This window comes from Rhinoderma darwinii, chromosome 1 (genome assembly GCF_050947455.1).
Source record: "Rhinoderma darwinii isolate aRhiDar2 chromosome 1, aRhiDar2.hap1, whole genome shotgun sequence".
NCBI lineage: Eukaryota > Metazoa > Chordata > Amphibia > Anura > Rhinodermatidae > Rhinoderma > Rhinoderma darwinii.
In genome coordinates, this window is record NC_134687.1 from 646,457,901 (window position 1) to 646,571,391 (window position 113,491).

At 44.9% G+C, this 113,491-nt stretch overlaps 2 protein-coding genes across 3 annotated transcripts; both read right to left on the reverse strand.

Moving 5' to 3' along the window:
* Window positions 1–11,427: 11,427 nt before the first annotated feature.
* On the reverse strand, window positions 11,428–99,456 carry LOC142673593 (gastrula zinc finger protein XlCGF66.1-like). Of its 2 annotated transcripts, none has more exons than XM_075847190.1 (5): window positions 99,310–99,456; window positions 97,420–97,583; window positions 96,787–96,954; window positions 96,579–96,702; window positions 11,428–11,630 (listed from the first exon to the last, which is right to left on the reverse strand). In XM_075847190.1, the coding sequence occupies exons 2-5, from the start codon at window positions 97,495–97,497 to the stop codon at window positions 11,623–11,625; spliced, it is 378 nt and encodes a 125-aa protein (XP_075703305.1). In that variant the 5' UTR covers window positions 97,498–97,583; window positions 99,310–99,456; the 3' UTR covers window positions 11,428–11,622. The 2 variants fall into 2 exon arrangements, with proteins under 2 accessions (XP_075703305.1, XP_075703304.1); XM_075847189.1 differs by lacking the exon at window positions 11,428–11,630 and adding an exon at window positions 91,040–91,586.
* Window positions 62,645–90,697, reverse strand: LOC142669294 (uncharacterized). Its single transcript, XM_075847105.1, has 2 exons — window positions 90,586–90,697; window positions 62,645–63,853 (listed from the first exon to the last, which is right to left on the reverse strand). Exons 1-2 carry the CDS (start codon window positions 90,668–90,670, stop codon window positions 62,808–62,810), a joined length of 1,131 nt encoding a protein of 376 aa, XP_075703220.1. The 5' UTR covers window positions 90,671–90,697; the 3' UTR covers window positions 62,645–62,807.
* Window positions 99,457–113,491: the final 14,035 nt, after the last annotated feature.

Consider the following 113,491-nt stretch of genomic DNA (forward strand, 5'->3'; position numbering starts at 1 on the left):
TGAAGACTACCCTGATATTGAACATCAATTTGATGTATGGCATTATGCAAAGTCCATTCGTAAAAAACTGAAGGCTGCAAGTAAAACAAGAAGCTGTTCCGAAGAAATAGTAAAGGGAGGAAACCTCCAGCTCACCAGTTTGGTGCGTCTCCTGACTCTCCGCTCGGATCCCCGCTACGGCTGGCGGCATATGATAGAAGAAACAGAAGAAATGATCCAGCGCTGAGTTCAGTTGTTAATTAAAAAAGGAAGCGATGTTCCCATCTTTATTGGGGTAATATAGATAAAAATCGTAGGGAGACGCAGTCCCAAGAAAAATGTGAGTAGGCGGTATGCCCTGGCCTACGCGTTTTCGAGCAGCTCCTGTGCTCTTAGTCATGGCAAAGAAATGTGAGGACACTTGCTGCCTTGTCTGCTTGATAAGCGTAACTAATGAGTACGCGGAAAAACAGGTGAATAGTTAACCCTAACTGCTAATTGTCTCCTCAGGTGAGATACACCCTGTGTATAGACTACGTATATGGGTATAATCCAGGAGGTACATAAAGAAAACCCTTACCACGAACCTGTACGGTCAGTACACAGGATAGTAAAGAAATACAGAAATAATAACTGTATTTAGGCAAGTTAGTCAAACTAGTAGCTGTAGCATATAGTATCGTGGGTGTGGTAATATATATAGCAGGCAAGGCGACTTAGTCCCCACAATCCTCACAACGTATATCACAGATGTTATAAATTCGATATACAAAATTTAAAAACAACATATATTATTGGTTTAGCTTAGTTCCAAGTGTTACACCCTCGAACAAGTATATAAGATGTTAAAATATATAGTATAAGCATCCAAATAAATCGAAAATATAATTAAAAGACAGACGGGAATATAGTTCCCGGTATAATAAAATATGAGTTGATTTCGACATGTATGACCTAGGTGAAGTTATGTAAACTATGTAAGTGTAATAGTTGCATACTATGAGTACACTTAAGTTCATCTCGAGATCTCGAAAAATTATATCTAGTTTCATGAGTATTTGATTGGAATTGGTTGGACAGACTGGATAAGAGTAAGATCTGAATAGGTGTGTAAGATGCTCATGCGTTTTACCTTGTGTATATACAAAAATTACTCTCAATATTTCCTATGTTAGTTTATTTCAAGGAAGAGACATTATTTCTTATACTTGCACTCTATTGATTGTAAAAGTTTATTTCTAAAGTTTCTTCTGAAGAATATATGTAACATAAATCAATGTTGGAAAAGCCTTCATTGAGTACAATATTTGCTTGACATTGTGTAATTATGTGTAATGCACTTTATCTCTAGGTGTGTAACATCGTTCTTAGCAAAACACTGCTGGAAATATGAAATGCCCCAAAGAGAGAGAAAAGCACGATGCCCATGGCTCATCTATGAATAAGACGGAGTGCATCTGAAAAATGCGTACCGAGAGTATCAATGTATAAGAACCCGTTTGTATAAACGAAAAGATAGAATTTTGTAATAAAGTAAACAAAAATAAAGCATATGTACATGTCAGCTACATTTAATGAAATATAACCATGAATATGAATGTTATTAAATAAATGAGGTTAATTCTGCAATAGGTCTTGTATTCGATAATTCCGGATTACAACTCAAGGGATGAATACCCCCAAGAGAGAATGTTGCTTGGATAGCTAAATGTCATTATTGTCCATGTCCAGTTTGGTAAAACTAACATTAATATAGTCTGTCAGAAAAATAACTCATGTGACTGATGGTGCTGTTCAAAGTATGTGGTGCTGAATATACTCTAAATACATTGTACGATACGAGAGAAACCCCATAATAGATGTTAATAGTGAGTAATATTGAGTATACTGTACGTAGCAATCTACCGTATCATACTTGGTAACTTGTTTCTGGAATATGGTCTTACCAATGAGTGCATTTCCAATTATGGTATATAATCCACAGGAACAACCATATCATAGTAGGTTCCGGTGAATCAGATATGTTCGCAAATTATTGAGCCGATATTTTGTATTACTGATGTCACTGTCCATAGTAGATGGTGCTGAATATACTCTAAAATGTCACAATAAATATTGTATATGGTAAATACCTATAAAGTCTAGACCCTTGATTAAGTCCCCTGAGTTGGAATAGCTAAATGTCACAGTAATGTGCCCGTTTGTCTTGACAAGAATGCCAGAGGGATGTTAGAAGAAAAAGCATCCCGTAGCCAATGTCGCTGTCCACAATATGTGGTGCTGAAAATAATGATAAGCCATGATAGTTACATAGTTACATAGTTACATAGTTAGTACGGCTGAAAAAAGACACATGTCCATCAAGTCCAACCAAGGGAAGGGAAAAGGGAAGGAAAAATTTCTACACATAGGAGCTAATATTTTTTTGTTCTAGGAAATTATCTAACCCTTTTTTAAAGCCATCTACTGTCCCTGCTGTGACCAGCTCCTGCGGTAGGCTATTCCATAAATTCACCGTTCTTACTGTAAAGAAGCCTTGTCGCCTCTGCAGCTTGAACCTTTTTTTCTCCAGACGGAGGGAGTGCCCCCTTGTTTTTTGAGGGGGTTTTACAAGGAACAGGATATCACCATATTTTTTGTATGTGCCATTAATATATTTATATAAGTTAATCATGTCCCCCCTTAGTCGTCTTTTTTCAAGGCTAAATAGGTTTAATTCTTTCAATCTTTCCTCATAACTTAAATTCTCCATGCCCCTTATTAGCTTCGTTGCTCTTCTTTGTATTTTTTCCAACTCCAGGGCATCCTTTCTATGAACTGGAGCCCAGAACTGAACTCCATATTCTAGATGGGGCCTCACTAATGCTTTGTAAAGTGGCAATATTACATCTCTGTCCCGCGAGTCCATGCCTCTTTTAATACACGACAATATCTTGCTGGCCTTTGAAGCAGCTGATTGACACTGCATGCTGTTATTGAGTTTATGATTTACAAGAACACCCAGATCCTTCTCAACAAGTGAATCCGCCAGTGTAGCTCCCCCTAGGACATATGATGCATGCAGGTTGTTGGTACCCAGATGCATAACTTTACATTTATCTACATTAAACTTCATCTGCCAAGTGGACGCCCAAACACTTAGTTTGTTTAAATCTGCCTGTAATTCATGAACATCTTCCATAGTCTGAACTATATTACATAGCTTGGTGTCATCTGCAAAAATAGAAATAGTGCTATTAATCCCATCCTCTATATCATTAATAAATAAGTTGAATAATAGTGGTCCCAGCACTGAACCCTGGGGTACACCACTTATAACCGGTGACCATTCAGAGAAGGAATCATTGACCACAACTCTCTGGATACGGTCCTTGAGCCAATTCTCAATCCAATTACAAACTATATTTTCTAAACCTATAGTCCGTAATTTACCCATTAGGCGTCTATGGGGGACAGTGTCAAATGCCTTTGCAAAGTCCAAAAACACTAAATCCACAGCGGCCCCTCTGTCTAGACTTCTGCTTACCTCTTCATAAAAACAGATTAGGTTAGTTTGACAACTTCTGTCCTTAGTAAAACCATGCTGGCTGTCACTTATAATGCTATTTATTGTCACATAATCCTGTATATAGTCCCTCAATAGCCCCTCAAACATTTTCCCCACGATGGATGTTAAGCTTACTGGTCTATAATTACCCGGGGAAGACCTAGAGCCCTTTTTGAAAATAGGTACCACATTTGCCCTGCGCCAGTCCCTTGGCACTATACCAGTCACTAGAGATTCTCTGAATATTATGAAAAGGGGGACAGAAATAACTGAACTAAGCTCTTTAAGAATTCTAGGGTGTAACCAATCTGGTCCCGGAGCCTTGTGCACATTTATTTTATTTAATTTAGCTTGGACCATCTCTACATTCATCCAATTCAGTATATCAGCCGATATATTAACAGCACTGGCACCGGCTACATCAGCTGCTCTTTCTTCAGTTGTATATACAGAGCTAAAGAACCCATTTAGTAACTCTGCCTTCTCTTGATCCCCTGTGATCAACTCCCCATTACCATTATCTAGGGGTCCTACATGTTCAGACCTTGGCTTTTTTGCATTTATATGCTTGAAGAATTTTTTAGGATTTGTTTTACTATCCTTGGCCACCTGCCTTTCATTTTGTATTTTTGCTAATTTTATTACATTTTTACAGATTTTATTAAGCTCTTTATATTTTACAAAGGCTACAGCTGTACCCTCAGATTTGTATTTTTTAAATGCCCTTTTTTTGTCATGTATTGCCCCTTTCACAGAAGGTGTAAGCCATGTGGGGTTTAATTTGAGTCGTTTATACTTATTACCTGTAGGAATAAATTTTGCACTATAATAACTCAAAGTAGATTTGAAAATCTCCCATTTATCATTTGTTCCATTATTTGACATTAGTTCTTCCCAGTCCATATCCTGAATTGCAGCCCTCATCCTGGGGAAATTGGCTTTCTTAAAATTAAATGTTTTTGCCCTCCCAGCCTGCGTTTGTTTTTTACAGTATAGGTAAAATGTAACTATATTGTGATCACTGTTACCGAGGTTTTCACGAACATTGACATTCCCAACAAGATCTGCATTATTAGAAATGACCAGATCCAACAGAGCTTCACCTCTAGTCGGGTCTTCCACAAACTGGCCCATAAAATTTTCCTGCAACAGGTTGAGGAAATGTCTCCCCTTTGCAGTTGAAGCCGAACCATGACACCAATTAATATCCCGGAAATTAAAATCTCCCATTATCACTACAGTACCCGCCTGTGCAGCCCGCTCCATCTGTTTATATAGCTGAACTTCCATCTCCTCAGTTATATTGGGGGGTCTATAGATTACACCAAAAGTAATTTTTTCAGTGTTTACCTCCCTTTCTAGTTCCACCCACAAGGTTTCAACCTCCTCACAGTCTTCACCCACTATTGTCTCTTTCACACTCGCCTTCATATCACTTCTCACATACAGACATACACCACCACCTTTCCTATTTGTCCTGTCTTTACGAAAAAGTGTAAAACCCTGTAGATTTACAGCCCAGTCATGTGAAGAGTCCAGCCATGTTTCAGCAACACCAACTATATCTATATTTTCTTCCAGTATCAAGGCCTCCAGCTCCCCCATTTTACTTGCTAGACTTCTGGCATTTGTGAACATACACTTTAACTTGCCTGTCAGTTTTTCACTTTTATTATCACAAATGTGATTTGACATTAATCGGTCCTTTTTATTTACACTGATGTTTTGTAACGAAAGGATCTCCTTATCCTGTTGTCTAGTCCTCTCCCCACATTCTGTTTCTCCCCCCACCAATATAGTCTGACCCCTCTCTAACCTGGCTACCCCTTTTTTTTCTACATTGACCTCCCTCCTCAGCCCTAGTTTAAATACTCCGCCACCCCAGCTAGAATTCTCTCCCCCAGCACAGCGGACCCCCTTCCATTTAGGTGCAAATCATCTGCAGAATACAGTTTGTACCCCAATGAAAAGTCAGCCCAGTGCTCTAGGAACCCAAATCCTTCTCCTCTACACCAAGACTTCAGCCATGCATTTAACTCCCTAAGCTCCCGCTGTCTTTCCTGTGATGCGCATGGCACAGGCAGTATTCCTGAGAATACAACCTTGGAGGTCCTTCCCTTCAGCTTGTAGCCTAGTTCTTTAAAATTATTCTTAAGGCTCCTCCACCTACCATTTATTCTGTCGTTGGTACCGACATGGACCACGACAGCTGGATCATCACCAGCCCCTCCCAGCAATTTGTCCACCCGTTCCACCACATGCCGAACCCTGGCACCAGGGAGACAGCAAACCATTCGGTTGAGGTGGTCTTGGCGACAAATAATTCTATCCGTCTTCCTGATTATAGAATCCCCTACGACTATCAATTGTCTTGGCTTACCTGCATTACCATCCCGCCGACTACTAGCTGGGCTGTTCTCCCGGCTGTTAGGGAGATCAGTATCCACTAAGGCTGCCATTTCTGAGACTGACACCCTCGCATCATCACCCAACTTGGCAATTTTGCCTGGAATGTCAGAAACCGGATCGGCCTTCCTTGTCTTTGACCCCTTTCTACTGCCCCTAACTACATTAACCCAGCTACTTACCTGATCCTGCTCACCCATGTCTTCACCCTCCAGTTGTAACCCACTAACTGCATGCTCTGTGAGCAGCAAGCTCCGTTCAAAATTGTCTATCCTCCTCAGTGTTGCATTCTGCTCCTCCAGATCTCTAATACGAGCTTCCAGGTGAACAACATGCTCACATCTGCCACAGAGATATTCACCCTGGAACTCCGGCTCCAGTCGTGCATACATATGGCAAACTGTGCACTGAAGAAAACCTCCAATCTTGCTGTCCATTATCCCAGTTACAAAAAAACAGCGAACAGGTGTTAACCAAAAAGATAAAGAAGTAGAAGAGCACTTACTTGGGCTTTAACTCCTCTTTTGAACTCCGGTTTTTGGAACTCCACTTAATATACAAACCACTTGCTATTCAAGGCACAGAGCAGGCTCTACAGAGTAGTGAGGCCTGATTTATACCACCTGGTAGCAGCTAAGCCCTCCCCCTTACTCAGCTACTCAGGAAACTGCAAAGGAAAAAAAAGGTTACAAATTATGTCACTTTTGCAAACTTTGTAGCAAGCAAGCAAGCAATCAATACATATATCACATACAATGGCCCCCCACTTTGTCACACACAACACAGTAAATCAATCCGGTTTTTGGAACTCCACTTAATATACAAACCACTTGCTATTCAAGGCACAGAGCAGGCTCTACAGAGTAGTGAGGCCTGATTTATACCACCTGGTAGCAGCTAAGCCCTCCCCCTTACTCAGCTACTCAGGAAACTGCAAAGGAAAAAAAAGGTTACAAATTATGTCACTTTTGCAAACTTTGTAGCAAGCAAGCAAGCAATCAATACATATATCACATACAATGGCCCCCCACTTTGTCACACACAACACAGTAAATCAATCCGGTTTTTGGAACTCCACTTAATATACAAACCACTTGCTATTCAAGGCACAGAGCAGGCTCTACAGAGTAGTGAGGCCTGATTTATACCACCTGGTATCAGGTATATTCGCAAATTATTGATCCGATGGTTTATATTACTGATGTCACTATCCATAGTAAATGGTGCTGAATACACTCTGAACTGTCACAATGAATATTGTATGTGGTGAATACCTATGAAGTCTAGCCCCTTGATTGAGTCCCCTAAATTGGAATGGCTGAATATCAAAATAATGTGCCCACTTGTCTTGACAAGAATGCCAGAGGGATGTTTGAAGAAAAAGCACATCACGTAGCTAATGTCGCTGTCCACGATTTGTGGTGCTGAAAATAATGTTGAGCCATGATGGATCATATCCCTGTAGGGAAAAACATATAGCTATCGATGTTGATCCCTCAGTATCCTAAAGGGACGAAATTAGCTACTTGTATGTGATTTATAGTTTTAGTAATGAAACATGAGTTCCTTCCTAACATTCAGACCTAGTGGGAATCGTGTTTCCAGATTGTAAATCCAAAAGGCCTCCCTCGTTAACAGGCGTTGTCTAATATTACCCCCTCTTATAGTACCTCTAACTTTTTCCACTGCATAGCAGCAAAATGAGTTGGTGCATCGGTTGTGTTGTGAGATAAAGTGTCTAGAAATACTTGAGATGTTCAAAAAATTGGGGTTCCTGATATAGCTTAGATGTTCTAAAACCCGGAGTTTGAATTTCCTTATAGTACACCCCACGTATTTTAACTTGCAAATAGTGCATTCTATAACATAAACTACATTGTTGCTATTGCAGTTAATGTACGATTTGATTGGGAAATTGATGCTACTTGTGGAATTTGAAAACTCCTTAGTAATCTTGGAAAAGTTGCAAACCTTACACGGATGTGTTCCACATTTAAAATACCCTTTGTGGGTTAACCATGTGGGTTTGGGGAGACTGGTTGTCAATAACGAGGGGGCTAACATGTTCCCAAGAGTTGGAGGTCTCCGTGATACCACACGACATCCATTACTCAGTACCTCTTCTAATTTGGTATCTTCATACAGCAGAGGAATATATTTAAGTACCATGTTTTTAATGAGATTGAATTGGTTGCTGTATTGCAGTACCAAAGTTGGTATATTAGTGTCTGTTGTACTAGAGCTTGTGGTGTCTGTCTTACGTTCAATTGACAGGAGACTATCCCTATCTTTGTCTTTAACGATAGTTTTGGCCCTTTCTAGTGTCCAATTCCTATACCCACGGGCTGTGAGCCTGCGACATATCCTGGATTCCTCTTTGATGTATCCTGACTGTGTACTGCAGTTCCTCTTGGCCCTCGTCAGCTCGCCCACGGGTATTGCCGAAATAGTGTGCTTGGGATGACAACTAGTGGCGTGTAACAGCGTGTTCCCCGATATGGATTTATGGTAAATCTCTGTGCACACCTTAGAACCGATTTTAGAAACGAACTTGATATCTAGAAAATTGATGGTTGTGTCATTGGTAATATATGTGAACCTGAGGTTAAGATCATTATCATTAATGAAGGCCATGAACTCCGGTATGGCAGATACATCGCCCTCCCAAATGAATAGGAGGTCGTCGATGTATCTGCCATACCAGTGGACATGACCCGCATATGGATTGGATAGGGAAAATAGAGTGGATTCCTCCCACCAAGACATGACCAAGTTGGCCAGGGATGGAGAGAACTTTTCCCCCATGGAAACCCCCCTCCTCTGGAGATAAAAGGTGCCTGCAAAATTAAAGTAATTGTGTGACATCAGAAAATTGGTCACCTTGACTATAAAGTTTTGCAAAACCGGGTCGTATCCACTATATTTGTGAAGATGGTGGGTGAGGGCTTTGATAGCAGTTGAGTGTGGAATGCTTGTATAGAGAGAGACCACATCACAACTCAACCATGTATGGTCTGGGTTCCAGATTTTGTTCTGAAAGATAGAAAGAACGTCCTTCGTATCCCTCAAATGACCTGGCACCCTTAAAACCAATGGTTGTAAGTGGCAATCAAGCCACTCTGAAATTCTCTCCGTTAAAGACCCTATACCGGATACTATGGGCCGCATCGGGGGCGGAATAATGCCCTTGTGTGTTTTGGGCAATGCGTGCATTATAGGTATCACTGGGAATTCCACATATAGATAGTCATACTGTTTCTTACTTAATAAGCCCTGATCCAAGCCCTCATCCAGTACATCCCTCAATGCATTGGAGAAATCATTAGTAGGATTAGAACACAACTTCACATACGTTTCTAAAATCGGTTCTAAGGTGTGCACAGAGATTTACCATAAACCCATATCGGGGAACACGCTGTTACACGCCACTAGTTGTCATCCCAAGCACACTATTTCGGCAATACCCGTGGGCGAGCTGACGAGGGTCAAGAGGAACTGCAGTACACAGTCAGGATACATCAAAGAGGAATCCAGGATATGTCGCAGGCTCACAGCCCGTGGGTATAGGAATTGGACACTAGAAAGGGCCAAAACTATCGTTAAAGACAAAGATAGGGATAGTCTCCTGTCAATTGAACGTAAGACAGACACCACAAGCTCTAGTACAACAGACACTAATATACCAACTTTGGTACTGCAATACAGCAACCAATTCAATCTCATTAAAAACATGGTACTTAAATATATTCCTCTGCTGTATGAAGATACCAAATTAGAAGAGGTACTGAGTAATGGATGTCGTGTGGTATCACGGAGACCTCCAACTCTTGGGAACATGTTAGCCCCCTCGTTATTGACAACCAGTCTCCCCAAACCCACATGGTTAACCCACAAAGGGTATTTTAAATGTGGAACACATCCGTGTAAGGTTTGCAACTTTTCCAAGATTACTAAGGAGTTTTCAAATTCCTCAAGTAGCATCAATTTCCCAATCAAATCGTACATTAACTGCAATAGCAACAATGTAGTTTATGTTATAGAATGCACTATTTGCAAGTTAAAATACGTGGGGTGTACTATAAGGAAATTCAAACTCCGGGTTTTAGAACATCTAAGCTATATCAGGAACCCCAATTTTTTGAACATCTCAAGTATTTCTAGACACTTTATCTCACAACACAACCGATGCACCAACTCATTTTGCTGCTATGCAGTGGAAAAAGTTAGAGGTACTATAAGAGGGGGTAATATTAGACAACGCCTGTTAACGAGGGAGGCCTTTTGGATTTACAATCTGGAAACACGATTCCCACTAGGTCTGAATGTTAGGAAGGAACTCATGTTTCATTACTAAAACTATAAATCACATACAAGTAGCTAATTTCGTCCCCTTAGGATACTGAGGGATCAACATCGATAGCTATATGTTTTTCCCTACAGGGATATGATCCATCATGGCTCAACATTATTTTCAGCACCACAAATCGTGGACAGCGACATTAGCTACGTGATGTGCTTTTTCTTCAAACATCCCTCTGGCATTCTTGTCAAGACAAGTGGGCACATTATTTTGATATTCAGCCATTCCAATTTAGGGGACTCAATCAAGGGGCTAGACTTCATAGGTATTCACCACATACAATATTCATTGTGACAGTTCAGAGTGTATTCAGCACCATTTACTATGGATAGTGAAATCAGTAATATAAACCATCGGATCAATAATTTGCGAATATACCTGATTCATCATGGCTTATCATTATTTTCAGCACCACATATTGTGGACAGCGACATTGGCTACGGGATGCTTTTTCTTCTAACATCCCTCTGGCATTCTTGTCAAGACAAACGGGCACATTACTGTGACATTTAGCTATTCCAACTCAGGGGACTTAATCAAGGGTCTAGACTTTATAGGTATTTACCATATACAATATTTATTGTGACATTTTAGAGTATATTCAGCACCATCTACTATGGACAGTGACATCAGTAATACAAAATATCGGCTCAATAATTTGCAAACATATCTGATTCACCGGAACCTACTATGATATGGTTGTTCCTGGGGATTATATACCATAATTGGAAATGCACTCATTGGTAAGACCATATTCCAGAAACAAGTTACCAAGTATGATACGGTAGATTGCTACGTACAGTATACTCAATATTCCTCACTATTAACATCTATTATGGGGTTTCTCTCGTATCGTACAATGTATTTAGAGTATATTCAGCACCACATACTTTGAACAGCACCATCAGTCACATGAGTTATTTTTCTGACAGACTATATTAATGTTAGTTTTACCAAACTGGACATGGACAATAATGACATTTAGCTATCCAAGCAACATTCTCTCTGGGGGGTATTCATCCCGTGAGTTGTAATCCGGAATTATCGAATACAAGACCTATTGCAGAATTAACCTCATTTATTTAATAACATTCATATTCATGGTTATATTTCATTAAATGTAGCTGACATGTACATATGCTTTATTTTTGTTTACTTTATTACAAAATTCTATCTTTTTGTTTATACAAACGGGTTCTTATACATTGATACTCTCGGTACGCATTTTTCAGATGCACTCCGTCTTATTCATAGATGAGCCATGGGCATCGTGCTTTTCTCTCTCTTTGGGGCATTTCATATTTCCAGCAGTGTTTTGCTAAGAACGATGTTACACACCTAGAGATAAAGTGCATTACACATAATTACACAATGTCAAGCAAATATTGTACTCAATGAAGGCTTTTCCAACATTGATTTATGTTACATATATTCTTCAGAAGAAACTTTAGAAATAAACTTTTACAATCAATAGAGTGCAAGTATAAGAAATAATGTCTCTTCCTTGAAATAAACTAACATAGGAAATATTGAGAGTAATTTTTGTATATACACAAGGTAAAACGCATGAGCATCTTACACACCTATTCAGATCTTACTCTTATCCAGTCTGTCCAACCAATTTCAATCAAATACTCATGAAACTAGATATAATTTTTCGAGATCTTGAGTGTACTCAAAGTATGCAACTATTACACTTACATAGTTTACATAACTTCACCTAGGTCATACATGTCGAAATCAACTCATATTTTATTATACCGGGAACTATATTCCCGTCTGTCTTTTAATTATATTTTCGATTTATTTGGATGCTTATACTATATATTTTAACATCTTATATACTTGTTCGAGGGTGTAACACTTGGAACTAAGCTAAACCAATAATATATGTTGTTTTTAAATTTTGTATATCGAATTTATAACATCTGTGATATACGTTGTGAGGATTGTGGGGACTAAGTCGCCTTGCCTGCTATATATATTACCAAACCCACGATACTATATGCTACAGCTACTAGTTTGACTAACTTGCCTAAATACAGTTATTATTTCTGTATTTCTTTACTATCCTGTGTACTGACCGTACAGGTTCGTGGTAAGGGTTTTCTTTATGTACGGTACACACCTCCTGGATTATACCCATATACGTAGTCTATACACAGGGTGTATCTCACCTGAGGAGACAATTAGCAGTTAGGGTTAACTATTCACCTGTTTTTCCGCGTACTCATTAGTTACGCTTATCAAGCAGACAAGGCAGCAAGTGTCCTCACATTTCTTTGCCATGACTAAGAGCACAGGAGCTGCTCGAAAACGCGTAGGCCAGGGCATACCGCCTACTCACATTTTTCTTGGGACTGCGTCTCCCTACGATTTTTATCTATATTACCCCAATAAAGATGGGAACATCGCTTCCTTTTTTAATTAACAACTGAACTCAGCGCTGGATCATTTCTTCTGTTTCTTCTATCATTTGCCGCCAGCCGTAGCGGGGATCCGAGCGGAGAGTCAGGAGACGCACCAAACTGGTGAGCTGGAGGTTTCCTCCCTTTACTATTTCTTCGGAACAGCTTCTTGTTTTACTTGCAGCCTTCAGTTTTTTACGAATGGACTTTGCATAATGCCATACATCAAATTGATGTTCAATATCAGGGAAGTCTTCACGCATTTTTTTCCATATACCGACATGACAGTCTGTTGCAAGAACGTGCACATTTAGGCCATCAAGAAGAACACGGTCAAGACAGGTTTGAAAGGCCAATTTTTACATAGCCACAGAAGATGTGGTTTGTGTAACCTGAACGATTTCAAAATCAACAATCTTGTCGCTCTTAGAATCTATCAATGTGTACACACAATATTTAGCATTATGCCCAGGGCTATCACATTGTCCGTCACCAAGGAGACACACCGCTTTTTGTTTAATTTCTTTATGAACTTCCTTTTTTTCTTGTTTCCAGTGAATGTCAACCACAGGAAATAAAAATTTTCTTTGGTGCCGAAAGTAAGTGGAATGGGAAATAAATTGAATACCAATAGATGAACCAATGTGTGACATCTTGGCATAGTTGGCACCATTAAATAAAATTGAAGCTGCAACGAGAACATTTACAACCAGTATACGATTAAACGTGGGTTGACTTTCCCACAAAAAATCATGTCCATTGTAACATTTCCCATGTACTGAAAGATAGGTACCTTTCAGTATTTTTTCTGGGTTTTCTATTTTTTTTTACCACAGAAACAGGCGCACTGACTAAAAAGTACATCCAAAGCAGATTCAAATACCAAAAATTTTCGCTCTTTTACTAGGTCTTCATCCTGTGGTTCTGAAAACAAGTTGTTTGTCAAGTTCTCAAATTACAGACTTGCATCTTGGGGTTCGTAGTCAAGATCTTTTGCATCATTTATGCCAGTGGAAGACGTAAAGCTTTCCTCTGGATCCTCCAATATACCTCGGCATGATGTTTGTCTTCTTGTGTGGGGGGTAGAAAACTTAGATGGGTGGAAATGATCCAACTTCATTGTCGATTGGTGTAAAGGGAAGTGTTTTATATATTTATATCTATGTACATATGAGTGTAGATATATATATATATATATATATATATATATATATATATATATATATATATATATATATATATATATATATATATATATTTATATATATACACCAGCAGAAAGAGACAGCAGCACTCTGGTTCCAAATGGAAGTTATCCGGTAATAAGGTCCCAAGGTGGGATGGAAACGTTGCATTGTACCTGCCATGCTGGCATAATAAACCACTTGTTTTCACTTTTGAACATCGGAGTGCTGCTGGATTTACTTTTGGGATATATATATATATATATATATATATATATATATATATATATATATATATATATATACATATATATATATATATTGTGAGACAGTGACAGGTAAAGTCATTAAGGGAAGGTACATTTCCCCTAGAATCCTGTCATATGTATGCTAGGCTCCAGGGAATGAGTATTTTTTTCAATAGAAAGCTCTAGCTTTCCAATCTCGGCTTAAGGAAAAGCCGGAAAAAGGGCCTGGAGTTGGATTGGGGAAGAGCAGGGCGGGTTCCCCAATCCCTAGTCCATCTCTGTTTGTAGGACAAGGCTGCTGCTCAATTAGCTGCACCTGCAGCCTGTATATAAAAAGGTGCAGACACAGTGTGTGTCAGTCTCACCCCTGACTCAGACCGGAGACTACTAAGTCTGGAGTAGCCTGTATTCTATGTGAGTAAAGACCTGTGTTACTTTGTGTCCAGTGCCTGGTAGGAAGGCACTTGGTATAGTTAGATAATATCTTGTTTAGTTAGTGCTCAGACGAGCAGGATTTATTTTGTATTTTGCCTTGTTGTACAAGAGGCTGTTTCTTTGACAAGAATAAAACACAGGCAAAGCCCTGTTATGAACTTTAATGCACGGTGTCCCTGTCTCTGGCTACAAAGAAACCGCTGTACCAACCTCTCCTGATGCTAAACCCTCACATATGGTGGAGAATGCGGGCACAGTCTTAAAGAGACATACACCTATTTAAAAGGACTTTTACTGCTCCAAGCGGAAAATCGTTGCTTGGGGCAACAACACAATTTTTTTTCTCCCCGAGAGTGCTTGGAAGTGTGTGTCTTGGGTGAAGGCGGCAACAGGGCTATAAAAAGAGACTGTTAAAATGAATGAAATACTTAAACAGCTGATTCAGGCTAATATCAACCAGGGGAAGATAAGCACAGCTTTGCAAGAAGCCAGCGCGACTCAGCAAATGTTGCATGAAGAAGCCATGCGTGCACAGGCTGAAACCAATATTCTGCTGGGTGAAGCCCACAGACTGGCCTTAAAGGGAATGTGTTGCCAGAAAAACATGTTTGTTTTTTTTTAATTAAACATTTAGTGTGTGGGTGATTAAACATTGTTCAAATTTTTTTTATTTTTTTCACGAGTCAGGAAATATTATAAATTAATTCTAATTTATAATATTTCCCATTGCTGGTCACTAGATGGAGCTATTCCCAAAATTGCAGCATTGCAAAATTGGGTAAAAAGCCCTCGCTCTAGTGAGCTCTCAGCATCCCCCCCTCCTTTATCCTGGCTAGTGCCGGGATAAACGAGGGGTTTGAACGGTCTAACCTCCTACACTGTGTGTCGACATTTTTTGAGCTAACACACAGTGTAGTAGGTTTACATACAGTAGTAAACACACACAAACACGAACATACATTGAAATCTCTTACCTGCTCCTGCCGCCGCGGCTCCCTCCGGCCCGTCCGCTCCGTCTGCTGCCGCTGGTCCAAGTGCACAAGTCCGGAAGCCGCGACCGGAAGTAGTAATATTACTGTCCGGCCGCGACTTCCGGTCCACAGGAAAATGGCGCCGGACGGCGCCAATTTCAAGTTGGACTGTGTGGGAGTGGCGCATGCGCAGTTCCCACACAGACGGCGTACGCAGAAGTGGATGGGACGGGACCCGTTCGCAGTCCCTATGGGACTGTGGCTGCCGTATTCCATGTCTGTATGTGTCGTTAATCGACACATACAGAAATGGAACAAAAAATGGCAGCCCCCATAGGGAAGAAAAAGTGTAAAAATAAGAAAAAGTAACACACAAACACACAAATAAATATAAACGTTTTTAATAAAGCACTAACATCTTTAACATATAAAAAAATAATTTGTGATGACACTGTTCCTTTAAAAGAACAGCAGCAAATTAATCGCCATTTGCAAGACCAAATTCAGGCCTCAGTGGAGAGGTCAGCGGGGCCTCATGGTTTGCGCCAAACCACTCGTGCAGCGGTACAGACATCTCTGCAGAAGATGACACCCACCGACGATGTTGAGGCCTATCTCATGGTGGTTGAGCGAGTGGCAGAACGAGAGAAGTTATCTTCAGATCAGTGGGCAGCAGTGGTGGCACCTTTCCTAACCGGAAAGCCGCAAAAGGCGTACTTTGATCTCAATGAGCAGGATGCCAAGGATTACTCCAAGCTGAAGGGTGAGATCCTTGCCCGTCTGGGTGTTAACATGAATGTGCGTGCTCGACGGGTGCACAACTGGACTTTTGTGGAACACCTACCTGCACGATCACAAATGTATGATCTTGTCCATCTTGCAAGGAAATGGCTACAGCCAGAGGAATCAACCCCTGCGCAGATCGTGGAGAGAGTGGTGCTTGACAAATACATCCGCTCCTTACCACCGAAGGTTCAGCGTTGGGTCGGTCAAGGAGATCCTACAGATGCGGAACAGCTGGTGAACCTGATTGAAAGTTACAGAGCTACTCAGGATCTACTCCAAGAAGTACCGCCTGGATGTTCTAACCCCAGGAACAGCAAATCGTGCGGAGCACCCGGTAAGACTGTTCCATTTACTAGAGGGGTGAGAAATGTCTTTAAGGGAGGTGGCTCAGAAGGGGAGCAGACGGAGGGAAGAAATCCCAGAGAGACATTGAAGGCCAGACCAGGATCTCAAGTTGGGGACCGGGGCCGCATACTGTGCTGGCGGTGTTATTGACCTGGGCATATTGCTGCTAATTGTCCCCTGACTACTGAGCCAATGGAATGTGATGCAGCAAGGCGAATATCCTTGTTTGCACGTCCTGTTTGTTCTGCTGAGACGGTTTACGAGACTGAACAACAAATGTGTGTCGTAAAAGTGGAAGGGTGTACTGTGAGTGCCTTGCTGGATTCTGGGAGTCTGGTTACCCTGGTGCATGCCAGCCTGATAGACCCTGGAACATTCAGAGGTGTCCTGTGCATTCATGGGGACACTAAAGAATACCCCACCGCTTTGGTCACTCTAGAGACTTCCTGTGGAACCGCTTGCCATGAAGTGGGTGTGGTCAAGTCCCTGATGCACAGTGTGATCCTGGGGAGAGAAAAAGGGCCTGGAGTTGGATTGGGGAAGAGCAGGGCGGGTTCCCCAATCCCTAGTCCATCTCTGTTTGTAGGACAAGGCTGCTGCTCAATTTGCTGCACCTGCAGCCTGTATATAATAAGGTGCAGACACAGTGTGTGTCAGTCTCACCCCTGACTCAGACCGGAGACTACTAAGTCTGGAGTAGCCTGTATTCTATGTGAGTAAAGACCTGTATTACTTTGTGTCCAGTGCCTGGTAGGAAGGCACTTGGTATAGTTAGATAATGTCTTGTTTAGTTAGTGCTCAGACGAGCAGGATTTATTTTGTATTTTGCCTTGTTGTACAAGAGGCTGTTTCTTTGACAAGAATAAAACACTGGCAAAGCCCTGTTATGAACTTTAATGCACGGTGTCCCTGTCTCTGGCTACAAAGAAACCGCTGTACCAACCTCTCCTGATGCTAAACCCTCACAATATATATATATATGTTTATATATATATATATATAATATATATATATATATATTTATCCCTCCAGAAAGGTGTATATTCATCTCCCTACCAGGTAATCAAACACCCTGGGTGATGGAAACCATAAACAGTGAACTAATCCAGGAAGCAGGAAGTTCCAACTGCCCTTCCATCCCCCTACTAGAAATGATTGCAGAGGAAAAAATGGGATATGAACGGCGCTGCAACTCAAGAATGATGCTTGGAATGGTTATAATGATAAGATCTTTTATTCAATAGGCTACGCGTTTCAATGCCGCACCGGCATCTTCCTCAGGCCATATAAATTACAGTTGAAACAACACACCTTAAATACAACATGCTGCCAAAAAAAACGCCAATGTGATCAAGGTCAGAGTGCATCAGTGACGTCATCGATAAAAAAGATTTAAAAAAAACACAAATAAAGAAAGACAAGTGTAAAACCAATAGTAACACAATAAGTGACATCATGGGTTAAAAAATATAAAGAACAATACAAATAAGAACATTGTACCATGAAAATGCTATCAAGGAATTTCAGAAAAATAGAAGTCGGGACCTGCAAAAAAATACATACTATTTGCTATTCGCGTAAGTGTGGTATTTACAAACACAACGATTTTTATCAAAATAAACATCTAATACTTTAATAAATAGGATAGAAAAGAAGAAAAGGATCAGTTTAAACGAATAAACCTCTGAATACATGTATATTTTGTATTTCTCAGCGTGTATGAACTTGAGGAACTAGATATCAAAAAACTCAAAAGAAGGTTTGAGATGCCGTAAAGAAGACAACTATTTTAATATCTGAAATCGGAATAATCATATATATATATACACACACCCCTCTCTTAATGGAAGAAGAAATAATCCACATATATATATAAAAATATACATAAACCCTCAAACCATCCAAACGGATGCTCAATAATGTAAATGCGGCAATTGCAAAATATGATGAAAAATATTAAATATACAAAAGGATACACATATCATGATAAAAAATGCACTAAGTAAAAAATTAATTAAGAACCAATACTGTAATGTAAACATTACAAATTAATATAAGATGCCTCATTGGGGGACTAACTATAATTTACTGAAATATTTATTCCGTGGAAAATTCATACACAGATAAAAGTTACAATTGATGATAAAAACTGGAGAATTAGGAGATATGAGATGAGAAAAATTTGCCAAACAAACATGTATCTAAAAAACACACATAAAAATATATATAAAAAATACATACATATATATATATATATATATATATGTAAAAAAAAGGGGTTGAAAAAACACAAACCACAGTCATAGACCCCCAGAGAATAAAATTAGTCGAGGGATGTTTCAGAAATGTCATTTAAACCATTTGGTTGCAGTGTTAGTAATTTAAAAATCCAGAAATTTTCTCTTTGTTTTAATTTCTGGAACCGATTGGGAATGTCACCAGATATTTGCTCTATCGGAGTAATAGTAATCTTATTAAATTGACAATTATGAACCGAGGCACAGTGTCTTGAAACACTATGTTTTAAAAATCCTTTTGAGACATTGTACCTATGTTTATTAATCCTACTCCGCAGGCATTGAATAGTTCTCCCATTGTATTGTAACCGACAAGAACATTCCAAGAGATAAATGACATAATCACTGCCACAATTGAGGAATGACCTAATAGGAAAAATTTCCTTAGTAATATTAGAACTAAAAGTATGTTTTCTATGTGAAATATTGATACAACAAAGACACCGTTTTTGTCCACATTTGAAGGAACCATTTAAAATGGAGAGGGTTTTTGGAATAGATGACTTAATATTATGGACCCGGCTAGGGGCTAATATATTTTTTAAATTTGCTGAGCGTCTAAATGTAATGCCTGGTTTGTCTGGCAAAAAATCTTTGAGGAATGGGTCATTTTTCAAGATATGCCAATATCTCGACAAAATTGATCTTACGGAATTATGTCCACTGTTATAAGATGTGATGAAATTATTTGAGTGTTTCTTCAAACTATTCTTTTTATCAACTTTGTCAGTCTCATTTGTACCATTAATGATAGCCTCCACCCTTTTTACTGGAGCAACACAGGATTTTTGGGTTAATTCCGCCGCCCTAGAGCGGGCCCCCTTAATCAATTGTATTGGGAAATTTTTTTCCCTAAACCTACCTTCTAAAATCTTACATTCCTCCTGAAAATTGTGGTCAGAGGAGCAATTTTTCCTCACTCTCCTAAATTGCCCAAAAGGCACATTTCTAATCCACGGCGGGTAGTGTGCACTTTTAAAATCAATATAACTGTTTACATTTTAAAACCCATTTTAAAACCGTCGATGTAAACAGTTATATTGATTTTAAAAGTGCACACTACCCGCCGTGGATTAGAAATGTGCCTTTTGGGCAATTTAGGAGAGTGAGGAAAAATTGCTCCTCTGACCACAATTTTCAGGAGGAATGTAAGATTTTAGAAGGTAGGTTTAGGGAAAAAAATTTCCCAATACAATTGATTAAGGGGGCCCGCTCTAGGGCGGCGGAATTAACCCAAAAATCCTGTGTTGCTCCAGTAAAAAGGGTGGAGGCTATCATTAATGGTACAAATGAGACTGACAAAGTTGATAAAAAGAATAGTTTGAAGAAACACTCAAATAATTTCATCACATCTTATAACAGTGGACATAATTCCGTAAGATCAATTTTGTCGAGATATTGGCATATCTTGAAAAATGACCCATTCCTCAAAGATTTTTTGCCAGACAAACCAGGCATTACATTTAGACGCTCAGCAAATTTAAAAAATATATTAGCCCCTAGCCGGGTCCATAATATTAAGTCATCTATTCCAAAAACCCTCTCCATTTTAAATGGTTCCTTCAAATGTGGACAAAAACGGTGTCTTTGTTGTATCAATATTTCACATAGAAAACATACTTTTAGTTCTAATATTACTAAGGAAATTTTTCCTATTAGGTCATTCCTCAATTGTGGCAGTGATTATGTCATTTATCTCTTGGAATGTTCGTGTCGGTTACAATACATTGGGAGAACTATTCAATGCCTGCGGAGTAGGATTAATAAACATAGGTACAATGTCTCAAAAGGATTTTTAAAACATAGTGTTTCAAGACACTGTGCCTCGGTTCATAATTGTCAATTTAATAAGATTACTATTACTCCGATAGAGCAAATATCTGGTGACATTCCCAATCGGTTCCAGAAATTAAAACAAAGAGAAAATTTCTGGATTTTTAAATTACTAACACTGCAACCAAATGGTTTAAATGACATTTCTGAAACATCCCTCGACTAATTTTATTCTCTGGGGGTCTATGACTGTGGTTTGTGTTTTTTCAACCCCTTTTTTTTACATATATATATATATATATATATATGTATGTATTTTTTATATATATTTTTATGTGTGTTTTTTAGATACATGTTTGTTTGGCAAATTTTCTCATCTCATATCTCCTAATTCTCCCGTTTTTATCATCAATTGTAACTTTTATCTGTGTATGAATTTTCCACGGAATAAATATTTCAGTAAATTATAGTTAGTCCCCCAATGAGGCATCTTATATTAATTTGTAATGTTTACATTACAGTATTGGTTCTTAATTAATTTTTTACTTAGTGCATTTTTTATCATGATATGTGTATCCTTTTGTATATTTAATATTTTTCATCATATTTTGCAATTGCCGCATTTACATTATTGAGCATCCGTTTGGATGGTTTGAGGGTTTATGTATATTTTTATATATATATGTGGATTATTTCTTCTTCCATTAAGAGAGGGGTGTGTGTATATATATATATGATTATTCCGATTTCAGATATTAAAATAGTTGTCTTCTTTACGGCATCTCAAACCTTCTTTTGAGTTTTTTGATATCTAGTTCCTCAAGTTCATACACGCTGAGAAATACAAAATATACATGTATTCAGAGGTTTATTCGTTTAAACTGATCCTTTTCTTCTTTTCTATCCTATTTATTAAAGTATTAGATGTTTATTTTGATAAAAATCGTTGTGTTTGTAAATACCACACTTACGCGAATAGCAAATAGTATGTATTTTTTTGCAGGTCCCGACTTCTATTTTTCTGAAATTCCTTGATAGCATTTTCATGGTACAATGTTCTTATTTGTATTGTTCTTTATATTTTTTAACCCATGATGTCACTTATTGTGTTACTATTGGTTTTACACTTGTCTTTCTTTATTTGTGTTTTTTTTAAATCTTTTTTATCGATGACGTCACTGATGCACTCTGACCTTGATCACATTGGCGTTTTTTTTGGCAGCATGTTGTATTTAAGGTGTGTTGTTTCAACTGTAATTTATATGGCCTGAGGAAGATGCCGGTGCGGCATTGAAACGCGTAGCCTATTGAATAAAAGATCTTATCATTATAACCATTCCAAGCATCATTCTTGAGTTGCAGCGCCGTTCATATCCCATTTTTTCCTCTGCAATCATTTCTACATGGAGACCCATTGGTGTGACCGTCTGGGATTTCGGCTGCAGCACTTACCATCCTACGTGACTGATCTTACTTCTTGTGGTAAGCCTACACCTGTCACATTTTGACTGCTATTTTTGGGCTTACTTACGCTATGTGGCGCCGTGTGTTTTTTCTTGTATCATCCCCCTACTAGATAATGGTATTCCATGAGGTAGCCATGAGGCCCAGGCTCCCCCCTTTCACGTGCATTTGCTGTGATGTCACACAGATGTGCACGGACAAGGTATAAGAGGGTCAACGGCCTCACACTCCTTCACTTATTTCCTGCTACCAATTGACTCCACTTCCCTCCTGGTCTGCTTTTGCCTCATGGCCCTTCCTGAGAGACCACATGGACTGCTAAGTATCCACGTGTAGCAGCAGCTACACATTATGCTCTCCCCCCTCCTTACTTACCTGCATACCTGTTAAACCCTTTCCCACAATTTACCTGGTACACAGCAACCCATTCCCCTTGTTAACCCTTTATCCTCCTGTTGTCCCTGCTATTAATCCTTAGAGTATAGGGAACGTTATATTAGGAGGAAGTGGGACAGAAATAGTGAGCGTGTATTGTATTGTAACGTAACTGTATTCATATGTATGTATGTGGGTGGAGGTATAACGTAGGTTTGTGATACCGTGTTTATACTGTACTACGTATAGTGTGAGTATACTCAGTATACACTACCGTTGAAAGTTTAGGGTCACTTAGAAATTTCCTTATTTTTGAAAGAAAAGCACAGTTTTTTTCAATGAAGATAACATTAAATTAATCAGAAATACACCCTATACATTGTTAATGTGCTAAATGACTATTCTAGCTGCAAACATCTGGTTTTTAATGCAATATCTACATAGGTGTATAGAGGCCCATTTCCAGCAACCATCACTCCAGTGTTCTAATGGTACATTGTGTTTGCTAACTGTGTTAGAAGGCTAATGGATGATTAGAAAACACTTGAAAACCCTTGTGCAATTATGTTAGCACAGCTGTAAACAGTTTTGCTGTTTAGAGGAGCTATAAAACTGACCTTCCTTTGAGCTAGTTGAGAATCTGGAGCATTACATTTGTGGGTTCGATTAAACTCTCAAAATGGCTAGAAAAAGAGAGCCTTCATGTGAAACTCGACAGTCTATTCTTGTTCTTAGAAATGAAGGCTATTCCATGCGAGAAATTGCCAAGAAACTGAAGATTTCCTACAACGGTGTGTACTACTCCCTTCAGAGGACAGCACAAACAGGCTCTAACCAGAGTAGAAAAAGAAATGGGAGGCCCCGCTGCACAACTGAGCAACATGACAAGTACATTAGAGTCTCCAGTTTGAGAAATAGACGCCTCACAGGTCCTCAACTGGCAGCTTCATTAAATAGTACCCGCAAAACGCCAGTGTCAACGTCTACAGTGAAGAGGTGACTCTGGGATGCTGGCCTTCAGGGCAGAGTGGCAAAGAAAAAGCCATATCTGAGACTAGCTAATAAAAGGAAAAGATTAATATGGGCAAAAGCAGACAGACATTGGACAGAGGAAGAGTGGAAAAAAGTGTTATGGACAGACGAATCGAAGTTTGAGGTGTTTGGATCACACAGAAGAATATTTGTGAGACGCAGAACAACTGAAAAGATGCTGGAAGAGTGCCTGATGCCATCTGTCAAGCATGGTGGAGGTAATGTGATGGTCTGGGGTTGCTTTGGTGCTGGTAAAGTGGGAGATTTGTACAAGGTAAACGGTATTTTGAATAAGGAAGGCTATCACTCCATTTTGCAACGCCATGCCATACCCTGTGGACAGCGCTTGATTGGAGCCAATTTCATCCTACAACAGGACAATGACCCAAAGCACACCTCCAAATTATGCAAGAACTATTTAGGGAAGAAGCAGGCAGCTGGTATTCTATCTGTAATGGAGTGGCCAGCACAGTCACCAGATCTCAACCCCATAGAGCTGTTGTGGGAGCAGCTTGACCGTATGGTATGCAAGAAGTACCCATCAAGCCAATCCAACTTGTGGGAGGGGCTTTTGGAAGCATGGGGTGAAATTTCTCCCGATTACCTCAGCAAATTAACAGCTAAAATGCCAAAGGTCTGCAATGCTGTAATTGCTGCAAATAGAGTATTCTTTGACGAAAGCAAAGTTTGAAGGAGAAAATTTTTATTTGAAATAAAAATCATTATTTCTAACTAGAGATGAGCGAACCGGCACAACCGAACCCGGTTTCGGTCCGAACTTCCGGAAAAGTTCGGTTCGCAGCGAATCCGAACTTCACCGGGTTCGGCCGAACCCGTTTTGACCGAACCCGGCTACATTTTGGCGCCTGCCACATGTTACATCTAAAATGGAGGATTTCACAAGATCACCTGACATCAGGCTACCCCATAATGCCTTGCAAACGGCTCTCCCAGCCAATCGGGAGGCAGCATAGGGGCGGGCTCAAGCCTGCAATAAAAGTCTATGCACGGAGCTCAGCGGCCATTTTACAGACAGGATCTGTAGGGATAGCATATCTGTGCAGTAAGGGAAAGCTTTAGGAATCTAAAAGGCAGGAATCCAGCAATCGAAGGGGCTCATCCACTACTCACTACTCAGCCAGTGTGTGAATACGCTTTTATAAGGGGCTCATCCCCGTTGCATCCAACTTGCAATGCAGGCAGGCTTTGTAGTACTACAAGGCCCAGCATTCCCTGAGTCAGTGCACAGTGGCTAATAGAAATTCTCATTCATTGCCATTTGGCAAGCCAGTGTCAGTGTGTGAATATGCTTTTAGAAGGGGCTCATCCCCGGCCGTTAACATAACAAACAAATAACAATACAACTTGCAATACAGGCAGCCTTTGTAGTAGTGGTAGTAGTAGTACTACAAGGCCCAGCATTCCCTGAGTGCACTGCAGCGAGGCTGATAGAAATTCTCATTCATTGCCATTTGCCAAGCCAGTGTCAGTGTGTGAATACGCTTTTAGAAGGGGCTCATCCCCGGCCGTTAACATAACAAACAAATAACAATACAACTTGCAATACAGGCAGCCTTTGTAGTAGTGGTAGTAGTAGTACTACAAGGCCCAGCATTCCCTGAGTGCACTGCGGCGTGGCTGATCGAAATTCTCATTCATTGCCATTTGCCAAGCCAGTGTCCGTGTGTGAATACGCTTTTAGAAGGGGCTCATCCCCGGCCATTAACATAACAAACAAATAACAATACAACTTGCAATACAGGCAGCCTTTGTAGTAGTGGGTAGTGGTAGTAGTAGTACTACAAGGCGCAGCATTCCCTGAGTGCACTGCGGCGTGGCTGATAGAAATTCTCATTCATTGCCATTTGCCAAGCCAGTGTCAGTGTGTGAATACGCTTTTAGAAGGGGCTCATCCCTGGCCGTTAACGTAACAAACAAATAACAATACAACTTGCAATACAGGCAGCCTTTGTAGTAGTAGTAGTAGTAGTAGTAGTACTACAAGGCCCAGCATTCCCTGAGTGCACTGCGGCGTGGCTGATATAAATTCTCATTCATTGCCATTTGCCAAGCCAGTGTCAGTGTGTGAATACGCTTTTAGAAGGGGCTCTGAAATGTCTGGGAAAAAAAAGGTTGTGAAAGGACGGGGTAGAGGAAAAAACACCCATGCCGTCTCCTCTTCCAGTCCAAATGTTGGATCTGTTGGTGCCAGACCCAGTACCAGCATTTGTGGCACAAGACATGTGCCCAGTTCCACTAGTAGCAGCAGCCATGTGCCTGCTGGTAGTAGTATCACCAAGCCAGACTTGTCCATCTCCTCCGGTGGGCGGGTTACTTTAGACAATACGGCCATTGTGGACTGGTTGGCTGGCTCGCGGTCATCTCAGCAGGAAGACTCTGACGATCTGGCTTCAAGCCAGGTTTCGTTGGATTCCAGATCCTCTACAGTTCCTTGGCACAGTGACAGTAGTAATATAGGTATTTCTAGCGTTTCCATTCCATCATCTATGTCTTCGCTCCCCCTTCCTAGCGGGAAGCCTTATTTCCTGAGAGTCCTAAGAGACATCTCCTCGGGTGCGAAGGAAGATACTGAACAACATAGTGATGATGATGATGATTTGTTTTCCGCGAGTCAGCCAACGGAGTGTGTTGCGGCGGTGGTGGAGGTGGAAGCGGTGTCCGAGACGCATAGCTGCGGTAGTGGGGGTGTTGGTGGTGGTAGCCGTGGTGGCAGACGCAGTAATGAGGGGGGGCATGGAGCCCGCCATGATGTCACATCACATTCACAACACAGTGACAGAAGTGGCGGGGATGATGAGGAAGGCTATGATGATGATGTTGTTTTAGACAGGACGTGGGAACCAGGTGACGAGGTGATGACAGCGTCAGAGGAGGAGGGTAGTAGTGGCGGCACTGGCCGTGATAAACAGCCAAGCCGAGGTAGGGTCAGAAGTCAATCTGCAAAACGTTGCACCGGTAGGGTCAGCTCAGGAGCCGGTGCCGGCGACACTGATGCTGGTGTAGGCTCCCGAAAAAAGCCTGCCAGACAAGGGGCAAGCTCGGGTGGTGGTGGTGGTGGTGGTGGTGGACGGGGTACTACCTCTTTACGGTACTCTGCCGTGTGGCAATTTTTCTGTACCTTCCCGGAGGACGAAAGCATGGCACAGTGCCGTATCTGCAAGCAGAAAGTAAGGCGTGGGCCGGGCAGCAATGTAGGAACTACCGCTCTACGTAAACACATGGAGCGGCATCACAAGGCCATGTGGGACAATCGACATGCCTCACCATCATCATGTACATCTAATGAAGACCCCTCTTCCGCTGCTGCTGCTGCTCCGAGTCCCTGTCATCTAAGTAGTAGCCAGGCCTTATCCACCATGTCGTTGTCATCATCATCATTACTGTCATCTAGTGCTCCTCCTACGTCCCGTCAGTTATCCATTATGGAATCGTTGTCCAATAAGCAACAATATATACTTGTCGTGCGGCTTAATTCACACCTGGCTAAGTTGTTGGTGGTGCAGTCACTGCTGTACCACCTGGTCGACTCCGCCGGCTTCAAGCAATTGATGGCGTGCGCTCAGCCTAGGTGGCGAATACCTAGCCGACATTACTTCTCCAAAACAGCTGTCCCTGCCTTGCACAAGCATGTGGAGGAAAAGGTGTGCCAGTCCTTGCAATTATCCGTGTGCAGCAGGGTACATGCCACCGTCGACACGTGGAGCAGCAACTATGGGCAGGGACAGTACATGTCTTTCACGGCCCACTGGGTCAATATTTTGCAGTCCGATGCACCACCGTAGCAATGCCAGGCATTACCACCTCCACGCTTGTATCTTTCTGGTTCAACTCCGGACACCAGGCGCCTACCATCCTCCTCCTCCTGCTCCTTGCCTTCCTCCTTGGAGGTCTTCCCGTCCCCGACAGGACACAGCGTATCTTCCACTCCTCCTCCCTCCTCTTTTCATAGGTGCAAGGTGAAGCGCCACAACGCTGTCTTACACCTGCTGAGCCTGGGCGAGAAAAGCCACACAGGGCAGGAGCTGCTGCTGTGCATCAAGGAGGAAATCGCACGCTGGCTGTCTCCTCTGAAACTCACACTGGGCAATGTTGTCTCTGATAACGGCAAGAACGTTGTGGCTGCACTGCGTCTAGGTCACCTGACACACGCTCCTTGCATGGCACATGTGATCAATCTGGTCATAACACGCTCCTTAAAGTCATATGTTGCTTTGAAGGGTGTGCTGGCCATGTCCAGGAGGGTTTGCATTCGCTTTAGACGTTCGTATGCATTTAAGCACGCCCTCCTGGACTTGCAGCGTCAAAACAATCTCCCAGAACACAGCCTGATTTGCGACGTTCCAACACGCTGGAATTCCACCCTGCACATGTTGGACCGTCTGTACGAACAGCGGAAAGCCGTGAATGATTTCCTGATGCAGCAGACGGGCAGAGTTTGGAGCCAGTGTAATTTCGAGCTCAGGCACTGGCAGCTGGTTAGAGACGCATGTCGCGTTTTGAGGCCCTTTGAAGAGGCCACACGATTTGTGAGCCGTGACGCTAGCAGAATGAACGATGTTATGCCGCTGATATTCATTATGGAGCAAACGCTCACAGCGATGATTCAGCAAAGGATGGAGGAAGGATCACATCTGGCTATGGATGTTGAGGAGGAGGAGGAGGAGGATGAGGATGAGGAAACAGGACCTGAAGAGGAGATGGATTTGGAGATGGAATCACAGGAAGGGATAGGGGATGAGGCAGCCGCACAACATGACAGTGATGGTGGTGATGACGAGTCTGACCACGACCTTGATGATGGACAACCATGGCAGTATGGGGCGGAGATGGAACCAACCGGGCCCTCTGAAACGCTGGCCAGGATGGCGAGCTGTATGCTTCGTTACTTGCGTGCTGACTGTCGTATTGTTAACATGAAGCAAAGAGATGAGTACTGGATAGCCACACTTTTAGACCCTCGGTATAAAGCCAGAATGGGGGAGTTTTTTGCGCCTTCCGAGAGGGAGGAAAAATTGGCTTATTATCGAGAGAAGCTATGCAGCCAGCTTGTCACGGCTTTCAAACGGCAAACACCTGCTGCAAGCATGTCTGACCGGGGGGCCACTATCCGCTCCCCACTGTCTCATCGTTCCACCGCCTCTGGCAGAGCTACCTCTGCAATAGGCGGCAGCCGGGGCAGCCGCGGCAGCAGCAGCAGCAGCAACCAATTCAGTTTGGAAAATATGATGACAACATTTTTACATCCAATACCCCGACCTGACACACATCGTAGTCACCAAAGGGATGTTCACCATCACCAGGTGCAGCACCTAAACAACCAGGTTCACTCGTACCTGGACTGTGCCCTTTCTCCGTCAGAAATGCTGATCCCAGACCCCATGGACTTCTGGGTCAGCAGATTGGATCATTGCCAAGAACTGGCCCAGTTTGCCATGGGTGTACTGTCTTGTCCACCCTCCAGTGTAGCGTCAGAGAGGGTATTCAGCGCGGAAGGGGGCTTCGTCACCCCTATGCGAACAAGATTGTCCAACAACAGTTTGGAAAATCTCACGTTTCTGAAAATGAATCAAGCGTGGATCGGTGAGGATTTTAAAACCCCTGTGCCTGATGCCACTGATTAGATCTGACATTGCTGCTACTGCCGCCTGCTACTACGGGATTCTGTCCTGTCCACTCTTTTTTTAATGTGCCGCTGATGGTGCTGCTACTACTTCTACCACCAATCCACCCCCAGTGCCGTCTGCTACAAGCAGGCCTGCCCCACCACAGGGCTTTGTCCTGTGACTGTCCAGTCTCTTTTAATGTGCTGCTACTACTACTACCACCCTTGCTGTCTGTGTTGGCTACCTCTACTGTCTACCACCAAAACACCTCCACTGCCGTCTGCTACAAGCAGGCCTGAGGCTTGCCCCACCACAGGGCTTTGTCCTGTGACTGTCCAGTCTCTTTTTTAAATGTGCTGCTACTACTACTACCACCCTTGCTGTCTGTGTTGGCTACCTCTACTACCACCAATACACCTCCACTGCCGCCCGTCTGCTACAAGCAGGCCTGCCCCACCACAGGGCTTTGTCCTGTGACTGTTGTCCAGTCTCTTTTTTTAATGTGCTGCTGCTACTACCAGTCTACCACCCTTGCTGTCTGTGTTGGCTACCTCTACTACCACCAATACACCTCCACTGCCGCCCGTCTGCTACGAGCAGGCCTGCCCCACCACAGGGCTTTGTCATGTGACTGTCGTCCAGTCTCTTTTTTTAATGTGCTGCTGCTACTACCAGTCTACCACCCTTGCTGTCTGTGTTGGCTACCTCTACTACCACCAATACACCTCCACTGCCGCCCGTCTGCTACAAGCAGGCCTGCCCCACCACAGGGCTTTGTCCTGTGACTGTCGTCCAGTCTCTTTTTTTAATGTGCTGCTGCTACTACCAGTCTACCACCCTTGCTGTCTGTGTTGGCTACCTCTACTACCACCAATACACCTCCACTGCCGTCCGTCTGCTACAAGCAGGCCTGCCCCACCACAGGGCTTTGTCCTGTGACTGTCGTCCAGTCTCTTTTTTTAATGTGCTGCTGCTACTACCAGTCTACCACCCTTGCTGTCTGTGTTGGCTACCTCTACTACCACCAATACACCTCCACTGCCGCCCGTCAGCTACAAGCAGGCCTGCCCCACCACAGGGCTTTGTCCTGTGACTGTCGTCCAGTGTCTTTTAATGTGCTGCTGCTACTACTCACCCTTGCCAATAAAAAGGGTGAATTTTTGGAGGGCTTGTGAAAAGCCATTGCTTGTTGCTTTTACATCCATGTATGGAAGAACCCCGCCAGGCATCTGCCAATAAAAAGGGTCAATTTTTGGAGGGCTTGTCAAAAGCCATTGCTTGTTGCTTTTACATCCATGTATGGAAGAACCCCGGCAGGCATCTGCCAATAAAAAGGGTCAATTTTGGGAGGGCTTGTCAAAAGCCATTGCTTGTTGCTTTTACATCTATGTATGGAAGAACCCCGGCAGGCATCTGCCAATAAAAAGGGTCAATTTTTGGAGGGCTTGTGAAAAGCCAATGCTTGTTGTTTTTACATCCATGTATGGAAGAACCCCGGCAGGCATCTGCCAATAAAAAGGGTCAATTTTTGGAGGGCTTGTGAAAAGCCATTGCTTGTTGCTTTTACATCCATGTATGGAAGAACCCCGGCAGGCATCTGCCAATAAAAAGGGTAAATTTTTGGAGGGCTTGTCAAAAGCCATTGCTTGTTGCTTTTACATCCATGTATGGAAGAACCCCGGCAGGCATCTGCCAATAAAAAGGGTCAATTTTTGGAGGGCTTGTCAAAAGCCATTGCTTGTTGCTTTTACATCTATGTATGAAAGAACCCCGGCAGGCATCTGCCAATAAAAAGGGTCAATTTTTGGAGGGCTTGTGAAAAGCCATTGCTTGTTGCTTTTACATCCATGTATGGAAGAACCCCGGCAGGCATCTGCCAAAAAAAAGGTCAATTTTTGGAGGGCTTGTCAAAAGTCATTGCTTCTTCTTTTACCACATTATATGTATGAACCCTGGCAGGCATCAGCCGCCTAAAATGGTTCATTTTTGTACCTTTTTTAACAATGCATTAAGCATACAACATGCACAAGTGCAGTGGTTTCTGTTAGTTATCACCGTGTCCCATCCGTTTTCCTATAGCCATACATGTTGGCGTAACTTTGACACTAACTTTGCCTTAAAGACAGCTCAAAAGTACTTGGATACACTCATGGGTGACCTAAGAGTGTTATACAGGGCTTCTAGGGCTTTTAAACAGTGTTATACACGATTTTTAGGGGCTTTCTTGTATTACAGGTTCGGTCAGAACTAGTTCAGTCCGAATCGAACTTTTTCACGAAATTCGGCGAACCTGCCGAACCGAACTTTTCATAAGTTCGCTCATCTCTATTTCTAACCTTGTCAATGTCTTGACTATATTTTCTAGTCATTTTGCAACTCATTTGATAAATATAAGTGTGAGTTTTCATGGAAAACACAAAATTGTCTGGGTGACCCCAAACTTTTGAACGGTAGTGTATATTAACGTGTTATATGTATTGGGGTTTACTGATACTATACTGTGATCGGTTACTGTGTTCTGTGTTTGGTGTATTTTATATGTAAGTGTGATTATTGTTAGTCATAAATATTACCCTTTATTTACTATACAATTGTATTTATTGTACGGTCTTATTCCGTTGAGTAGAAGCAAAGCAAGTAGACGTTAGTATAAGGAAAAGGTAGGGGAACTAGGCATAAGCCTAGTGACCCTGATTATAAAGGAGGTAGTAATAATGGGTGACACAAGTAGGTGAAACCCACCATTTTACCAGCCCTTTTACATGTGAGTGTGTAGTATTTATTATATATATAGATATATATATACAGTGAAGGAAATAAGTATTTGATCCCTTGCTGATTTTGTAAGTTTGTCCAGTGTCAAAGACATGAACAGTCTAGAATTTTTAGGCTAGGTTAATTTTACCAGTCAGAGATAGATTATATTTAAAAAAAAACACGAAAATCACATAGTCAAAATTATATATATTTATTTGCATTGTGCACAGAGAAATAAGTATTTGATCCCCTACCAACCATTAAGAGTTCAGCCTCCTCCAGACCAGTTACACGCTCCAAATCAACTTGGTGCCTGCATTAAAGACAGCTGTCTTAAATGGTCACCTGTATAAAAGACTCCTGTCCACAGACTCAATTAATCAGTCTGACTCTAACCTCTACAACATGGGCAAGACCAAAGAGCTTTCTAAGGATGTCAGGGACAAGATCATAGACCTGCACAAGGCTGGAATGGGCTACAAAACCATAAATAAGACGCTGGGTGAGAAGGAGACAACTGTTGGTGCAATAGTAAGAAAATGGAAGACATACAAAATGACTGTCAATCGACATCGATCTGGGGCTCCATGCAAAATCTCACCTCGTGGGGTATCCTTGATCCTGAGGAAGGTGAGAGCTCAGCCGAAAACTAGACGGGGGGGGGGGGGGAACTTATCAATGATCTCAAGGCAGCTGGGACCACAGTCACCAAGAAAACCATTGGTAACACATTACGCCGTAATGGATTAAAATCTCTCAGTCCCTGCAAGGTCCCCCTGCTCAAGAAGGCACATGTACAGGCCCGTCTGAAGTTTGCAAATGAACATCTGGATGATTCTGAGAGTGATTGGGAGAAGGTGCTGTGGTCAGATGAGACTAAAATTGAGCTCTTTGGCATTAACTCAACTCGCCGTTTTTGGAGGAAGAGAAATGCTGCCAAAGAACACCGTCCCCACTGTCAAGCATGGAGGTGGAAACATTATGTTTTGGGGGTGTTTCTCTGCTAAGGGCACAGGACAACTTCACCGCATAATTGGAGAATGGATGGAGACATGTACCGTCAAATCCTGAGTGACAACCTCCCTCCCTCCACCAGGACATTAAAAATGGCTCGTGGCTGGGTCTTCCAGCACGACAATGACCCGAAACATACAGCCAAGGCAACAAAGGAGTGGCTCAAAAAGAAGCACATTAAGGTCATGGAGTGGCCTAGCCAGTCTCCAGACCTTAATCCCATCGAAAACTTATGGAGGGAGCTGAAGATCCGAGTTGCCAAGCGACAGCCTCGAAATCGTAATGATTTACAGATGATCTGCAAAGAGGAGTGGGACAAAATTCCATCTAACATGTGTGCAAACCTCATCATCAACTACTAAAAACGTCTGACTGCTGTGCTTGCCAACAAGGGTTTTGCCACCAAGTATTAAGTCTTGTTTGCCAAAGGGATCAAATACTTATTTCTCTGTGCACAATCCAAATAAATATATAGAATTTTGACAATGTGATTTTCTGTTTTTTTTTTAATATATAATCTATCTCTCACTGGTAAAATTAACCTAGCCTAAAAATTCTAGACTGTTCATGTCTTTGACAGTGGGCAAACTTACAAAATCTATATAAAACAAGATTAGGTATAGGAAACCATACCCAATAGAAAACCCAACAAAAAATGCGATATCAATATCACACGGTGCCAATTCTGAAAGAAATATATGTAAAACAAAAAAGAAAAACGATATCAGAAATATAACCAGGCACTCTTGGGTCATTGAAAAAATTTTCAATGACCCAAGAGTGCCTGGTTATATTTCTGATATAGTTTTTCTTTTTTGTTTTACAAACTTACAAAATCAGCAAGGGATCAAATACTTATTTCCTTCACTGTAATGCCACACAGCCTCCATGTATATGCCACACCGCCTCCATGTATATAATGCCACACTGCCTCCCTGTATATGATGCCACACAGACTGCATGTATATGATGCCACACAGCCTCCATGTATATGATGCCACACAGCCTCCATGTATATGCCACACCGCCTCCGTGTATATAATGCCACACAGACTGCATGTATATGATGCCACACAGCCTCCATGTATATGATGCCACACAGCCTCCGTGTAAATTATGCAACACAGCATCCCTGTATATCATGCCACACAGACTGCGTGTATATGATGCCACACAGCGTCCCTGTATATGCTGCCACACAGACTGCATGTATATGATGCCACACCGCCTCCGTGTATATAATGCCACACTGCCTCCCTGTATATAATGCCACACAGACTGCATGTATATGATGCCACACAGCCTCCATGTATATGATGCCACACAGCCTCCATGTATATGTTGCCACACAGCCTCTCTGTATATGATGCCACACAGCCTCCCTGTATATGATGCCACACAACCTCCATGTATATGCCACACAAACTCCGTGTAAATTATGCTACACAGCATCCCTGTGTATCATGCCACACAGCCTCCCTGTATATGATGCCACACAGCCTACCTGTATATGATGCCACACAGCCTCCATGTATATGCCACACCTCCTCCGTGTATATGATGCCAATCTGCCTCCCTATATATGATGCCACACAGACTGCATGTAAATGATGCCACACAGCCTCCCTGTATATGATACCACACAGACTGCATGTATATGATGCCACACAGCCTCCCTGTATATGATGCCACACAGACTGCATGTATATGCCACACAGCCTGCATGTATATGCAACACAGCCTCCATGTATATGCCACACAGCCTCCCTGTATATGATGCCACACATCCTCCCTGTATGATGCCACACAGCCTACCTGTATATGATGCCACACAGCCTCCATGTATATGCCACACAGCCTCCATGTATATGATGCCACACAGACTGCATGTATATGATGCAACACAGCCTGCCTATATATGCCACACAGCCTCCCTGTATATGATGCCACACAGCCTCCCTGCATATGATGCCACACAGCCTCCCTGTATATGATGCCACACAGCCTCCCTATATATGATGCCACACAACCTCAATGTATATGCCACAAAGCCTCCGTGTAAATGATGCTACACAGCATCCCTGTGTATCATGCCACACAGACTGCGTGTATATGATGCCACACAGCGTCCCTGTATATGCTGCCACACAGACTGCATGTATATGATGCCACACCGCCTCCGTGTATATAATGCCACACTGCCTCCCTGTATATGATGCCACACAGACTGCATGTATATGATGCCACACAGCCTCCATGTATATGATGCCACACAGCCTCCATGTATATGATGCCACACAGCCTCTCTGTATATGATGCCACACAGCCTCCCTGTATATGATGCCACACAACCTCCATGTATATGCCACACAGCCTGTGTAAATTATGCTACACAGCATCCCTGTGTATCATGCCACACAGCCTGTGTAAATTATGCTACACAGCATCCCTGTGTATCATGCCACACAGCCTCCATGTATATGCCACACAGCCTCCGTGTAAATGATGCCACACAGCCTACCTGTATATGATGCCACACAGCCTCCATGTATATGCCACACCGCCTCCGTGTATATGATGCCAAACTGCCTCCGTGTCTATGTTACCACACAGACTGCATAAATATGATGCCACACAGCCTCCCTGTATATACCACACAGACTGCATGTATATGATGCCACACAGCCTCCCTGTATATGATGCCACACAGACTGCATGTATATGCCACACAGCCTGCATGTATATGCAACACAGCCTCCATGTATATGCCACACAGCCTCCATGTATATTATGCCACACAGACTCCATGTATATTATGCCACACAGACTGCATGTATGATGCCACACAGCCTGCCTGTATATGCCACACAGCCTCCCTGTATATGATGCCACACAGACTGCATGTAAATGATGCCACACAGCCTCCCTGTATATGATACCACACAGACTGCATGTATATGATGCCACACAGCCTCCCTGTATATGATGCCACACAGCCTGCATGTATATGCAACACAGCCTCCATGTATATGCCACACAGCCTCCCTGTATATGATGCCACACAGCCTCCCTGTATGATGCCACACAGCCTACCTGTATATGATGCCACACAGCCTCCATGTATATGCCACACAGCCTCCATGTATATGATGCCACACAGACTGCATGTATATGATGCAACACAGCCTGCCTATATATGCCACACAGCCTCCCTGTATATGATGCCACACAGCCTCCCTGCATATGATGCCACACAGCCTCCCTGTATATGATGCCACACAGCCTCCCTGCATATGATGCCACACAACCTCAATGTATATGCCACAAAGCCTCCGTGTAAATGATGCTACACAGCATCCCTGTATATCATGCCACACAGACTGCGTGTATATGCCACACAGCGTCCCTGTATATGCTGCAACACAGACTGCATGTATATGATGCCACACCGCCTCCGTGTATATAATGCCACACTGCCTCCCTGTATATGATGCAACACAGACTGCATGTATATGATGCCACACAGCCTCCATGTATATGATGCCACACAGCCTCCATGTATATGATGCCACACAGCCTCTCTGTATATGATGCCACACAGCCTCCCTGTATATGATGCCACACAACCTCCATGTATATGCCACACAGCCTGTGTAAATTATGCTACACAGCATCCCTGTGTATCATGTCACACAGCCTCCATGTATATGCCACACAGCCTCCGTGTAAATGATGCCTCACAGCCTACCTGTATATGATGCCACACAGCCTCCATGTATATGCCACACCGCCTCCGTGTATATGATGCCAAACTGCCTCCGTGTATATGATGCCACACAGACTGCATGAATATGATGCCACACAGCCTCCCTGTATATACCACACAGCCTGCATGTATATGCAACACAGCCTCCATGTATATGCCACACAGCCTCCATGTATATTATGCCACACAGACTCCATGTATATTATGCCACACAGACTGCATGTATGATGCCACATAGCCTGCCTGTATATGCCACACAGCCTCCCTGTATATGATGCCACACAGCCTCCTTGTATATGCCACACAGCCTCCCTGTATATGATGCCACACAGCCTGTATGTATGTTGCCACAAAGAATGCATGTATATGATGCCACACAGCCTCCCTGTATATGATGCCACGCAACCTCCATGTATATGCCACACAGCTTCTGTGTATATGATGCCACACAGCCTCTGTGTATATGATGCCACACAGCCTCCCTGTCCATGATGCCACACAGACCGCATGTATATGCCACACAGCCTCCATGTATATGATGCCACACAGACTGCATGTATATGATGCCACACAGCCACCCTGTATATGATGCCACACAGCCGCCCTGTATGATGCCACACAGCCTCCATGTATATGCCACACAGCCTCCGTGTATATGATGCCACACTGCCTCCCTTTATATGATGCCACACAGCCTCCCTGTATATGATGCCACAGACTGCATGTATATGATGCCACACAGACTGCATGTATATAATGCCACACAGAATCCCTGTATATGATGCCACACAGACTGCATGTATATGATGCCACACAGACTACATGTATATGATGCCACACAGCCTGCCTGTATATGATGCCACACAGCCTCCCTGTATATGATGCCACACAGCCTTCATGTATATGCAACACAGCCTCCATGTATATGCCACACAGCCTCCGTGTATATCATGCCACACAGACTCCCTGTATAAGATGCCACACAGCCTCCATGTATTTGCCACACAGCCTCCGTGTATATACCACACAGCCTCCCTGTATATGATGCCACAAAGCCTCCCTGTATATGATGCCACACAGACTGCATGTATATGATGCCACACAGCCTCCCTGTATATGATGCCACACAGACTGCATGTATATGATGCCACACAGCCTCCCTGTATATGATGCCACACAGACTGCATGTATATGATGCCACACAGCCTGCATGTATATGCAACACAGCCTCCATGTATATGCCACACAGCCTCCCTGTATATGATGCCACACAGACTGCATATATGATGCCACACAGCCTCCGTTTATTTTGCCACACAGCCTACCTGTATATAATGCCACACAGCCTCCATGTATATGCCAAACCGCCTCCGTGTATATGATGCCACACAGCCTCCCAGTATACGATGCCACACAGACTGCATGTATATGTTGCCACACAGCCTCCATTTATATGATGCCACACAGCCTCCCTGTATATGATTCCACACAACCTCCATGTATATGCCACACAGCCTCAGTGTAAATTATGCTACACAGTATCCCTGTATATGCTGCCACACAAACTGCATGTATATGATGCCACACAGCCTCCATGTATATGCCACACAGCCTCCGTGTAAATGATGCCACACAGCCTCCCTGTATATGATTATATGATGCCACAGCCTCCCTGTATATGATGCCACACAGCCTCCATGTATATGCCACACAGCCTCCGTGTATATGATGCCACACTGCCTCCCTGTATATGCCACACAGACTGCATGTATATGATGCCACACAACCTGCATGTATATGCAACACAGCCTCCATATATATGCCACACAGCCTCCCTGTTTATGATGCCACATAGACTGCATATATATGATGCCACACAGCCTCCGTTTATTTTGCCACACAGCCTACCTGTATATAATGCCACACAGCCTCCATGTATATGCCAAACCGCCTCCCTGTATATGATGCCACACAGCCTCCCTGTATATGATGCAACACAGACTGCATGTATATGCCACACAGCCTCCATGTATATGATGTCACACAGCCTCCCTGTATATGATGCCACACAGCCTCCCTGTATATGATGCCACACAACCTCCATGTATATGCCACACAGCCTCCGTGTAAATTATGCTACACAGTATCCCTGTATATCATGCCACACAAACTGCATGTATATGATGCCACACAGCCTCCATGTATATGCCATACAGCCTCCGTGTAAATGATGCCACACAGCCTCCCTGCATATGATGCCACACAGCCTACCTGTATATGATGCCACACAGCCTCCATGTATATGCCACACCGCCTCCGTGTATATGATGCCACACTGCCTCCCTGTATATGATGCCACACAGACTGCATGTATATGATGCCACACAGCCTCCCTGTATATGATGCCACACAGACAGCATGTATATGATGCCACACAGCCTTCCTGTATATGATGCCACACAGACTGCATGTATATGCCACACAGCCTGCATGTATATGCAACACAGCCTCCATGTATATGCCACCAAGCCTCCCTGTATATGATGCCACACAGCCTCTTTGTATATGATGCCACACAGCCTACCTGTATGTGATGCCACACAGCCTCCATGTATATGCCACACAGCCTCCATGTACATGATGCCACACAGACTGCATGTATGATGCCACACAGCCTGACTGTATATGATGCCACACAGCCTCCCTGTATATGATGCCACACAGCCTCCCTGTATATGATGCCAAACAGCCTCCCTGTATATAATGCCACACAGCCTGTATGTATATGGTGCCACACAACCTCCATGTATATGCCACACAGCCTCCGTGTATATGATGCCACACAGACTGCATGTATGATGCCACACAGCCTGACTGTATATGATGCCACACAGCCTCCCTGTATATGATGCCACACAGCCTCCCTGTATATGATGCCAAACAGCCTCCCTGTATATAATGCCACACAGCCTGTATGTATATGGTGCCACACAACCTCCATGTATATGCCACACAGCCTCCGTGTAAATTATGCTACACAGTATCCCTGTATATCATGCCACACAGACTGCGTGTATATGATGCCACACAGCCTCCCTGTATATGCTGCCACACAAGCTGCATGTATATGATGCCACACAGCCTCCATGTATATGCCACACAGCCTCTGTAAATGATGCCACACAGCCTCCCTGCATATGATGCCACACAGCCTACCTGTATATGATGCCACACAGCCTCCATGTATATGCCACACCGCCTCCGTGTATATGATGCCACACTGCCTACCTGTATATGATGCCACACAGACTGAATGTATATGATGCCACACAGCCTCCCTGTATATGATGCCACACAGACAGCATGTATATGATGCCACACAGCCTGCATGTATATGCAACACAGCCTCCATGTATATGCCACCAAGCCTCCCTATAAATGATGCCACACAGCCTCTTTGTATATGACGCCACACAGCCTACCTGTATATGATGCCACACAGCCTCCATGTATATGCCACACAGCCTCCATGTATATGATACCACACAGACTGCATGTATATGATGCCACAGAGAATTACTGTATATGATGCCAGAGCCTCACTGTATATGATGCCACACTGCCTCCCTGTATAAGATGCCACACAGACTGCATGTATGATGCCACACAGCCTGCCTGTATATGATACCACACAGCCTCCCTGTATATGATGCCACACAGCCTCCCTGTATATAATGCCACACAGCCTGTATGTATATGATGCCACAAAGACTGCATGTATATTATGCCACACAACCTCCATGTACATGCCACACAGCCTCTGTGTATATGATGTCACACAGCCTCCCTGTATATGATGCCACACAACCTCCATGTATATGCCATAGCCTGTGTATATGATGCTACACAGTCTCCACATATGCCACACAGCCTCCCTGTGTATGATGGCACACAGACCGCATGTATATGCCACACAGCCTCCATGTATATGATGCCACACAAACTGCATGTATGATGCCACACAGCCTCCATGTATATGCCACACAGCCTCCGTGTATATGCCATACAGCCTCCCTGTATATGATGCCACACAGACTGCATGTATATGATGCCACACAGTCTCACTGTATATGCCACACAGCTTGCATGTATATGATGCCACACAGCCTCCCTGTATATGATGACACAGCCTCCCTGTATATGATGCCACACAGCCTCCCTGTATATGATGCCACACAGACTGCATGTATATGATGCCACACAGCCTGCATGTATATGCAACACACCCTCCCTGTATATGATGCCACACATCCTCCCTGTATAGTATATGATGCACAGACTGCATGTATATGATGCCACACAGCCTCCCTGTATATGATGCCGCACAGTTTACCTGTATATGACGCCACACAGACTCCATGTATATGCCACACAGCCTCCATGTATATGATGCCACACTGCCTCCCTGTATATGCCACAGACTGCATGTATATGATTCCACACAGCCTGCATGTATATGCAACACAGCCTCCATGTATATGATGCCACACAGACTGCATATATATGATGCCACATAGCCTCTGTTTATTTTGCCACACAGCCTACCTGTATATAATGCCACACCGCCTCCATGTATATGATGCCACACCGCCTCCCTGTATATGATGCCACAGACTGCATGTATATGATGCCACACAGCCTCCCTGTATATGATGCTGTAATGATGGGGGTAGGGAAACAGACAAGTGAGCCCTAATCTACCCTCCACTCAGTCCCTGCCTACTTGCAACGACCCGCCCTAGGCGACGGGGTACAACTGGGCGACGGTCCCTACGCTCAGTAAGTGCACGACAGACAAACAGACAAGGGTACACAAAGCTAAGGGAAATGGGGCAGTTGCCCACGGCAACACCGTGAGCAACAAGACTGCATGTATATGATGCCACACAGCCTCCCTGTATATGATGCTGTAATGATAGGGGTAGGGAAACAGACAAGTGAGCCCTAATCTACCCTCCACTCAGTCCCTGCCTACTTACAACGACCCGCCCTAGGCGACGGGGTACAACTGGGCGACGGTCCCTACGCTCAGTAAGTGCACGACAGACAAACAGACAAGGGTACACAAAGCTAAGGGAAATGGGGCAGTTGCCCACGGCAACACCGTGAGCAACAAGAGTGGTGAACGAGCCGAGTCAAACCAGGAGTGTACGAGGTACCAAACGCAGAGCAGGAGAGTAGTCAGTAAGCCAGGGTCAGTATGAAGCAGGGTCAAATAGTTAGAAGCTGCAGCAGGGCCAGGAAACCACACGAGAAGAATCACAAGCAAAGGAGGAACAGGAAAGGCAGGTATAAATAGGCAGAGGGCGGGAGCTAGCTCCGTCTGGCCAGGCTGTGATAGGTTCTCCCACTCCTAAGCCTGCCACCCTGAGTGGTGGAAGATGGAGTCAGCCTCACAGACATAGAAGCAGGTGCCGACTGATTATCTATGGGCGTTAACCCCGAAGCTGTGCCTGGCAGATTCTTTACAGTACCCCCCTTTTATGAGGGGCCACCGGACCCTTTCTAAGTGGACCTGGTTTACTGGGGAAACGAAGGTGAAACCTCCTGACCAATATCGCAGCGTGAACATCCCGAGCGGGTACCCAAGTCCTCTCCTCAGGCCCGTATCCTCTCCAATGGACCAGGTACTGGAGGGAGCCTTGGACCATCCTGCTGTCCACAATCTTGGCCACCTCGAATTCTGCCCCCTCAGGGGTGAGAACAGGGACCGGAGGTTTCCTCGAGGGATTATATATAAACAAAAAGAACAAGTATCTCTGGACTAAAGAGCTCAGTATATGTAAATATATATATATATATATATACGGTGCCAACCAGACATGGAAATGCAAGGAAAAGAAAAAACAAAACCTGGTAAAAAAGGCACTCGGCTCAATAAAGTCGCAATTTAATTATCAAAAGTTTATTAATATATATTTAAAATGATGCAATCTTGCACAAAAACCTACAAACAGACATCAGAAACCCGGCCGGGTAATGAATGGCAAAGAAATCAGATTTAAGAAAAATTCTCATTTAGCATGGCCATATAACAAATAGTATCAAGTAATAAGTTACTTCAATGCAGGCCACACAAGTGGATAAATCAGATACAATGTAGTAAATGGAGGCAACATACTAACCAAGGTAATTTAAAAATTACATAACATCCATGGATATAAGCAAACCTGCTGATCAGATAGCAGTATACAGATGGGCTTACTAGCAAAGATATACATGCAGTGAACCCATAGAGCACATGAATATATGCAAGAGTATATACTTATCAGTAGGTAGTATATGTGGAAGTCCATAGGGTTCTCTACAGATGAAAACGACCAGGTCACTCCATGAGAAAATAAAGCTCTCGTGTCTCCTCAAAGCTCCAGTGTAAAGTAACTGCAGGCAGCAGATAGGGATCAGTCCACTCCGTGCCGTTCCTCTGTAACCTCCCAGCACAGGGAAAGATAATCATGCAGCAGGTGTGTCGACACTCCAACATGCGAGAGTCCACAGGACCGAATCCCCTCCTGGGACAAGCAAAAGCAGGAAGTGGCAAGTCAGAGCCGTATCCTCCACAACAGGGCAAGTGCTAGCAATGCGTTTCCCAGTTTTGACAACTTGTATTGCCTGTAAAGTTCACACTTAGATTAAATATCCTTGTGTCCTTGTATCCAGCTCAAAGGAGTCTTAACTCCAAATAGGAGGGCAGGAGTGTGCAGCTTCCCAGCTTTCCGTCCATTCATCATGTGCTACGTCCAAGTCTCATGCATAGTATCCATGTGGGTTAGTTACCTCCAAGTTGCCATTCACCGGTATGTGACGTCACAGAATTGCCAACGCGTTTCGTCACAGACGTGACTTCCTCAGGGCGTGTGTTACAACATCAGAGCCAACCCTCTATATCAAGGGATTGTTAACCAATAGTATTTGTCGAGTAGTAATACACCTATTAACCCTAGTGCTCCCTCGAGGGAGCCAAGGACGGGGAGCAGCGTTTAAGGAGGGAGGCATGGAACACGTCGTGTACTCGAAAAGATGGGGGCAACTCCAGTTGGAAGGAGACAGGATTGAGGACTTAAATGACCTTGTACGGCCCTATAAATCGGGGAGCAAACTTCTTGGACGGGACCTTAAGGCGCAAATTTTTAGACGATAGCCACACCAGATCCCCGACCATAAACAAGGGGTTAGCAGAACGTTTTCTATCTGCCTGAGTTTTTTGTATGCTCTGGGACGCCTCTAGGTTCTTCTGAACCTGAGCCCAGACTGTGCACAGTTCTCGATGAACGACCTCTACCTCGGGATTGTTGGAAGTACCATGTGAAACGGAAGAGAACCGTGGATTAAACCCAAAATTACAGAAAAAGGGGGAGACTCCTGACGAGTTATTGACCCGGTTATTAAGGGAAAATTCGGCAAGGGGAATGAATGAGACCCAATCATATTGACAGTCAGAGATAAAACACCTTAAATATTGTTCTAGAGATTGATTAGTCCTCTCAGTTTGGCCATTAGTTTCAGGATGGAAGGCAGAGGAGAAGGACAGATCAATCTCCAACTTTTTACAGAAGGCTCTCCAAAACAATGAAACAAATTGTACCCCTCTATCAGAAACAATATTGACAGGAACCCCATGGAGACGCAGGATGTGTTTGACAAACAAGGTAGCTAACATCTTAGCATTGGGTAGTTTTTTGAGGGGCACAAAGTGGCACATCTTACTGAAGCGGTCTACTACAACCCACACCACCGACTTGCCTTGAGATGGAGGCAAATCGGTGATAAAATCCATGGAGATATGGGTCCAAGGTCTCTGGGGAATGGGCAAAGAACATGGTAAGCCCGCTGGTCGGGACCTGGGAGTCTTGGACCTAGCACAAACTTCACAAGCGGCGACGTAGGCCTTAACGTCTTTCGGCAACCCAGGCCACCAATAGTTTCTGGCAATGAGGTGCTTGGTACCCAGGATGCCTGGATGGCCAGATAGTGCAGAGTCATGATTTTCCCTAAGTACCCTTAGCCGGAATTGCAGGGGAACAAACAGCTTGTTCTCAGGAAGGCTCCCGGTAGCTGAACCTTGATCAGCCGCAATTTCAGAGACTAAATCAGAATCAATGACGGAAATGATTATACCTGGAGGCAAAATACAAGCAGGATCTTTCTCCGAAGGAGGGCTGGCCATGAAGCTACGTGACAGTGCATCAGCCTTAACATTTTTAGACCCAGCCCTATATTTAACCACAAAGTTGAATCTGGTAAAAATAACGCCCAACGAGCTTGTCTCGGGTTTAGCCTCCGGGCAGATTCTAGGAAAACCAGATTCTTGTGGTCGGTAAGGACCGTTACCTGGTGCCTAGCCCCCTCCAGGAAGTGGCGCCACTCTTCAAATGCCCATTTAATGGCTAAGAGTTCGCGGTTGCCAATATCATAGTTACTCTCAGTGGGTGAAAACTTCCTGGAGAAGTAGGCACAGGGACGGAGATGGGTGAGGGACCTGGTACCCTGGGACAAGACAGCCCCCACTCCCACCTCGGACGCGTCAACCTCCACGATAAATGGCTCCATTTGGTTGGGCTGAACCAGCACCGAGGCCGAGATAAAGCACTTCTTAAGGACCTCAAAAGCCTGGACAGCCTCAGGAGGCCAGTGGAGGAGATCAGCACCTTTGCGAGTGAGATCCGTAAGAGGCTTAGCGATAACCGAGAAGTTAGCAATAAACCTCCTGTAATAATTAGCGAACCCCAGAAAGCACTGTAATGCCTTCAGGGAGGCAGGTTGGACCCATTCCGCCACAGCCTGGACCTTGGCAGGGCCCATGCGGAATTCATGAGGAGTGAGGATTTGGCCCAAAAATTTTATCTCCTGCACCCCAAACACACATTTTTCGGTCTTTGCTAACAGTTTGTTTTCTCGAAGGACCTGGAGCACCTTCCTGACATGCTCAATGTGGGAGGACCAGTCCTTGGAAAACACAAGTATGTCATCAAGGTACACTACAAAAAATAACCCCAGGTAGTCTCTTAAAATCTCATTTATGAAATTCTGGAAGACCGCGGGAGCATTACACAACCCAAAGGGCATGACGAGGTATTCGAAATGACCTTCGGGCGTGTTAAACGCAGTCTTCCACTCATCCCCCTCTTTGATGCGGATAAGGTTATACGCCCCCCGTAGATCAAACTTAGAGAACCATTGGGCCCCCTGAACCTGATTAAAGAGATCAGGAATCAGAGGAAGGGGATACTGGTTCCTTACAGTGACCTTATTCAAGCTTTGGTAGTCAATGCATGGCCTAAAACCACCATCCTTCTTCCCTACGAAGAAGAAGCCAGCACCTACCCGAGAAGTAGAGGGGCAAATGTAACCCTTGGCCAGGCATTCCTGGATATACTCTCTCATGGCTTCACGTTCGGGACAAGAGAGATTAAATATCCTACCCTTAGGGAGCTTAGCTCCTGGTACCAAATTGATTGCGCAATCATATTCTCTATGAGGAGGTAACACTTCGGAGGCCTCCTTAGAGAAAACATCGGCGAAGTCCTGAACAAACTCAGGTAGCGTGTTCACCACCTCAGGGGGAGAAATAGAATTAACAGAAAAACATGACGTCAAGCATTCATTACCCCACTTGGTAAGGTCCCCAGAATTCCAGTCAAACGTGGGATTATGCAGCTGCAACCAGGGAAGGCCTAAAACCAAATCGGACGATAATCCCTGCATTAACAGTACAGAGCACTGCTCCAAATGCATGGAGCCAACAAGGAGTTCAAAAACAGGGGTATGCTGTGTAAAATAAGCATTAGCAAGAGGAGTGGAGTCGATACCCACTACCGGGACAGGTTTAGGCAAATCAATCAAAGGCATAGCTAGAGACATAGCAAATTCCACAGACATGATATTAGCAGAAGACCCTGAATCCACGAAGGCACTGCCGGTAGCAGACCTACCACCAAAAGAGACCTGAAAGGGAAGCAAGATTTTATTACGTTTCATATTTACGGGAAATACCTGTGCACCCAAGTGACCTCCCCGATGATCACTTAGGCGCGGAAGTTCTCCGGCTGCATTCTTACACTTAGGACAGTTGTTCACTTGATGCTTGTCATCCCCACAGTAGAAGCAGAGACCATTCTTCCTGCGGAAATCTCTACGTTGTTGGGGGGACACGGAGGCCCCGAGTTGCATAGGTACCTCCGAGTCTTCCGTAGAGGAACGAAGCAGCGTTACCTCGGGAGGCATCATGGGGGAGTCAGAGGAGAAAACATTAAGACGTTCAAGTCGTCGTTCCCTGAGACGTCGGTCAAGTCGTACCGCTAAAGCCATAACCTGGTCTAGGGAGTCAGAAGAGGGATAACTAACTAGCAGATCTTTCAGGGCGTTCGACAGACCCAACCTAAACTGGCACCTTAAGGCAGGGTCATTCCACCGAGAAGCTACGCACCACTTCCTAAAGTCAGAACAATACTCCTCAACAGGTCTCTTACCCTGACGTAAGGTCACCAGCTGACTCTCGGCAAAGGCAGTCCAGTCAGTCTCGTCATAGATGAGTCCGAGAGCCAAAAAGAAAAGATCAACGGAGGAAAGTTCAGGGGCGTCAGGAGCCAAGGAGAAGGCCCATTCTTGGGGCCCTTCCTGGAGCCGGGACATAATTATACCCACCCGCTGGCTCTCAGAACCTGAGGAGTGGGGCTTTAAACGAAAATAGAGCCTACAACTCTCCCGAAAGGAGAGAAAAGTCTTCCGGTCCCCTGAGAACCGGTCGGGCAACTTGAGGTGGGGTTCAAGAGGTGAGGTGAGGGGCACTACCATGGTAGAATCAGGCTGGTTGACCCTCTGAGCTAGGACCTGGACCTGTAGGGAGAGACCCTGCATTTGCTGAGCCAGGGTCTCAAGGGGGTCCATAGTGGTGTCAGGGACCAGGGTAGAATAGGTATGTGCTTGTGATTATGTAATGATGGGGGTAGGGAAACAGACAAGTGAGCCCTAATCTACCCGCCACTCAGTCCCTGCCTACTTGCAACGACCCGCCCTAGGCGACGGGGTACAAATGGGCGACGGTCCCTACGCTCAGTAAGTGCACGACAGACAAACAGACAAGGGTACACAAAGCTAAGGGAAATGGGGCAGTTGCCCACGGCAACACCGTGAGCAACAAGAGTGGTGAACAAGCCGAGTTAAACCAGGAGTGTACGAGGTACCAAACGCAGAGCAGGAGAGTAGTCAGTAAGCCAGGGTCAGTATGAAGCAGGGTCAAATAGTTAGAAGCTGCAGCAGGGCCAGGAAACCACACGAGAAGAATCACAAGCAAAGGAGGAACAGGAAAGGCAGGTATAAATAGACAGAGGGCTGGAGCTAGCTCCGTCTGGCCAGGCTGTGATAGGTTCTCCCACTCCTAAGCCTGCCACCCTGAGTGGTGGAAGATGGAGTCAGTCTCACAGACATAGAAGCAGGTGCCGACTGATTATCTATGGGCGTTAACCCTGAAGCTGTGCCTGGCAGATTCTTTACAGATGCCACACAACCTCCATGTATATGCCACACTGCCTCTGTGTATACGATGCCACACAGCCTCCCTGTATATGATGCCACACAACCTCCATGTATATGATGCCACACAGACTGCATGTATATGATGTCATAAAGCCTCTCTGTATATGATGCCACACAGCCTCCATGTATATGCCACACAGCCTCCGTGTATATGCCACACAGCCTCCCTGTATATGATGCCAGACTGCATGTATATGATGCCACAGAGCCTCACTGTATATGATGTCACAGAGCCTCGCTGTATATGATGCCACACAGACTGCATGTATATGATGCCACACAGCCTCCATGTATATGATGCCACACAGCCTGCATGTATATGATGCCACACAGCCTCCCTGTATGATGACACAGCCACCCTGTATATGATGCCACACAGCCTCCCTGTATATGATGCCACACAGCCTCCATGTATATGCCACAGAGCCTCCCTGTATATGATGCCACAGACTGTATGTATATGATGCCACACAGCCTGCATGTATATGCAACACACCCTCCCTGTATATGATGCCACACAGCCTCCCTGTATAGTATATGATGCACAGACTGCATGTATATGATGCCACACAGCCTCCCTCTATATGATGCCACACAGCCTACCTGTATATGACGCCACACAGCCTCCATGCATATGCCACAACCCCTCCGTGTATATGATGCCACACTGCCTCCCTGTATATGCCACAGACTGCATGTATATGCAACACAGCCTCCATGTATATGCCACACAGCCTCCGTGTATATGCCACACAGACTGCAAATATATGATGCCACACAGCCTCCGTTTATTTTGCCACACAGCCTACAAGTATATAATGCCACATAGCCTCCATGTATATGCTAAACCGCCTCCGTGTAGATACCACACTGCCTCCCTGTATATGATGCCACACAGACTGCATGTATATGATGCCACACAGCCTCCATGTATATGATGCCACACAGCCTCCTTGTATATGATGCCACACAGACTCCCTGTATATGATGACACACAACCTCCATGTATATGCCACACAGCCTTCATGTAAATTATGCTACACAGCATCCCTGTATATCATGCCACACAGACTGCGTGTATATGATGCCACACAGCCTGCCTGTATATGCTGCCACACAAACTGCATGTATATGATGCCATACAGCCTCCATGTATATGCCACACAGCCTCCGTGTAAATGATGCCACACAGCCTCCCTGTATATGATGCCACACAGCCTCTTTGTATATGATGCCACACAGCCTACTTGTATATGATGCCACACAGCCTCCCTGTATATGATGCCACACAGCTTCCATGTATATGCCAGAGACTCCCTGTATATGATGTCACACAGACTGCATGTATATGATGCCACACAGCCTCCATGTATATGCCACACAGCCTCCATGTATATGATGCCACACATACTGCATGTATATGATGCCACAGAGAATTACTGTATATGATGCCACAGAGCCTCACTGTATATGATGCCACACAGCCTCTTTGTATATGATGCCACACAGCCTACCTGTATATGATGCCACACAGACTGCATGTATATGATGCCACACAGCCTCCATGTATATGATGCCACACAGCCTCCCTGTATATGACACACAACCTCCATGTATATGCCACACAGCCTCCATGTAAATGATGCTACACAGCATCCCTGTATATCATGCCATACAGACTGCGTGTATATGATGCCACACAGCCTGCCTGTATATGCTGCCACACAAACTGCATGTATATGATGCCATACAGCCTCCATGTATATGCCACACAGCCTCCGTGTAAATGATGCCACACAGCCTCCCTGTATATGATGCCACACAGCCTCTTTGTATATGATGCCACACAGCCTCCATGTATATGCCACGCAGCCTCCATGTAAATGATGCCACACAGACTGCATGTATATGATGCCACAGAGAATCACTGTATATGATGCCAGAGCCTCACTGTATATGATGCCACACTGCCTCCCTGTATAAGATGCCACACAGACTGAATATGATGCCACACAGCCTCCCTGTATATGATGCCACACAGCCTGCATGTATATGATGCCACACAGCCTCCCCTTATATGATGCCACACTGCTTCCATGTATATGCCAGAGACTCCCTGTATATGATGTCACACAGACTGCATGCATATGATGCCACACAGCCTGCATGTATATGCAACACACCCTCCCTGTATATGATGCCACACAGCCTCCCTGTATAGTATATGAGGCACAGACTGCATGTATATGATGCCACACAGCCTCCATGTATATGATGCCACACAGCCACCCTGTATATGATGCCACACAGCCTCCCTGTATATGATGCCACACAGCCTCTCTGTATATGAAGCCACACAGCCTACCTGTATATGATGCCACACAGCCTCCATGTATATATGCCACACAGCCTCCATGTATATGATGCCACACAGACTGCATGTATATGATGCCAAAGAGAATCACTGTATATGATGCCACAGAGCCTCACTGTATATGATGCCACACAGCCTCCCTGTATATGATGCCACACAGACTGCATGTATATGATGCCACACAGCCTCCCTGTATATGATGCCACACAGCCTGCATGTATATGATGCCACAGAGAATCACTGTATATGCCAGAGCCTCACTGTATATGATGCCACACAGCCTCCCTGTATAAGATGCCACACAGACTGCATGTATATGATGCCACACAGCCTCCTTGTATATGATGCCACACAGCCTGCATGTATATGATGCCACACAGCCTCCCTGTATATGATGCCACACAGCTTCCATGTATATGCCACACAGCCTCAATGTATATGATGCCACACAGACTGCATGTATATGATGCCACAGAGAATCACTGTATATGATGCCAGAGCCTCACTGTATATGATGCCACACAGCCTCCCTGTATAAGATGCACACAGACTGCATGTATATGATGCCACACAGCCTCCCTGTATATGATGCCACACAGCCTGCATGTATATGATGCCACACAGCCTCCCTGTATATGATGCCACACAGCCTCCATGTATATGCCACAGAGCCTCCCTGTATATGCCACACAGACTGCATGTATATGATGCCACACAGCCTGCATGTATATGCAACACACCCTCCCTGTATATGATGCCACACAGCCTCCCTGTATAGTATATGATGCACACACTGCATATATATGATGCCACACAGCCTCCCTGTATATGTCACACAGCCTACCTGTATGACGCAACACAGCCTCCATGTATATGCCACAGCCTCCGTGTATATGATGCCACACTGCCTCCCTGTATATGCCACAGACTGCATGTATATGATGCAACACAGCCTCCATGTATATGCCACACAGCCTCCCTGTATATGATGCCAAACAGGCTGCATATATATGATGCCACACAGCCTCCGTTTATTTTGCCACACAGCCTACCTGTATATGATGCCACACAGCCTCCCTGTATAGTATATGATGCACAGACTGCATATATATGATGCCACACAGCCTCCCTGTATATGATGCCACACAGCCTACCTGTATATGACGCCACACAGCCTCCATGTATATGCCACAGCCTCCGTGTATATGATGCCACACTGCCTCCCTCTATATGCCACTGCCTCCCTGTATATGATGCCACACAGACTGCATGTATATGATGCCACACAGCCTCCATGTATATGATGCCACACAGCCTCCTTGTATATGATGCCACACAGCCTCCCTGTATATGATGACACACAACCTCCATGTATATGCCATACAGCCTCCATGTAAATTATGCTACACAGCATCCCTGTATATCATGCCACACAGACTGCGTGTATATGATGCCACACAGCCTGCCTGTATATGCTGCCACACAAACTGCATGTATATGATGCCATACAGCCTCCATGTATATGCCACACAGCCTCCGTGTAAATGATGCCACACAGCCTCCCTGTATATGATGCCACACAGCCTACCTGTATATGATGCCACACAGCCTCCATGTATATGCCACACAGCCTCCATGTATATGATGCCACACAGACTGCATGTATATGACGCCACACAGCCTCAATGTATATGATTCCACACAGCCTGCATGTATATGCAACACAGCCTCCCTGTATATGATGCCACACAGCCTCCCTGTATAGTATATGATGCACAGACTGCATGTATGATGCCACACAGCCCCTCTGTATATGATGCCACACAGCCGCCCTGTATATGATGCCACACAGCCTCCCTGTATATGATGCCACACAGCCTCTTTGTATATGATGCCACACAGCCTACCTGTATATGTTGCCACACAGCGTCCATGTATATGCCACACAGCCTCAATGTATATGATGCCACACAGACTGCATGTATATGATGCCACAGAGAATCACTGTATATGATGCCAGAGCCTCACTGTATATGATGCCACACAGCCTCCCTGTATAAGATGCCACACAGACTGCATGTATATGATGCCACACAGCCTCCCTGTATATGATGCCACACAGCGACCATGTATATGCCACACAGCCTCAATGTATATGATGCCACACAGCCTCCCTGTATATGCCACACAGCCTCCATGTATATGCCACAGAGCCTCCCTGTATATGCCACACAGACTGCATGTATATGATGCCACACAGCCTGCATGTATATGCAACACACCCTCCCTGTATATGATGCCACACAGCCTCCCTGTATAGTATATGATGCACACACTGCATATATATGATGCCACACAGCCTCCCTGTATATGCCACACAGCCTACCTGTATGACGCAACACAGCCTCCATGTATATGCCACAGCCTCCGTGTATATGATGCCACACTGCCTCCCTGTATATGCCACAGACTGCATGTATATGATGCAACACAGCCTCCATGTATATGCCACACAGCCTCCCTGTATATGATGCCACACAGGCTGCATATATATGATGCCACACAGCCTCCGTTTATTTTGCCACACAGCCTACCTGTATATAATGCCACACAGCCTCCATGTATATGCCACACAGCCTCCCTGTATATGATGCCACACAGGCTGCATATATATGATGCCACACAGCCTCCGTTTATTTTGCCACACAGCCTACCTGTATATAATGCCACACAGCCTCCATGTATATGCCACAGCCTCCGTGTATATGCCACACTGCCTCCCTCTATATGCCACAGACTGCATGTATATGATTCCACACAGCCTGCATGTATATGCAACACAGCCTCCATGTATATGATGCCACACAGGCTGCATATATATGATGCCACACAGCCTCCGTTTATTTTGCCACACAGCCTACCTGTATATAATGCCACATAGCCTCCATGTATATGCCAAACCGCCTCTGTGTAGATGCCACACTGCCTCCCTGTATATGATGCCACACAGACTGCATGTATATGATGCCACAAAGCCTCCATGTATATGATGCCACACAGCCTCCTTGTATATGATGCCACACAGCCTCCCTGTATATGATGACACACAACCTCCATGTATATGCCACACAGCCTCCATGTAAATTATGCTACACAGCATCCCTGTATATCATGCCACACAGACTGCGTGTATATGATGCCACACAGCGTGCCTGTATATGCTGCCACACAAACTGCATGTATATGATGCCATACAGCCTCCATGTATATGCCAAACAGCCTCCGTGTAAATGATGCCACACAGCCTCCCTGTATATGATGCCACACAGCCTCTTTGTATATGATGCCACACAGCCTACTTGTATATGATGCCACACAGCCTCCATGTATATGCCACACAGCCTCCATGTATATGCCACACAGACTGCATGTATATGATGCCACAGAGAATCACTGTATATGATGCCAGAGCCTCACTGTATATGATGCCACACAGCCTCCCTGTATAAGATGCCACACAGACTGCATGTATATGATGCCACACAGCCTCCCTGTATAAGATGCCACACAGACTGAATATGATGCCACACAGCCTCCCTGTATATGATGCCACACAGCCTGCATGTATATGATGCCACACAGCTTCCATGTATATGCCACAGAGCCTCCCTGTATATGCCACACAGACTGCATGTATATGATGCCACACAGACTGCATGTATATGATGCCACAGAGAATCACTGTATATGATGCCACAGAGCCTCACTGTATATGATGCCACACTGCCTCCCTGTATAAGATGACACACAGACTGCATGTATATGATGCCACACTGCCTCCCTGTATAAGATGACACACAGACTGCATGTATATGATGCCACACAGCCTCCCTGTATATGATGCCACACAGCCTGCATGTATATGATGCCACACAGCCTCCCTGTATATGATGCCACACAGCCGACCTGTATATGACGCCACACAGCCTACCTGTATATGACGCCACACAGCCTCTATGTATATGATGCGACACAGCCTGCATGTATATGCAACACACCCTCCCTGTATATGATGCCACACAGCCTCCCTGTATAGTATATGATGCACAGACTGCATGTATATGATGCCACACAGCCTCTCTGTATATGATGCCACACAGCCGCCCTGTATATGATGCCACACAGCCTCCCTGTATATGATGCCACACAGCCTCTTTGTATATGATGCCACACAGCCTACCTGTATATGATGCCACACAGCCTCCATGTATATGCCACACAACCTCAATGTATATGATGCCACACAGACTGCATGTATATGATGCCACAGAGAATCACTGTATATGATGCCACAGAGCCTCACTGTATATTATGCCACACAGCCTCCCTGTATATGATGCCACACAGACTGCATGTATATGATGCCACACAGCCTCCCTGTATATGATGCCACACAGCCTGCATGTATATGATGCCACACAGCCTCCCTGTATATGATGATACAGCCTCCCTGTATATGATGCCACACAGCCTCCATGTATATGCCACAGAGCCTCCCTGTATATGCCACACAGACTGCATGTATATGATGCCACACAGCCTGCATGTATATGCAACACACCCTCCCTGTATATGATGCCACACAGCCTCCCTGTATAGTATATGATGCACAGACTGCATATATATGATGCCACACAGCCTCCCTGTATATGATGCCACACAGCCTACCTGTATATGACGCCACACAGCCTCCATGTATATGCCACAGCCTCCGTGTATATGATGCCACACTGCCTCCCTCTATATGCCACAGACTGCATGTATATGATTCCACACAGCCTGCATGTATATGCAACACAGCCTCCATGTATATGATGCCACACAGGCTGCATATATATGATGCCACACAGCCTCCGTTTATTTTGCCACACAGCCTACCTGTATATAATGCCACATAGCCTCCATGTATATGCCAAACCGCCTCCGTGTAGATGCCACACTGCCTCCCTGTATATGATGCCACACAGACTGCATGTATATGATGCCACACAGCCTCCATGTATATGATGCCACACTGCCTCCTTGTATATGATGCCACACAGCCTCCATGTATATGATGCCACACTGCCTCCATGTATATGATGCCACACTGCCTCCTTGTATATGATGACACACAACCTCCATGTATATGCCACACAGCCTCCATGTAAATTATGCTACACAGCATCCCTGTATATCATGCCACACAGACTGCGTGTATATGATGCCACACAGCCTGCCTGTATATGCTGCCACACAAACTGCATGTATATGATGCCATACAGCCTCCATGTATATGCCACACAGCCTCCGTGTAAATGATGCCACACAGCCTCCCTGTATATGATGCCACACAGCCTCTTTGTATATGATGCCACAAAGCCTACTTGTATATGATGCCACACAGCCTCCATGTATATGCCACACAGCCTCCATGTAAATTATGCCACACAGACTGCATGTATATGATGCCACAGAGAATCACTGTATATGATGCCAGAGCCTCACTGTATATGATGCCACACTGCCTCCCTGTATAAGATGCCACACAGACTGAATATGATGCCACACAGCCTCCCTGTATATGATGCCACACAGCCTGCATGTATATGATGCCACACAGCCTCCCCTTATATGATGCCACACTGCTTCCATGTATATGCCAGAGACTCCCTGTATATGATGTCACACAGACTGCATGTATATGATGCCACACAGCCTGCATGTATATGCAACACACCCTCCCTGTATATGATGCCACACAGCCTCCCTGTATAGTATATGAGGCACAGACTGCATGTATATGATGCCACACAGCCTCCCTGTATATGATGCCACACAGCCTCCCTGTATATGATGCCACACAGCCTCTTTGTATATGATGCCACACAGCCTACCTGTATATGATGCCACACAGCCTCCATGTATATATGCCACACAGCCTCCATGTATATGATGCCACAGAGAATCACTGTATATGATGCCACAGATCCTCACTGTATATGATGCCACACAGCCTCCCTGTATATGATGCCACACAGACTGCATGTATATGATGCCACACAGCCTCCCTGTATATGATGCCACACAGCCTGCATGTATATGATGCCACAGAGAATCACTGTATATGATGCCAGAGCCTCACTGTATATGATGCCAGCCTCCCTGTATAAGATGCCACACAGACTGCATGTATATGATGCCACACAGCCTCCTTGTATATGATGCCACACAGCCTGCATGTATAAGATGCCACACAGCCTCCCTGTATATGATGCCACACAGCCTCCATGTATATGCCACAGAGCCTCCCTGTATATGCCACACAGACTGCATGTATATGATGCCACACAGCCTGCATGTATATGCAACACACCCTCCCTGTATATGATGCCACACAGCCTCCCTGTATAGTATATAATGCACACACTGCATATATATGATGCCACACAGCCTCCCTGTATATGCCACACAGCCTACCTGTATGACGCAACACAGCCTCCATGTTTATGCCACAGCCTCCGTGTATATGATGCCACACTGCCTCCCTGTATATGCCACAGACTGCATGTATATGATGCAACACAGCCTCCATGTATATGCCACACAGCCTCCCTGTATATGATGCCACACAGGCTGCATATATATGATGCCACACAGCCTCCGTTTATTTTGCCACACAGCCTACCTGTATATAATGCCACATAGCCTCCATGTATATGCCAAACCGTCTCCGTGTAGATGCCACACTGCCTCCCTGTATATGATGCCACACAGACTGCATGTATATGCCACACAGCCTGCATGTATATGATGCCACACAGCCTCCATGTATATGATGCCACACAGCCTCTCTGTATATGATGCCACACAGCCTCCCTGTATATGATGACACACAACCTCCATGTATATGCCACACAGCCTCCATGTAAATTATGCTACACAGCATCCCTGTATATCATGCCACACAGACTGCGTGTATATGATGCTACACAGCCTCCCTGTATATGCTGCCACACAAACTGCATGTATATGATGCCACACAGCCTCCATGTATATGCCACACAGCCTCCGTGTAAATGATGCCACACAGCCTCTTTGTATATGATGCCACACAGCCTACTTGTATATGATGCCACACAGCCTCCATGTATATGCCACACAGCCTCCATGTATATGATGCCACACAGCCTCCATGTATATGATGCCACACAGACTGCATGTATATGATGCCAGAGAATCACTGTATATGATGCCAGAGCCTCACTGTATATGATGCCACACTGCCTCCCTGTATATGCCACACAGCCTGCATGTATATGATGCCACACAGCCTCCCTGTATATGATGCCACACAGCCTGCATGTATATGATGCCACACAGCCTCCCTGTATATGATGCCACAGAGCTTCCATGTATATGCCACAGAGCCTCCCTGTATATGCCACACAGACTGCATGTACATGATGCCACACAGCCTGCATGTATATGCAACACACCCTCCCTGTATATGATGCCACACAGCCTCCCTGTATAGTATGAGGCACAGACTGCATGCATATGATGCCTCACAGCCTCCCTGTATATGCCACACAGCCGCCCTGTATATGATGCCACACAGCCTCCCTGTATATGATGCCACACAGCCTCTTTGTATATGATGCCACACAGCCTACCTGTATATGATGCCACACAGCCTCCATGTATATGCCACACAGCCTCAATGTATATGATGCCACACAGACTGCATGTATATGATGCCACAGAGAATCACTGTATATGATGCCACAGAGCCTCACTGTATAGGATGCCACACAGACTGCATGTATATGATGCCACACAGCCTCCCTGTATATGATGCCACACAGCCTGCATGTATATGATGCCACACAGCCTCCCTGTATATGATGCCACACAGCCTCCATGTATATGCCACAGAGCTTCCCTGTATATGATGTAACACACAGACTGCAAGTATATGATGCAACACACCCTCCCTGTATATGATGCCATACAGCCTCCCTGTATAGTATATAATGCACAGACTGCATATATATGCCACACAGCCTCCCTGTATATGATGCCACACAGCCTACCTGTATATGACGCCACACAGCCTCCATGTATATGCCACAGCCTCCGTGTATGATGCCACACTGCCTCCCTGTATATGCCACAGACTGCATGTATATGATTCCACACAGCCTCCATGTATATGCCACACAGCCTCCCTGTATATGATGCAACAGAATGCATATGCCACACAGCTTCCGTTTATTTTGCCAAACAGCCTACCTGTATATAATGCCACACAGCCTCTGTGTATATGCCACACCGCCTCCCTGTATATGATGCCACACAGACTGCATGTATATGATGCCACACAGCCTCCATGTATATGATGCCACACAGCCTGTATGTTTATGGTGCCACAAAGACTGCATGTATATGATGCCACACAACCTCTCTGTATATGATGCCACAGCCTCCTTGTATATGATGCCACACAGCCTGTGTATGATGCCACACAGCCTCCCTGTATATGCCACACAGCCTCCCTGTATATGATGCCACACAGCCTCTATGTATATGATGCCACACAGACTACATGTATATGATGCCACAGTCTCCCTGTATATGATGCCACACATACCGCATGTATATGCCACACAGCTTCCATGTATATGAGGCCACACAGACTCCATGTATATGATGCCACACAGACTGCATGCATATCATGCCACTCTGCCTCCCTGTATATGATGCCACACAGCCTCCCTGTATATGATTCCACACAGCCTCCATGGATATGAAGACACAAAACATGCTTCGATATGAAGCCTCCCCACGTATTGCACAAAGATTCATTGTGGAACAGGGGAAGTAGGGACTCCTAGCATCATATATGTCGATGCCCATGATATCGTTACTTCTCGTCTCGCTGGTTTCCTTTCGTCTCGCTGGTCCCCTCTCGTTTCGCTGGTCCCCTCTCATCTCGCTGGTCTCCTCACGCCTCGCAGGTCTGTTCGCTGTACAACCTCCTACCACTGTGCAGTCGCTCAGAAAATGGCGGCACACAGTGTAGGAGGTTTGAATACATTCAAACCCCTCCCTCTCCTGGCACTAGCCAGAAGAAGGGAGTGGGGATTGTGTGAGGACACTAGAGCGAGTGTGTCTACCCCAAATTTGCAGCATAAAGCAATGAGGTTGCTTTACCACATTGCCAATACTGCAATTTTGGGAATTGATCCCTCTAGTGACCAGCACATGGAAATGTTATAAATTAGAATCTAATTAATAATATTTCCTGACTTGTGAAAAAATTAAAAAAATTAAAACAATATGTAATCACTTATATACTAACTGTTTAACGGGAAAAAAAAAATAATAATAATCTAGCAACACATTCCCTTTAAAATGGTTTTGTATTAGGTGTAAGTATAACAAAGAGATGAGACCTCTAGTGGAGCCTCCTCTGGACAGTATGTAATATAGTATTAGGGAGCATTCTAATAGGGACTGAGATTTCATACGTCTGCAGGATACACTTCAATCCTATGACAATTCCATCAAGTGGGGGGAATGATCAGAAATAAAACACTTTCTTTATAGATCTACTAATGCGTGATGAAGTGTATCGACTCTTCTGGGTCTGCGGTATGTTCCAGCAGGTGGTGTTAGAAATTTATTTAAAGCAGGATCAATATACAGTTGTGTTCAAAAAAATTGTGAGTTTAAAAAAGCAAATATAGCGCAAAATCATTATAATAACTTGTATTTGCCTAAATGCAAATGCAGTAGAAATACTATACATTAAATTTTAAAACAAAACAATAACAACATTTATCAGTTTGTGTTAATCCTTTACAGAAAAGAAAGAAAAAGGAATATTAGGCTGTTCAGAATAATAGCAGTGCTAGCATTTTTCTTTAAAAACTGAAAAATATCATGTAAACGGAAAAACTGTTTCCGATTTCACTTTACTGAACTAATATTTAGTGGCATAACCATTGTTTCTGAGAAGTGCTTGACATCTGTGTTGCATGGAGTCAAGCAACTTTTTACCCCTCTGAATAGGTATTCCAGTCCAGGAAGATTGGACTACATTCCACAGTTCTTTTGCATTTTTGGGTTTTGCCCCATAAAAATATTTATTTCACCCCACAAGTTCTCTTTGGGATTGAGGTCAGGGCTGGGCTGGCCACTCCATTACCTCAATCCATTACCTCAATCCTGTTTGTCTGTATCCAAGATGTTGTTCGCTTACTGGTGTGTTTTAGGTCATTGTCATGTTGAAACACCCATTTCAAGGGCATTTCTTCTGTGTGATAGGGCAACATGATTTCAAGTATTTGATATATTCAAACTGATCCATGATCCCTGGTATGAGATAAATAGGCCCAACACTATGCTATGAGACAAATCCCCATATCATGATTTTTGCACCACCATGCTTTACTATCTTCACAGTGTACTGTGACTTGAATTCAGTGATCGGGGTCATCTGAAATACTGTTTAGACCCAAAAGGAACACTTTTGCTTTCATTAGTCCACAAAATGTTGCGCCACTTCTCTTTGGGAAATTAACGTGTTCCTTGGCAAATTTTAAACCCATTCAGAACATGTCTTTTTATCAACAACGGGACTTGACAGGAAGTTCTTGCTGGTAACTTGGCTTCACTTAATCGTCTTCTGATTGTAGCGGTACTCACTGGTAACTTCAGATCTTCTTTGATCTTTCTGGAGGTGATCATTGGCTGAACCTTTGGCATTATTTTCTATTCTTCGATCAATTCGAACAGTAGTTCCCCGCTTCATTCCTTTTAGGTTTTCGTTGCCGTTTCAAGGCATTTGAGATAATTTTAGCTGAGCAGCCTATAATTTGCTGCACTTCTCTACATGTTTTTTCCCCCGTATTTCAGAAGGAAATGCACTATAACCAACATGTGCAATATTTGCGACCCTCCTACCATAAATAAGAGCCAAAATTGACACCTGATTCCACAGAATGAATGATTACACCAATTTAACTCCTCACTGCTATTGTTTTGAACAAGCCCCTTTCAATTAATGATTTAATTATTCAGAATGAGCGGCATGCATGTCCTAATTGTTGGGTCTGGTTTTCTCTACTACACTTACAAGTCAATTATTTGCTATGTAGAAAGATCACTTCTACCAAAAACATTGATTTATCAGGTAAATGACGTTGGATTGCTATTTTTTGTAATACTACTGTAGGTGAGAAAATGGACATACGATTTAGCCAGTAAATACTGTGGTATTACTGGAAAAATCATGTGGGCATTTGCCACCACATGTGGGCGTGATTTTGAGCACCACCCAATTCTAATTCTAGGTATTTAAGGTAGTGATAAATAAACGTATGACTTTTCCTTTTATGAAAAAAAACTATCTGCGATTTTTTTCTTTTATTCAATTGCAAAGTTAATTTGTTAGTTGTTTTGTTCAATTGCATAATTTTCATCTGTTTATTCTGTTTTAATTAAAGTCAAATATAAAAATGTCCATATATGTTCAAAACAAAAGTTTACATTGTCCTTACTGTCCGTCTGGTTTCTCCTGCAGTGTGGGTGAATTTATGAATACAGTAAAAAGAAGCAAGGTTCATGTTTACAATTAGTCATCTATGTGTGGTAAGTAAACAAGGCTATGCTTTTCTTCCTTACATCCACAATACTTTTCCTCAGGTAAATATAATTATTAATTTTTTTTGCAGATCCAAGCCAATTTTACCCGATAAATTAACAAACACTCTTATTAGCTGTTTAATGCCTGTGAATAACCTGATATGTTTAAAATTATATATATATATATATATATATATATAGAGAGAGAGAGAGAGAGAGAATATGCTTTCTTCTCTATGTGAATTCTCTGAAGAGTTCCAAAATTTGATTTCTTTGTAAAACATCTTCCACATATAGAACATCAAAATAGCTTCTCTCCTGTGTGGATTTTCTGATAAGCCCTAAGTTTGCCATTAGTAGTAGAAAATTTCCAACATTATGAACATGAATATGGCTTCTCTCCTGTGTGAATTATCTCATGTCTAACAAGAGTTGATTTCGTTGCAAAACATTTCCCACATTCTGAACATGAATATGGCTTCTCTCCTGTGTGACTTTTCGCATGTTTAACAAAACTTGATTTAGCTGTAAAACATTTCCCACATTCTGAACATGAATACAGTTTCTCTCTTGTGTGAATTCTCTTATGTCTAACAAGACTTGATTTTTCTGTAAAACATTTCCCACATTCTGAACATGAATATGGCTTCTCTCCTTTGTGACTTCTCACATGTTTAACAAGAGTTGATTTATCTGTAAAACATTTTCCACATTCTGAACATGAATACGGTTTCACTCCTGTGTGAATTCTCTCATGTATACCAAGATTTGATTTATCTGTAAAACATTTCCCACATTCTGAACATGAATACGGTTTCTCTCCTGTGTGACTTCTCTCATGTCTAACAAGACATGATTTTGCTTTAAAACATTTCCCACATTCTGAACATGAATATGGTTTCTCTCCTGTGTGAATTCTCTCATGTCTAACAAGATGTGAGTTTTTCGAAAAACATTTTCCACATTCTGAACACGAATATGGCTTCTCTCCTGTGTGACTTCTCTCATGTATAACAAGACCTGATTTAAGGTTAAAACATTTCCCACATTCTGAACATGAATATGGCTTCTCTCCTGTGTGAATTCTCTCATGTCTAACAAGATGTGAGTTTTTTGAAAAACATTTTCCACATTCTGTACATGAATACGACTTCTCCCCTGTGTGAACTCTTTGGTTTGTAAAAACACCTAATATTTTTGTGAACTGTTCACCACATTGAAACCTTTTACCCACTTTCTCAGCTGTACCTGTGGTAACAATCTGTGATTGGTCAGGAGAAAGTTCCTCATGATTGTGAGTATTGCATGATAGATCTGTACTGCGAAGCCCAGGCTGTACATTAAGGGTGATGAAGTTTTCTTCTGAAGACTGCTGCATGATATCTTCATCTTCTACTTTACCCCAGTTCTTACTGGGATTTTCTGTTCGGATTAAAAATAAATTTTGATTTTGTTTCAAAAAAGAACAGTTGACAACAGTTGACAATTTTATAACATTTATATTAGGCTGGAAACACACATGCAGTGTTTTGAGCCAAAAGTTATAAGTGGATTAAGCTGGAAGAGTCCACTCCTGGCTTCAGGTCAAAATCTAGTGTTATTTCGGCCTTATGATTTGTATAACACTTTAAAATATATTGATGCCAAAATCCAGGATACTGGTCTGTACCCAGTCCTCCACTTTTATGACAAAGCTTAAAAATTTATTTTGGTGGGGGGGGGGGGGGCAGAACCTTCTCTGGCAATACCAACACATGTTTTTTTTGTTCTAGGAAATTGTCTAAGCCTTTTTTAAAGCCATCTACTGTCCCTGCTGTGACCAGCTCCTGGGGTGACTATTCCATAAATTCACCGTTCTCACAGTAAGGCTGGATTTACACGAGCGTGTGCGTTTTGCACGCGCAAAAACGCTGCGTTTTGCATGCGTTGGAGGTGCGTGTGTCACGCGTATATGCTGTGTTTCAGCGTTATTTACACGCGTACGGCTTGGGGCTTTCCCGCGCGTTAAAAATGCGGAGGGAGGCGTTATGGAGAGGCCAGCCTACAAAAAAGGCACCTTTGCCACACACCTGCTTGCGGTGTGCACATTGTATGACCATTTTTTCATCTTGCTGAAAAATTGTGTTTGTTCACACACTTGACTGGCTTTTTGTCTACTAATCCACATTTATGCCGTCTACATCACTAGCCCGTGTGTTGCTAGCGTGGTTGATTTCTCTGAGATTTAGCGACCAGCGTCCCATGCTACAGGACCAACCGCGTAGAAGAGGGAGGATTTGTGTTCATCCTCGTGGCCCAACGCACCTCCAAAGGGCACTTTCATACCACCTATGACGACCTCCGGCATCACCTAGAGAAATTTCGATCCTTTTGCCGCATGTCTGTGGCCACGTTTGATATGCTGCTTGTGCAGATTCATACAGGAATTACCTACCAGGACACAAACATGCGGCGCTGTATTTCCCCAGAGGAGCTACTCCTTGGGACATTGAGGTATGTGTGTTTTACAATTTGTGCTTACAGGATGCTTTGTTGGTTTCATGTCCCACATAACATGTGTTCTTTGTTGTTTGTGTTTTTGCCGTCATGTAAATTTCTGGCCAGAGGCAATAGTTACCATTCTTTATATTTTGAATTTCTACTGGGAGTGACCACCATTTCCTGCAATTGTGACATCCACCTGTGTCGTGCTGTGGCAGAGATTAAAGGACACAGTGCTGCCTTAGCCCACGCGACAACACTGGCTTAGTATTTCAGAAGACATTTTTCTTGCCCCCCAATTATCGCATTGTATTGGTGCACTAGACGGGAAGCACATTCGTGTGAAGAAACCCCCACTCTGGCTCCAGATACTATAACTACAAGCAGTATTTTTCTATCGTCTTGTTGGCCTTGGCGGACAGTCATTTTTGTTTTACTATAGTAGACATTGGGTCGTATGGAAGCTCTGCTGATGCACGCATATTTCACTAATCCAGAATGTGACAACGGCTTATGAGTAATCAACTTGCAGTGCCTGAATCTACCATCCTCCCTGGCGCCAGCGGCTCACCAATCCCATATGTCATCGTTGCAGATGAGGGTTTTGCCCTGACAAGGCAGTTAATGCGTCCATTTGCAAGAAGGGGCTTGGATGACCGTAGGCGCATCTTCAATTACCGCTTATGCAGAGCGCGAAGAGGTGTCGAATGCGCCTTTGAAATAGAAATAGTGCTATTAATCCCATTCTCTAGATCAGGGGTCTCAAACTCGGCCAGGTAAGTGGGCCGCATATAGAAAAAATGTGAAGTGATCGGGCCTCATGAATTTCAAATTTTATACAATACAAAATTATTGTTAATCAATTAGTTATTTGAACTACTATAACACTACATTACTATAATAATACTACTATAATAATACCGCTAGGTTTAAAATTTGAGAGATTTCTCCACGTGCTTATTTCAACAATCCATCTTTCCAGTTTAAGTGTCACTAAATGCAGTCCGGCGGCTCAATTAGCGCACACATGTCAAGATTGGGCAGCCCCTTTTTAGATAGTGCTACAGTGCCCTCGGTGGATGTTGCCGCAGAGCCCCGTGTAGATGCCGCCATAGCAGTGCCCTGTGTAGATGCCACCACAGCATTGCCCCGTGTAGATGCCGACACAGCAGTGCCCGCTGTAGAAGCTGCCACAGCAGTGCCCGCTGTAGACTGGGACTCCAGCTGTGCATCCTGACATCACTGGGACTCCTGCTCTGGGGAAGCCCCTGACATCATTGTCGATGTATTGACAGCGATGTCAGAGGCTTCCCCAGAGTCCCGGAGAAGAGCCGATAATAGCGCTCTGCCCGGGTGTCCGCTCTGAGGAAGACCCTGACACACTGTCTATATATGGGCAGCGATGTCAGAGAATTCCACAGAGTCCCGAAGAGGAGCCGATACTAGCGCTCTGCCCGGGACTCCGCTCTGGGGAGGACCCTGACACACTGTCCATATATGGGTAGCGATGTCAGGGAATTTCGCAGCGTCCCGGAGCAGAGCCGATACTAGCGCTCTGCACGGGACTCCGCTCTGAGGAAGACCCTGACACATTGTCCATATGTCAACAGCGATGTCAGGGAATTCCACAGAGTCCCGGAGCAGAGCCTGTACTAGCGCTCTGCCCGGGACTCCGCTCTGGGGAAGCCCCAGACATCGCTGTTCATATGTGGACAGTGATGTCATGGAATTCCAGAGTCTCGGAGCAGAGCCGATACTAGCGCCTCTGTGTCCCGCGGGCCGCAGGTGACACCCCCAAGGGCCGCATGCGGCCCGCGGGCCGTGTGATTGAGATCCCTGCTCATTGCATCTCCAGCGCTGGACCTAGGAAAGGTAAGATAATAATTGCTTTATTTATGCATTACTATTTATTTTTGGGTGTGTGTGTTTTGTTACAGGTTTGGTGGTTGGACTACTTTGGATTCGAGGACTACTTTAATGACAGCGTTTTTGTTTTTTTTAAATAATATTATTAACGACGATTGTGTTTTTTTTTATTTCAATAAAATATTTCTTCTATGTCCTTGTATTTTTTTTTAAACTATTACTACCACCTTAGTAATGGCTGCTGGCTGATTGGCAGCATCCATAACTAAGGCGGGGTTTAATGTTAGCCAGTGAAAAGGCTAGCACTAACCCCCATTATTACACCGCACCCACCACCATCACGGGTGCCGGGAAGAGCTGGGTATGATCCAGTATCCGATCTTTAGTGATGGTCGGGTACTGAGGCGGATGCAGGCTGGTGTTATTAGGCTGGGAAAGCCCCAAAACAGTGGGTCTTCCCATCCTGGTAATGCTAGCCTGCTGCTGCTATATTGTAGCTGGCTGGTTATGAAAAATGGGTGGACCCCACATCGTTTTTTCTAATTTAACAAGCTAATGTGTCATAAGACCAAGTACACATCTCAGGTTGAATTCACAGACATGACAATGGGATCTGTATATTCGAATGGCTGCATAGTCACCGGATCTTTTTTATAGAACATCTTTAGGAAGTAGTGGAATAGACAGAGTGAGGTTATTAATCAGAATTCCAGCACATTGATATAACATTCCACTAAGAATTCAGGCTGTTCTAAGGGGAAAGAGGGTCCTATCAAGTACTAATAAGGTGGACCTAATGAGGTGGCCTCATTCAAGTTTTGGCCATGTGCCAAGTTAATAGCAAGTTGTTGTTCTATTCCTTTGCCAACCTATATTTATTTGGTCCTGTTTTTCTCAGGACATAAAGGGCTTTGATCTTGTGTAAAAAAATAAGTGATATATTTAACTCTGAGAGGAGTGGGAGAGGCGTATAGGGGAAAACTCTGCTGGAAATTTGAAAACGTCCCTACAGAAATAGTTGTGGGCCACCAGGACGTTTATAGTCTATGGGCAGTTAGTAACTGGTTAAAATAGGTGCTTCCTAATAATCATGGATCTGTTTTTTTTTTAATCCAATATAAAAAAAAATACATCTTTAAAGGGGTTGTCCCAAGTTGACTAAAATTTTTTTTTTTAAACATTCTAAGCAGGAAATGAATTTTAAAACATTTGCTGTTAAAAAATTCATTTCCCAAGTGCCTTTTTTTTACACTTGATAACTCAGCAAGTGCTGGTTATCTTTTCTAAAAAGGGGCGTGAGCGGCTCGATGTCAATCAAGCCGCTCTGCTCTGCAGTGTGCGCGCTCCCGATGTTGCTAGATACTGTAGTTCTAGCAACATCGGGAGAATGTTCGTCTCAAGCGGGCATGGCAAGCCCGATTGAGACGAACTTACCGTGAATGTCAACTACACTACACTACACTACATTCACCCCGTTTCGGCAAACAACTTCTCCCCCCCCCTGTCACTACATGTAATGTTTGTACCCGCCGCATCGGTGCTGCATCAGCACCCGGCGAACAACTAAAAATATATAAAAAAAATAAACTCACCTAAGACGTTCTAACGGCGCTCTGAACGGTCCCGTCACTTGCCATCTTCCTTCTTCTTGGCGCCGCTCGCATTCATAGTAACAATGCGTTGTGGCGCTGATGACGTAATCATATCAGGCACACGTGATTACGTCATCTGCGCCCACCGCTATGTTATTGTGAATGGGAGCAGTAAGAAGAAAAGTGACGGGACCTTTCAGCTCTTCGTGGGAACGTCTTAGGTGAGTTTATTTTAATATGTATGTTGTCATGTATGTGTATATTTGCATGTATGTATGTATATGTATGTTTTCTTGTATGTATGTTGTCATGTTTGTATGTATGTATGTTTGCTTGTTTGTATGTTTACTTGTATGTATGTATGTATGTTTGCTTGTATGTATGTTGTCATGTTTGTATGTGTATATGTGCATGTATGTTTGCATGTATGTATGTTTTCATGTATGTATGTTTGCATGTATGTATGTTTTCTTGTATGTATGTATGTTGTCATGTTTGTATGTGTATATGTGCATGTATGTTTGCATGTATGTATGTTTGCATGTATGTATGTTTGCATGTATGTATGTATGTTTTCTTGTATGTATGTTGTCATGTTTGTATGTGTATATGTATGTATGTTTGCATGAATGTTTGCATGTATGTATGTTTGCATGTATGTATGTTTGCATGTATGCTTGTATGTATGTATGTTGTCATGTTTGTATGTGTATATGTGCATGTATGTTTGCATGTATTTATGTTTTCATGTATGTATGTTTTCATCTATGTATGTTTGCTTGCATGTATGTTTGTATGTTGTCATGTTTGTATGTGTATATGTGCATGTGTGTATATGTGCATGTATGTTTGCATGTATGTTTGCTTGTATGTATGTTTGCTTGTATGTATGTATGTTTGCTTGTATGTATGTATGTATGTATGTATGTTTGCTTGTATGTATGTATGTTTGCTTGTATGTATGTTGTCATGTTTGTATGTGTATATGTGCATGTATGTTTGCATATGTATGTTTTCATGTATGTATGTTTGCATGTATGTATGCATGTATGTTTGCATTTATGTTTGCATGTATGTATGTTTGCATGTATGTATGTTTGCATGTATGTATGTTTGCATGTATGTATGTTTGCTTGTATGTATGTTTTCTTGTATGTATGTATGTTGTCATGTTTGTATGTGTATATGTGCATGTATGTTTGCATATGTATGTTTTCATGTATGTATGTTTTCATGTATGCATGCTTGCATGTATGTATGTTTGCATGTATGTATGTTTGCATGTATGTATGTTTTCATGTATGTATGTTTGCATGTATGTATGCATGTATGTTTGCATGTATGTATGTTGTCATGTTTGTATGTGTATATGTGCATGTATGTTTGCATGTATGTATGTATGTATGTTTGTATAAATGTCTGTATGGCCATGTATGATACTGTCTTCTGGCGCCCTGTATCTAATCCAACTTTGCCGCAGGCTTCTATACACGGTATAACAGTCAGTATCACACATGAAAGTGAAACTAAGCCTACGACAAGTTTTATTTCATTTTTTTTCTTATATTTTTGATTTTTTACAGGTTTGGTGTTTGGACTACTTCGGTTTCGAGGACTACTTAGATTATGCTTTTTTTTTCATCAATAAAATGGTTAATGAGGGTTGTGTTGGGGGTGCTTTATTTCAATAAAATATTTTATCTATGTCTTTGTGTTTTATTTTCAAGTTTTATTACTATCACTTTAGTAATGGCCGCTGTCTGAGTGACAAGGTCCATTACTAAGGGGAGGCTTAGTGTTAGCCGGTACAGAGGCTAACACTAAACACCATTATTACCCCGGTACCCACCACCACCAGGGGTGCCGGAAAGAGCTGGGTACGATCCAATACCCGACCATCTGTTGTGATGGTCGGGCCCTGGGGTGGTCGCAGGCTGGTACTATGAGGCTCGGAAGGGCCAAAAACAGTGGACCTTTCCACCCTTGTAATGCTAGGCTGCTGCTGCTGTGTTGTATCTGGCTGGTTATAAAAATGGGGGGGACCCCACGTCATTTTTTTAAATTATTTATTTATTATTTTTATTAAAAAGACATGGGGTTCCACCCAATTTATCATAACCAACCACAAACACAGTGTTATTAGCCTGGGAATGTACTAAACCAGTGGCCCCTCCCACCCGTGTAATGCCAGGCTGCTGCGGCCTTGTATATGGCTGGTTATTAAAAATGTGGGGGACCCAACGTCTATTGTTAAATTTGGAAAAAAAAACGACGTGGGGGTCACCCACATTTTTTTATAGCCAGCCCTATACAACACAGCAGCAGCAGCCTAGCATTACAAGGGTGGGAAGGTCCACTGTTTTTGGCCCTTCCCAGCCTCATAATACCAGCCTACGGCCGCCCCAGTACCCGACCATCACAACAGATGGTCGGGTACTGGATCGTACCAAGCTCTTCCCGGCACCCCTGGTGGTGGTGGGTACCGGGGTAATAATGGGTGGTTAGTGCTAGCCTCTGCACCGGCTAACACGAAGTACCGCCTTAATAATGGACGCTGTCAATCAGCCAACTACCATTATCTAGGCACTAATAAAGTTTGAAAAAAAACCACAAAGACAATTTTTTTTATTGAAATAAGAAATCCCCAACAAACCCTCGTTAACCATTTTATTAAAATTTTCAAAAAACGTAGATCTACGCAGTAGTCCAACGAATCGAAGACGTAGTCCAATTGGTACATCAAAATCTGCAACAACATTAAAAAAAAAGTTATCAATGTGAACAATACCGATACTTATACTCTCCTTCACACACACACAAACAACCACACACAAACATATACACAAACACATATAAACACACACCCATATATTACATAAACACATACACACAAACATACACAAACACATGTACACAAACACCCATATATACACAAACATATACACACAAACATATACACAAACACACACATATATACAAACACACACACAAATATACACAAACACCCATATATACACAAACACACACATATACACAAACACACATATACAAAAACACACAAACAAATACACATGCACAAACACACCCATATATACACAAACACACACACATAAGCTCCAAAGAAAACACACATATACACACAAACCTATACACAAACACATGTACACAAACACACAAATATACATAAATACACAAACATATACACACAAACATATACACATATGCACAAACACAGCCATATATACATATACACACACACACACACGTACGTACACAAACACACCCAAATATACACAAACACACACACACACACACACAAACACGCCCATATATACACAAACACACCCATATATACACAAACACAGACGTATACAAAAACACATACACACAAACCTATACACATATGCACAAACACACCCATATATACACAAACACACATATACACACAAACATATGTACACAAACACACCCATATATACACAAACACAGACGTATACAAAAACACATACACACAAACCTATACACATATGCACAAACACACCCATATATACACAAACACACATATACACACAAACATATGTACACAAACACACCCATATATACACAAACCCACACATACAAAAACACACACACACACACACACACAAACATATACACAAACACACACAAACACACACACACACAAAAATATACACAAACATATACACATACACACAAATACACCCATATATACACTCACACATATAAACACACACACATATACACAAACACACCCATATATACACAGACACACACACACAAACATATACACACTTACCTTTAGCGGAGCGCAGACTTCTCCTTGCGACGGGTGCCTTCCACTGCATCTTCTGCGCATGCGCCGAGAAGCGCCGAGATGCGCGTTCACGAGCAAATGATATCCTCTGCTCAGGGCGCAGAGGATGTCATTACGCATGCGCGGCCACCGCTAAAGGTAAATAGCGGTGGCCGGGAACCTAGGCAACGAGCAGGATACAAAGAGGGACTGACCGCAACTTCAATCAACGATATCATGAAAACGACATCGCTGGACGACGGACAGGTAATTAGAATTCTTCTTATTTTTACATGGGGGAGCTTTATAGCTCCATTTATCAACTTGGGACAACCCCTTTAAACTCACTTTTAAAACTTCTTAAAAACCCTTAAAGAGGCTCTGTCACCAGATTATAAGTGCCCTATCTCCTACATAATCTGATCGGCGCTGTAATGTAGATAACAGCAGTGGTTTTTATTTTGAAAAACGATCATTTTTTAGCTAGTTTAGATTTATGCTAATGAGTTTCTTAATGGACAACTGGGCATGTTTTTACTTTTTACCAACTGGGTGTTGTACAGAGGAGTGTATGAGGCTGACCAATCAGTGACTAATCAGTGTCCTACACTTCTCATTGTTCCAGCCCAGCATGATCCACGCCCAGTTGTCCATTAGAAAGGCTCATTTGCATAATTATAAAATTGCTCATAACTTGGCCAAAAATGATCGTTTTTAAAAAAACAAAAAAACAAAACATGCAATAGGAGATAGGGATTTGATAATCTGGTGACAGAGCCTCTTTAAAGCGTACCAAATTTTTAGACGACTTCTCTGAATAATCTGTCATATGTGTGTACAGGAAGAATAAAACTATTTCTGGCCATTATATGATTTGTATATGGCATTCTATTAGCAGTTTTCCCTCTGCAGGCTCTCTCTCCAATTCTCAGGTTTTCCATGAGCTATTGGGTGGAGCCTAACTGCTAATATCTCTTCTATACACTGCACACACAGAGCAGAGAACCAGCCTGGTCTACTATCTCTGTGTAGCACATATTTAGAGGCTGTAGCAGCATGGAGCATATCATACAGCAGTAAGAAGTGGTGGAAAATCCTGCACTGGGGTGACATATAGGTTGCTGGTAATAGATATGTCTCCTCTCTCTACTCCCCCTCTAATCTTCAAGGACTTCTATAGGCAACAGCGTCTGTGTCTTTGTGCTCCTGCTCCCCCTAGCCTCGACTATGACTTCTACAAGCAAAAATGTCTGTGTGTCTCTCACCTAGTGTCACTAACATAATTTGCATGGATAAAACAGCTAGATTTTAACTGTAAGTAAATTACAAAAGTTGATATACAGGGTGGGCCATTTATATGGATACACCTAAATAAAATGGGAATGGTTGGTGATATTAACTTCCTGTTTGTGGCACATTAGTATATGGGAGGGGGGAAACTTTTCAAGCTGGGTGTTGACCATAGCGGCCATTTTGAAGTTGGCCATTTTGTATCCAACTTTAGTTTTTTCAATGGGGAGGGTCATGTGACACATCAAACTTATCGAGAATTTCACAAGAAAAACAATGGTGTGCTTGGTTTTAACGTTACTTTATTCTTTCATGAGTTATTTACAAGTTATGGGTGACATTATGGGTGTCAGGTCCGAGCATTCCTAGATGAACTGTTTCCTGGAAAGTGGATTGGTCGTCATGGGCCAGTTGAATGGCCCCCTAGGTCTCCCGATCTGACCCCCTTAGACTTTTATCTTTGAGGTCATCTGAAGGCAATTGTCTATGCTGTGAAGATACGAGATGTGCAGCAACTGAAACTACAGATACTGGAAGCCTGTGCTAGCATTTCTTCTGCGGTGTTGCTATCAGTGTGTGAAGAGTGGGAGAAGAGGGTTGCATTGACAATCCAACACAATGGGCAGCACTTTGAACACATTTTATAATTGGTCAAAAACTTGTAAATAACGCATGAAAGAATAAAGTAACGTTAAAACCAAGCACACCATTGTTTTTCTTGTGAAATTCTCGATAAGTTTGATGTGTCACATGACCCTCTTCCCATTGAAAAAACTAAAGTTGGATACAAAATGGCCGACTTAAAAATGGCCACCATGGTCAACACCCAGCTTGAAAAGTTTCCCCCCTCCCATATACTAATGTGCCACAAACAGGAAGTTAATATCACCAACCATTCCCATTTTATTTAGGTGTATCCATATAAATGGCTCACGCTGTATATCAGGTATATTATTAAATTAGCATAAGTTGTTTGAAAAGTTAATGTCCACTTAAAGAAGATATGTTCCAAAAGAGCTAATTAGTGTACGGTAGTGAAGAGGAAAATTAGATTTTAGCCGCCTGTTATGTGATGTAGTACATTCTCAGGTTACATATGCAATCAGCCACATTCCAAGATAGGGGGTAGACTACTCCAATAAGATTGATTAGTTCGAATTCGGAAAGGGCAAAGGGGTTTGTGGATCATGACAAGACCACTAGAGAATCTAGAGCTGTGCATGCAACTATGTGTGCAATGGCATAAAAGTATTGATGTTAGACACCGAATCGGGGTAAGGATTTGATGTACATCTCGAAGTGTAAATGTATATAAAGTAGAGGGGCCCTCCCTCTCTGAGAGCATTTAATCTAAACTACTAGATGTGGCAATGCTCCTGGTATTTCTTGAAGACCATGTCTCTTGTGGTATTCTACATTTCTTGGTGACCCCGACGAGATCCCAAAAGCTCTTCTTGCTAGCAGCGTGACCATTAGGAAAATCTCATCAGTGCAGGCCTGCGCATACTTACAGACCCCTTGCTTTGCTAAAGTCTGTGCGCACTGTTTTTTCCATTGGTCACCACAGTTCATTAGGGGAGTGGTTAGTATGGAAAAATTCTAATACCACTCTCAGGAAAAGTAATGTTTATCAAGTAGGAATAAGAAGAAGCTACAGTTCAGGTTTGCGTCACTGCTGGCTAGGATCCTAGTTCTAAAGCAGAGAAAATACCCTATTGGTTTCGGACCAAATTTGAATCAAAATAGGAAGGGGCCCCATTTCAGGTTTGCGTCACTACTGTCTGGGTACTCTTCCCTGTTCAAAAGGCCCAGAAATTCTCTTTTTAGTTTTAGACCAAATTGGGGATATGGGAACCAGGCTGAGGTAGTGTTCTGCAGGCAGTGTGTTGTGAAAGTTTTGTGCGCAAAGTAACCAGACATTGGGCAGACTGTTTGTTCCGCTCTTAGGCAGAGTAATGAGTATTGTTGTACCGGCTTCCAGTTTGTTAAAGCTTGTGCATAAAAGGGACGTCTTTGTAAAAGCTTATGTAAAATTTGTAGTTTGAAGATCTCTGCTGTCCAGTGGACTTGGAGAACAGTTAGTGTATAAATGATTAAACATTGTTCTAATTTTTTAAATTTTTTCACGAGTCAGGAAATATTATAAATTAGATTCTAATTTATAACATTTCCCAGTGCTGGTCACTAGATGGAGCAATTCCCAAAATTGCAGCATTGGCATGTGGTAAAGAAACCACATTGCTTTATGCTGAAAAATTTGAGAATACACACTCGCTCTAGTGAGCTCACAGAATCCCCCCTCCTTTCTCCTGGCTAGTGCCAGGAGAAAGGAGGGGATTGAATGGTCAAACCTCTTACACTGTGTGTCGCCATTTTTTGAGCTAACACACAGTGTAGTAGGTTTACATACAGTAATTATAACACACTAAAACACGTACATACACAGACCTAACTTACCTGCTCCTGCCGCCGCCCCCTGCGGTCCGTCTGCTCCCTCCGCTCCTCGTGCTTGCTTCAGAACACAGACCGGAAGTAGTAATCTTACTGTCCGGCGACGGCTTCCGGTCCACAAGAAAATGGCGCCGGACGTCGCTCGGCCGAAGACCTTCAATTTGGACTGTGTGGGAGCGGCGCATGCGCCGTTCTCACACAGACGACGCACAGCATAGTGGATGGAACGGGCCCCGTTCGCATTCACTATGGGGCTGTATGTGCCGTATTCCATGTCTGTATGTATTACATACGGAGATGGGAAAAAAAATGGCAGCCCCCACAGACAAGAAAAAAGTTAAAAAAGAAAAGAAAACACAAATACACAAATAAATAAAAATTTTTTAAATAAAACACTAAAAGCAAATTGATATAAAAAAATTTTTTTTTTCGTGACACTCGTCCTTTAATGCACTCTCCTTCTGCAGCATTTTTTGACCTGTCTGCGTCCTGCTGGGAACGGGTTTTCACCCACCCACTTAGTAAGTATGGCCTTTTTTGTGGTTTTGATGTTATCTATGTCCCATTTTTTCTGCTGGTATTTACAAATTCTTGGAACACATTTGGATCATTACAAAGGCCAAAGGGCATTACGAGATACTCGTAGTGAGAGTCTCGGGTGTTAAATGCGTTTTTCCATTCGTCAAGCTTGGGATACGGATCAGGTTATAGGTCCCACGTAGATCCAGCTTAGTGAACAACTTAGCTCCACGAATCCTGTTAAAGAGCTCAGAGATAAGCGGCAAGGGGTACTTGCTTTTGATTGTAATTTGGTTTAACCCACAGTAGTCAATGCATGGTCGAAGTGATCCATCCTTTTCTCCACAAAGAAGAGTCCAGCCCTTGCTGGCGAAGTAGACCTCCCGATGAACCCTCTCTCTAGGTTCTCCCTGACATACTCCGACATAGCCTGGATTTCCGGCAAGGAGAGGATAAACCCGTCCGCGAAGGAGGGGGAGAGGCTTCAGGAAGCAGCTAGATAGGACAGTCATAAGGACGATGAGGAGGAAGGATCTCTGCCTCGTTTTTGCTAAAAACTTCTGTGTAACCAGCATATTGTGGAGGTAGTCCAGAGAGATATTGAGACAGAGGAATTATGACAGGTCAAACCTGAGGCAAACAGCGGTGAAGGCATCGGGGGTCCCCACTGAAGGACCTTTCTGGAATTCCAATAGGGGACTAGAGCATGCTGGTGAAGCCATGGCAATCCCAGCAAAGGAGGGGGGGGGGGTTAATAGCTTTGGTTAGGACATAGAAAGTTATTGAATCATAATGGAGGACTCCAGTCTGTAGTCTCAGAGGTTTGGTGATAGACAGGATAGGATCCAGCAGAGGTTGTACATCCACGGAAGCGACTGCCAGAGGCGTCTACAGCGGAACAGTGGCCAAGTGGAGACGGTCTACCAAGTCCTGCTGGATAAAATTTTCAGCCGCTCCAGAATCCAAGTAGGCAGGCACAGAGTGTGATCCTTCACCTGTGACAATAGACACAGGAATAGAAAGTCTGGGAGAGAATTTAGTTGTACAGTTAGATTCACTTACAGTTGTCTCTTCAATCAACCCTATGCGCTGGAGTTTCCCGGCTTCTGAGGGAATTGACGCACGAAATGGCCCTTGTGACCACAGTATAGACACAACCCAGTTGATCATCTACGTTTCCATTCTTGGTCAGTCAGCCTAAGTCTGTCTACCTGCAAGGGCTCCTCTGGGGGTACAAAAGAAATATGCCGAAGAGGTATTTGAAACTTTGGTGCCAATAGATAAGATCTCTTCTCCCGGCGAACTTCCAAACTGCACTCTTGGATCCTCATGTCGATCCGGGTTGCAAGAAGTATCAGGGCATCCAAAGTGGAGGGAAGCTCACGGGCTGCTAGTTCAACCTTTATACGTGCGGCTAGACCCTGCCAGAAGGTTGCCACTAGTGTCTCATTACTCCAGGCTAGCTCCGCTGCCAACGTACCGAAGAGAATAGAAGACTCCCCTACATTAGATTCCCCTTGTCTGAGGTCGCTGCAGACAATGTTCGACCCGGTTCCTCAAAACACAGTGTGGAAGGTCTCTAGAAATAATGGTAAATTAGAGGATTCCGGGCTCTCTCGTTCCAAAATGGGTTCCGCCCATGCCAGGGCCTTGTCAGAGAGAAGAGAACTCATAAAAGCAATCTTGGCCTCATCAGAGAGGAAGAGATGAGCCTGTAATTTGAAGTGGATCTTACACTGATTAATGCAGCCTCTACGGGTCTTAGCATCCCCGTCGTAGCAAGGAGGTAGAGGCAGCAAAATTCCAGACCCAGAACAGGCAGGTGTATTGACAGGAGGTGAAGTAGGAGGAGCAGGCACGGGTGGAGAATCCAAACGGGCACCTATGGTGTTAACAGCGAGTAAAAGCTGATCCTGTCGTGCTCAGAGTTCACACATGTCTACTTGCAACAATTGGACCGCAGACTTGGGCTGACCAGCGAGATCGTGGGGTATGTATACCCACTAGGCCGCTCCACCGTGGCGAAGTAGCAGCTGGTCAAACAAAAAGTCAGTGATAGTCTTTTAAGCCAAGAGTTCCTGGACAGGAGATTTGGCAGACTTGGCACAGATGACACTTGGCACAGAAAAAGTGTAGTCGTCCAGGCCCATGAGCCGGCACAGACAAGGTACAGATGGTAAATACGACTCCGACACTAGACTTTTGCACTCGAACAAAACACAATTACTGGATACGGGAATACAGAATACAACGAAGGGACCATTTGCTAAACGAACATGGGAAGACACAACAATGCTCAGGCAAGGCGGAAGAGGGCAGAGTCCTTTTTAAAGTCCAGGGTGCGTTGGGATTGGATGGAGTTGATTTTCCTGGCAGCAGCCGAGGCAGTATAGTGTGCCGGCGTCTCAGAGGAGGGAGACACCGGAACGAGCTTGCGGGTCCGTGGCTGCGGCCATTGGAGGGTAAGTAATGCCGGCGGTCCAGTTATAAATCTGGAGAGGAGAGGTGTTATTTACCAAACTAGCAGACCCTGTAACACCCCTATACTTCCTGTAAAGTAGGGCACAATGGGGAAATGGAGAATGGTGGAAGATGAGACCAATTAATCAGATAGTGGATGCTGGATTTCTGGTAGTGCCAAACCCTGCCACTATTCTATCCAACATCCCACCTTCAGATAAAACTTTTTATATTATTACTTACCTGTGGTAACACCTTCTGGAATTTCCTCCTCCACTTCAGTCTAAGGGTAAGTTCACACGCCCTATTTACGGACGTAATTCGGGCGTTTTACGTTTCGAATTACGCACAAAAATACGGCTCCAAAGCGTCGGCAAACATCTGCCCATTCATTTAAATGGGTTTTACGATGTACTGTGCAGACGGGCTTTATTTTTACGCGCCCCTGTCAAAAGACGGCGCGTAAAAAATACGTCCGCATCAAAGAAGTGCATGTCACTTCTTGAGACGTAATTGGAGCAGTTTTTCATTGACTTCATAGAAAAACAGCTCCAATTACGTCCGTAATGGACGCTGCGAAAAACGCCTGCACATGCCATTACGTCTGAAATTCAGCTGCTGTTTTCGCCTGAAAACAGCTCCGTAATTTCAGGCGTATCGGACGTGTACGTGTGAACATACCCTTACACCGTTGATCGTCCCTCACCCGCTCTTCTTCCGCTTTATCCTCCGCTTTAATATTAGTCAGACCTTCCCCAATTTCACATATGTAGCAATTCAGTACAATACAATACAGCATAGTGTGCAGAATCTAACAGATCAACATAAGAAGCCACCAAAATCTATGACCACATCTATGACCACAGGACCAAAGAGATCCACACCCCCCTATATAGACCTAGTATAGGGCTCAGCTTCATCTACCAGAGGATTCTCCGGGACATTTTGATTTTCCTCTGGAGAGTCCTGGGAATACAGAGGATGTTTAGATTTCACTTTACTGAACTAATATTTCGTGGCATAACCATTGTTTCTGAGAACTGCTTGACGTCTGTGTTGGTCACGTAGGGTACGTGGACCCACTGGGCAGTACCACCTTGACGGTATGGCAGTTGGCCAACAGGACAAAGTCAATAGTTCAATAGGTGTAGCTGTGGTAGCTTTAGACAATAGCTGGACAGGCTTAGACGGGACTTTGACAGCAGGCAGGCACCAGGCTTGGTGTAGCGGAGCAGGCGTAGACTCAGCGCAGCACGACTCCAATACTGCATGGCACTTGGACCAGGATAAACACGGGATACAGGTTACAGGAAGCAGGAATGGGAACACTGGGAACTGGAAGACACTTAAGGGACCATTTGCATAGACGAACGTAGGTAATGACAACAAAGCTCAGGCCAGGCAGAAAGGAGCAGGGCCCTTCTTATAGTCCAGGATCATGGGCTAATTAACAACTGATTCAGGTGCGCACGCTAGCCCTTTAAGACCGGGCACGAGCCTGCGCGCGCACCCTACGGGACACAGCAGAGCAAAGCAGAAGTGAGCGCTGGAGTCTCCTGAGGAGATGCGGGCAAGCGCTCACAGGACCATGGCTGCGGCCGTCAGAGGGTGAGTAAACCTGACGGTCCGCGGTCATGGATGTTAATCAAAAAAGATCGATTACTTACCGGTAATCTGTTTTTCAAGAACCTATGACAGCACCCCTGGAGAGACGTCCCATCCGCTAGACAGGAAACCTGAGGATATAAAATGGACACACCTCTCCACACACCCAGTCTTTAGGAAGAACTCAGGATGAGAAGTAGTTTAGTTTATATGTGTGCTTTTTTTTTGTACAATATTTACAGGGATGCTCAAATTAAAGGTAGCGATCCAGTTTATGAGGGTCATCTACTACAGACATGGGAAGGTAACAGCGGGGTGCTGTCATAGGTTCTTGAAAAACAGATTACCGGTAAGTAATTGATCTTTTACCTATTCACCTATGACAGCACCCCTGGAGATGTAAAATAGAAATCAATATTTTTAGAGTGGGACCACAGCTTGTAGTACCTTCCTACCGAAGGCCAAGTCAGAGGCTGTATGCAGTTGTAATCTGTAGTGTTTAAAGAAGGTGTGAGGAGAACTCCATGTGGCAGCCTTCCATATTTGGTCTAGGGATGCATCTGCTCTTTCTGCCCATGAAGTGGATACGGCCCTAGTGGAGTGTGCCCCGAAGAATTCTGGGGGTTTGAGTTTTTGATTTATGTAGGCTAGCCGTATGACCGGCTTGATCCACCTTGCTATGGTAGCTTTGCTGGCTGCTGAACCCTTGTTGTGACCCTGAAACTGGATAAACAAGTTTTGTGATGATCTCAGATTTTGGGTAACCTTTAGGTACTGGACTAGACATCTTCTTACGTCTAGGCAGTTAAACTGTTCCCTCTGATTCTTTGGTGAGTCACAAAAGGAGGGAAGGACAATGTCTTGGTTTAGGTGAAAGGGTGAAACCACTTTAGGAAGGAATTCTGGTAGGGTTTTTAAGATGACTCATCTAGCAGTAGGGTATGTGGAGGAAAGGCAGAGAGGGCCTGGATCTCGCTCACTCTACGGGCTCATGTAATGGCTAATAAAAAGGTCATTTTGAGTGTTAGCATCTTCAAGGAAATAGAGTCTATGGGTTCAAAGGGTGGTTTTATCAAAGCCTGGAGAACGAGGTTTAAGTCCCAGGGAGGAAATGGGGACCTTATCTGGGGTTTAAGTCTGCAGGCGGCCGCTAGAAATCTTTTGATCCAGGGGTGTTCTGCTAATTTAAAATTGAAAAAGGAACTTAAAGCAGAAATCTGAACCTTTAATGTAGTAGGCCTAAGGGTTTTATTTAGTCCCGCCTGGAGAAAATCCAATATTAGGGGAATATCTGGTTTGGTTAAAGGATTAATATCCCTGCCTGCGAAGTTTAAGAATGCATTCCATGACCTCAGATATATTTTTGAGGTAATCGGTTTCCTACTGGCTAGTAGGGTGGAGATGACGGATTCTGAAAATCCTCTCTGCCTAAGGATTATCCTTTCAGTTTCCATGCTGTCAAGTGGAGCTTCTGAATGTCGGGGTGTAATACTGGGCCCTGATATAGAAGATCTGGCCTGTTTGGAAGAACCCATGGTTGGTTTGACGACATTTTTCTTAGCCACGTGAACCATGGTCTCTTTGGCCAGAAGGGGGCTATCAGTATCACGCTGGCCCTGTCTTCTCTGACCTTTTTTAAGACTCTTGGGAGGTTCAGGGGGGGGGAGGCGTAGCCTCTCTCTATACTCCAGCACTGGGAGAGTGCGTCTATTGCTGTTGGGTGGTCTGAGGGATTTAGGGAGAAGAACCTCTGGGTTTTTCTGTTTCTTTTGGATGCAAACAGGTCTATTGATGGGGTTCCCCATCTGAGGATGATCTCCTGAAATACTGTGGTGTTCAGGCACCATTCTGATTGGTGAAGCCTTTCCCGGCTTAGGAAATCTGCCACCAGGTTGTCCTTCCCTCTGAGATGAACGGCTGAAAGAGTCAGCAGGTGGTGTTCTGCCAGAGAAAATATCTGTGTGGCTAGGCCCATCAGCGAGGCCGATCTCGTACCCTCTTGCCGGTTTATATAGGATACTGTAGTTGTGTTGTCCGAATAGATCTTTAGGTGCTGACCTGAGATTGCCTGTATGGATCCCCTCAGGGCCTGAAGAACTGCTGCTAGTTCCCTGAAGTTGGAGGATCTGAGAGCGGTCTGCTGGTCCCAGTGACCCTGAAGAAAAGAGGAGTCGTAATGGGCTCCCCACCCCCAGGGACTCGCATCTCTGGTCATATTGAGAGCAGGGGTTAACCTCCATGGAATACCCCTTGTGAGATTTTCCCTGCTTAGCCACCATCTGAGGGACAGTCTTGCTGTGGAAGAGATGTGAAAGGGTTGGTCCAAGGAGAAACTGCTCCTGTCCCATTGGTCTAGGATGTCCCACTGCAGTGGTCTTGACTTGAAGTGAGCCCATAGTACGGCTGGGATGCATGATGTCATGAGTCCTAAGACTGACATAGTTTCCCTGAAAGATGTTGTATGGTTCAGGTAGATCTCTGATATCCTGTCCATCAGGGGCCCGATTTTTTCTTCTGGGAGGAAGGTCATCTGTTTGGATGAATCCAGCAGGGTTCCTAAGAATATACATCTTTTCGATGTATTTAAATTAGATTTTTTTAAATTTATGTAACATCCTAATTTTGTCAGTATGTCCCGGACTATCTGTATGTGTAGGGTCAGAGTTGGAGCTATTTCTGCTACCACCAGGAAGTCGTCTAGATATGGAATCAGGAGAATGTCGTTCATCCTGATGTATGAGGTCATTTCCGCTATCAGCTTGGAAAATACCCTTGGGGCTTGAGAGATGCCGAAGGGGAGGGCTCTGTATTGTAGGTGGCATACGGACCCGTTGAGCGTTACTGCTACCCTTAGATACTTTTGATGACTATGACATATGGTTACTTGAGAATAGGCATCCTCTAGGTCTATTGAGGCCATCACGCAGTCTCTGGAGAGGAGGTTTATAGTTGACGTGATACTCTCCATGCGGAATTTTTTGTAGGTTAGATAGCAGTTCACTTTTTTTAGGTTTATAATGACCCTGTGTTTTCCTCCTGGTTTGTTCACTAGGAAGAGGGGGGAATAAAAGCCCCGACCTATCTCTGTGTCTGGAACCTGGATTAGGACCTCTTTTTTTATAAGTGACAGAACTTCTATTTCTAGGATCTTTTGTTGGACTGGGTTCCTTAGGTCCCTCATGGGAAGGAATCTGTCTGGGGGGATGGTTGTGAACTCTAGTATGTACCCTGTTTTTATGATTCCCAGAATACAAGGATTTGCTGAAATCTTCCGCCAATCTTTGAGAAACAGGGAAAGGCGACCCCCCCCCCCACTGCCCCCTTGGCGTCATTGTTGGTCCCTATTTTTAGGGTCCTTCTGGGGCCTGAAAAGAAAGAACTTGTTTTTTCTAGGAAATCTCGAGGGTTTAAAGTCCTGCGCCCTAGGGTTAGCGTACCCCCCTCTTTTGTTACTTGGCCCTCTGGGACGAAAGGACTCCCTTGATGGCCTTGTTTGTGCCGGGAACCCCTTTTTACTGTATGATGCCTTTTCCAGCAGGTCATCAAGTGGGGGCCCGAAAAGGTAGTCTCCTGAACAGGGGATAGCACACAGCTTCCCTTTGGATCCGGTGTCCCCCTTCCATGTCTTTAGCCAGATAGCTAGTCTAGCTGAATTCGCCAGGGCCGCTGATCTGGCGGAAAGGCGTATCGCGTCTACTGAGGCGTCTGCCAAGAAGTCTGCTGCTTTAGAAAGTGTTGGGAGGGAGGCTAAGATTTGATCCCGAGGGGTCTTGTCTTTCAGATGTACCTCCAGTTGTGCGAGCCACACTTTCAGGGATCTGGCCACACAGGTGGCTGCAATGGCTGGTTTGAAACCCCCCGTAGAGGCTTCCCAGGTTCTCTTAAGGTAGAATTCGGGCTTTCTATCCATAGGGTCAGACAAGGAGCCTAGATCTTCAAAGGGAAGGGAGTGTTTCCTTGAGATATTGGCTACTGGAGCGTCGAGCCTGGGGATGCTATCCCAGTCCCTATATGCGTCCTCCTCAAAGGGATACTTCCTTTTGAGAAACCTGGGAATGCTTGTCTTTTTATCAGGAGCTTTCCATTCTTTTTTAATAAGGTTAGATATGTTCCTATGGATGGGGAAGGTTCTATTCTTTTTAGGTCCTAGCCCTTGAAACATAGCGTAATGGATGGACCGTGGTTCTTTGGGGTCGTCTATATTCATAGTCGCCCTGACTGTTTTTAGGAGTAGGTCAACGTCCTCCGTTGGGAACAGATTTCTCTCTCCCTCCGCCTTACCTGAGGAGTCGTAGGAGCTGTACTCCCCTTCTTCGCCTAGCTGGGGGTACCCTTCGGCTGAGGAATCAGAATCCATCCTGCTAGAAGAGGCGACCGGAGGATCTCTTCACTTTCTAAGGGACCTTAGTGAGCTCCTCACTTCAGCCCTTACAATATCCTTAAGCTTGTGGCTAAATTTGTGGACTCTTCTGATATAATATTATGTAGACATTTCTGACAGAGTCTTTTGTTATAGGAAGATGCGAGTTTCTTTTTACATATCGCACATTCTTTGTTATGGGCCATATCCTGCTTTTTCCTAGGACAATCTCTGGCCTAAACATATGAACAAGAGAAAGGGGAACAGCATTAAGTAAGGGAGAGGTTTTTAATGCAGGATACGTGTTTAGATAAAATGGTCATACGATCTGTACCATTCTATTGTGGTTTTGTATATTTCATCAGTAGGAATCTCAACGCCCACTCTCTCGGTGAGAGAGGTTTACTATGTTTATATGTGGGGTTTTCTTTTGGGGGGATTTTGGGAATAAAGTCGGCACCTAGTTGGATTGTACACCGCTGTTTACAGATGACACATGTACGGCTAAATATTGTGTTTTTTTCTAAATATGGCGAATTCAGTCAGATTTATTAGTTGGAATATTAGGGGAATGGCTGATGCCACAAAACGTCAGGCCATTTTTCAACTTATTAGTGAGCACCAGCCGGCGATTGTCTGTCTGCAAGAGACACATATGATAACTGAAAGATTAAAACAGCTAAAGAGGAGGTGGGTGGGATTTAGTGGTCACTCTACATACTCAGTATATTCTAGGGGAGTAAGTTTTTTAGTACTTAAACAGATTCCATTTAATTGTCTGGATATGGAGGTGGACGCAGAAGGTCGATATATTTGTGTACTTTGTACCATATATTCAAAAATGTTTATAATGATATCTATATACATACCTCCTCCTTTATGTAATAGAGTCTTATTAAAGGCCATGTCTTTTGTGGCGGATAAACCAGGGATACCTTTGCTCCTACTCGGAGGATTTCAATAATATTCTTGATTCCAACTGGGACAAATGTAGAGAGAGAGTGGGACAGGAGTGAAGGGAAGGTTGGGACTCCATTTGGTACAAGAAATAGGATTGTTGGATATATAAAGATTACAACATCCTCGTGAACGGGAGTTTTCCTGCTGTTCATCCACGTATTCTTCTTTATCCCGTATAGATCTGGCCTTGGGGAATGAGGGTATGATGCCCTTAGTTAATCAGGTGGAGTATCTACCTAGAACGTTATCAGATCATTCTCCCATTAGGGTCACGGTTGATATTAATAACCAGAGTCCCCAACGCCCGAGAATCTGGAAGCTGAATCCTTTCTGGCTGACTTTGGTTGATGGGCAAGTTTTCATTGCCCAAAGGCTAGAGGACTATTTTCAAATTAATTGTGGCTCTTCTTCTGTTCCCTATGTATGGGATGCAATGAAGGCGTATTTGAGAGGCCTGTTTATGCAGGCAATTAGCAGGCACAAAACAGCTACTAGGGTGGAGGATGCGAGATTACATGAAGAAATGAGTAAGGCAGAAGCGGCATTTATTTTAAATCCTACTGTGGTGCAGCAAATGAGTTTGCGAAGAGCACAAGAGGCACTTAATTTACATCTGTTTGCTGTAGCGAGCAGAAAACTGCAGTTTTTTGCACAGAATACCTTTGAAGAAGGAGAAAAGGCTGGTCATATGCTAGCAGTGGTAGCAAAGGCACAACAGGGGGTAACACATATCACTGCTTTAAAAACGGCGGAGGGCCATTTAGTTACAGAGAACTTGGAAGTTGTAAAAGTTTTGAGAGACTTTTATTCAGACCTATATACCTCCAAGGTGCACCCATCTACATCTGATATTTATACATTCTTAAATAAAGCAGAGCTCCCTAAGCGGTCAGGAAGCGCCAAGGCACTTCTGGATTCTCCACTCACGTTGGAGGAACTGGAAGAAGCGGTCAAACAGATGGCTAATGATAAGGCACCTGGGACGGACGGGCTACCAGTTGAAATTTATAAAAAATACTCTGAGGTGTTCTTGCCCAAATTATTAGAAGTATTTCATTATTCATTGGATTGTGGTTCTTTGCCGGCTTCTATGCAAGAAGCCATTATTGTGGTCTTGCTGAAACCCGGGAAAGATCCTCAATTAGCTGATTCGTACCGACCAATTTCATTATTAACATCTGACGTTAAGATTCTGGCAAAGGCATTAGCTCTGCGGTTGAATGGTGTTATTTCTACCATTATACACCCGGATCAGACCGGTTTTATGCCTGCTAGGTCGACAGCCATGAATTTGAGACGTTTATTTTTAAATCTTCAGCTGAGGGCAGACAATGTAGGCGAAAGAGCCATTTTTTCACTGGACGCTGCCAAAGCATTTGACAGTGTGGAATGGCAATATCTTTGGTGCACCTTGGAGGCTATGGGTTTTGGACCATCTTTTATAGCATGGATTAAGGTCCTGTATTCTTGCCCTGGAATGGAGGATTGTCTCCCCGGTTTGCTCTTGAAAGAGGGACTAGACAGGGATGCCCATTATCGCCCCTCCTGTTTGCCGTGGCAGTAGAGCCCTTGGCAGCACGCATACGTGTGTCAGACGATATTAAGGGCTTCTTGTATGGCTCGGTGCAAGAAAAGGTAGCGCTTTATGCAGATGATATGCTTCTATACTTGGGGGATGTGGGTAGCTCTCTGGCAAAAACAATATCCCTAATTGAGAAATTTGGGGCATTGTCTGGGTTTAAAATAAATTGGGATAAATCCCATCTGCTCCCTGTGGATTCAATGTGCTCTATACCATTGGTGCATGGGGTACCTGTAGGACGCGTTAAACATCTTAAATATTTAGGGATCAAGATCTCGACCTCCCCTTCTGAATATGTTGCTCTCAATTTGCAACCCCTTCTGGTCAAATTTAAAATGAAAATAATGGCCTGGTGTAAATGACATCTGACAGTTGTGGGTAGGGTCAATCTTATTAAGATGATCCTAATGCCACAATTATTGTATATTTTACATAACTCCAATGTATGGATCTCATTACGCAATTTTTATTATATTAATGCACTTTTTAGGGACCTAATATGGCGGAAGGGTCGCTCAAGAATTAGATTAGAAAATTCTACAGCGCGCAAAGCATGATGGTGGTTTGGCCCTACCCAACCCTTGGATATATTTTCTTGCCTCCCAATGTCAGCACTTTAAGGGGTGGGGGGAAATTATATCAAAGGGATCCAATGGATCGATTCTACAGGCACAGTTTGGACCATCTGTTTTATTCTCAGTTTTGGAGGCAGGTCACTCTATGTTGGCGGGCAGGAATACGCCCACATATACACTAATGCGTAAAGTATGGGATAAGGTCCGAGCTATTAGAGATATGGGGTTTGCACAATTTTTACACCTTTATGGGGGAATAAGGCACTTCCGGAATTCTTCTCTCTTGAAGGATTTGAGGGTTGGAAAGCAAGAGGCATCATTTATGTCTCACAGTTGCTCCAGGAGGATGTATTTAAAACTTATCAACAGATCCAAGAGGAGTTTGAATTACCTCGAAATTCCTTCTATCAATACTTACAGATAAGACATGCTTTTGATGCCCAGAAGAAGGCGGTGGATTTGGCAATACACGCAGATGGGGTGTTGTCTGTTTTACATACCGGGAGTGTTACATCGGGGGTTATTTCACATATTTATCAGTTGTTGATCAGTAAATTTTTTGATAAAAACCCTCTGATGGCTTCTAAAAAATGGGAAAGAGATATGGGTCCCATCTCTGAAGAACAATGGATAGATATTATGAAAGCAGTTCCGAATATATCTCTTAGTGAGGATGGGCGCCTTTCTCAATTATATATTATCCATAGAGTATACAGGACTCCTAAATTTCTTTTTCATATTGGGGTAAGGAGTGATTCGAAATGCCGCAGATGCGCGGAAGAGTGGGCTGACCATATGCATATGTTGTGGTCCTGCCCACAGTTAACCACGTACTGGATGGATGTACTGAAGGTGATTCAGGAGGCCTATGGACCTGTGTTGCAAGGGACTCCTATGGAGTGCGTTTTGGGATGTATTATGGACACCTCACCCTCTACTTTGGAGCGGTTGGCTATTGTAAGGTTGCTATATATAGCTAGAAAACTAATTGCACTACATTGGATACAAGGCGCCCCGCGGACTAGGAGCGAATTCATTGCAAAAGTGAATAAAATGATTGTATTGGAAAAGGTTGTCTATGTAAAGCGCAAAACGCTCAAAAAATTCGAATCCATATGGGGACCATGGGTAGGGGTAATGGAATCTGTATTATAAAATTTATTCAGGGACTCTGTATGACCGCCAGCCTTTACACGGTATTGGGGTTATGTATTATGGTTTTGGATAGGGTTTGTTTAATATGCTTTGTACTATATAATTTTGAAACTTCAATAAAAAATTATCTGATTTAAAAAAAGTAAGGGAGAGGTTTTTCTCTTACCCCACTCATGGCGTCCTCAAGTACCGGACTGGAAGACTTAGCATCCGAGCGTTCAGTGCGTCCTGGTGCTTCTCCTGGCGACTCCATAATGGCAGAAGAAGACTGGAGAACGAGCTCCTGTTGTTTCTGGCCTAAAATAGGCCAAGGATCGGCTGGGAGGCCCTCGCTCCGGACGCTGGAGCACCTCCTCCCCACGTGGACCACCGGAACACCGCCCCCTGGAGTGTTGGACGTGCCCGGAAGTGACGCGGCGAACGGACATGCCAGTCAGAGCGCCGGAAAGCCGCCAACGCTGGGTCTGGTCCGGCCCCTTCCAAGCCGAACGAGCCCCGGGGATCCGCTCCCCGCCAGAGGAAGGCCCGCCCTGTGGACCTTAAACCACCATCCTGCTTTGCAGCAGAAGGGGGACGATGAACCGGGAGAGGAGGGAGTACCTATCCCAGACTAAGGTTGCTCCCAAGAGGGAGACTTCTACCTTTCCAGAGAACACCTAGTGGAATAAGGTAAGCCTTGCTAGGGGGTCTGCAATCCCGGGAGAAGTGTCTTTTCCTCAAGAGAATCTTCCATCCGGAGGACAGGAAACCTGACTGGGTGTGTGGAGAGGTGTGTCCATTTTATATCCTCCGGTTTCCTGTCCAGCGGATGGGACGTCTCTCCAGGGGTGCTGTCATAGGTGAATAGGTAAAATAGCAATTCCTTTTTCTTAATGCAGCGTTCACCGTTCTGTATAAATTATATGATATCTTTATTCTGCGGGTCAGTACGATTATGGCTAGACCAAATTGATATATTTTTTATATGTTTTACTACTTTTACATAATACATTTTTTTTTCAATAAAATCATGTTTCTGGGTCGTCAAATTCTAAGACCCAAAACTTTTTTACTTTTCCGTCGACGGAGCTGAGAGGGCTTATTTTTTGCAGGACGAGCTCTAGACTTTATTTGTACCATTTTTGGGTACATGTGACTTTTTGATCACTTTTTATTAACTTTTGTTTTTAGTCCCACTAGGGGACTTGAAGACCTGTTTTTTTTTTAAAAGCTATTCTAACACATTGCAGTACCTATGTAGTGAAATGCATTAACATGGTTAGTTTTACACTAACAGCAACCTATTAGGCTCCGTCTCTGGCAAGGCCTTCCATATGGGGCAGACCTGGAGGTTACATGTCATTTTACACACGTGTATATGTGATGTGACGCTATTAAGGCCTCAACAAGACCGCCAGTCCAGCCTGTGCCCACAGTAATGCCAAATATATCTGTCTCTTCTTACCTTGTGATGTGCGTGGCCGGTAGTTCTCCATCATGACCTCCTCGTACAGATCCTTGTGTTCTTCTAGATACTCCCACTCCTCCATGGAGAAATAGACAGCGACATCCTGACACCTTATAGGAACCTGACACACACAATGATACAGTCATCACCCAGACACCTCCAGTGCTGTTACTGTAGAATTTCCCAGCATTCCCAGCAGTGTCACCTCTCCAGTCAGCAGCTCCGTCATCTTGTAGATCAGTTCTAAGATCTTCTTCTCATGTATCCGGGAGTGAGGGGGAGGCTCTGTGATGGGACTACTGCTCCATCCTCCTGACTCATGGATGATGGGAGTCGTACGGTCACCCGATGTCTTCTTCACTATTGTGTACTCCTGTGTATGGAGAGAGACACTTAGAGAATTGAACACAGTATTTCCCCCTCAGTAGAAAGAGGGAGATTGTGACCCCGCTGTATAGAGTTCTAGTGACCCCACATCTGTAATACTGGAGACCTCACCTACAAAAAGACATTGAGAAAAAAGAAGAAAACTAAAAAGGAAATAATATTGGGGGCGACTAGATGGACCATGTGCTCTCCTCCTGTCGTCATCTTCTATGTTTCTATATAGAGGTCATCCTGATCCTCCTGGTTCCTGGTCATTCTCATTGCTCTACAACATTACTATTGATGCATCGGTGACATGACACATAACTGACCATATTGGTGGCTGATCTTCAGCTTCTTGACGTCACTTGGAAGGTCTGGACGCTGTTATACAGGACACTGGATTCTTCCTATTATGTATTGTCCCTTCCCTATGTGGGACTTGTTCTATAATGTAGAAAAGTTTACCTCTCCGCTCAACAGGTAAATGATCTCCAAGGTGAAGTCTAATATTCTTCTGCTCATCTCATTCCTGTCCTTGTCCATCCTTGGTGGGTCATTCAGGAGAAGGAACGTTGTGGAGGAGAAGATGAGAAAACTGGAGAAGCTGGAGGATCTAGTACTGCAGACGTCTTTATGAAGAAAGGAGAATATGGAAATCATACAGGGGACAACATCATGTGTGACATACAGAACCTCACTTATTGATCATTGAGAGAAACCTCTTCTCAGAGCCGTCACCCCATGGAATAAAGGGGTATTCCCAACACGGACATTTCTCCCCAGGTTATGCCAGAAATGTCTGATAGATGCGGCTCCACCTCTGGCCGTGCTCGGCTGTTTCTGGACCTCCTATACAAGTGAATGGAGAGAGTCGTGCACATGTGTGGTCACCTCTCCATTCATTCTCCACCTGGATGTAGTCATCACCTCACCAGGCAGGTCGGGGGACCCCCGCTCTCCACATAGAGGTGGGACCCCCATATATCAGACATTTATGGCATATCTCTCAGGTGAGAAGAGTAAAATGAAGACATTTCCCCCCAAGACAATGAAGACCTGACTCCTGACACATGGTGGATACTGGGGAGACATTGCTGACATCTCACAAAACATGGTGCACACTTATGATCCCTTATGTTATAGCGCAGGTGGAGCGGAGCAGAGTGATACATTATTTTGTGGGATAAGATTCAGTATAAACTTGTATTTTACTCATTTAACCCCTTCCTGCACAGGAAATTTACCAGGAGTCGTTCACACGACATAGCGAAGACCTGACACCTGCTGCAAAGGCTGGAGACCTGCGATCACGGCCATTTAAGTAATTAGATGCCGTGGTCAATAGCGACTGCAGATTCTAAGCTGTAAGACAGACAGGGTGGTCCTCCCTGACAGCTCATCGGCCCCTTCCGACACCATCTCGGGGTATGGATGGTTGTCATAGCAGCCCACGGGTCTAATGAAGGCCCCCAGATCTGCCTACTCTCTGTATATGGCAAGGCTTAATAGAAGCCTGTAAAAATGACAAAATACTGCAACACATCAGCATTGTGCACATGATATGGTGCTGTGGGGTGGTATCTGTTGCTGTAGTGGGGGGACGTGGCCCAGAGCTAAAGACGCTTGGCATGGCCTGATAACATGGGTGCTTTTGGGCCTCTGGGTTGCTTCCTCTGCAGGTGCGATGCTGCGGTGGCAGTGGCCGCCATGCGGTGCTGAAAAGGATAGAGTCGGGACCCACATTAAAGAGGTTGTCGTGAAGTGGCAAGTGGCTCATACAGTGATCAGAATGTGAACAGAAAACCTCATGTTCATGTTTATAAATGATGCCCAGCGGCTCAGATCACAGGATACAGCGGATGTGCGGCCCAGGTCCAGTCTCCCACTAAGTGACATTAGTATTGCAGTGTATTGTATAGTGTCTGATGATCACTGGATCACGTTCCACAGGGGACTAATAAAATGTGTAAAAAATAATTAAAGTTTTCAGTAGTAAATAAATAAAAAAATATTAAATGTTCAAAAAAAAAACAAAAACCTCTTTTTCCCTAAAGTAGAAAAAAAATAAGGCCGGGTTCTAGGGATGCACCGAAACTTCTATACAGTTTCGATACTCTTATTCCCCAAACGGATAAATGTATGAGAGCGGTGCTGCGGCTGTGTAATACAGCCATTGCCCCGCTCCTGACAGGAAGTGCGTGCGCGGTCAGCATGAGGAGATGTGGCCGGCGCTGCAGTAATGAGCGGGGGTTCAGGCACGGAAGACGGAACATGGGGGTGTTTTGCAGCGCGCCCGCCATGTTCTGTCTCCAGTGCCGCCGCTCATTATTGCAGCACTGGCTGCATCGCATCATCCTGACCCCGCGCACGTGTTATCAGGACTCAGGAGCGCGGCAATGACTGTATCACACAGCCGCAGCCCCGCTCTCACACATTCATGTGTTACTATACTGAGCTGTGCGGCCGCATCACATCATCCTGACCCCGCGCACGTGTTATCAGGACTCAGGAGCGCGGCAATGACTGTATCACACAGCCGCAGCCCCGCTCTCATACATTCATGTGTTACTATACTGAGCTGTGCGGCCGCAGAGCCAAGTAACGAAATACATGAAATAACGGTATCGAACCGTTTGGGGATGCACAGTATCGAAACCGTATAGAAGTTTCGATGCATCGTGCATCCCTAGTGACCTCTAATGCAGAGTTATGAACAGCCGGCAGCGCGGACTATGGGCAGTCTGTGCTGTAGTTAGAAGCAAAAATAGTAATACAAGTCATTTAGAAAGACGATTATTGGCAAACTCCTGCAGTATAATAGTTTTTCTGTATAATGTCAGTCTCTGAGTCACTCACAGCACAGACCGGAGGAGAAGGATCCGCCACCCGTCATGGGAACCGGAATAGGTAAGTAATTATCTTATTATTATTCTATTAGGCACTACGGGGCATTATACTGGGTAGGAAAGGGGGACTGACATGGTCGCTGCTATAGGAGCATTTTACTATATGGGGGGGCATTATACTGTGGGGGCAGCTATGGGGGCATTATACTGTGTGGGGCAGCTATGGGGGCATTATATTGTGGGAGCAGCTATGGGGGGCATTATATTGTGGGGGCAGCAATGAGGGGCATTATACTGTGGGGGCAGCTATGGGGGGCATTATACTGTGGGGACAGCTATGGGGGCATTATACTGTGGGGTCAGCTATGAGGGGCATTATACTGTGGGGGCAGCTATGGGGGGCATTATACTGTGGGGGCAGCTATGGGGGCATTACATTGTGGGAGCAGCTATGGGGGGCTTTATATAGTGGGAGCACCTATGGGGGGCATTATATTGTGGGGGCAGCAATGAGGGGTTTATACTGTGGGTGGGTAGTTATGGGGGGCATTATATTGTGGGGGCAGCTATGGGGGGCATTATACTGTGGGGACAGCTATGGGGGCATTATACTGTGGGGGCAGCTATGGGGGCATTATACTGTGGGGGCAGCTATGGGGGCATTATACTGTGGGGGCAGCTATGGGGGTATTATACTGTGGGGGCAGCTATGGGGGGCACTATACTGTGGGGGCAGCTATGGGGGGGCACTATACATTGGGGGCATTATACTGTGTGGGGCAGCTATGAGGGGGCATTATACTGTGTGGGGAATTATACGGTGGAGGCAGCTATGGGTGGCATTGTACTGTGGGGACAGTTATGGGGGGCATTATACTGTATAAGGCAGCTATGGGGAGCATTAAACTGTGTGGGGCTGCTATGGGGGCATTATACCTTGTGAGCGCAGCTATGGGGGCATTATACCTTGTGAGGGCAGATATGGGGGCATTGTACCTTGTGAGGGCAGCTATGGGGGCATTGTACCTTGTGAGGGCAGCTATGGGGGCATTGTACCTTGTGAGGGCAGCTATGGGGGCACTATACCTTGTGAGGGCAGCTATGGGGGCATTGTACCTTGTGAGGGCAGCTATGAGGGGCATTATACTGTATGGGGCAGCTATGGTGGTATTATGCTGCACTGGGCAGCTATGGGGCATTATGCTGTATGGGGGAATTTGTTTGGGCATTGTACTGCATGGTTGCATCTGTGTGGGCATTATACTGTATGGGGGCATCTGTGGGTCAGTATACTGTATGGTGGCAGCTATGGGGGCATTATACTGTGTGGGGGGCACTATGGGAGCACGATACTATGTGGGCTGAACCCGGTGCGTATGGGCGGGAAATGGGCGTGGCTAAAAATAAAAATGCATTTTCCGCTGTGTGGAGAGGCTGTATAGCACCCTTTACATGGGGGCAATATCTTCAAGGGCGGGCTGTGTGTGGCACCCAGGGGAGGGGGCCCAGTCAAAAGTTTGCTATGGGGCCTAGGGTTTCATAGTTACACCCCTGCTAAAGTGATTTGCAGTCATTATTTGAGACCTGCAGAGGTTCTTAGTTTTGTGAACTACTAGTCTAAAGCCGGCCATACACTCAAGATGTCATGTGAACCATCGTTCCTCCGCTCCTCCTTATACATGTACGCTCGGTCGGGTGTGTATGTGTTTTCAATAGAGGGAAAGTCGCTGCCAGACTCTTCTGATAGCGACTTATCTACTAAGAAAAGGATCCGGCATTTTGAAATTCCCCAGCCCGATCCTTCTCTCTCCGGACATCTGACGCCATCGGAGAGTTGAGAAGTCGACAAATACATTAGAAAATCAGCAGGTCCGGCCGACATACATCTAATGTGTATGACCAGCTTAGCACACTGGCGGAGATTGATGACTGGCAGGAACATACACCTGGTACGACTGCCCATCCCCCACCCAACAAATGAGCGGCATGTCACAGAATATGATTTTCCCTCCCCACAAATGTGTAAAGTAATGGCCCCACGTCACAGATTTACAGCAGATGATCTGAATGTCTGTGTGGGACTGATATTAACCCCTTCCAGCATTGCTCCCTACATGTTCTGCATGGACAGGAGGTAAAGTAAGGAACGTGTGTTTGGAGCTCAGGCATCGGCCCCATCAGGAACGCGTCACTCTCAGAGTTCATGAGCAGGATTACAAAGGAAAAGCTGTCAATCATTGTGTGTGGGCGGGGCAAGCAGGACTCACAGGCTTTCTCTAGAAGTCCTGGCAGTATTTAAAATGGAACCTGTCAGTAGGTTTGGAGCCACTGAACCCCGAGCATGTCGTTATATAGATGGAGTTTAGTGTTCCAAACCTGCCCACGTCAAAACCCTCCGTTTCAGCAAAAGAACTTACAAGTTACTGAGAGGAGTCCAGCGGGGAGGAGTCCAGCGGGGAGGAGCACATGCGCATTACACACATGAAGGAGAGGACCGTACACCTCGCTTTACTGCGCTCGTACAGTGTACTGCTCTTGGCTTCATTTGTACCAAAAGACATAATCTGTCTGGTGAATGGAGCGCTCTGGATTTATTGGACATATAAAGGAAACGTAGGGATCGAACGTGAAAAGAGCCAAAATTGTGGAGCTCCTACATTACATGTCACTGTACACACGTGTATATGTGCTGCACATGACGGTATTAAGACTTCAACATTGTGCCAGTCCAGCCTGTGCCCACAGTAATGCCAATATATATCTGTCTCTTCTCACCTTGTGATGTGCGCGGCCGGTAGTCCTCCATCATGACCTCCTCGTACAGATCCTTGTGTCCTTCTAGATACTCCCACTCCTCCATGGAGAGATAGACAGTGACATCCTGACACCTTATAGGAACCTGACACACACAATGATACAGTCATCACCCAGACACCTCCAGTGCTGTTACTGTAGAATTTCCCAGCATTCCCAGCAGTGTCACCTCTCCAGTCAGCAGCTCCGTCATCTTGTAGATCAGTTCTAAGATCTTCTTCTCATGTATCCGGGAGTGAGGGGGAGGCTCTGTGATGGGACTACTGCTCCATCCTCCTGACTCATGGATGATGGGAGTCGTACAGTCACCCGATGTCTTCTTCACTATTGTGTACTCCTGTGTATGGAGAGAGACACTTAGAGAACTGAACACAGTATTCCCCCCTCAGTAGAAAGAGGGAGATTGTGACCCCGCTGCATAGAGCTCTAGTGACCCCCACATCTGTAATACTGGAGACCTCACCTACAAAAAGACATTGAGAAAATAGAACGAGGCCAAAACTAAAAAGGAAATAATATTGGGGGGACTAGATGGACCATGTGCTCTCCTCCTGCCGTCATCTTCTATGTTTCTATATAGAGGTCATCCTGATCCTCCTGGTTCCTGGTCACTCATTGCTCTACAACATTACTATTGCTGCATTGGTGACATGACACATAACTGACCATATTGGTGGCTGATCTGCAGCTTCTTGACGTCACTTGGAAGGTCTGGACGCTGTTATACAGGACACTGGATTCTTCCTATTATGTATTGTCCCTTCCCTATGTGGGACTTGTTCTATAATGTAGAAAAGTTTACCTCTCCGCTCAACAGGTAGATGATCTCCAAGGTGAAGTCTAATATTCTTCTGCTCATCTCATTCCTGTCCTTGTCCATTCTTGGTGGGTCATTCAGGAGAAGGAACGTTGTGGAGGAGAAGATGAGAAAACTGGAGGATCTGGAGGATCTAGTACTGCAGACGTCTTTATGAAGAAAGGAGAAGATGGAAATCATACAGGGGACAACATCATGTGTGACATACAGAACCTCACTTATTCATCATTGAGAGAAACATCTTCTCAGAGCCGTCACCACATGGAATAAAGGGGTATTCCCAACACGGACATTTCTCCCCAGGATACGCCAGAAATGTCTGATAGATGCGGCTCCATCTCTGGCCGTGCTCGGCTGTTTCTGGACCTCCTATACAAGTGAATGGAGAGAGTCGTGCACATGTGTGGTCACCTCTCCATTCATTCTCCACCTGGATGTAGTAGTCACCTCACCAGGCAGGTCGGGGGACCCCCGTTCTCCACATAGAGGTGGGACCCCCATATATCAGACATTTATGGCATATCTCTCAGGTGAGAAGAGTAAAATGAAGACATTTCCCCCCCCAGACAATGAAGACCTGACTCCTGACAACCTGACACATGGCGGATACTGGGGAGACATTGCTGACATCTCACAAGACGTGGTGCACACTATGCAGTCAGTGTTTGATATGAACTGTGAGGTTCTGCAGCAGCTGAGGTGACTTTATATATAAAGGGAACATGCAGTGTGATCTCGTGTCACCTAAGGCTGGATTCACACCAGCATGTGCGGTCCGTAATGGACGGAACGTATTTCGGCCGCAAGTCCCGGACTGAACACACTGCAGGGAGCCGGACTCCTAGAATCATAGTTATGTACGACGCTAGGAGTCCCTGCCTCGCTGTGGGACAACTGTCCCGTACTGTAATCAGGTTTTCAGTAGTTCCACGGAGAGGCAGGGACTCCTAGCGTCGTACAGAACTATAAATCGCCGTTTTCTGGTCACCCTCGCTATATATATATATATTTATAAAGTGATGAAAATCCACAGCTCGCCCCACAAAACCCAACAATCCCTCACTCCGCCCCATCCACGGAAAAAGAAAAACTTCTGCCTCTGAGAACGACCACACAAAAGACGGTTTTTTAACAATTCGTTTTTCTTTGTAAATGTCGCACATCATGAAAAACCAGAGAAATTTGTCATCGTCGTCTTCGTGATGATCCAACTAAACCGAAAATACATTGGAGGAATCCCATTCCCCCACATAGAGGTTTAGCAGTTGCAGTGAGATTATGTGATACTTTATATGACGCCCTGAAAATCTACAACTCGTCCCGCAGAATCTAATCCTCGCACCGCGAGACTGACAGAGAAACCAGAACGTTATAGATCTGAGAAGACGGAGGAAAACTAAACTGTCCTGGTGGTGAAGGGGTTAACCTGCGGTGCGGATTATAGACACGCAGGATATCGCATTGTTCCCAGAATCCTCTGCGGCTCCACCGCGTGTTCACAGCTGCAGCCAATCACAGGCTAGAGAGGTCACATGTCATTATAGGGGTCACCTGGACACAGCCGGAAGAGCAGGGACGTGTTGCTATGGTAACGCTCGGAGAGGTGAGGATCGGCATGGTTGTATTTCTGTAGTAGATATTCGGCAGGATTATACGTCCACCATTTGGGGTGAATATTCGGGGTGATTTCCTTGCGTGTTGTGGGTCGTATTCGCTACGTGTGAACATTCCCTTAAACCGCACGGTGAACGACATTAACAAGAAATGTATAAAAGTCAGTGAATAAGTTGTATGTCCCGAATATTATGTCATTACAAAACACGACTCGTCCCACAAACCACCCGACCACTACAAAGACCAGAAATAACAACTTACCCCAAAGAGGCCGGCACTGGAGGGGTTAAATCCCGGCTAGGAATCCAGTGGGCGGGGTCAGTCAATGATTGACAGCTCTCTGTATACACACTCATAAAGGGGTGACTGATAACAGAGAGAACACCCGACCAGCGCTGCTCTCCACCTCATACACGGAAATAGCTAAAGGACCTGTGATGACGTCACTACCACGTGACTGGGGCGGGAGGGGTGGAGCTTATCAGTGGAGAAAGATGGTGGATGAAGGACCTGTGACGTTTATCACGTGCCATGAGGGGGCGGAACGTTATGATGTGTAAAGTGATGATGATCACGTGACATGAGGGGCGGAGTTCTGTTCCCTCCGGTTGGTGACGTCATCACAGGTCCTTTCCGTGTATGAGGTAGAGAGCAGCGCTGGGCGGGTGTACATGACTTCGGGTCACCGCTGTTGTTTAGTGTTCTCTCTGTTATCAGCCAGGAGATTTCCCATGATGCAGTAGTAAGGTAAGGTTACATGAGGTCATTTCTGTCCGGTTTTGGTGCGTTTTTGTCCGGCACAGTGTTGGTGATTATTATTATTTATTTTAAGCGCTGTAAATATGAAATACAGGAGGGTTTAACCCCTTGGTGACATCAGATCTATAGTATTATGTTGTACGTGCGCCGTCACACTAGAAGGAGCGGAGCCTGCACCGTACACGACTACTGGCAGCCGCCTGCAACCGCCAAGATCAGAGACAGCGCAATCCTGGCCGCTTAACCCCTCAGATACCATGATTAATAGCGACCGCGGCATCTGATCAGTTAGAGATCGCGGCTTCCTCTGTCCTCCGAAGAAACTGCGCGATGTTGACCGGTTACCATTGGTATATATTGTAATACATGACATCATTTTTTTGAAAAAAAAAACAAAACATTAAAAATAAGTAACGTAATCGCCGCATCCGTTATTGTCCAAATTATTAAAATATCAAGTTCTAACCGGCAGAAATAATTTACATGTGAACGCCGCTGAATAAAAAGATCCCAAAATGTCAACAACAAAATCTACATCTCACCCCACAAACCCCCTCACACCGCGCAATCACCGGAAATATAAACCCCCCACACCGCGCAATCACCAGAAATATAAACCCCTCACACCGCGCAATCACCGGAAATATAAACCCCTCACACCGCGCAATCACCGGAAATATAAACCCCTCACACCGTGCAATCACCGGAAATATAAAACCCCTCACACCGCGCAATCACCAGAAATATAAACCCCCTCACACCGCGCAATCACCAGAAATATAAAACCCCTCACACCGCGCAATCACCGGAAATATAAAACCCCCTCACACCGCGCAATCACCGGAAATATAAACCCCACACACCGCGCAATCACCGGAAATATAAACCCCTCACACCGCACAATCACCGGAAATATAAAACCCCCCCACACCGCGCAATCACCGGAAATATAAACCCCCCACACCTCGCAATCACCGGAAATATAAACCCCTCACACCGCGCAATCACCGGAAATATAAAACCCCTCACACCGCGCAATCACCGGAAATATAAACCCCCCACACCGCGCAATCACCGGAAATATAAAACTCCTCACACCGCGCAATCACCGGAAATATAAACCCCTCACACCGCGCAATCACCGGAAATATAAAACCCCTCACACCGCGCAATCACCAGAAATATAAAACCCCTCACACCGCGCAATGACCGGAAATATAAACCCCCTCACACCGCGCAATCACCGGAAATATAAAACCCCTCACACCGCGCAATCACCAGAAATATAAAACCCCTCACACCGCGCAATCACCAGAAATATAAACACCTCACACCGCGCAATCACCGGAAATATAAACCCCCTCACACCGCGCAATCACCAGAAATATAAACACCTCACACCGCGCAATCACCGGAAATATAAACCCCTCACACCGCGCAATCACCGGAAATATAAACCCCTCACACCGCGCAATGACCGGAAATATAAACCCCACACCGCGCAATCACCAGAAATATAAACCCCTCACACCGCGCAATCACCAGAAATATAAAACCCCTCACACCGCGCAATGACCGGAAATATAAACCCCACACCGCGCAATCACCAGAAATATAAACCCCTCACACCGCGCAATCATCAGAAATATAAACCCCCTCACACCGCGCAATCACCAGAAATATAAACACCTCACACCGCGCAATCACCGGAAATATAAACCCCTCACACCGCGCAATCACCGGAAATATAAAACCCCTCACACCGCGCAATCACCGGAAATATAAACCCCCCACACCGCGCAATCACCAGAAATATAAACACCTCACACCACGCAATCACCGGCAATATAAACCCCCTCACATCGCGCAATCACCGGAAATATAAACCCCTCACACCGCGCAATCACCGGAAATATAAAACCCCTCACACCGCGCAATCACCGGAAATATAAAACCCTTCACACCGCGCAATCACCGGAAATATAAACCCCTCACACCGCGCAATCACCGGAAATATAAACCCCTCACACCGCGCAATCACCAGAAATATAAAACACCTCACACCGCGCAATCACCGGAAATATAAAACCCCTCACACCGCGCAATCACCGGAAATATAAACCCCTCACACCGCGCAATCACCGTAAATATAAACCCCACACACCGCGCAATCACCGGAAATATAAACCCCCCACACCGCGCAATCACCGGAAATATAAACCCCTCACACCGCGCAATCACCGGAAATATAAACCCCCTCATACCCCGCAATCACCGGAAATATAAACCCCTCACACCGCGCAATCACCGGAAATATAAACCCCTCACACCGCGCACTCACCGGAAATATAAAACCCCTCACACCGCGCAATCACCGGAAATATAAACCCCCTCACACCGCGCAATCACCGGAAATATAAACCCCTCACACCGCGCAATCACCGGAAATATAAACCCCTCACACCGCGCAATCACCGGAAATATAAACCCCCTCACACCGCGCAATCACCGGAGATATAAACCCCCCACTCCGCGCAATCACCGGAAATATAAACCCCTCACACCGCGCAATCACCGGAAATATAACACCCCTCACACCGCGCAATCCCCGAAATATAAACCCCTCACACCGCGCAATCACCGGAAATATAAACCCCTCACACCGCGCAATCACCGGAAATATAAACCCCTCACACCGCGCAATCACCGGAAATATAAAACCCCTCACACCGCGCAATCACCGGAAATATAAACCCCCTCACACCGCGCAATCACCGGAAATATAAACCCCCCCCCCACACCGCGCAATCACCGGAAATATAAAACCCCTCACACCGCGCAATCACCGGAAATATAAACCCCTCACACCGCGCAATCACCAGAAATATAAACCCCTCACACCGCGCAATCACCGGAAATATAAACCCCTCACACCGCGCAATCACCGGAAATATAAACCCCTCACACCGCGCAATCACCGGAAATATAAACCCCTCACACCGCGCAATCACCGGAAATATAAACCCCCCCACACCGCGCAATCACCGGAAATATAAACCCCTCACACCGCACAATCACCGGAAATATAAACCCCTCACACCGCGCAATCACCGGAAATATAAAACCCCTTACACCGCGCAATCACCGGAAATATAAACCCCCTCACACCGCGCAATCACCGGAGATATAAACCCCCCACTCCGCGCAATCACCGGAAATATAAACCCCTCACACCGCGCAATCACCGGAAATATAAACCCCTCACACCGCGCAATCACCGGAAATATAAACCCCTCACACCGCGCAATCACCGGAAATATAAACCCCTCACACCGCACAATGACCGGAAATATAAACCCCTCACACCGCGCAATCACTGGAAATATAAACCCCTCACACCGCGCAATCACCGGAGATATAAACCCCTCACACCGCGCAATCACCGGAAATATAAACCCCTCACACCGCGCAATCACTGGAAATATAAACCCCTCACACCGCGCAATCACCGGAAATATAAACCCCTCACACCGCGCAATCACCGGAAATATAAAACCTCCCACACCGCGCAATCACCGGAAATATAAACCCCCTCACACCGCGCAATCACCGGAAATATAAACCCCCTCACACCGCGCAATCACCGGAAATATAAAACCCATCACACCGCGCAATCACTGGAGATATAAACCCCCTCACACCGCGCAATCACCGGAAATATAAACCCCTTACACCGCGCAATCACTGGAAATATAAACCCCTCACACCGCGCAATCACCGGAAATATAAAACCCCCCACACCGCGCAATCACCGGAAATATAAAACCCCTCACACCGCGCAATCACCGGAAATATAAAACCCCTCACACCGCGCAATCACTGGAAATATAAAACCCCCCACACCGCGCAATCACCGGAAATATAAACCCCTCACACCGCGTAATCACCGGAAATATAAACCCCTCACACCGCGCAATCACCGGAAATATAAAACCCCTCACACCGCGCAATCACCGGGAATATAAAACCGCGCAATCACCGGAAATATAAACCCCCTCACACCGCGCAATCACCGGAAATATAAAACCCCTCACACCGCGCAATCACCGGAAATATAAAACCCCTCACACCGCGCAATCACCGGAAATATAAACCCCCCCACACCGCGCAATCACCGGAAATATAAAACCCCTCACACCGCGCAATCACCGGGAATATAAAACCCCTCACACCGCGCAACCTCCGGAAATATAAAACCCCTCACACCGCGCAATCACCGGAAATATAAAACCCTCCGCACCGCGCAATCACCGGAAATATAAAACCCCTCACACCGCGCAATCACCGGAAATATAAACCCCTCACACCGCACAATCACCGGAAATATAAAACCCCTCACACCACGCAATCACCGGAAATATAAACCCCTCACACCGAGCAATCACCGGAAATATAAACCCCTCACACCGCGCAATCACCGGAAATATAAACCCCCCCCACACCGCGCAATCTCCGGAAATATAAACCCCTCACACCGCGCAATTACCGGAAATATAAAACCCCTCACACCGCGCAATCACCGGAAATATAAAACCCCTCACACCGCGCAATCACCGGAAATATAAAACCCTCACACCCCGCAATCACCGGAAATATAAAACCCTCACACCGCGCAATCACCGGAAATATAAACCCCTCACACCGCGCAATCACCGGAAATATAAAACCCCCCCACACCGTGCAATCACCGGAAATATAAACCCCTCACACCGCGCAATCACCGGAAATATAAACCCCTCACACCGCGCAATCAGCGGAAATATAAAACCCCCCACACCGCGCAATCACCGGAAATATAAAACCCCTCACACCGCGCAATCACCGGAAATATAAAACCCCTCACACCGCGCAATCACCGGAAATATAAAACCCCTCACACCGCGCAATCACCGGAAATATAAAACCCCTCACACCGCGCAATCACCGGAAATATAAAACCCCTCACACCGCGCAATCACCGGAAATATAAACCCCCTCACACCGCGCAATCACCGGAAATATAAAACCCCTCACACCGCGCAATCACCGGAAATATAAACCCCTCACACCGCGCAATCACCGGAAATATAAACCCCTCACACCGCGCAATCACCGGAAATATAAAACCCCTCACACCGCGCAATCACCGGAAATATAAACCCCTCACACCGCGCAATCACCGGAAATATAAACCCCTCACACCGCGCAATCACCGGAAATATAAACCCCCCACACCGCGCAATCACCGGAAATATAAACCCCCCCACACCGCGCAATCACCGGAAATATAAAACCCCTCACACCGCGCAATCACCGGAAATATAAACCCCTCACACCGCGCAAACACCGGAAATACAAACCCCTCACACCGCGCAATCACCAGAAATATAAAACCCCCCACACCGCGCAATCACCGGAAATATAAAACCCCTCACACCGCGCAATCACCGGAAATATAAAACCCCTCACACCGCGCAATCACCGGAAATATAAACCCCCCACACCGCGCAATCACCGGAAATATAAAACCCCTCCCCACACCGCGCAATCACCAGAAATATAAACCCCCTCACACCGCGCAATTACCGGAAATATAAAACCCCCCCACACCGCGCAATCACCGGAAATATAAACCCCCCACACCGCGCAATCACCGGAAATATAAACCCCCCCACACCGCGCAATCACCGGAAATATAAAACCCTCCACACCGCGCAATCACCGGAAATATAAACCCCCTCACACCGCGCCATCACCGGAAATATAAACCGCCTCACACCGCATAATCACTGGAAATATAAACCCCCCCACACCGCGCAATTACCGGAAATGTAAAACTCCCCACACCGCGCAATCACCGGAAATATAAAACCCCTCACACCGCGCAATCACCGGAAATATAAAACCCCTCACACCGCGCAATCACCGGAAATATAAAACCCCTCACACCGCGCAATCACTGGAAATATAAAACCCCTCTCACCGCGCAATCACCGGAAATATAAACCCCCTCACACCGTGCAATCACCGGAAATATAAACCCCTCACACCGCGCAATCACCGGAAATATAAAACCCTCACACCGCGCAATCACCGGAAATATAAAACCCCTCACACCGCGCAATCACCGGAAATATAAAACCCCTCACACCGCGCAATCACTGGAAATATAAAATCCTCACACCGCGCAATCCCCGGAAATATAAACCCCCTCACACCGCGCAATCACCGGAAATATAAAACCCCACACATTGCGCAATCACCGGAAATATAAAACCCCTCACACCGCGCAATCACCGGAAATATAAACCCCTCATACCGCGCAATCACCGGAAATATAAAACCCTCACACCGCGCAATCACCGGAAATGTAAAACGTTCTGTCTCACACAATGCGGCGACACAAATCCATTTTATTTTTTGAACAAATTGTTTTTTCCTTGTAGAAGATAAATATATAAATTTTGGTGTTGCCGTAATCGTATTGACCCGGAGAATAAAGGTAACAAGTAATTTTTACCGCATGGTGAACGCCCCAAAAACTAAACCCAAAAAACAATAGGATTCACTGCTTTTTCCCCTGTTCCACCCCACGATTGTTTTTCTCTTTCCCAGTACATTATAGGGGACAGTAAAGGGGTTTTCCATGATCGGAAAATTGATGACCTCCACCGGAGAGTTCATCATTATATGATCTGTGGGGGTCCGACACCCGGACTCCGCACCGATCAGCTGCTCCGGCTGCCTCCGGGCACCAGATGTCCATCCTGAAAGCAGATGCTCCCGTCACGGAATAGCGGCCGTGCTGCAGTGTTAAAGTGAATAGGAGCAGAGCTGCAGTTCTACAGAACGGCCGCTATTCAGTGGTCGGAGCCATTTACTTCTGGTTCAAAATATCCGGCAGCCGGAGCAGCTGATCGGTGTGGGGTTCGGGTGTCGGACCGCCACAATCATATACTGATGACCTATCCGGTCGTCATCTGTTCTCCGATCGTGGAAAACCCCTTTAAAAATGACATCACGTCCCACACAAGACGTGTTCTCATACGGCTATGTCACCGGAAATATAAATAAGTTATGGCTTTTGGAAGGAGGGAGGAAAAGTGAATATTGGCTGCGTGTCCAAGGGGTTAAAGAGGCTCTGTCACCAGATTTTGCAACCCCTATCTGTTATTGCAGCAGATCGGCGCTGCAATGTAGATTACAGTAACGTTTTTTATTTTTAAAAAACGAGCATTTTTGGCCAAGTTATGGCCATTTTTGTATTTATGCAAATGAGGCTTGCAAAAGTCCAAGTGGGCGTGTTGAAAAGTAAAAGTCCAAGTGGGCGTGTATTATGTGCGTACATCGGGGCGTTTTTACTACTTTTACTAGCTGGGCATTCTGATGAGAAGTATCATCCACTTCTCTTCAGAACGCCCAGCTTCTGGCAGTGCAGATCTGTGACGTCACTCACAGGTCCTGCATCGTGTCGGCACCAGAGGCTACAGTTGATTCTGCAGCAGCATCAGCATTTGTAGGTAAGTAGCTACATCGACTTACCTGCAAACGCCGATGCTGCTGCAGAATCATATGTAGCCTCTGGTGCCGATGTGTCCTCGCTCGTCTGACACGATGCAGGACCTGGGGAAGTGACGTCACAGCGTGATCTCTCGAGAACACGGCTCTGTCTGCACTGTCAGAAGCTGGGTGTTCTGAAGAGAAGTGGATGATACTTCTATACACAACGCCCAGCTAGTAAAAGTAGTAAACACGCCCCGATGTACGCACATAATACACGCCCACTTGGACTTTTACTTTTCAACACGCCCAGTTGTACTTTTGCAAGCCTCATTTGCATAAATACGAAAATGGTCATAACTTGGCCAACAATGCTCTTTTTTTTAAAAATAAAACCGTTACTGTAATCTACATTGCAGCGCCGATCTGCTGCAATAGCAGATAGGGGTTGCAAAATCTGGTGACAGAGCCTCTTTAAGTACATAACAAGAGACAATAAACATTAAAAGGGTTGTCCAACTTCTGACAGCTGATGACCTATTCACCGGATAGGTCATCCGTATGTCATCGGTGCGGGTCCGACACCCGGACCCCGCACCGATAAGCCGCCCCGGTGGCCTGAGGGCATTGGATGTTGTGGCAATTAATGCTATGGACGAAGCCTGGAAGCAGTTGGCTCCGTACATAGCATAGCAGCCGTTCTGCAGAACTGCAGGTCTGCTCCCATTCACTTGAATATAGTACTGCAGCTCGGCCGCTATTCCGTGACCGGAGCTAACTGCTTCCGGCTTATACGTCCGATGCACGGAGGAACCGGACCAGCTGATCTGTGCGGGGCCCGGGTGTCGGACCACCGCAGATCATGTACTGATAACTGATCACCTATCCACCGGATAGGTTCTCAGAAGCTGCAAAACCCCTTTAATGAATGACAGGTCCAGAAGGAGCGAGACCCTGCCCGCGTAGACTGCACTCTACAAAAGAAAGAGGGACCCTGCCCATGTAGACTACACTCTACAAGAGGAGAAGGACTCTGCCCGCATAGACTGCACTCTACAAGAGAAGGGAACAGTGGGTGAGGGTAGAAGCTGGTCATCCGGTGGAGTAGTGGCACCCGGGTTATTGCAGGGTGTAAGCTTTTCTGAGGAGGGGGTGTTCAGGTTACTAGTGAAGGTTTGGATGGAGGAAGAGATCTGATGTGTTGGGTTAAAGAGGTCCAGAGTATGGGGGATGCACGGGAGAAATCTTTTAAGCGATGATGTGAGGAACAGATAAAAGGAGAGCAGAGAACGTTCTTGTGAGTACCGGAGATTAAGTGTGGGGAGGTTTCAGGAGATTAGGGCAGAGATGTATGGAGGGGACAGGTAGTGGAGTGGGGATAACGTGTGGGTAAGTATCGGGATGTTAGGGCACAGGTGTATGGAGGGGACAGTTTCTGAACCGGATATATTGTGGGAGATAAGTTCAGAGATGTATGGAGGAGACTGTAGATTACGTGTTTAGGTATCAGGAGATTAGGTCAGAGATGTATGGAGGGGACTGGAGATTACGTGTTTAGGTATCGGGAGATTAGGGCAGAGATGTATGGAGGGGACTGGAGATTACGTGTTTAGGTATCGGGAGATTAGGGCAGAGATGTATAGATGGGGACAAGTTTTGGACCGGATATTTTGTGGGAGGTATTGGGAGATTAAGGCACAGATGTATGAAGGGTAAATACAAGCACTCCTTTAGATTAAATATGCAAAAGGTGATTTATTTGAATAAGGCAAGATTTGGAGAAAAAAAGTAAGGTTTCGGCCACAATCCGGCCTTTGTCAAACTCTGCAAATGAACGCAGAAACAATGTACATATTAGGCAGAGAGTACATATAAATTTACAAGAAAATCATGTACAAGAAAAAGAGGAATTTTTGTCCGAGGGTAAGGAAAGACTGAATTCAAGAGTGTTTTTGAGGTGGAGGCAGCAAGAAGTGGTAAGCGCTTGGCTGTGCCATTTCAATTTAAGGATTATCCCACAGTTCAGCGGACCTGTGAGACTGGGAAAAGTGTGGAGCCATTAACTGTGATTAATAGTTTTGGTAAGGGGGTTGAGTGAGATGGGGTAAAGATGCAACCAGCCGCCGCCACCCCCTCCTGCACTAATTGTACCTGAGCCTATAGGACGCAGATACAATTACATGCATAACCGCAGAATCGCCGGCCCGACCATTCAGCGCCTAACAATGACGCTGATTAGCAGGGCAGAATGAATTGCCCTGCCAATCAACGCCTTTCAACGAAGCTAGTTCTTCTGTTGTTGAAATGCGCGGATTGTCAGGGCAAGTCATTCTGACCTGCCAATCGGCGCCCTTCAACGGCGCAAGCGTCGTTCAGCCACAGCAGACCTGCTCAGAAGAGAGCAGGCCTGCATTGACACAGGACGGCATGACTTCCGGTTCCGGCGCTGGGATGTGAGGACGGAGCTACATGAGCTCCTGAAGCCCTGATCCCCTAACCCATCCACGCCACACACCCGCAGGATATAAACACCCAGGCATTAGGAGGAGAGGTGGGGGAAAAGAACCGGGCGGTTTATGGAGAGATATCTCCTTCGGAGCGGCAGCAGAGAGATCTCCTGTCCGGCAGAGCACAGCACACGAGGCGAGGGGCCATCCAAGATGGCGGCGCCGCTGCAACCACCACATGCACAGAGCCGGTCTCAGAGCCCAGAAATTCAGAAGGAAATGCTATCGCCGTCGGCAATGTCTGACTCACAGATTGATTATCGGAAGCTGGCAATTGAGGTAGCTACCCAACTGGCCCCCGACATCAGAGAGTCCTTAATAGCCACAGTCACAACAACGCTCCAAAAACTCCAAAATGAGGTGACATCTCATGGCAATCGACTAGACACAGGACGGCATAGGGATGGGATCAAGGTGAGTATGTAAAGTTTTTTTCACTGAAAAGTGTGAGCGGCATTATCTACGGGGGGAGCTATATGTGGGACGCTATCTACAGGGGGTGCTATATGTGGGGCACAATCTACATGGGGTCTGTATGTGGGGCACTATCTACAGGGGGGCTATATGTGGGTACTATCTACAGGAAGATCTATTGGGGGCACAATCTACAGGGAGCACTGTGTATGTGGGACACAGTGTATGGTGCTATTATAATCCGGGACAGTGTATGGTGCTATTATAATCAGGGACACAGTGTATGGCACTATTATATTTAGGGTCGTAGTGTGTGGCACCAAGACAATTTTATCTTCGTTTGTAGGTGCAGAAAGTGCGAATCTGAGGACATCTGAGCGGCAAACTACAGAAATAGGCTGTGGCCAGGAGGAGTCATCGTAGAGGTCTGCACCGGATGGAGAAGAAAAGAGAAAAAGAACAACTAGAATATGAAAAGACGTCACCGGTGAGTCCCTTAATGTAAATGTTTATTCTCCCTCTAATCAGTACTGTTGTCACTGTATGATCTGCAGCGAAAAGTGGTATGATTTTTTTTTTGTGAAACAGCAACTCCCAGCATATCCTTAGCATTTTATATACAGGAAAGATGGTTGTTCTATTTAGGGATGATGGTTGTGATACGCAGGGATGATGGTTGTGCTACGCAGGGATGATGGTTGTTATACGCAGGGATGATGGTTGTTATACGCAGGGATGATGGTTGTTATACGCAGGGATGATGGTTATACGCAGGGATGATGGTGGTTATACGCAGGGATGATGGTGGTTATACGCAGGGATGATGGTGGTTATACGCAGGGATGATGGTTATACGCAGGGATGATGGTTGTTATACGCAGGGATGATGGTTGTTATACACCGGGATGATGGTTGTTATACACCGGGATGATGGGTAGTCCAGCTATCATTGCTGCATTAACCGCCATCATCCCTGTGTATACCAGCCACCATCCCCTTATATAACCCCCATCATCCCTGTATATACCATCCAATATCCCTGTTTATAACCCCCATTTTACCTGTATAAACTAGCCAGGCTGGTATATACAGGGATGATGGCTGGCATATTCAGGGATGATGGGGTTATATAAAGAGCTGATGGGGGTTATATACAGGGATGATGGCTGGTATATAATTAGAATGCGCCTCTTCAGTTTTAAACATGCTTTAGGGGGGACCCACTGGATTATGGCCGACTGAGATATGTTTTCCCCCCCTCTGTGCTAAATTCCTAACTACGCCTCTGGCGGAAGGTGAAGGAGGAGATAGCTGTTAGACACTCTAGATAGCAGGAAGGTAACATCGAGACCAGAGAGGTCAATTAGACTAAAGGTTTAGATGGAGAAGAGTAAGGGTCCCAGGACACTCTAACCATTGAGGGACACTAACAGAGGGTGGGACGAGGAGGAGGAGGTGGTGTGTGAGTGGGAAATACTAAATGTTTGGTTGATAAGGTATGAGGAGATCCAGGAGAGGGCCAAGTCTGTGATGTCAAGGGACTAGAGCATTTGTATCAAGAGGGTGCGGTCGACTGTGTCGAAGGTGGTGGACAGGTTTAGAAGGAGGAGCACAGAGTAATGTTGAAGGCGGAGGACAGGTCACACTTTACAGAAGTCTGTGTGTAAGTTGTGACTGCTGAGTGATAAGATAATGCAGAGATCCTGCACACAGCACAATACATGCTGCTTCTTCACACTTTACTGCCAGGACCTTCCATACATGCACACTGGACTGCCAGAACCTTCCATACATGCACACTGGGTGGACGGGACCTTCCGTGCATACGCACTGGGTGGACGGGACCTTCCGTGCATACGCACTGGGTGGACGGGACCTTCCGTGCATACGCACTGGGTGGACGGGACCTTCCGTGCATACGCACTGGGTGGACGGGACCTTCCGTGCATACGCACTGGGTGGACGGGACCTTCCGTGCATACGCACTGGGCGGCCGGGACCTTCCGTGCATACGCACTGGGCGGCCGGGACCTTCCGTGCATACGCACTGGGCGGCCGGGACCTTCCGTGCATACGCTCTGGGCGGCCGGGACCTTCCGTGCATACGCTCTGGGCGGCCGGGACCTTCCGTGCATACGCTCTGGGCGGCCGGGACCTTCCGTGCATACGCTCTGGGCGGCCGGGACCTTCCGTGCATACGCTCTGGGCGGCCGGGACCTTCCGTGCATACGCTCTGGGCGGCCGGGACCTTCCGTGCATACGCTCTGGGCGGCCGGGACCTTCCGTGCATACGCTCTGGGCGGCCGGGACCTACCGTTCAGACCATACATGAATCGTTGTTGGTGTCTGTCTTGCAGATGTGAACAAAGTGCTAGTCACAGGGTTCAGTGAAGTACAATTACTATCCAGTAAAACAATCTACAAGAATAGCTTAATATTGTATTAAGATTTTTAGATGTCTCTGAAGATTCAGGATCTCTGAGGTAACTTCTAATATCTGTAAAAACTTTTATCAGGGGTGTATTAATTCATAAAGGGCATCTGTCACATTGAACACCAGTCTGATCTGTTGGCAGCAAATTACATAGCAGGAGGACCTGAGCAGATTGTCTCTCTCCATTCACTTCTATAAGTGTTACGGAAACTGCCTAACAAGGCCACCCAGAGGTGGAGCCGCATCTATCAGACATTTCTGGCATATCCTGGGGAGAGTTGTCCGTGTTGGGAATACCCCTTTATTCCATGGGGTGACGGCTCTGAGAAGATGTTTCTCTCAATGATCAATAAGTGAGGTTCTGTATGTCACACATGATGTTGTCCCCTGTATGATTTCCATCTTCTCCTTTCTTCATAAAGACGTCTGCAGTACTAGATCCTCCAGTTCCTCCAGTTTTCTCATCTTCTCCTCCACAACGTTCCTTCTCCTGAATGACCCACCAAGGATGGACAAGGACAGGAATGAGATGAGCAGAAGAATATTAGACTTCACCTTGGAGATCATCTACCTGTTGAGCGGAGAGGTAAACTTTTCTACATTATAGAACAAGTCACACATAGGGAAGGGACAATACATAATAGAAAGTGATAGGAAGAATCCAGTGTACTGTATAACAGCGTCCAGACCTTCCAAGCGACGTCAAGAAGCCAACAGCAGAAAAGCTGAAGATCAGCCACCAATATGTTCAGTTATGTGTCATGTCACCAATGCAGCAATAGTAATGTTG

Excerpts from the sequence above, each read along its gene's own strand:
- LOC142673593 (XM_075847189.1), bottom strand. The coding sequence starts at position 97,497 with ATGGACAAGGACAGGAATGAGATGAGCAGAAGAATATTAGACTTCACC. Across the intron at positions 96,955-97,419 it reads TCTACCTGTTGAGCGGAGAG|GAGTACACAATAGTGAAGAA; the intron begins GTAAACTTTTCT and ends CTCCATACACAG. Across the intron at positions 91,587-96,578 it reads CCGGCCGCGCACATCACAAG|ACGTCTGCAGTACTAGATCC; the intron begins GTGAGAAGAGAC and ends TTCTTCATAAAG.
- LOC142669294 (XM_075847105.1), bottom strand. The coding sequence starts at position 90,670 with ATGGAGGAGTGGGAGTATCTAGAAGAACACAAGGATCTGTACGAGGAG. Across the intron at positions 63,854-90,585 it reads CCGGCCACGCACATCACAAG|AAAATCCCAGTAAGAACTGG; the intron begins GTAAGAAGAGAC and ends TAATCCGAACAG.